The sequence below is a fragment of the Cryptomeria japonica genome, chromosome 10, assembly GCF_030272615.1.
Source record: "Cryptomeria japonica chromosome 10, Sugi_1.0, whole genome shotgun sequence".
NCBI classification, from domain to species: Eukaryota; Viridiplantae; Streptophyta; class Pinopsida; order Cupressales; family Cupressaceae; genus Cryptomeria; species Cryptomeria japonica.
Window position 1 is genome coordinate 699,123,757 of NC_081414.1, and position 144,179 is coordinate 699,267,935.

General features: G+C 37.2%; 1 protein-coding gene across 3 annotated transcripts; it reads right to left on the reverse strand.

Moving 5' to 3' along the window:
- Window positions 1-20,103: 20,103 nt before the first annotated feature.
- Window positions 20,104-103,443, reverse strand: LOC131040482 (probable protein S-acyltransferase 7). 3 transcript variants are annotated; one of them, XM_057973421.2, is made up of 6 exons: window positions 102,914-103,443; window positions 95,513-96,443; window positions 89,746-89,922; window positions 59,661-59,963; window positions 21,197-21,430; window positions 20,104-21,054 (listed from the first exon to the last, which is right to left on the reverse strand). In XM_057973421.2, the coding sequence occupies exons 3-6, from the start codon at window positions 89,773-89,775 to the stop codon at window positions 20,371-20,373; spliced, it is 1,251 nt and encodes a 416-aa protein (XP_057829404.2). In that variant the 5' UTR covers window positions 89,776-89,922; window positions 95,513-96,443; window positions 102,914-103,443; the 3' UTR covers window positions 20,104-20,370. The 3 variants fall into 3 exon arrangements, with proteins under 3 accessions (XP_057829404.2, XP_057829403.2, XP_057829405.2); XM_057973420.2 differs by lacking the exon at window positions 95,513-96,443; XM_057973422.2 differs by lacking the exons at window positions 89,746-89,922; window positions 95,513-96,443 and having other exon boundaries at window positions 102,914-103,442.
- Between the last annotated feature and the right edge of the window lie 40,736 nt (window positions 103,444-144,179).

Genomic DNA, 144,179 nt, shown 5'->3' on the forward strand with positions numbered 1-144,179 from the left:
TGAATGCTTAGATAGGTAAAAGTAAATGAGGTGAACATGACCCCATTATAACGAACTTCTAGAAATGACACCTAGGACCTAAGTAATCATAACATGTGAATAAGTTCCCACTATTGACACTAACACTAGAGAAAGCTGTGGAGAATCTTGTTATCAAGTAAAATCACTAGTTAACAAGTTTCTTACATAAGGTGGGTAATTACAAAACACCTAAATATTTCCAAATATTTTGATGTCTTAATTGAATTTCATGTGTGTGAAGGTGGATGAGGACGAAATATGTAATTCATGGATCATCACATAATGTCCATTAGGAGTAGTTTCATTACATTAAATATTGAGACCTTGATTTATGAATAAATGAGGAGGGTTTCCCATAATGCCAAATAGGCCTTGGATTTTGTTGGTAGATTGAAATAAAGAGGTAAGCATAACAAGAAATAGCAAAAAAGGTCAACGTCCAAGTGTAAAGATCAAAGTCTCTTTGAAAATCCAAAGTGATATGCTAGAATTATGACAATCCTAGTCATCTCTATAAAGAATGTAAAAAGAAGAAGAAGAAATAGAAATACAAAGTTAACTCTTATTATAAATCCAAAAAAGGAGGATGGTGATCCTTTCATTGCATCTTTAGAAATGTGTATAAACGACAACACATGGTTAATTGAATTAGATGCATCATTTCATATAACCTCTTTAAATAGAGATTAATTTTATTAGTATAAAATTTTTGGAGGTACGATGTACTTGGGTAAAGATTCTCATTTAAAAAAAAAAAATTATGACAAAAGTAAAACTAAATTTTATGATGGTAGAGTTCAAGGAATTAGTAGTGTTTTGTATAGTCTTTGATAGAACGTAATTTGCTATGTATGAGAAAATTAATAGATATGTACATGTAGTTTGTCTTTACTAATTTAGGATGTGAGATGGTTAGAGGTGTTATGGTAATCGATAGAGGTCTCATATTAAGAACTTTGTTTTATCTTGACGTATGAATAATTCAATAAAAATTACTTGTATTAAGGCCAAGTTTTCATCTATTTCATTGGAAAAAAGAATTGTATCTTCAATGGATGGTCATTCTTTTTAGGTACCAAACGGTTCTCTTTCTATAAAGTTAAAGTTGCCAATTGAAAAGACAATTATATGGAACCAAATATTAGATCATATTAGAGAGAAGTGCCTACAAAACTTGAAAAATGAAAACCTTGTTGGTAATTCAATTAATTATAATTTTGAGTATGATTTTTGTCAACATTCCTATATGGTAAAACAATTGCATTTGATTTAATTGGAGTTCTTATAAGTCTATTAAGATTTTTAATCTGTGTTTGGTCCAACTGATGTTCCTTCAACTATAAAATCCATTTTCTATATTTAGTTTTTAATGATTGCAGTTGAAGGACATAGATTTTTTTTAATAGAAGTTTTAAATCATTTTAAAGAGTGAAAGGCTATTGTATAAACTTGGACTAGAAATAAAATTAAATGTTGTAGGACTAATAGTGGCAATGAGTATTTTTCTACTAATTTTGATAAATTATTGAGGGATTGTGACATTATAAGGAAAAAGATAACTAGGTGAGACCATACCAAGTTGAGAGTTTCAAAGTCATGAAGGTGCATATAAATTTCATGGGTCTAGAAAGGACCTTAGGATACATGTTAGAGATCATGAGAAGTCCAAAGTCCCAAGAATTGAATGGGTGAAAATCCATGGGGTTAGGAAGTTGTAGGGAGGAAGGATATTGGAACTAAGTTCAAGGGTAAGAGGTTACTCTAGAAGTCTAAACTTTGAGAGAGGATTATATGGTGAGGGGTCAAATCTCAAGGACCAGAAAATTGGGATTTTAGGATAGAATTATTAAGATTTGATACTAAGGTATTAGAAGGAACTGACACCTTTGCACCAAGTACAAAGGTGCAAGGTACCACCAAAACTCCAAAGTCCAAGGAAAGGAGTTTATGGGTTCAAAATTAGGAAGCACAACACACTTGGGAACATGAAGGGGTTGAGGATCAAGCCACAAGGGTATTTGAGTCTTTATTTGGGTGGACCCATAATACTGGGTTACACTTTTTGGCCAAACTTGACACTAAAATCAGCATTTTGCATCAAACCTTTAATTTCTAAAACCTATAGTAGCTAAACCATTAGGAATTTGAAGATGAAGTAAACTACTAATTTGTGAGATTTTTCATATGGATTCTAAATATAATTTTTTTTAAATAATTAGAAATTAATTGTCCATATTGCTATGTAACTTTTAATAACTCGATATTTATAGTAATCAATATTTTTCAAAAGTGACAATTATTTGGTAACGCATAACATGTTTTATAGCAAGAAGGAAATTCTAATTTTTGAAATATAGGATTGTCACGCCAATATCTAGTGAATGGATTTTTTTTCACAATTTTTTGTTACATATATATTTTTTAGTTAATTTTTTAAGACAAAGTAATTGTAATTTGGATAGAGTTGTATTCTATAATACATAACATTTTTTGTATGCATTTTAATTAACTTCTTTTTATGTTGAAATGAGGATATTAATTCCTAGGGGAACATTTTTTACAAAAAAAATCTCAATTTTTCAAATTTTCCACATGTGTGAAACACAATCCTTAATGTTTGATGATAAACCTACATTCATAAGAAATAAAATATAAATATATTAATGAAATTAAATATATTAAAAATTATATTGTTTGGAAAGCTTATAATAAGGCCTAAATAATTATAAATAAATAAAACTTCTAAATGAATTCATTTAAACCCCTAAAAGCTGATGCAAAAGTGGTTTTTTCATTATAATAGGTGCGAAGGAGACTCCATTGCAAGTATGATTTAGAAGTAGAGAAGTTCTATCCAAGAAATTTTGATCTAAGAGCCTTTGATCTAACTATCCTCAATTAATTACTTCAAATGGGACCTCTTAAATATTAAATCATTATATTTTCTAAAAATAGTATGATTTCAACAAAAATTAGGATATACCAAAAAGTGTAACCCAATATTGTGGGATTACCCATTTACAAAGGAATCCAAGAGTGAGTCTAACATGAAAAAACTCTTGTATCTTGGTCACGTGATTAGCTCAAAATTGGTTAGTGTTGATAAAAAAAGATTAATGCTATCATAAATTGGCCTCCACCAAAAAATCTCAACCAATTGAAGGGTTTCTTTGGGATTTCTGGCTCTATCAAAGATTTATTAAGTGTTTCTCACAATTGGATACCCAACTTATTGATCTCAATAAAAAGGGAGCATTTGTATGGTCTATTGTAACAAGACAATATTTTGATCAGTTCAAGAAAATCATGAGCATATGTCCTATTTTGTTCATACTCAATTTCTCCAAGCCCTTTGATCTTGAATATGATCATGTCTTTAGAGAAGGAATATGTGTTCTCCAAATGCATGATAAGAATCTCATTGCATTTGAAAGCAAAAAGTTGAGAGGAGAGGAGAGTTATTCCATCTATGATAAAATTATCCTTGTTATAATGCACACCTTGGCCAAGTTCAAACAATATTTGGTTGGTGGTAAGTTTATTTTTAAAACTAACCATAATAATCTCAAACGTTTCCTCAATCAAAAAGATCTCAATGATAGATAGCGGAAATGGGTGAGTAAGATACAAGCTTACGATTTTGACATTGAATATGTTAAAGGAATGAACAATGTTGTGGTCGATGCATTGTCCAGAAGGCCACATTTGAGTTCCATGATGGAGATAATTGTTGATTGGAAGGAGAAAATTCTTGTGGGGCATGCAAAAAAATATTTGTTTTCACTAATATCTTGGAGAGGACATTGCAAGATGAAAAGTACAAAATGATGAATGCAATGATCCTCTACAAAGAAAGAATCCTTCTATTTCTTGAATCGAGGCAAACTCATAAACAAATACACTTAAGACATCATAACACATTTAACACCAGATTTAATGTGGAAACCCAAATAGGGAAAAACCATCGTGGGATTTCAGACCCACTAAGAAATATACCCTTCTAGAGTATTCTCGATTAAAAGCCAATCCTGTTACAGATTACATAACACATTGCTAGATGTGACCTGGTTAAGGGATTTCCCACGGACTTGCTAGAGTCTTGCACTTTGTTAGAAGTGACCTTGTCAAAGGATTTCAAACACTCATTCAGAATGTTACCTTGCTAGAGGATTTACAAATAAGACTGTTAGGTCCACTTGGTTAAGAGATTTCCTATCACTTACAAAATAAATAACAGTATAAAATATATCTGCAACTTTACATCTGAAATGCTAAAGCAGATTCTTTGTGCTCAAAATAATCTTGTCTTAAGACTTATCTTGCTCCTTGCTAGGCTTCTCAATATGTTCTTCAATCAGATATTCAATCTTCTGTGCTTGGTGATCACTGATGTAGTATCACTGTTCTTCTATTTGCCCGCATACATTGTTCATCAGCAATTTCTTATTTATGAACAATTCCTAATCGCTTAATCTCCTTTATCACATTTCCCATTATCAATCATAGCCATTAGATCTTCAAACGTGACTAGGTTCATTGTATTCTTTGATCTGAAATGTTTTATCTTGCCTTGGAACTTGTGCAAGGTTATGACCGCTCAATCTACGATGTAGATCTATCTCTTGTATTTTCGTTGTCGTAGATCTTCAACAAACTTCTTGCATGACATACCAATCATCTATATATCTCCAGCTCACTGGCATCTTTCATTTAATAATGTTTTTATCCATCCAATGCATTATGTTATTACTCAGTTGTTACTCGGTAAATACTGAACCTTTACTCGGTAGATATTTTGCCTTCTTTAACCGATAGCGATAACTTTAGGGTTTACCAACTAGCATCTTGCTCAGTTAACATAGAACAGTATCAATCTTTAACTAATTCTATAGTTTGAAATCTTTTCTCCTTCTTGTTCAGTCTTTGAATACTAATATATAGGATATCAAAACAATCAAAACAACAAGATATCATCACTATCTAACTCGGTAATAGTTTCCCATTGAATAACTTAATACTCCCCTTCATTTTCATTCCTTTTGTGTCACGTACTGACATCTTTATACTTATCAAAACATACTTATTAAGATATGGCAACATCATACTGAATCGGAAAATCAATTTCTTGACATCAATGACAAAATAATATTATTAAGATAATAATCATCCTTTATCAATTATCTCATCAATCTCCAACAACCTTCTCAATATCCTCATACCAACAAACTTACTAGAATGCCGACACTCTCTCTTTGTGAAATGCTAATAATCTCCCCCTTTGGCATTGATGGCAAAACCAACTTGATTTGATTTTAATAGATTTAGATTCGGATTGTTGTTAATCTTCTTCTGAAATCTCCCCCAGTCATTTGTCTTCTCCTATCTATCTTTACTAATTAGTCTTCTCCCCCTTTGACAACAATGCCAAAAAGAAAAACTAATTCATGATTCCTTCTACTGTGAAGTAATTTTCATGCAGTGAAAACATATACGAATGTATTATCACATTTTCGGTCAGAGCAGCTTGTCTTTGATCACAAGTTCCTGCACAACTTTAGGCAACCTCCTAAAGTGTGTAAAGCAACATCAACTCATAAATAGTTGTCATGTAGAGTCATAGAATTGATGCTTTCACCGAATTCTGTCAGTGAGTACTAGATAGGGGTAGGACCCCTAACTTACTTCTGAGATACTCAAAAGTGTCCCTTGGCAGTGGCTTTGTGAAGATGTCTGCTATTTGTTCCTTTGAACTAATATATTCTAGCACAAATTTTTTCTCTTGAACTTCTTCTCTGAGATAATGATACTTTATAGAGATATGCTTTGTCTTAGAATGCATTACCAGATTCTTTGAAATGTTAATGGCACTAGTATTATCACAGAATATAGTTACTGGCTCAGTAACTTTCTCATTCATACCTTGCAATAGTTGCTTGATCCATGCTATATTGGTACAATTCAATGTTGCAGCAACATATTCAGCTTTAGCTGTTGATTGCAAAATGTATCCTTGTTTCATGCTAAGCCAACTTGCTAGTCTATTTCCCAAAAAGAAAGCTCCACCTCTTGTGCTTTTCCTATCATCAATGTTTCCTGCCCAATCAGCATCAGTATAGACTTTTAAGTCAAAAACATTCCCTTGATATACTAAGCCATAATTTTCAGTACCTCTCAAGTATCTGAAAATCCTCTTGATTGTTGTCATATGGATTTCTTTGGGATCTACAGAAAATCTTGCAACTATACCTACTGCATGTGCTATATCTGGCCTACTGTGAACCACATATTGCAACTTTCCAATCATAGATCGGTAAAGTGTCTCATCAATAGATGTTGATTCATCATTCTTTGATAGTTTACAATTGGTAGTCATAGGAGTATTTACAAGTTTAGGATCCTCCATTCCAAATTTCTTCAAGATTTCCTTTATATATTTGGATTGAGTAATGAAAATCTCATTTTTCATTTGCAGTATCTGTAGACCTATAAAATACTTTATTTCACCGATTAAGGACATCTCAAATTCTTTGCACATTTCATTTCCAAAGTTCTTGCATAAAGAATCATTTCCACAAAAAAAATATCATCAACAAATATGGCTGAAAGCAATATTCCATTATCCTCATCATTCTTCATATACATGTTGTTGTTTTCACTAGTCCTTATAAAACCAAACTTGATTAAGTACGAGTGTAGTCTTTCATACCATGCTCTAGGTGCTTGCTTTAAACCATATAATGCTTTGTTTAGCTTACATACCTGATCTTTATTCTTGTCTTCAATAAATTCTTCAGGTTGTTCAATATAAACTTCTTCTTCTAGTATACCATTCAAAAATGCAAATTTAACATCCATTTGATATACCTTGAAATTTTTGTAGGCAGCATATGTCAACAATGTTCTCACTCCTTCAAGTCTTGCTATAGGTGCAAAAGTCTCACCATAATCTATTCCTTCTTCTTGAGCATAACCTTTACAAACTAGTCTTGCTTTATTCCGAATGATCTCTCCTTTTTCATTTAGCTTGTTTCTGAAAATCCACTTTGTACCGATTACATTTTTCTCTTTTGGTCTTGGGACCAGTGTCCATGTTTCATTCTTCTTGATTTGTTTAATCTCTTCTGTCATAGCATTTATCCAATCTTCATTACTAAATGCCTCTTTTACTATCCTCAGTTCAAATTCAGATATCAAACATGTGTTTTGTCTCAGTTCGTTCCTTGTCATTACTGGATCATCCTTATCTCCTATAATTTGACTTGATGCATGATTTCTTCTAACATACTTAGCTAATATAGGCTTGGTAGGCTCTGTTTGATCTTCTTCATCACTCGGTAACTGAGTATTTTCTTCATTTTCTTCATCAACTTTCTCGGTAGGACTTCTCGGTTGAACATATACAAACTCTTCATAATCTTCTGGTTCTTTGGAATTTCCTTCATCATTTCTTTCTACAAATTCATCAATTTTCACATTTGCACTTTCCACTATTTTGTTAGATGATTTGATCAGACATTTAAATGCTTTACTTCTAAAAGAATAGCCAAGAAATGTTCCTTCCTCGCTTTTCTGATCAAACTTTCCATTTCTGTCATTTTTGTGAACATAACATGTACTTCCAAATATTTTAAAATAACTTACATTAGGTTTCTTGTCATACCAAATTTCATACAGTGTCTTCAAAGTTCCTTTCTTCAGTTGTACTCGGTTCAGAGTGTAAACTGCAGTGCTGATTGCTTCTCTCCAAAATGTTTGTGGTACCCTCTTTTCTATCATCAGGATTCTGGCACAATCTACAATTGATCTGTTTCTTCTTTCAACTATCCCATTTTGCTGAGGTGTTCTCGATGCAGACACTTGTCTCTTTATACCATAATCATTGCAAAATAGGTTAAATTCATCAGAAATGAATTCTCCTCCTCTATCTGATCTTAGACATTTCAACTGTCTTCCTGTTTCTTTTTCAACTCTAGCCTTATACCATTTGAATATTTGAAAGGCTTCTGATTTTTCTTTTAAAAACATAACAGACATCATCCTTGAGTAATCATCCACAAATAATATGAAGTATTTATCTCCATAATAACTTTGAACTTTCATAGGACCACAAAGATCTATGTGCACAAGATCTAAAATTCCTTGAGTAGTGTAGGACTTACTTGTAAAGCTTGACTTTGTCATCTTACCCATCTGGCATCCTCAACATATTGCATCTATAGGTTTTTCTAAGCTCGGAAGACCTCTTAGTCAGTGCTTCTTACTTATTTTGATCAGGTTATCAAAATTTACATGACAAAACCTTTTATGCCATAACCAGGTATCTTCTATTTTAGCATACAGACAATTGTTCCGAGTTGAGTCGAGATGAAATGTATTACCTTTTATTTGTGTCCTGGTAGCAGCCAGCTTTCCATGTTTGTCATGAACTTTTACACTTCCTTTCTGAAATTGTATTCGGTATCCTGTATTGTTTAGTTGTGCTACACTCAACAAATTGTATTTCAAACCTTCAACCCAGTATACATCATCACATTTAGCATTGTCAAGAAGTTTTATGGAACCTTTACCTTTCACCGGACATGGTGCATCATTACCAAATCTTACATAGCCTCCATCATAATCTTCTAGTTTAACACACTTGTGTTTATCACCTATCATGTGATGTGAGCATCCACTATCTATGATCCAAGAATCATTTTTATTTATGTGAGATATTAAGGCTTTTTCCTCATACCTTTCTTCATCTGATCCAACTTTGATAGCCACATAAACAACTTCCTTTGTCTCAGTCCCATCAGATTTGTCATCATTGGATTCCTCATCAGCTACTAGGCATGCCTTTCTATCTCTCCTTCTGAAGTCTCGATGACCTCTGTATTGATTGTCTTTCTGTCTGTCATCTCGGTATTCTCTCTTTTCACTAGATTCTTTGTCAGGATAGTTAGAAGCCATGTGTCCTATTCTATCATAGTTAAAAAAATTTAAAGGTAACTTTCCTTTGTACTTACCTTTGCCTCTTGGTAACCTTCTGGCTAATAGTGCTTCAAACTCTTCTTGCTTTCTAATTTCCTCATATAGTTTGTGTACCTCTTCCATGTTTTTGCAAAACCTCTCACTTGCTCCACTGTGATTTCCTTCAGTATACTTATACATTCTATCATTGTAATCATCAAATTCACCAAGATGAAAAGAACTGCATGCAAATTCAACTTTATTTACTGAAGACCCACTGTTATCAAAATTACTTAACTCAAATGCATGTAGCTTACTGATAGTAGCATCCAAGGATACTGGCATGTTTGGTACAAACCTTAATTCATTGATTGCAGAAACTCGAATGGCATAAGCAAGTAGAAGTGTTCTAAGCAACTTACTTGTTACATCCTTTTCTTCAATAGTTCCTCCTGCTCCTTTGATTTGATTGATAGTTTCCTTTAACCTTGTACTATATTGGGTTATGTTCTCTCCTTCATTCATTCTCATGGATTCAAGTTGACCTCTTAGACTATCTACTTTTGCTCTTTGGACATGTTCATCACCACCATACACAGATATAAGCTTGTTCCACATCGCTTTGGCATCATTGCAGCCTTCTAGATCATTAAACTCTGAGTCGGTTAATGTTGATGTTATTTCAATCATTGCTTGAATATGTTCTTGCTTTTCCTTTATCTCTTCCATTGTCATCGAGTAGGTGCTAGGTGCAATGTAATCATTTTCCAGATAATATGTTGCATATTCTCCAATTCCTGATAAGTGAAGCTTCATCCTTTTCTGCCATGTGGAGAAACTTGACTTGTTCAGCTTTGGTGCATCCCTTTTATACATCTTCGAATCTTGCCTCAAGTACCTTTAAACCCTTTTTTTTCGGAGTCCAAAGCTCTGATACCAATTGTTAATAAGATGAGAGGGGGGGGGTGAATCATAAAAACTCACTATGAAATATATCTATTAGATTCAACCTCGGTAGCCATTATCCGATATGCAACTATGACTGTAAATCATTCAAACTCATAAACAGATACACTTAAGACATCATAACACATTTAACACCAGATTTAACATGGAAACCCAAATAGGGAAAAACCACTATGGGATTTCGGACCCACTAAGAAATATACCCTTCTAGAGTATGCTCGGTTAAAAGCCAATCCTGTTACAGATTACATAACACATTGCTAGATGTGACCCGATTAAGGGATTTCCCTCAGACTTGCTAGAGTCTTGCACTTTGTTAGAAGTGACCTTGTCAAAGGATTTCAAACACTCATTCATAATGTTACCTTGCTAGAGGATTTACAAATAAGACTATTAGGTCCACTCGATTAAGAGATTTCCTGTCACTTACAAAATAAATAACAGTATAAAATATATCTACAACTTTACATCTGAAATGCTAAAGCAGATTCTATGTGCTCAAAATAATCTTGTCTTAAGATTTATCTTGCTCCTTGTTGGGCTTCTCAATCTGTTCTTCAATCAGATATTCAATCTTTTGTGCTCGGTGATCACTGTTGTAGTATCACTGTTCTTCTATTTGCCCGCATACATTGTTCATCAGCAATTTCTTTTTATGAACAATTCCTAACCGCATAATCTCCTTGATCACATTTCCCATGATCAATCATAGCCATCAGATCTTGAAACGTGACTAGGTTCATTGTATTCTTCGATCTGAAACATTTTATCTCACCTTGGAACTTGTATTCCTTCCTTGGAACTTGTGCAAGGTTATGACCGCTCAATCTGCGTTGTAGATCTATCTCTTATATTTTCATTGTCATAGATCTTCAACAAACTTCTTGCATGACATACCAATCATCTATACATCTCTAGCTCATCCACATCTTTCATTTAATAATGTTTTTATCCATCTAATGCATTCTGTTATTACTCAGTTGTTACTCGGTAAATATTGAACCTTTACTCGGTAGATATTTTGCCTTCTTTAACTGATAGCGATAACGTTAGGGTTTACCGACTAGCATCTTGCTCGGTTAACATAGAACAGTATCAATCTTTAACTAATTCTATAGCTTGAAATCTTTTCTCCTTCTTGTTCAGTCTTTGAATACTCATATATAGGATATCAAAACAATCAAAACAACAAGATCTCATCACTGTCTAACTCGGTAATAGTTGCCCATTGAATAACTTAATACTCTCCTTCATTTTCATTCTTTCTGTGTCACTTACCAACATCTTTATACTTATCAAAACATACTTATTAAGATATGGCAACATCATAAAGAATTGGAAAATCAATGTCTTGACATCAATGACAAAATAATATTATTAAGATAGTAATCATCCTTTATCAGTTATCTCATCAATCTCCAACAACCTTCTCAATATCCTCATACCAACAAACTTACTGGAATGCCAACACTCTATCTTTGTGAAATGCTAACAAATGGACTTCACCATTAGATCATCGAAAGTGCAAGGGAAGGATTGTATTTATGTTATCATTGACTAATTGACCAAATTTTTACACTTTTCTATTTCTACATGTTTTAGAGTACCTTGAGCGACTGATTTATTCTTCAGAGTAGTGTTCAAATTGCTTGGCATGTCAAAGAACATTGTTAATGATAGGGACAACAAGTTATTTAAGTCTAATTTGGCAAGAATTTTGTAGATTAAGTGGTAAAAAACTCACTCCTAGCACTAGTTATCACCCACAAACTAATGGGAAAATAGAGATCGTAAACAAGTGGGTGGAAGGTTGTCTAAGAAGCTATGTTTCAAGGCAACAAATTGCTTGGGTAAGATGGCTTCATTTGGGTGAGTATTGTTATAACTCTATTTATAACATGTCAATGAAGATGTCTCCACTTACAACACTTTATGAATATGAAGCTCCTAACTTCACTGACCTCTTGTTTGGTGATAATAGAGTTCCCCAAGCTAAGGATTTGTTGCACCAAAATCAAGATACCATGAAATCTTTGAAAGACAACTTTTAGCTCACACAAAATTGGTAAAACTTGTATATAAATAAGCATCATATAGAGCACACATTTGAGTTTGGAGATATGGTGTATCTAAGGTTACAACCTTACAAGTATTCTACTCTCAAGAAGAGTGGATCCAAAAACTCAAGCCATGATTTTATGGTCCATTCAAGATCTCCAAGAGGATTGGAGAAGTGGCCAATGATTTAGAGTTACCAGAAACTAGCAAGGTTCATAATATCTTCCATGCATCACACTTCAAGAAGGCACTTGAACACAATGTGGTTGCCTCTTCATAGTTACCCCCTTTGGATGAATGATGGAAACTCATCTTGGTTCCTGAAGTAGTGATTGATTTCAAGAAGCACGCTTTGAGAAAGAGGAGCATCAAAGAATATTTAACTAAGTGGAAGAATCTTTTGGTGGAGGATCCTACTTGGGAGAGTGAGCAAATTTTGAAACATCTAACCTTGTAATTGCTTGGGGACAAGTAATTATAGAGAGGGGGGACTGTAATGTCCTCATCTCGAGCATGATCCAATTGTAGATAATTAGTCTATTTTCTAAGTTTTCTCGTAGGCCAATTAGTAAGGAAGAATTGCAAAGTTTTTAGAGAGTGCACAATTTTACTTATAGAAATGTTCATGGTAGTGAGTTCATATGGTTGTAATTAGTTGTTTGATGCTTTCAAAGTTATTTTTTAGCCTTTTGGAAGCTCTCTAGACTTCTTGGAAGAGTTGGGCTATTTTTAGAAAGCCACACAGATGGTTCAATTCAACATCCTAAGACTTCAAGATCACATTGATAGAATCAAAATTGTATATTTGTGTTATTTTGATAATTTCCACAACTCAAATAAATTATTGAATTAATTAAATAATTATTGTTAAATTGTTTAATGTTGAAAATGTTAAAAGGAAAACCTAGTTAATAATTTATTAAAAATGTGTTATAAGTTGTGCATCAATTTGAATGCAGGGGATTGGGGGTCTTTTTGGACATTGAATAATTATTTATTTTTGTAAGAAGTTTTGTGGAAGAAAAAAGACATTATTTTTTATTATTGTTATTTTTCCTCCAAAAAAGTTCTAAAAGGAGATTGAGAGCTCGTTCAATAGATTAACTATGAAATTGTATTTGCTTTTATATATGAAAAGAAGTTTTGTTCTCAAAAAGATTTGAAGATAAAACCCTTTGAAAATGTTAATTTTAAGGAACAAATACGCCTAATTGATTAGAGTGATTTCATCCAAGAATCACCAGTGAATTGCAAAGTAAAGTTCCAATATATTGATTGGAAGTATGTTTTTTTTTTTTATATTTTGAGTTAATAATTTGGGTTGCTAATATTGATGTGTCATTTTTTGAAAAGATATTGTTGATAGCTATTCCATTCCAAAATACGTGAAGCACCTCCTAGCTGGTCATGCATCCCTATCTAGGCCGTAAGATTTTGATGGGGCATAAAAAAAGGTTAAGTCTTATTTGTTTCTTACTATTGCTATTGATAGAATCTTATATGCTAATAGTCCAGCTTAAAGAAATTTGAAGGTCATATTGTATCTGGATGGTCCATACAAACCAAGGAGAGGCATAGGAAGCGTTGCCCAAAGTGCTTAGCATGTGGAGCTCATTTCAATTTGAATAGATGCACCTAAAGTTTGCATTTAAATACCAAGCATCATTCAAGTTAACTTTTAAGGTTTATGGTGGACTAGTAGTTGTGTTTTGTATTTGTACTTGTACTTGTTCATCAACAACATAAAGTATTATTTTTAGACTTGTAGATGAATTTTTCTTATCATTTCAATATATTGCTTTTGGCAATGTTTTGGGGTGTGTTAAGGATTTTTTATGTGTTCTTTTAGTAGCATACAATTTAGTGTGTTGGTTTATTTCCTTTCAACATATTTTGAGTTTATTAATAACGGTATAGATTTATATTAACAATTTATCAGTAAGAAATAAAGAACATCAAACCTTCATCAACATCTATTGTCATTTATTTGAGGTATATTTCTTGTTGAGTACTTGATTACATTGGTTTTCCATGATGACTTAACTTATTATAGAATGTTGCAACAATTACATGAGTGGTATTGCATTTGATATATCATTGTTAAAGCACTAGATGGTAGTACCATCAATGGGCTTGACCATTGTTCTTTTATGTAGATACTCACCCCATTGAACAAGTGGAAGAATTGTTTGTTTTCCACTAAATAAGCAGAAGAGTTGTTTGTTTCCTACTAAATAAGTAGAAGTTTTGCATTCACTAACCATTAAATTAGTGGAAGAGTTGTTTGCTCATTATATCATATATTCCATTAAATAAGCATTGAAGTGTTTTCTCTTTTCAAGAATGAGATTGGTCGGCTTGTCGCCTAGTGCATTTTCTTTTCGATTGTTGCAATCTAAATAGTTGTGTACCTCTCACCATATGTTTTCACATTGCCTATATCAAAAACCAAGTGATCAAAAAGTGACTTGGACATTGCTTTGTATCTCATTTTTAGTTGAATTTTTTCCAAAATATAAAATTAGGGGTGTATATTACACATACTTAAGGCATCACATGTAGGAGTGTCCAATTAGTTCTCATTATTGTCCCACATTTTTTTAGCTTAAGCATCTAAACACCAAAACCATAAGGATTTATTTAACGAGTCTTAGTCTAGGCGTTGGACTACACTTGGATACCAAGTCTAATATTTACACGAAGAGACATTCTCCAATAATATCACACTACATCATGTTATGATAATATAAATTTATGATTTTTTATTTTTTTTAATTATGAGATTAAAAAATAATTTACAATCAACATATGAAAATATTAATATAAATATTTAACAATAAACATGATATTAATGATATCGATCAATAATAAGAGATGCAATGTGTCAAGTTCCTACCAATAGTGTGGTTTATTAAGAGTAGAAAGTAAAAATGGAGGAAGAAGAAATATGGAGATATAGAGAATAGAGAGGCAAATAGATATAGATATAGAGGTCTAGGAAGGGAGAGCAAGAGGGAGAGAAAGGGAAGACATGTTTAAAGATAGAGGGGAGAGAGGAAGATAGAGGGAGATAGGTAAATAGAGAGGAAGAGATAGAGAGACATGAAGAAAGAGGGAAAGGGGGAGAGATAAAGAGATATAGATGGTGAGATAGAGTAAGAGCATAAATATACAATAAAGAGCATAAATATACAATAAGATATGTAGAGAGGGATAGAGAAATAGGAGAGAGAGAGAGAGAGAGAGAGAGAGAGAGAGAGAGAGAGAGAGAGAGAGAGAGAGAGAGATTCTTTTTGTTATTGTTACTATCCTCTCACTAAATATAGCATACTACATTTGTTGTACTTTGTGGGAAATTTTCATATGGTAATTATTAATTGTTAGTTGTTATTTGCAAATAAATTTATTTGTTAATTATGACAAGCTTTAAATAATTGCCTTGGCAAGCAAGTATTAACTTAATCATTTGCAATAATAAATAACACTCATTCTCCTCTAAAGGGCAATGAAATGATAATCAAACATCTAAGGCTATTTCATAGAATGTATAATAATAAATATAACTTAATTATATTTATTTAAATAATAAATATAAATAAATAATAAACATATAAATATATTTAATATTTTAATTAATAGTATATGTAAATATTATATATAATAATAATAAATATAAATTCTATATATGAAAAATAAATAAAAATAAATCATTTGAACTATTAATTAAAAATAAATTAATTCAATCTAAGTTTGTATAGCTTTAAAAGGTGTTGCCTAATAATATTTAGTAATTAAAAAACAAAATCCAAGACCATAAATATGAACTAATTCAAATTCAAAATTCAATATATTTGAATAAAAATATTAATTAGTTAAAATTTAAAATTCAATATAATTTTTTTTTTTATCTTAGTAGCGATTAGTTTTTTATTTAATAAATTGAGATTTATTATGACCCAAACCAGTTGGGATGCATCTATTCTCGCTCCAAAACGGCAGTGCGGATTGACTTTACACCGTCGATTTTGCAATAAACGACTGCGATTGACTAACCTATCGCTAACATGCTATACGAAAAGTCTGTTTTGGGAATAGCTTCAGCCAACCAATTGAAGCTACAACCAGAACACCACCTCCCTACAAAAACAAGAGGTTCATATCCATCAACAAGTATATACCTCAACATTACTCTCTGATTTGCCCTAATCCTGTGAGCGTGTATATTAAATATACATCCATCCTTGGCTCTGTTGATTTTCTTCCTCGTCGCCACTTTCCATCCTTCCTCCTGACACTCTTCGTGCATGGCCTCTAGTCAAACACCCTCTAATGACCTCACACCAAAGTCTCCTTCCTCCTGAGACTCCCCGTGCATGGCCTCTAGTCAAACACCCTCTAATGACCTCCCACCAAACTCCATACACTGAGAGGAATCCTACTCTCCCTCAGCTGATCTGATTCCCTCTCCTATACTCTACGGACCACCCTATTTTGTTTCTAATGCCCCCACAATTGGTAAATCAACACTGCTACTATCATTGTTTCTTGGCAAGCACTCTCCTACAGCTGGGTCCAGCAATGACTTCACCCCCATTTGAACCTCTACCTTCTCTTTTCTCTCTACATTCAAAGCATCCACTTCCTCCTCCACAAGTAATGGTTGGGGGAAACCTCTTTCCACCATGTTGCTTGTTTAGGTTGTTTCCGCCTGGCACACACAACCGCCACATGCCTTTGTCTGAAAACAACTTCTGCATTTAAAGGGAATCCCTTCAAAGTCAATCGGTTGCATCCAACATCCATTTGCTAATTTCAGAACCACTTCCTCTGGCGGGGGTTTCTTCATATACATCTCAACTAGGATATGAGCATAGGTTGTATGAGTAAAATCAAATGTTCCCTAAAAATTTTCCAAGAATATCGCCAATTGGTTTGAAGCAAGGAAAAAACCAAAATTGTAACGGCAGACTAGGGATTCTTATCCAAAGTGGAAACGTATCAAAAGACTGTGATAGGATTAAAGGCAGGATACCATGGCTTCAGCAATAACATATACCTATCCTCCCAGCTCCACTGAAAAGCACACAAGACCCTCTTGTCTTGTTCAGTGTCAAAAACTACCACAAAAAAACCTTGAACCCCTGGAAAAATTTGCACATCCCCTTCCAAAATCTGGCTCCATACCTCTGAAATCCAATCATGCAATGCACCAAGGCTTGGCCAGAAGCCCTTGAATCTTCCAATCAAGCCTAAATTCGTGAAATGTTTTTCCTTCTCTCTCATTTCTCTTTCCATCTCTTCACTAAGGTAAACAGTTGGTGTGTCAACTAGCGGCTCCACCCATCGTAAACTCCTATCCTCATCCCTGTCCTCACTATCACCATTATTATAGGAGTCGAGCCTTTCACCATTACAACCCATTCCTCCCACACGGGATACAACCTTGTTGCTAGGATGAGGACAGGCTAAATGTCTCCTATGAACACCACCCAAATGCTTCATACACAAATTCTCTCCATGCCTTCTCCGTCCCTCAACTATCCAAGAGAGAATACACTCATCGAGCTCAAAACTGACAAATCTCATCACATGTTGATCTGTATTGAAGAGGAAGTTCAAAGATCCCTTCCTCTTAACCTTTTCGTCGTAGCCTGAGAGAGAGGGATGTACTCCACCCCCACCTTGCACTACACCCCTAAGACTTTTGCCACTAACCACATAAGCATAGCTATAATTACCGACGCCACAAGAATGTTGACCTTAAAAACCTTTACCTCCATTTCGCAGTGGGTGGAGGCCATCAGAGCAAGCCCTCGAAGTTTTTAAAACCATAATAGAAGGGCACGGGAGAGACAACATCGCTCAAGATTCCCAATCAAAATTACATATAGAATTCAATATACTGATTTTATGTATATTGATAAATTTAAATTCAAAACTCAACATAAAACATGAATTTACTGATTATATATACACCAAACTATTATAAAGAATGAAAAAATACAAAGAAATTCATTAATATTTTCTAAACAATTAAAACTCATTATTTTAATATTCTTTTGAAAAAATTGGAGGTGGCCTAATGGCAGCAGCATTAGATCTTTTTTCCCTAAAGTTCTCTATAAGTAGTTAGTGCCTAATGTGTCCCTCTCTCACAGTCTTAACACTCTTTGGAAGTGTAACTGAAACCGTGCTCATTGGAACAAACTAAGTCTTCAAATTTGGAAAACCAAAGGTGATGCTCAATCACAACTCACTACTTGGAAACTCCTTCATGGGAAACTTCCAGTGGGATCTCGTCTTAAATTCCTCTTTCCGCTCCCATGTTGCCCCTTTTGTGGTAAAGAAGAATCACTTAAGCATTTTTTTTGGCTTTGTTCTCATGTGAGGGTGATATGGAACTCCCTTAAGATCAGCATACCTGCTCTCTTCCATTTCAATTGGTCATGGAAAGTTGCTCTTCTTGGATCCGCTCAAGCCCACAAGATGATTTCCAACTCATGCAAGCTTATCATCATTAAAAATATTTGGATGTTTCGTTGTCAGGCTGCTTTGTCTCGCTCTTTTCTCCCATTGGAAATTGAAATTTTCACTATATGTTCCAATCTGCAACCTCTGTTGACTTGGCTAGTATCTTATTTTCATGATGTTGCAACTCATCTGCAAGCCAAAAATCTCCAGGCCTAGCTACATGAGAGAGTGACAACAACTTTGAAGCATTTCATAGCAGGTTCTTCTCATTTTGTTTCTTCAGCAAGTGACGAAAAGACACAACAAGATGGGCTTCTCAATTGACTGGCACATATTCTCTTTCCATAGGAGATTTGGTTGTGTTGTCATTCTTTTGTCATACTTTTACATGTTGCTGCCCTCTTTTCTGCTCCAATCAACTCCAGAAGTTGTTTCTCTACAGCAAGGATAAAGTTGTCTCTTAGGCTGCATTCTTAGACCATGTGATCAGCATGGGTTATGTATTGTGGTTGATATTGCAGTGTTGCTCCATGTCTTCTGCATCTGTCATCGTTCACTATAGTTTTTCCAGCATTGCCTTTGTCTAATTTTGCTGCTACTTCAATGCTGGTGATGCAAATTCTCTGTTATTTGCTATCTTCAAGTCAGCTGAGTTGAATTTTGTAATCTGCTAGTCATGGGTTATGTATTGTGGTTGATATTGCAGTGTTGCTCCATGTCTTCTGCATCTGTCATCTTTCACTGTAGTTTTTCCAGCACTGCCTTTCTCTGATTTTGCTGCTACTTCAATGCTGGTGATGCAATTTCTCTGTTATTTGTTGTCTTCAAGTCAGCTGAGTTGAATTTTGTAATCTGCTACTCTATAATTTTTTTAGTTGCTTATTCCAATAAAAAAAATATATTCTTTTGAAAAAATCGATTTTCTTGATTAAAATTGGAAAATATTCAATTCAACCAGTTGAGCCAACTTTTTAAGGGAAGAAAGCATAAAATGATTTTGCAATCTTTAAAAAAGATTCGAAGTTGAAAATCTATTATTATTAATTAGCAAAGAAAATTAAATTTTCTACCCACTATTTTCAATATGAACCAGTAGAAATAAAGAAAAATAATATTTTTATAGATATGTAAAATATAAAATAAACTACATGAATGCAATTGCCTTGACACGAACTAATAATAATAAAATAGCTCTCAAATAAAACATAAAACAAAGAAATCAATATAAATAAAATAAAATAAATACTAAACAATTGTAAAATAAAATTAAATAAATAAATAAAATAATTCCAGATTGATACCTGTGGACGTTTTCTAAATAGATGTGTGAAAATGCCAGACCTAATTGTTTTACATTGCAACTTCTTATTTGATTGGACATTCATTATTGATCAAATGTTAAATAAAATAATCCAACTTAAGCATTCTTTTTAATATCGTATTCCGGGGCAATGAGGTCTTTGTATGAGGTGGAAGACTCTACTTTTCAGTTCAACTCCAGAAATTATGGCATGATCTCTTTGGAAAGAAATATGGTCCTTTGGGTTTCATGTCAGCATACACTGCCTTCATACAGCCTATTCACAGTACTATCCAAGCCATCCTGATCTTGACTCTCACTCGATATGATACACAAAACAAAACAACCACCATGCACTTTTGAGGTGACCAGTTATGTAAAATCGAATTTTAAAATACATTTTCGTTTCATCTCAGCATATGATGCTTACAATGCAAGAAGTTGAATCATATAATGACCCTCTCCAACAGCCATTAATCAAGAATGAATAAGCGGGATTCTAAAGGTGTATGGTAAATCTGCATTGAAAATATATTATATTGTTGGAAACAATCGTGGCTAAAAAGCAGGGTTCAAGCACCTAGACTAATGCCAAATTTCAGTCATTGGTTTTCTGGAGTGCTACCTTTACTATCAGCTCGACTTCTTTCTGCTACATTATGCACAGAATGGGTGTCACCGTTTTCAGTATTGTTATCTCCTCGTGAATCCTCTGATGGTTCAGTGCAAATGGCTGGCAAATTAGAGACAGTATCTATTTCTAAATTAATGCCTCCTTCACTTCTGTTCGGACTCACAATAGTTCCGCAACCTTTGGAATCAGGAACACCATAATCTGCAGAGTCGCTTTGCACCTTTTCATGAAAATCATTCTCTGGAGAAGGAAATTTTGCCGAATTGATTTGCCTCAAGCTAGCTAAGAATTTGTTGCCAAAAACATGAGCAAGGGTATTTCCATAATCATCATTGCTCCCCAAACCAAGGCTCTCGGCATTGCTATTATGTCCTTGAAGATCCTCTGATGCTTCAGTGCCAACAGCTGGCGATGTATTCATACCACCTCTTTCTAAATCAATGCCTCTGCCTGTGTTTGGAGTCATAATATTGCTGTAAACATTGGAATCAGAAATACCTTGCCTCGGAGAATCAGGTTGCACCTTTTCACGAAAATTGTTTCTTGAAGGAGGGATATTTGTGAAGAAAACTTCTTTGATGTTAGATAAAACTCCTCGATTGTAGGGATTCACTTTACTTTCATACCTAGAACGGAAGTTCTCGTATGTGGTCTGCAATCCCAGCATATCAAATCCCAATGTCAGTTGTACAGCATCGAAACAAATTGAATATTGAGAATAAAACAGGCATTCTATTAGTCAATGTAAACCTCAATATTTGAAACTTTTAAGACTGCACCGGCATAAGAATCACCTGGTTTGTACAAATCAGGTAAACGTGAAATGCAGCAAGCCCACCAACAAACCAAAATGCAACAAATGTATAAACCACGAGCACAAGTGATGCAATTCTTCCTCCCTTAGTAAGAAGATTGTTAATCTTCTGGTTTCGCTTGAATTCAATAATGTCAGCCAAGCAGAAGACAAAGACATAAATACACAGCAGTGTGGACGAGAGAACAAACATAAAGAAGAACCGGTAGTTGCGCTGCATGAAAACCAAAAGCAAATATGTCAGCATTCTTGAAATTGAGGAAATGTAAATATTGCAGTATCACTTATCATCACGCAAATCCAAATTGCATATTAAAGGGCCTTGTGTAATAACTTATTCCATGTCACAGAGCTTCATTATATATTAAAATATTATGGTTGGGAAGGGACACTTTTTTGAAAAAATGTCATAAGGGAAAAGGAGTTAACGAATCATTAAAAAGATAATTCCAGATGATACCATGTTGTATATTGAAAGTACAAAGCATGTATAATATCATCAAGGTGTGCCCATATGAAGCATCGAGTTCTGTTGGGATCCCCTGGACCTATATAAGCAGCCGTCTAGAAGCAACATTGAAAATAGTATGAAGAAAGCAGATTAATTAGTACTCTGTGTTTAATAGGCAACCAATAAGAGAAGCATCTCTGTTGTCTGAGCGGCAGTTGGGTTTTATTTGTCTTTGTACGTATTGAATACTGAGTGAATCAAAATTATTAAATAGCTACTGGTGGATGATGAACTTGACAGTTGCCATGTGGTATTGACTATTCACAATAATGCATTCTTCCACTCATCATTTTGTAGCCAAATTATTGCCAATTTTAAATAACCTTATCGTAATTTTGTATTTTTTTAAAAACTAACAATGGCATTCAAAAAGCAATGCAAAAAAAGATTCTTGCAGCAAAATAATATATCAAGAGAAAGTCTAAAAATCAGTATTCATAGCCAGCACAAAGATGGTGATGAAATATTAATGCCGTTCTGATTTACAATATTCAAGATGAACAATTTTCTGTTTATTTATTATTGGCATCATAAGGCAAGATGAATGACAACAATAATTCTTTCATATTTTAAATAATTAGATCTTCCTTATCTTAAATGAGCAGTGCAGAACTAATAAAATAAAATCCATACTATGATAAGAAAATACTCTTCTTCATGCAGCACACAAATATGATACTGTCCCTTTTATTGAAAAGAAATAGATTATATTTTTGTAGCTCAGTGTTCTCTTAACAAGAGTTGTGAGGAATACTCTGAAATACTCTTCCAAGTGCCACCCATGCGGTGTCCTATGCGATTACAATTTCCTGTGATGCATTGTAAGTCCCAAAGGTCTACCTCTCTCTCAAAGAGACTACATCCTTTGGGATGCAGCCTGTGAGATGCTACTGCCTGAAAATATCAATCAAAGTACCTGGTAGGTTCGCATATCACAAATTGACATGCCAAATGATCAATGCCAAAAGATATCAAATAAAAAGATGCTCTGTGAGAGCATGGACAGCCCAGGAAAACAAATTATAAGCCAAATATGAGCATGAACAACCCACAAAAATAAATTATTACCTAAATATGAGCACGAACAGCCCAAAAAAAGATTTTAAGATAAATAGGATATTACAAGAAAATCGACATCCATTTCCACACCAATTGGAGTGTATGTGTCAGTGTCATTCTATTTGCTTAGTTTGCTATTTTCTTGGTAGTAGGAGATGAGCAGATGTCAAGAGGCCTGAAACTAAGTCTGTATTATATTATTCTGGAGAGAAATCTTAATAAACATTTTGATCCATGGAGAGAGCACGTCTTAGTATTTCAAATGTATCCATTTCTCCAGTCCTGTAACATTTTTAAATAATGCTATAATTGTAGCATTTGAGGAGTTTCGAATGCAGTGCATCCTAAGAGAATATACTCTTGAATATGTTGTAATTTGTTAGGAAATAGTCTGAGGTGATGCAGGAGCCTCATTGGCAACAGTGGCAATCTTCAGGGCAATGTAGTAAATCTTTCTTGTTAGGTTTGTCAATTCAAAAGGTCTTTGGTTTGTCGGAAAACACTTGGGAATTGCTGGCCTAAGAGGATTAATACATGGTTAAATCAAGCTAAATCATCTCTAGTGAAACAATTACTCAACAACAATAACCAAGCTAACCGCCTTGTACATTTTTCTAACAAGGAAACATTATGAAAAAATTATTATAGTTTCAACATAAAGTAAAAGCATATTCTTTGTGGGTTTTATGTTTGATCAATGAAGCCACCATCAAATTTCAAACAGCTATCCATTTCAGACAAGTGGAAGACATTTCAATCTTGAAAGACATGTTATTACTTATTCTGCCTTGTTGGGGATAGATAGTTAGAGACAAACGTGACAGATAAAGTGGGAAGGTTGCTGAGATTTATTGCGAGTCCATAGACACAAAAAAGACAATATAATGAACAAATTTGGGGCTGCACATCATAAAATATATTTTCATGTCTTTGTGAACCTTCTTGTATGCCTTTGGAACTGTTTTAGAAAGATGTCATGGAGAAAATAAAGGAAAAATCATAACCATCAAAAGAGGGCATTAAAAGTGTTCTGGGGACATTCAAAAAGGAAAACCAAATGCCAAAACCTCAGCTGATAACCAAAAAGAAACATTTTTAGAGAAAATGGCATGAAAGCTAGGACAGTGGGGAGCATTCTGGAGCAAACAGAGGATGTGGTCAGGTCTGTGACACCAAGGTAAAAGTGTAGAAACTCAGAGAAGCAAAAGATCAGATCCTCTTATTTTCATACAGACCATAAGAATCAAAACAGAGTAAATTTGGCACTGTGAACATTATGAAGTTTGGCAAAGATTCAAGAGAAGCAGAGACCATTTTTTATCTAAGTTTTCTCCTGAGGGAGAACCAATCAAATCCAAGATGAAACTTTTAAGCAAAGAGATTTAATGTGAGATTTCATCTAAGTGTTCAATGAAATAACTGAACTAAAAATCTCACTTCTTTGCTTGTTTGATGATTGAGTTGAGCTGTTTGCAATGTACTTTTTGTTGTGACCTTTTCACACATCACCCCATTGCAAATGGGGACCCCCCTCTTTTGCTTTCTAGTCGCGTTGGTTTCATACGGTTAAGATGGCTAGCAATCAATTTTAAGCTCCAATTATGAAGTTTGACCTTAGGAGGTGATCAGGTCACCTGAATCTCAATTGCAAGCATGAATAGGTCCTAGGGTTTTAGGATAGCATAGCTCAGGATTGAGTCATGGTTGTCAAGAATCACAATAATGAAATACATCCAAATAATGAAGAAAGGAGGCGATGAACTCATGAAAGCATGAAAAGGAAATTTTTGACTAAGTCAAGCTTTTGCCTAGGTTGTGGTCTTGATGATGGCTTGCTCAACATGAGCAATTTGTGGGAATGTACCCTAGAAATGTGCCCATGCTAGAGAAGCAAGAATTCCAAGACACCTTAAGACAACACTAGTAAGAGGTCAAGAATGAAGAATGAGGGTGCAAAAGAAAAAATTGACTTAGTCGTGGTCCTGACCCTTAGCAACAAACTTGTGCAAACAACCATAAAGAATGCGTCCTCGGGTTTTTGTGCAATTGGATGTGAAAATTCCGCCCTAGCAACAAGGTTGTGCAAAGGCATGGTGAAAATGCCCCCCCGCCCCTTTTGAAGAAGTTGTGCAAACAAACATATAAAACGCGCTCAAGAGACTAGGATGTGCAAATGCATGGGCAAAACTTGCCCAAGGTTGTGCAAATGAGGGTAAGAATTGCGCCCTTGCTCGTGCAAACGGGTATCAAGAATGCGCCTTAGCAAGGATTATACAAACAAACACCAATTTAGCGCCTTCCTTTGTGCAAATGAATGCAAGAAATGCACCCAAGCAAAGGTGTTCAGATGTGAAGCAATTTGTTTAATTTGCTAAGTTGGCCATATTGAGAAAAAACGCCTAATAAGTTACCAAGTCAGCTGGGATATGAAGGTGAAATGATTTGCTTCTCTAAATCAAGTCAGTTGTGTAGAGAAGATGAAAGGGTGCGATCCTTGCAGAGAAGCATATATAACAATAGCAAGGAGCATCATTTCAAACACAAATTCAAATCAAATTGATCTGCTCTTCCAAACTCGCACAGAAGATAGCATCAAAGGGAGATTATTCCAGGTTCACCTAAGCAAGGAGGATGATTTAATCAAGCATTTGAGGGCAGCATTGAAGCAAATTCTAACTAACACCAGACCTGTAGCAGTCCTAAAGACAAGCCTGATTAAAATCGGACCATATACAATTGTCAAAATTTCATTTGCAGATCTGATTTTAAGGCAAGTTTATCATTTACTACGAATCTCAAGAAACCCTAGGGTTGAAATTTTGCTATAAGATCAAAGGTCTGAGTTATTTTTATCATCTTTAGGTCTAATTCAGTAGTCTAAGCACTGCAATCTCTTCGTATCAGACTGATTTCCAGTTTGCAATCTGATTTTCAAAGCAAATTTTAGTTTTTTATCTTGATCAAGGTATGTTATGTAGAAAGTTGAAAATGCTGTCATGATCTAGGATCAAGCTAGGGTTTCCTTGTGGCAATTTTCAGATTTCGTATCATAAAGGTTATTAGGGCTTGTTCTGTTCATATTCCTTGCATCAATCTCATTGTAATTCAACTAAAACTTAAGGCATAGGTGGTTTGCAAGATGACTTGTCTCGTCATCTAACCATCAAAAAACCTAAGCAATATCAATTTTGTAATACAAAGTAACTTGTCTTGCAGATAGATGTCAGGAGCAAGGACTGGTGGTAACCAAAGGCAGTGCAAATGAAGGATGAATTTAGAGTGCTCTTTGAATCCAAGATTTCCTCCAAATGGCGAAAAGTTGGTGACACCAACCTGGGTCATATCGACATCAATGACTTTCGAGACCGGGTGTTTGGGAAGGGAAAGTACAATACTTCCAAGATGGCAAGAAAGTTGACAAGGAACGGTATCTCTCATATTGCTGGCTTTCCCCCTGCAGTTCAATGTAGCGAGTGGATTGTAGAATGTGCCAAGCATTACAACTCAGAAAAAAGGCAAATTGTGGCACCCGATGGTAAAGTGTTGGTTTACTTCCCAAAGGGAGCATTGGCAGAAGTATTTGATCTTCCTATATATGATTCCATGGTTTACAAGAGGAAGAAGGATCCCTTAGCATTATATGAAAGCAAGCCTGAAAAATGTGCTATGATTATCAACAATGAGTGGATCAAAGAGTCTAGACATCATCATAAGAGGTTACCAAAGAAGCTTCTCAAATCTGACTTAAGAGGAAGGATTTGGAGAGTTAGTCATGATGCTGAACCGAGTCATGGGATCACCCCAAGCTTCTTTGTATGAACATTGGATGTGGTACTACATTGAAGAGGTTGCAAAGGGAGCCAAGATCATCAATTGGGCTAAGTTATTGAGTAACAACTTGAATGAACAGTTGAGTGATATAGAGCATACAAAGACTTTTTATATGAGCTAATATGTGGTCTATATCCTAGCTAGATATTGCAAATACAAAGGGCTAACTTGTAGGGCACCAGTTGGACCTGCTGAAGGGCAAATGTTAGCATCTGAAGCCTATCCTCAACTACACTTGCATAACATTGCTCACTACATGAGAGTGAATGATGCCTTCATGATGCACATCGTGAGAATGTTGCTAGGAGGTATTCACATGAGGTTGTCTAAGGGGGCTATGAATTTGATCAAAAAGTATGGTTCGTAACTTCGTGGTACATTCAATTCCCTAAATTCACTTAGTAAGGATACAAGGATTCTCATCATTTGTATACGGTCTTCCAAGGTATCCTACAAATAGGATGGTGCTACTAGAGTTATCAAGGCAATTGCTGTAGTATGGTAAGATTCAGAAGAAAAAGAAGGCAAGAATGACTTTTCCCATCATGATAGGGAAGTCCATTGAGACATGCTCTACCTTGCAAGCAACACAAGGATCTGAAGAGAAGTTGCAATATTATAATCTCAATACACACACTGCCAGAAGCAACTTCAATCCTTACCACAACATCAATACAGTAGAAGGAAAGAAATTCCATCATCTCATGCGCATTGAAGATCATTGGACCAATGCAAAGGATGACTATGAGATAAGAAAGAGAATGCATTCAAGGCTGTCACTTGAATTGATCAGACTTATGAGAGTATTGTGTGTGCCTGATCAGCTTGAAGAGGATGATAGGGTTATAATATAGCATTTTGACAAGGAGAAAGGTAGACCTATTCCTTCATTAGATTGGTCCATTTCTGAGATTACTCAATCTGAGATAATTGATTAGCCAATGACAGAAAATACTAAGAGATGGATACTTCAGCAAGTTGACAAATTAAGAGAGAAACACATCTCTTTAACCTATGAATTGATGGACAAAAGAGAATCATCATCTTCAAAATATGAATATTCCGAGGAATCGGAAGATGAAATCACAAAAATGAAGTAAATACACAAGAAGAGAGTCATGGCAGACATAGAGATGTTCTCGAGAGTTCACAATCTCAAGGAAAGAAAAAGAAAGGAGTATGTGAGGAACCAGTGCAGAAAAAGAGACATAAGTCAACAACTACTCAGTCCACTACTAGCACCTCTTCCATGAGAGAAGTAGATCTCTTTGTGGATATGAATAAAGCTTCAAAGGCAAGGTATGAATCCCAGGAAGGAGATGGAATTACTCCAAATTCGCAAGATAGGAGTGTAAATGAATCAAATGAAACTATTCAGCAAAATGATGTGGAAGTCAAATCACCTCCTCAAAATGAAGATCCTCCACACAATCAGCAAGCAAATACTGTTGGAGAGATGCTAGGGATGAACACAGATGCTCATGAGGAAGAGTTCCATGAAGATACAACCTTAGCCCCAAGAGGAAATCAACAGCAAGCTGAGTTGGAAGAAGATGATGAGCAGTTAAGTCAAGTACCTGAATGGCTAAGGGAGAGAATGAAGAGGAAGCCTATAACGGTGATTGATGAGGTGAAGGATTTGGATTCTTTACTAGCTCGGGTGAACCAAACTAAAGAAAAGAGGAAACCTAAGAAATATTCTGAAATTGTAAATGAAGCTTCCTATGTCCGAGCAATGCAAGTGGCAACTCCAAAAGTTGATAAACCAAGAGAGAAGATCACAACTGAAGATTTCTATATAAGAGAGATCTAGGTCCTATAACTAAGAGTCAAGTAGTTGATGATCTACGAGCTTCAGTCTTTAACATGGAAGAGAAATTGAGGATGGATGCTGAAAAGAAAAGACAATTGAAGAAAGAAAACAAACAGTTAGTGGATTCTATACAATGCTTGGCAAAGCCACTCCGACAAGAAGGTGAGACATTTGTCCCTCCTAAAGTACTTTCAAAGGACGTAGTTGAAGGCACTGAGGAGACAAGGGTGATAGTTCAAACAACCAAAGGGTGGATTGAAGGTAAATTTGATCAAGCAAATGTGTTTACTAGAGAGTTTGTGCAAACATATGATATAGTCACATCATTCTTGTGTCAGATTCATAACACAATAGAATTGTGGGAAGACTTCCAAGCTATTCAAGATAAGACTATCCCACGTTTGCAAGCATTGAAAGAGATTCCTAGGCAAACTTTGGTAGATAGAGGGGAAATGGAGGCAGAGGCAGTTTATGACTTTGGTTGATGGTATTGTGCCTTGGTAGCTAAGAAGGAGAATCTTGAAAGAGTGAAAGAGGATTGTATCATAATGGAAGAGATGCTTAAGGGGATTTACGATCAGCTCCTTGTGTCAATCAAAGAAGTGTATGGGCAAGAGACAATTGATGAGAATGGTTTGAGTGTTGATGATTTGAAAAGTAAAGTGAAATGCAATTTCTTTCCAGCTACAAGCTTTTCGGCAACTCTTTTGAGCAGTGTTTCTTCATTCATGGAAAATTTTAGAAAACAAGAATTGGAATGGCAAATAACTTTTGCTACTTGTGCTGCAACGTTGGATGCTAATGACTTCAAGCTTGACATCATATTGCAACTCTGTAAGGGTTGATTGGAATGCCAAATTTTCCGAAGAATGTGTGTTTCATTCCGTTCCATGAGTCAATGGAGCCTGTGGACAAGTGGATGAACTAATAATGTGCTTCTTCTCCTAAAGAATAAGGGAAAAGCTTGCAAGCTACGTCTCCATATTCAATTGGCCTATTTCGTAAGAGGTCTTCAAACATCTTGATATCTCAAAAGGCAAATTCAGCCCAAATGATGAATTAAAGTTAAGTATTTTCAATCTATACCACATTGTGGTATGTGGAATTTGATACTACTACAACAAGAAGGCGTTCCTTCATTGGAAAGCCCTCACCTCAGCGGAATCAATTGATAGAGTTGGTTTGAATCCAGTTGAAAAGTGTGGCCATTGCCTGGGTAGGTTTGCAACCAAGGAAATTGCAGTAGTAGATTCTAGTTGTCCAAGAGATTTAAGCTGCCTCCCAGAAGAATGGCAGGCAGATATGGAGCACTAGCTGCCAACATGGTAAGAGGGCTTATGAGGTTGTAATTTTGCTAAGAAATAAGAAAACCAGGTTGGATTTTGTTGAAAAAGACAAACAGAGAGGTTTTATAACAACAGAAGATGTGAAAGATGCTGAAGAAGAGCCAAGAGAAAAGGAAGAAGAACAAGAGAAAGCCAATGAGCAATAGTTCAAGGAAGGTGAAGATAGGCTCATTAGAGATATCTCAAGAACTCAAAGAGGAATGAAGATGAAAATTCCAGGCTTTTCAGAATCCCCAAATCCTAAGAAATAAGAAGACTTACAAAAATAGAGTATTTTGAATTTGATGATATCAATGATCCCAAGAGGTTAAAGATGGCTCAGACCAAGACAAAAGAAACCCTATGCTGGAAGTAAGTCCAAACTGAGAGAAATAGAAAAGGAAAAAAAAATCATAAGTGGAATAGAATGGTTGTTAAGTTGAAGGGAAAATTCCTACCAACTGATTGCCAACTGGTTTGCAAAAGAAATTGAAGAATTTAGGACAAAGAGAGCTCAATGTCAAGGATTACACTGATGAGTTCAATAAAATAACCATTGGATTTGGTCATAATAAAGTAGACCAAGCAAAGGTGGCCAAGTACATCAATGGTCTGAGGATGAACATTGAGGATGAATCGAGCATGGTAAGATTGTCTTCTATAGAGGAAGGTTATCAATTTGCACTGAAATCTTGGGGTAAGTTGTCCCAAAGACAACAAGGTACAGCAAGAGATCTGCTAAACACTAGAAGAGAACAAAAGTGCCACGAGGAAGAAGCTAGCATATTTCAAATGTCATAGTCAGTAATCAAGAAGAAAATTTTATCCTATGAGAGTAAGAGAACAGCATGGTAGAGGAAGGGGAATATTCTATCTAGTGCAGGTTCCAAATGTGGTCCAGTTCTTCATATAGAGTCTATAAGTATCCAAAAGCATAGAATGATGGTAAGTGGAAGAATGAGGCCAGCACTCATGTTGTACAAGTTGACAAAGAATCAGTTGCATACCCAGACACACTAAAAAATGGAGTAGAGAGAGGGTCTCATATGAAGAGAATACTATTGAGACTTGCTAGGAGCAAATAAGGACAATGAGCCATTGCAAAGGGAAAGATTCTCAGGACTATCTGAAAATCAGGATAAGTGCTGCAAAGTTTTCATTGATAGCTGTAGTCAAACCTAATTTCAATGAGATTGTCGAATTGGATTTGAAAATGGTAGCACAATGATAAAGTCATCATGTGTTGGTAACTAAACAATGTTTAGTTAGTTTTCAAATTGCTTCATTTAAGGATGAACTTTGCCCAGAGGTTATCCCAATCAATGTGTGCCAGGTTTTGTTGGTTAGACCTTGGCAATTTTAGAAAAGGGCTTTGTGGTGATGGAAGAGCAAACACATACACAATTGAGAGGAGTGTAAATAAGTATACCTTGAGTCTATTCAAGGAGAATGGTGATGAAGTGTAAAGTAATAGAAAGGTTTTTCTGATTGCTAGCAAGCAATTGTTTGCCCTCTCGGGTGAATAACTTAAAACATAAAGCATGTAATGCAGAATAATAACGCCATAGATATCAGACAAGTATAAGAGATGTTATTCCATTCATAGTTGTGTGTTACAAGTTACATTCCGAAATATATAAAGATACCGAGGGGGTGCAAGCGCCAACCGTCGCACCGCAACGACCACCCCTCGGTTGCCAACTAACCAAAACAATTACACATAATTAACTAGTCTTATTTTCGTGTACAATAATGCCGCCAACATCATCCCCCCCAAAAGAAAAGTCGTCTCTAGGCGACTAACAACAAAAACGGAGACAATGCAACCTATACAAAATATACATTAGAAAAAACTAAGGAGGGGGTTGGGGAAGCGTCCTTGAAGTAGAAGGTTGAGATGTCGATGTCTGGGTTGCTAGGCGAGCGCGGAGCTCATAAACCTGCTAAGTATGTGTCGTCACATCCCACTCTGCCACCAAGACTTTCTCCAAAGTCGTCTTCACCATATGCACGGCTTCCAGCAGCTCCTTCTCTTTGGTATCCGTTGTCGCTGTCATACCAACCAACCGAGTCTGCAACAGGCTCCTCTCGGTAGTGACTGCCTCTAACTCCTGCTGCACGAGGCTCCTCGCACTCTGCTCTGCTGACAGGCGAGTCTCTACCTCCGCCTTCTCTGCGCGGGTCATCTCTAGCTGAGCCAACAACTGGGCTCTCTCCGCTGCCTAGGAGGCCTGCTAAGTGGCCATATCCCTCTCCAATGCGACTCTAGCATCTTCGCAGACCACAAACTCATGCTGGGTACGCCGTAGTGCATAGTAGGCATCCCGGTAAACCTGCTCAATCTCTCGGACAATTGTTGTCACCTGACTCTCCACAACGGGCTGACGCACCATCCAAGCCTGGAGCATCTCCTCCGTCTCAATAGTTGGCCATCCCTGAGACTCAAAGCATAGTAAAGGCTGCGGGGCAACCCACTTGCATAAACCGTAGGGCCCTCTCCAACTCCACCACAACTTGCCGCAACGCTCGCATCTTGGCAGTGGCCACCACCTGCCTACCCCTTGTCACCATGTCAGCTAGATAAGCCTCAATGTCCTCCCCCTCCTGCTCCGAAGGCTGTGAAGTCTCTGGCGGAACTGACACAACCACATCCTGCTGTGAAGCTACTTCCTCCGCCACCAAAGGTGTACCATCCCCTGGCGCCTGGATGGTAGAGACGACCTCTCCTGCCGCATGCCCAACTACTGGCACATGTGTCTCGCCAGAGGAATCGTCCAAGTCGACTACCTCTGCTCTAGTCTCCCGACAAGATGAGAATACAACAGCTCCCTCCGGTTGTGCCAATGTCATCTGAAATCGCTATGTGAGCCAGCTCTCCATAGCCACGACCGACGGGTCGGCACGCATCTCTACGATTGGGGGATGGGTCGTTGTCATCGGCTCCTCCAACAAAGACGCAGAAACAGTCACCACTACCTCAGTCCCCACAACGTCCAACTGCACCTGAGGCTCCGTATCCACCACCTCCCTCAGGCCTTGCGCCTCATCCACCACTACCCAGTGCAGTGACTCCTCCGTCCCTGACTCTGCCATGTCCTCGGTAAGTGCCACCGTGGTTAGGCCCGGTCCCGGTGATGCTACCTGTTGCTAGATGGGGCCAAGTGTAATTGGCGTGCGGCTCTGCCCAAAGGCCGGAATAGAGGTGCCGCCTACTCCAGATGATATCCTAGGCATGCCCATCAGTAGCAGGGGTGGGGCAAAAAGGACCCGCTCCTCCGTCGCCCTGCTGCTATCATCCTCCTCATCTTCCGCTTCTAAATCCTCTGTACTACTGGAATCCCTCCCGCTGTCAACTCCCCTGAGGCCGTATCTACCGCCTGTTTTCGCTTCGCGGAAGAGTGCCCAATGTCCAAGTGTCTCCAATACATGATAGGAGGCTCACCCGCTGCCAACGGTTCCTACGGCTGTACCTCCAATTCTGCCTCCGGCACTGCTTCCCACGTGGCCCCTAGGAACAACCCTATAGCATAGTGGGGCATATAGAATGTGCGATGTTGCATCGCCTAGAACTCATATATGCGCTCTGCTAGTAACGCGGCCCAATCATACACAATGCCATTCATCAACCCGTTCATGAGCATAATCTGAGGGAGGGCAATGTCTGATGCCCTATATGATCCTGTCAATCTGCTCTTGATGACATCCATAATGCACCGCCAGTGGCCCTCTGCAACAAAGGTCTTACGGATTCCTTGACCCTTTGTGGCATTAGCCACGCTGTCCAACTCTGCTGTCGTCAAGTTCCTGGAGATTAATTTAATCCACCGCTCCTTCTCTTCCCGCTTCATCTTTTTAGCCTTCAACTCTATTTTCTTGCCCTACCTGTCTGGTATGTCGAATACTCTTGTGAAGTCCACCGCTTTGAAGGATATGGTAACATCCCTCCCGAGGTATTCAAAAGTACTGGTGCGTGTGTGTCTGTCGAAGGTGTCTACCATGAACCGTAGGGCACCCTCATACTCGCAGATGGGAAACACGAGCATCCGAATAGCCCACTCCACTTCTACCTTTCGGAGGTTTTGCTTCACCAAATCATTGTCGGGAGTGTCCTACCACCATTTCCGACATTTCGACCCATTCAGGCCTTCAAAGGTGATATTCTGGGGTGTTAATGTATTTTTCCCACTTACGGCAGCTTGTGGTGCTTTCTGTTTTTGCTTTTGTCGGGCGCTGGCATCCATGGTGCTGCCTGCAACTCGTACACCTGAGGATGAAACCCTGGTATTGCTATCTATCTGGCTGCTACTGGAGGAAGCCTACAGCTGTTTTTTCCAACTTCGTTTCCCTGCTGAATCCTTTAATCTCTGGTATAACTGATTTCTAGTTAAAAATCGTACGGTCATTGGACACCTTCGTAATGACCTTCTCCTTCTTTTTCCCTTGCATTCCTTCTCCTTTTTTTTTGCTTCCGTGGGCTGCACGATCTACTTGTGTGCGTTTTGCGTTTGTGTTTGCGGGGGTTTGTTTAAGTGCGGGTGCCACCGCACGGCGGTGGTTACCACCGTACGGTGGTCCCACCATCGGTGTTACCACTGCACGGTGGTAACACCGGTCATCGTCGGTGTTACCATCGCCTGTGGTCACCGCCGGTGGTCCCATCGTACAGTGTTACATCGTGCCCCCCCCCTTTTTGATCGTACGGCCGCCTGTCGTACTGTTGTGACCATTTCACACATCGCCCCATTAAAATGGGGACCCCCTCTTTTTTTGCTCTTGTTTTACCTGTTCTTCTCTCTGCTTTAGGGTTTTGAATTAAATGAGTGAGTCGTCTGGATTAGGGTTAAGCCTTAGGGTTTCCGTTGATATTTTCAAGCCTAAGTCCAATCCGATTTTGGCAGATTATTAAGCATCCTCGCATTGATTACAATTTTGAAATATGATGAGCCTGCCAAGAAGTCAAGTTTGTCTCAGGATGGGTCCAGTTAAGATTTTGAAGGCAAATTCAAGTTAGGTCTAAAGTGTTAGCATTTCAATGATTAAATTATGCCATTTTGTTCGGGTGAATTTTGACCAAATTTTGGAAAGTTTACTAACTTGCCCCTGGCCTTGGAGATGGCCTAATTTTGCCTTGTCAAGTGATTGAAGACCAAAAATGTGGATATTTTGGCCTGCAGAGGTGAAATCGCTCCTGTCCCTCACCCAGGGACCAGGGCGAAATTGGTATTTTATGCATCTTGGTTATTGACTTGTTTCATTTGTCTTGTGCAGGGTCGCCAGGAGATACAATCGAGCATGAATTAAAGATTTGGAAGATTTTTTTGAGACTCAAAATGGCAAATTTTTAAGGTTTAAGGCCAAAATCGCTCCTGTCCCTCTCCCAGGGACCAGGGCGAAATGGTTTACTTAGGGCATTTTTGGCCTTAGTTGATCAAACTGGAGCATCAAGAACGCAATAAGGGATGAAATCAACATAATGGAGCACCCAGACTTAGTCGTTTGCAATGAAAAGTTGAACATTTGACCTTAAGGACAAAAATCGCTCCTGTCCCTCACTGAAGGACCGGAGCTTGTTTCTCAAAATTGCACTGTCCTTGCAGGGCCAAGACAATTTTTGGATGGGAAGAGATCAAGGAGGGCATGTTTTGTCCATTGAATATAATTTGAAGTAATTTGCAAACAAGGAAATATGCTAAGATGACAAAATCGCTCCTGTCCCTCACTGAAGGACCGGAGCTTGAACTCCAAGTTTGCCTTATTCTTGCAAGATTAAATGATTTTGCGATTTGGAAGAGATCAAGTAGAGTACGTTTTGCCCATTGAATATAACTTGAATGGACCACGAAGGAGAAAATCAACCCAAGGTACAAGTTCGCTCCTGTCCCTCTCCCAGGGACCAGGGCGATTTTCAAATGAAGCTCTTGTCCCTCTCCAAGGGACCAGAGCGATTTTCTCAAAGGACAAGTTTTGGACCAAGGAAAGGCGAATTTCAAGCTTGAGATGAAGGAAAGGAAACCCAACCAATCTGTTGAAGATAATCTTGAAAGTTGGCGAAACACAAATAAGCTTATAAATGCAAGTTCGCTCCTGTCCCTCTCCAGGGGACCAGGGCGAAATCTTGGTTATCTAGCATTCCCTTCCGAATTTGGTTGAGTCCAAGCCAAGGCACATGATGGTAAAGATGTTTGGAATGCCTCAAAGAAGAACGAAGTTGTAAATAACCCGAGAACTTGATGGAATTGCCCAAGGCGCTCCTGTCCCTCTCCCAGGGACCAGAGCGAAATCCTCAAATTTGCCTTATTGCCTAGTATTTTGGAGTACTACTATCGTTTGCAAGACTCAAGAAGGAATAAGAAACAACGTTTTTCGCTTTGAAGGCAACTGGAAGTTGATATGATCAAGGGTTCGCACAAAGAACAAAATGGCGCTCCTGTCCTTCAGTCAAGGACCAAAGCGATTTCAATAAAGTCAACCGTTCCCTTCAAAAACTACGTCAAGGCAAGGTCATGCAAGATCCCAAATGTCTTTAGGAAGATGATAAACAAGGAATTGACCCCAAGACTCGACAAATTTTGGCTAAAATGTAAAGTTCGCTCCTGTCCCTCAGTCAAGGACCAGGGCAAAAATCTCCAGAATATCAAGTTTGCTTTGCAAAGGACAAGATTGGCATGCGTAGAACAAACAAGGATGATCATTGCCTACCTCGCAAGTTGATTTGACGATTTAAAAAACAAGGACCAAGGAGTCAAAGCAAAAATCGCTCCTGTCCCTCACCAAGGGACCAGGGTGAAAATGGTTTAAAAGGCATTCATTCAAAAAATTGAATAGATCAAACTCCAAGCTACGAATGAAGACCCCATTTTGGACGTAAAGGAAGTGACTTTGAACGTGAAAATCAATCCAAAATGCATGAGCGCTCCTGTCCCTCTCCCAGGGACCAGAGCGATATTGATTAATGTTCCAAATTCCTCCCATGTTTAGGCGCCAATAATTTTTGAATTACATTAAGTGCTAATTTCGATAAACTTTGAAATATTTAATTAAATTGGCATTTAAAAATAGCGCATAAGGCATTTAATAATTAATTTAGCCTTTTAAAAAATCGAAATTATTAATTACTAAGGCATTTAAATTAATTAATTATTAAATTAAATAAAAAGGGAGAGCGCTTGGGGTTATATTTTTATATTTTTACAAAAGTCGGCCTCCTTTTTATTTAAATTTTGTTTATTATTTGCCTTATTTCCAAAAGTCGGCCTATGTGAGAATAAGGAGATGAGCGCCTATATAAGAAGGGTACTTTGAAGCATTTTAAAACATCATTCAATCATTGTTACATGCGATTTTGGAGAAGAAATAAAGGGAGCGAATTTTGATCCAAGGAGAGGAGCGAAATTTCCATCCAACGAGGAGTGCGAACTTTGTTTGTGGTTAGAGGTGGAGCGGATTTTCCTTTAAGGCGTTGAAGACCCCAAGGGTGGTGGAGTTAATAAAGGAGGCACATTTGCTAGGAGAAGCTCACGTTGAAGACTCCAATCTTCATTTTGCCTAGGCGAATTTCCTAGTTTTGCATCTTTTTTAGAGTTAGTTCTCAAGAAAGGTATGGCAAGATCTCCCTTGTCCCAATTTTGAATTTTGAATCGTCCTAGCCCCAATTTTGAATTTTGAATTTTGAATCTTGAATTCCAAAATTGCATCGTTATATTTAGGAAATGATAATTCAAGGATTTATCATGAAGTTTCCTAAATTTAAATTTTAATCTATATTTCTATATTGCAAAATCTGTTACTCATTATGAAATGTTGTGTAGGTGTCACGATGGCGACCCCAAAGGCAGGAGCATCTACCAGTCGTCTAGCCCTCATGAAGGAAGATCAAAAGAATGAAGAAATGGAGACCAAGATCGTGTCGAAGTGGAGCAACATTGGAGATACCAACCTGGGAAACTTCAGTGTGAAGAAGTTTCGAGAGGTCCCTTACATTGGCAAGCCATCACCTGCCGCAAGGAGAATAATTGAAAGTGGCATTATCAAGGCAGCCGGCTTCCCTCCAGCAATCTAGTGCCATGAGTTGATGATCGAGTGTGCTCGCCATTATGATCCACAGTCCAGATCGATCGTGTCCAAGGAAGGAAACACTTTGGCTTATCTTTCAGAGGAGGCTATCAGTGAAGCTCTTCACCTGCCAGAACATAAAGATATGATTTATAAAAGCTTAGAAGGAGCCAGGTCCATGTACGAAGATGATCCAGACACTTGCTTGAGCATCATCAACAAGAATTGGTTACTCAAGAGTCGTCCTCGCCTGAGCAAGATTCCGAACACACCACATAGGATCGACTTCCAGGAGGAGTACAGAGATTTGATAACATTACTCAACCGAGCTATAGGGGCTCCTCAAGCCTTCTATTTTGAGAAGTGGATGTTCTACTTCATCCAAGTGATAGTTCAAGGAAAAGGAACAATTCATTGGGCTAGAATGATTAGCCATTGCTTGGACGTGCAGTTAAGAAGACTGAAGGCTACCAAGTCCTTCCACATGAGTTCATACATCATATATGCCTTGATAAGGAGTTTTGAATATGCAGGACTACCTCACAGAAGAGTGATCGGAAGAGGGCCCGGGGAAGTCAGAGTTTGTGATTCCTATGTTCATTTGCATCATCCTCCAGGAAGTGACTACAAGTTAGTCAATGATACCTTCACGATGAACATCACCAGGAAATTGCAAGGCGGGATTCACAATCGGCTATCTCAAGATGCACGAGAGCTTGTAAAGAGGTACGGTGCTTGGTTCATCCAATTTTAGAAGTTTACATATATTAGAGTTCATGGATGTCCTTCACCTCCCTACATGTTGCCGAGATATCCGACAGACAGAATAGTGTTACTTGAGGTAACTAGAAAGTTGGCAGCTTATGCGAAGGCATTCAGACACAGGCATGGAAATGGAGTTCCTGTTCCTATCATACTAGGAAATTCAGTTGAGGTATGTCCTAATGTTCCAGCTTTAGATGATGCGGAAAGAGAGTTGGCCTTATATTCTTTTTCATTCTTTTCATTGAGGGAGAATTTCGATCCTTATGGGTATATAGAGGAGACAATTGGTAGGAAGTACAAGCATGAATATCAGGTAGAAGATTTTTGGATGAATCTCTCAGATGATTTAGAAGTGAGAAGAAAGATGCATTCCAGATTGCCTTTGGATTTCATCAGGAAATGCAAAGTTTACAGAGTGGCCGATCAAGCTCAGGACAGTGGCAGGCACCTCCAGTCATCTTATGATAGAGAGGACAAGGCAGTGAGGATAGATTGGAATGAACCTGAGATTGTAGACTTAAAAGCTTTGATGGCTCCAGTCTTGTCCTATACTCGCAGATGGGTTGATGTGCAACATCAAAAGTTGAGAGAGCAGGGCATATCTATGACTTTTACTTTGGAGGAAAGGCCAGGAGAAGGAGGAGCAAGTGTAAGTGAAGGTAATCTTCATCCCAGAGGCACGAGCGAAGGCAATCTTCGAAGCACCAGTGAAGGCAATCCCCATCCTAGAGGCTCAAAGAGAAAAGAGAGACCTGAGAAAAGGGAATCCTCCAAGAAGAAGCCAGAGGCCAACCGAGATCGTTCATCCGGCACATCTTCTCGACAAGAGTCTAGGACACTTGAAATGGAGGAATCTATGGAATCAATACAGAACGATAAACAGGAAGAAGGACACGTACCTCAACGTTCATCAAGCCGATCTCTCCAAGTCAATGAGCTACATGAAGACAAGAACGATGACAAAGTGACATCTCCTCTCAGAGAAGAAGAAACATTGCCTAAGGAGATACAGGTTAGAGAAACAAGATTTGCCATTCCGGATTGGTTAAAGGAGAGACTGACAAGGGTGATTGTGATCGAGGACGAAGATAATGTGATTGATTTAGAAAGCCTTGTTGGAAATTCTCAGGAAGTGATAGAAAAGAGGAAAGCCACTAAGATGTCCAAGATGATCAGAGATGAGACAGGATCCAGGAAATTGCAGATAGCTACACGAGCAGTGGACAAGTATGAAGGTGAAATCCTTGCAGAGGAGTATGATGTAGAGACATTTGAGCTTGGTCCACTCACAGCCGAGCAGACATTGGATGAGGCCACTGATTCATTTGAGGCACTTAAGGACAAGCTTAGAGAAGAAATGGAAAAGAATAGAAAGCTTGAGCGAGAGGTCGGTGCTTGGAGAGGCTACTTTAGCCATCTCAATCAGCCTTTGAGGCGTCAGGATCCAGCGGTATCTCCTATGCAGGCACTTCCCTTTGAATCAGTTGGTGAGGCAGAGAGAGTCAGGAGTTTGGTTCAGCTTATGAGCTCTTGGATTGACAAATCCCATACAGTTGCTATTGAATTTGCAACAAGAATGATGCAGACCATTCATCGGGCTATTCAGGTTCTTGAGATCATCCACAACCTAATGATAACGGTAGCCGCCTTTGCTCATACTAAAGATGTTATCATTCCTGTCCTGCAAGTAATCAGACAAACATCAAGGAAGGTCCTAGCACAAGAAAAGATAATGGATGGGGGACCTCATAGTTTACTCCAATGGTCAACTTTACTCCAGATGAAGGAAGTTCTTTTTGAGGACATCAGTAACAAATGCAATCAAGTTGAAGAGATTATCCATCCGATCCACGACAAAGTGTTTGAGGTATTATGTACTATTCTTGGCAGGACGATTGCAGTTGAGACAGATGTGGATTTGCAAGAATTAGAAGAAAGAGTCAAGGTCATCTTTTGCAAAGATGAGAATGTTATTACAGATGAGCAACGGGATCAGATGTTTGCTACCATGCTCTTGATTGAGAAAATCAAAGAACTTGAACCTGGATGGGACACTGCTCTTCTCAAGGCTTTCGATCAGGTCATCCACTTGGAGGAATGAATGAGGAATCTTCCCGAGATTCCAATTGCTGAGATCGAAGGAATCGTGTCTAGATTCATTGCATATGCTAAGAAAGAGCATTGGAAAGGGAATAAGATTCTAGAAGAAAGGTTGTTATAGATGATGTGGCACCTTAATTATCATTGGTCTATGTCTCCTAGGTTTTTGTGCCAAATTTAATATTTGGCTATGCATTTAATATTGTTCAATAAAAAGGGGGCTATTTGTAATAAACCCTAATTAGGGTTTAGGTGTCATAATCTTGGCCATTGATCTTCTTTTGATCTGGACCGTTCATTGTAATTGAGGATGCTATTTATACCCTCATTCATTTTCATTTTGATATAGATATAGAATTAAGAGAGAGCAATAAGAAATAGTTAGAGTTTAGAGTTTTTTTAGAGAAGCAAGTTATTTTGTAGCAAGATTGAGCTTTGAAGAAGGAATTTCAAACAATTGTTGTTTATGATGGCTTTGAGATCAATAAAATATTGAAGTTATGGTGTTTTATTGCAATTCTTGTGGTTATCTTCATGGTTGTTTACTTTCTTGAATCATTCTCAGTCAAAGTAGTATTTAAGTTTGAAGGACTAAGTGTTGGGCTTGATCTTTGCTGAGATTCACATTCCAAACCACTAGCTTCTTACTGATTGTAGGAACGCCTTGTGTGGTCAACTGGAGAGACTTGAATTATTTAAACCTTCAATCGTCATTGAGCTTTGGATATGTGCCTTCGTGGTAATGTCCATGATCCTTGAGGAATTGAAAGATCATTTGTTACCTTAGAAGATCGCATCAATTTCAGTTGAGTTGTTATTTCATGGCAATATTGAAGTTGGTAGAATCTTACCAACTCCTGCCCGCATTGAGTCATTCTTAGGATTAGATTAGAGTTTATCTCTTGCAAACCCCACCCTTTTGATCTTTTTTGGAATTCATTAGTATTAGGAAATCTTGTTCCTGCAATTCAGATACGTAAGTCCCCTTGATGAAACAGCAATCACAACGACCACTGGTGCTTATCCACACGTAGAGACCCTACATAAAAGAACATTGGAGTCACCCTGATTGATCCTTTTTTGCGACATCTTCAACAATCAGAGACTTTATTCAAGAGAGGATAAGGTACCCTTGGGTATTTTATTCTATGTATGATTGTGTACAAAATACACGTCAACACGTACGACCATATAGAATTTAATTTTTTTCTTTTGACTGTACGGTCACCTGTCGTACGACTATACGGATTATTATTATTATTATTATTATTTTTTTTTTTTAATTATTTCTTCTAGAGGGTCTGGGATTGGTCGCCCGTTCATGGTACTGTTTTAATTTCGATCCATTGACGGCGTCTGGCGCCTCCTTCCCGTCCAGCATCCACAACTTAATCGCCCCGTTGGTTTGACCTCGCGTACCTTGAAGGGCCCTACCCATCACACTTTAAATTTTCCTGGTTTGATTTCATTCTTCCCATTGAATTTCAACACTAATTGCCCCAGAGTGAAATTCATTCGTCGAAGATGCTTGTCGTGCCAGACCTTCCGTCTTTGCTGGGCCGCCTCTGTGGCCCATTGTGCCAGCATTCTTTTTTCGTCCAACTTACGTAGGGCATACAGTCTCTCCCTCAGGCTCTCCATATCCCCGAGTCTGTTCTGTATTGCAATGCGAAGGCTTGGCACCATGAATTCCACTGGCACCACCGCTTCCTGCTCGTACATGAGCTGGAACGGAGTCTGACCCGTGGTCACCTTGTTAGTCATTCTGTAGGCCCATAGTACAGAGGGTAACTTCCCCTCCCAATCTTCCTTTTCTACCCCGCAGGACTTGTAAATTACCGATACCAATATTTTGTTTGTGGCCTCCGCCTGGCCATTGGCACGTGGGTAGTACGGGCTCGATAATGAGTGAAAAATCTTAAGCTCTGAGGTCAACAGCCGTATGACATGGTTCGCGAAGTGGCCCCCCCGGTCACTGGTCAACTGAATAGGTATACCATATCGCGTAATGATTTGTTCGTAAATAAATTTTGCCGTGCTTACTGCCGAGTTATCCGGGAGAGCCCTCGCCTCCACCCACTTAGTCAAGTATTCTGTCGCAACCACAATGTACCGGCACCGTCGTGTGCGGCTGGCCTTAAGAGGACCTACAAAGTCGAGTCCCCATCGTTCAAAGAGTTCCTGTGCGTGCGAGGGGTTGCGGGGCATGAAGTCCCGCTTCAGAGGTTTGCCCGCCCGTTGGCAAGTGTCGCACCCCACGACCCACTCCCTGGCGTCGTGATGTACGGTTGGCCACCATAGTCTTGCCAGAAGCACCTTGCGGGCTGTAGTGTCTGGGCCCATATGTCCACCTGCGGGTCCTTCGTGTGCCTCCCTTAATACACTCGGAACTTCTTCTTCCATGACACAACACCTTAATACTTGGTCTGGCCCCATTTTGTAGAGTAAATCGTTGGAGCGAGAAAGTCCTACTCCTTAATACGAGCTTTCTCCGTTCCCCTAGGGCCATACCCTCCGGAAATCGGGATGTCGATAGGTATTCTCCAATCTTCTTGTACCACGAAGGAAGTACGGCTATTTGGAACAAGTGCGCATCCAGAAAATCATCATTTACTCCCTCTGGAGGTTCCTTCGACTTAATCCAAGACAGTTGATCGGCTATGACATGACTTCGCCCTGGTCTTACCACAATTGAAAATGTGAACTCCTGTAGCAGCAATAGCCAACGGCTTATCCTCCCCTGGATAATAGGCTTGTTTACCAAGTACATGAGTGCCTGATGGTCTATGTAAAATGTGAATGGTGTAGCCGGTAGGTAATGACGGAATTTCTATATGGCATAGACCATGTCGAGGGCTTCGTGTTCTATGGTACTATAGTTCTTTTCAGCCTTCGAGAGCAACCTGCTGGCAAAATAAACTAGGTGGTCCAACCCGTGTCCTCCTACCTGGGCTAGTGTAGCCCTGATGGCATAGTTTGAAGCATCCACGTGCACGTGGAATTCCTTATCCCAATTTGAGTATGCCAGTATGGGTCCTCCCATCAACCTTGTCTTCAGCTCTTCAAAGGCCTTGCTCTGTGGCTTTGTCCAGATGTATGGTTCCCCTTTCTGTGTCAACCTATCCAACGGGTGGGACACCTGAGCGAAGTTCTTGATGAACCTCCTGTAGTACCCCACATGACCAAGGAAGGATTTTATCCCCGTGACGTCCGTAGGAGGTTCCATTTCTACTATTACCCGAATCTTGTCCGGGTCCGTTTTCAATCCTTCTTTACACACAATGTGTCCCAACAATCTTCCCTGTGGTACCATGAATCTACATTTCTTCGAATTGAGGGCCAACCGTGCCCTCTGACATCTCTCTAGGCACTCCCGAGGGTTTTTAGGTGGATGTCCTATCCGTTGTAAATAGACCAATCGTCCAGGAAGGCTTTGAAGTTCCCCACCGACATCTTGTCAAAGATGTGCAAGATGATGCGCTGGAAGGTGGTCGGTGCATTGCATAGACCGAAGGGCATTCGATTGTATGCATACACACTGTCCTCCACCACGAAGGTTGTTTTCAACTTATCTTCCTCCACGATGGATATCTGGTTGTACCCAGAGAACCCATCCATGAAGGAATAGATTTCATGTCCAGCTACTTCCTCCAAGATGCTGTCGGTGAATGGTATGGGAAACAGGTCTTTAATAGTGAGAGCGTTCAGACACCGGAAGTCTACACAGATCCGGATCTGATTGGCCTCTTTCTTGAGGGAAATCACAATGGGAGACACCCATTCGCTTGTCTGCACTTTGAAGATTATGCCCGCTTCCAACATCCGCTCAATTTCGTCGTTCACCCATGCAGCATAATTTTTGTTCATTCGTAAGGCCGCTTCCTCACCGGTTGGGCTCCCGGTACCAATGTTATTCGGTGTACACATAACTCAGGGGGCACACGCTTCAGGTCCTTGTACGTCCATGCAAAGACATCCTTGTATTCAAGGAAAATTTTGAAGGCTGATGCAAAGACATCCTTGTATTCAAGGAAAATTTTGAAGGCTACAGCCTTCAGCACTGGATTCCAGTCATCTCCGACAAGGATGATCTTGGGGTCACTCATCCCCCTGAGGTTTGTCTCCTTTAAAGTGGCTTCCTGGTATTTAATGGGCTCCCCCTTCGAGAATTGGTGTGTCGGTGTCTCGTTCACCGAGGCCCTCCCTTCCTTGTACTCGCCATATTCTGGGGAAATACATCTGGTTCTTCCTCAATGCTCAATACATTGCACGAGGGTGTAAATATTTCATAGTCTCCCATTTGCCAATGGAAGAGACCATTCAAGGAGTCCTCGTTGTCCCCTGAACATGCCTCCAGTTCTAACACCCCTTCGTCACTAGGCTCCATGTGGCGTCCGTCTCCGCCCTCCCCCAACTGGTCTCCCTCCCATTCCGAGTCGGAGGAGGATGCTAACTCCTCACTCACCATCTGTGTACGGAGATCGATCACGTACTTCCTCCCTACGTTTTCCAAGGACATAGTATTACGCTTCCAATTTTTGGTTCGCTTTTGCTGCGATGAGCCACCCACACCCGAGGATGGCGTCATACCCTTTTTGCTTCAGGGGAATTACTACAAAATCCAGCACGAATGGCTGCGTGCCAATCATCACTTGCTGGCCCATGAGGGTACCAAGGGGTTTAATCCCATGCTGATCTGCCCCTAGTAGGTTGAACGTGAGGGGCCACAACGTAGGCTTTCCCAGTTTTTTCCATGTCACTTCTGGGAGCACATTTACTCCCGACCCTCTGTCCACAATAGTGTCTGTCAAGGTAGTCCCCAGTATGCCCATTTCTACTACCGCCGGTTGGCGTCCGCTGTTGACTACCACAACATGGGGTCGACCGAGGGGCTTAGGACCTCCCTTAACACAAAGTTGGCTGTGGGGCTCACGACCTCCCTCATTTTCACCTGTGAAGGTACAAAGTTTAAGATAGTCGTTTCTAGCTATGGCATGGTCTCTAGGAGGTCTTGAATTCTCACGGGTACCTCTATCTGCAATATTTGTCATAAGATTTCCTCTTCTCCCCTCGTCCGTAACGGACTTGCAGTCTGGTGGCTGTTCTGCCTTTGTGCGGCCATTTCCTTTGTGATCTCATCTCTTGCTTCCCGCACTCTCTCGGTCTCTGTGCGGGGATTTGGGTATGCACTCTTTTTGGCCTGCACCCTGGTGATTGCCAATACTTCCGCCTTCGTGGGTTCTATGTTTAGAAGGTTTACACCAGGCTTCGGGCAATTTGCGTCCTCATGGTCACCTGGCCCGCACCATCGGCAGAGGTGCTGAGGAGTGGCTTCCTTTGTGCAATCGCGGGCAAAGTGTCCCCACTGATTGCAGGCCCTACACTGCATCATTGGCCGGCCCTTGGCATCATACTAGATCCGGTTTCTGTTATTGTTATTATTGTTATTTCTTCCACCGCGTCTGTTATCTCGGTATCCTCCAGATGACGCCATTGTGTTATTTTGCTAGCCTGTACCCGCTAGTGCGGATGTTGTAGCCTGCTCCGTGAATAGCACCTGATTCATTTTGCGTACTTCGGGTTTTCATGTTGTATGGGCACTCCTTGGTGGAGTGTCCCATCACTTGGCAAATCTCGCAGAATGCCTTCTTCTGGCAAGTACCCTTTGTGTGCCCTTCCTCTTTGCACTCGGTGCACCATATGTCTCCTTTGTTCTAACCAATGCTTCTCATTATTTTGAATTCCTTTCTCATTCGCTCCATGTCTTTCTGGAGCGCTTGCACCCGTTTGCCAGCCTCGTTGTCGCTGCTGCTTTCCTGAGAAGAGTCATCCTCCTCGGACGAGCTATCCTTCTTCATTTTCTTCGATGTCTTGGTCTCGCTCTCGAGATCCATCGCTCTATTATATGCGTCTTCGTATGATGTAGGTGGAACGATTTTCATCTTCTTTCAAAGGGAGTGTTTCAGTCCCTCCACGAACCATCGCTTCTTCAACCCATCTGTTGGTTGACTCTCCATTTTTCCCAATAGTTCCTTCAGCCGCCGACTATAGGCTCGGACAGTCTCGTTCTTGTTCTGCTTCGTTCCATAGATCTCAGCGACTATTTCGTTGTCATCTCTCAGGAGGCGGAACTCTATCCCAAACTCCTTCAGGTCGGCCCATGTGCCGACTTTGGCCTTATCCATATCTGAGTACCAGTCTATGGCCACTCCCCTCAAGGTTGCTGGGAATTGTGTTACCCATTCATCTTGATCGGTAACACCATTTGCTGACCATATGGTTTCGCACGTTCGACAATGGTGGACAGGATCTTCCTTCCCGTCGCCATTGAACTTTGGTAGTTTCTGTTTGCTCGCCATTGGTGGGGGTCGTCTCCCCTAAGGTGGTTGTTGCTGTGTCTGAGCCCCTGCGCCGCTCCCTCCAGCGCCCGTGGTGTGTCCTGCGTGGGTGACTGGGGGTACGGTGTCCTGCTTGTCCTGCGTCGCACCTACAGCCATACAGTTGTCCTCCCCTTCGTTCTCACCCGCGCCCACTCCTATCTCCCTTTGGTGATCCTCACTTCGTGGTGTAAGAGATAAGTTCCTAAACTGGTCCCGTGTCTCCTCAACTAGATTTCGTCGTAACCTTGTTTCCTCCAGAAACTCTTCGTGGCTCCGCACCCTACGGTGTTCTAGCAACGCGTAGAAATTTCCCTCGGCTTCTACACCCTCTATGACACCTCCTTGGTTCCCTTCGGGCCACCCTTCGGCAGGTCGTCCTTCGGCAATATGCCTCAGCCTCCATCTACGTTCTACTTGCTGCTCCAGAATCAAGGCCCTCTGTGCGGCCTCCCACTCGTCCGTTTCTGCTTTTTTATTTCTATCTTTATTCAATAGGTTAGGCATTAATTGCCACACATTTCCATAACTCACAATATATAAATCAAAACACGTCTTTATTAATTCATTTCGTTAGATACAACTCGTGTCAATGACACTTTTATTTGCATATAGAAAGTTCAAGTTTCAATTCCCTCCTGGCCTGGCGCCATCTCGTTCCGCTTCCCATCGGCTGCTGTCTTCGTACTGTTGAAGGATTTGTTGGCGTCGCTCTTCCTGGGCAATCTCCTCCAGGCGAGCTTCTTGTGCCAGCGATGCCTATGCAAGTAACCGAGGAAGATGGTTCATCAACCGATTTACTGCCGGGCTCACCTCCAACGCTGTCCACACGGCACTTGGTGGGATTTCCGCCTCCGTCGCCTCTCGTCGGACTTAGGTCTGGATGGCTACCTGGAGCAGAATTGAAAATTCTCTCGTTGCGGTGTCTTCTCCTGTGTAAAGTTTTGTTCGCGCGTCGTCGGCCTCTGGGTTTACCTCACCAACGGGTAGGCCCATCGTGTCCGTGCGCCATCCGCATCTTCCATTCCCGAGTACGTCTAGGCAACGGCGCCAAATGTTTGCCCTCTGGAGTGAATAACTTAAAACATAAAGCACGTAATGCAAAATAATAACGCCATAGATATCAAACAAGTATAAGAGATGTTATTCCATTCATAGTTGTGTGTTACAAGTTACATTCCGAAATATATAAAGATACTGAGGGGGTGCGAGCGCCAACCGTCGCACCGCAACGACCACCCCTCGGTTGTGTTGTGACGTTTTCACACATCGCCCCATTGCAAATGGGGACCCTTGCTTTTTTGCTTTTTAGGGTTTGTTTTTGGGTCTTTTAGGGTTTTGTTAGTTAGCCTTTGCATTTTGAGTGCTGTCGGGGAGATCAATAGGATAGCAAGTCCGGCTTGAGTGATGTCCTGATCTTGAAATTTGGCTAAGTCTGAAAGTCCTAATCCTGAAATTTGGCTAAGTCTGGAATGTCCTGATCCTGAATTTGACTAAGTCTGGAAACTGAAAAACCTCAAAAAACTAGATTTTGCAATATAACTCCTGGAGGTCTGAAACCACTCTCAAACATCCTGAAAGTATATATGGAATATAACTTAAAGTATACACTTATACTTAAATGTTATATTCCATTAAAATTGTCCTGATAGAGAGTTCGAAAAGTCAAATTTCGCTCCTGACCTTCACTGAGGATCCAGAGCGAAAAACGCTCCTGTCCCTCTCCAAGGGTCCAAGGCGAATCGCTCATGTCCCTCACCAAGGGTCCAGAGCGAAAAAGCTTAGTGGAGTCATTCCTGACCTTGTTTGGACAAATTGAGACATCAAAGGCATGATGGAGGACAAAATGAACGTGATAGAGCATCCAGACTTGATTAAGGACGATGAAATGATGGAGTATTTGTCTAGAAAGGTAAATTCGCTCCTGTCCCTCACCAAGGGACCAGGGCGAAAATCACTCAAATATCAAATTTGCTTTGCAAGGGACAAGTTAAGTATGCGTAGAATGAATGGATGAAGTTATTTTTTGCCTTGTGACGTAAGTTGGCAATTAGAATGATCAAGGATCAAGGAGAAAAGCAAAGTTCGCTCCTGTCCCTCACCAAGGGACCAGGGCGAAAATGGTCTAAGAGACATTCATTCGAAAGATTGAATAAGATCAAGCTCAAGGTTCCCAATTGAAATGCCAATTTGGACGTAAGGGAAGTGACTTTGAACGTAAAAGGCGAGAAATTCAAGAACAAAATGCTAAAGCGCTCCTGTCCCTCTGCCAAGGACCAGAGCGATGAGGTTAATATTCATTATTCTTCCCATGTCTAGGCGCCAACATCATTTTCAAATTGCATTAAATGCTAAATTTCGATGAACCTTGATATTTTTAATTAAAATTGGCATTTAATGGGTGCGCACAAGGCATTTAATTGATTAATTTAGCCTTTTAAAAATCATTAATTACGAAGTCATTTAATTAATTAATTATTAATTTAATTAAATAAGAGGGAGAGCGCTTGGGTTTTATTTTTATATTTATACAAGAGTCGGCCTCCTTTTATTTTAAATTTTTGTTATTATTTGCCTTATTTTCAAGTCGGCCTAGAGGTAATTAAAATGGTGAGCGCTCTATATATTTGAGGCATGTTTTTCATTATTCAAATCATTCACTCATCATTTCAAGTGCGATTTGGAAGAGCAATTTGAGGAGCGAATTTCTACCAGGAGTGGAGACTAAGAAGGGCGAAATTCATCTTGAAGGCTATTGGAGAGGCGTATTTCTTGCTAGATTGGAGGATAAATTCCAGATGTTTTGAAGGTATTTGAAGGCGAATTTCCAGATCTTGAAGAAGCTAGTGGAAGATGGAGTTCTTTTCCAAGCTAAAGGGGGCGCATTTTGCTAAAGGGAGTCTTGATCTACATTTTGCCTAGCGAATTCTCCTATTTTTGCATCATTTTTTAGAATTAATTCCCAAGTGGAGGTATGGCGTAATCACCTTGGCACCATTTTTGAAGATTTAAATTTTGCTTTGAAAATCCTAAATTAGGAAATGATAACTCAAGATTTATCATGAAGTTTCCTAATTAAAATCTTGAATCTTCCTTTTAAAGTTTAATTTTTGCAAATCATGTTACTAATTTTGAAATGTTGTGTAGGTATCAAGATGGCGACTCCCGAGCTCGAAGGATCTACAAGTCGGAAGACTCTCCTCAAGGAAAATCAAGCCAGATCAAGGACGATCAAGCAAGGACAAGGACGACCTTCTTCGATCCAGTCTAGCATCGACAAGGACGGCCTTCTTTGGACTAACGTCATCAAGGGCGACTTCTCCAATCCAGTATTCCGAGGCAAGGTACATCAATCGTCCTGCACATCAAGGACACAGGAAGTCAAAGCAAAGGGTTCGTTGAAGAAGCAGATAGTACCAGATGAATTAATTAAAGTTAGCTTCTCAACAACATCAAGTTGAATATCTACCAAGTTACAAGTGTCAGACGAGGTGGCATCCTAGTCATCACTTCTCCAATCAGTGTGGTCCACCTCAGCATTTCCAGATTCAATATACCTAACTCATGGAAGGTGGCACAAACTCCGATGTACCTACCCTAGCTATCCATTGGTGGAATTTTCTAGAGAGGACATGTGTCCAAGCAATACAATTTTATCATTGGTCAAGCATTAAATGTTATGTAATGGTTGTAACAAACCCTAATTAGGGTTTTTATTATTGAATCCTGGCCATTGATCTCAAATTGATCTTAGCCATCGAATTGTATTGTGGGCACTATATAAGCCCTGGCATTTCATTTTGTAAAGGGAATTAGCAATAGTTAGAGAGAGTTGAAAATAGTTAGGATAGTTAGAGAATAGTTGGAAGCAATTAGAGTAGAGTAGAGAGAGAAGGCAAAGATTGTTGCCAAGAGGTTGTTGTAAAAGACTTGTAACTTCATAGAAGAAATGGTGAAATTTATGGGTCAATTCGACAATTTGCATGGTCTTTATACTTCTCATATTTGATTTCATGTTATTAGATGAGTGGAAGAAATATGCTTGATTGATGGTGAAATTCGCATATCCATACTACTAGCAGTTTGTTGATTGCAGACTTGCCTTGTGTAGTCAACTGGAATCGTTCAGCTTAAGCTTAACTTCAATTGTCGCTTCTTCATTGATATGCATCAACCTGATGGTGTCTATGCCTGCAATGATGATTTGAACATCATAAAGCTTCCCTTCGAAGATCGCACTAGCCTTGTGGAGATGGTCCTGCGATGTCAAAACAAGACCTAGTTAGAGTTTCATCAAAGATCAATCATTGCTCCTACATTCTTAGTATTAGGATTAGATCCTCTCTTCGCCCTCATCGTTTTTCCTTTTTTCGAGTCAAAGCTAGTAAGATCCTGCGTTCCAGCAATATTCAAAGCAAATCAGATGTTCAATCATCGAATGTAAGTCCCCTTGTGATTCCAGCAAATCACATCATACCACAGAGAGCTTATCCACACGTAGAGACCCTACATACAAGAACCTTGGAGTCATCCTGATTGATCCTTTTTCGCGATATCTTCAGCAATCAGAGGCTTTATTCAAGAGAGGATAAGGTACCCTTAGGTATTTTATTCTGTGTTTGATTGTGTACAAAATACACGTCAACAAGTTGCCAACTAACCAAAACAATTACACATAATTCACTAGTCTTATTTTTGTGTACAATAATGCCGCCAACAGCAATTTTTTAATGCAATTGAGAAGGAGAAAAATTGCTCTGTTCTTATTGAAACAGAAATTGTGAATCAAAATCTTGAAAACTTGCCAGAATGCCTTGTGGGAAAAAAACCAGGCCAATGAAAATTGGTCTTACCACAAGCTGAACTTGCATATAACCATAGTTTTAAAACTCATGGACTCGCCACGGACTTGCGAGTCCATGGGAGCCACGAGTCGACTCGCCAAGGACTCGCGAGGCAAGTCCTGGCGAGTCCATCTAAAAGACTCGCGAGTCTTTTGCATGGACTCGCGAGTCTTTCAGATAGACTCGCGCGACCCAGAAAAAATGTCATGCAAGCTTTAAAATTGAGTTTAACATGTGAAAAAATTTGGTCTCTTCGTCAGGATTCATATATGGAATATAACATTTAAGTATAAGTGACATTACTTTAAGTTATATTCCATATATACTATCAGGATGTTTGAGAGTGGTTTCGGACCTCCAGGAGTTATAATGCAAAATCTAGTTTTTGGAGGATTCTTCAATTTTCCAAACTTAGTTAGATTTCAGGATCAGGAAGACATTCCAGACTTAGCCAAATTTCAAGGCATTTGAAGATCAGGATCATAGTTGAAAAACTCGGACTCGCCACGGACTCAGCAAACCAAAAATTTGGACTCGTGAAAGACTCGGCAAGGACTCGGCAAAAAAAAAAACCGTAGTTTTACAAAAAAACATAAAGAAATTAATGCATTTAGAGAACATAAGAGCCATGATTGAAACATTACACATGTCACATACTCATAGTTTCAAACTTTCAACTCTAAAATGTATAATACCAAGATTTCTTCAATGCTAATTATGCTTTTATATGGAGCCTAATCAGACTCGGAGGTTAAATTTTCCCTACTTCCATCGGCGCAATTTCCCCTTATATTTTTCGACGGGGGTTTGGGGGCAACGCCCCCAAGTTGGGGTCAAGGGGCATCGCCGAAGGATCCTGAAATTTGACTAAGTTTGGAAAATTGAAGAATCCTCCAAAAACTAGATTTTGCATTATAACTCCTGGAGGTCCGAAACCAATCTCAAACATCCTGACAGTATATATGGAATATAACTTAAAGTCTGGAATGTCATCCTAATCTTCAAATGCCCTGAAATTTGGCTAAGTCTGGAATGTCTTCCTGATCCTGAAATCTGACTAAGTCTGGAAAATTGAAGAATCCTCCAAAAACTAGATTTTGCATTATAACTCCTGGAGGTCCGAAACCACTCTCAAACATCCTGACAGTATATATGGAATATAACTTATAAGTGACATTTCCTTTTATCTTTCTTCTTTCTTATACTTAAATGTTATATTCCATATATGAATCCTGACAGAGAGACCAAATTTTTTCACATGTTAAACTCAATTTCAAAGCTTGCATGACATTTTTTCTGGGTCGCGCGAGTCTATCTGAAAGACTCGCGAGTCCATGCAAAAGACTCGGGACTCACCAGGACTCGCCTCGCGAGTCCTTGGCGAGTCGACTCGTGGCTCCCATGGACTCGCGAGTCCGTGGTGAGTCCGTGGCGAGTCCACGAGTTTTAAAACTATGATCAGGATGACATTCCAGACTTTAAGTTATATTCCATATATACTGTCAGGATGTTTGAGACTGGTTTCGGACCTCCAGGAGTTATAATGCAAAATCTAGTTTTTGGAGGATTCTTCAATTTTCCAAACTTAGTCAAATTTCAGGATCCTTCAACGATGCCCCTTGACCCCAACTTGGGGGCGTTGCCCCCAAACCCCCGTCGAAAAATATAAGGGGAAATTGCGCCGATGGAAGTAGGGAAAATTTAACCTCCGAGTCTGATTAGGCTCCATATAAAAGCATAATTAGCATTGAAGAAATCTTGGTATTATACATTTTAGAGTTGAAAGTTTGAAACTATGAGTATGTGACATGTGTAATATTTCAATTATGGCTCTTATGTTCTCTAAATGCATTAATTTCTTTATGTTTTTTTGTAAAACTACGGTTTTTTTTTTTTGCCGAGTCCTTGCCAAGTCTTTCACGAGTCTTTCACGAGTCCGAGTCCGAGTCCAAATTTTTGGTTTGCCGAGTCTGTGGCGAGTCCGAGTTTTTCAACTATGCATATAACAATTAGTGAACATGAGTACAGGAAAAATACCTTTCCAAACTGTTTATGGACAGAGTCTTGGAGGTTTCGTGGAGTTGAGAAACATGGAAGCTTTGAGAGAGTGCAGAAGTGGAAGATTTTTCAAAATACATTACAGAAGTACATAATTGGATAATGAACAGTTGAAGTAGAGTAAAGCCAAATGCAAAGAACATGTGGTTCAAAAGAGATAGGAAAGGGAACTGCAAGTAGAAGACATGGTATTATCTCATTTAAGGAAAGGTTTCTGAAAGGAAACTATAACAATTCCAAATAAAAGAACATTTGACCTTGCAAGATTTGAAATGATCTTCAAAAAACGCTTGCAAGTAAAATCATCAAATGGAATTTACATCTCACGCACTTCAATGTAGGAAACTTGTATATTTACCATGAAGAACAACTAGTTGATGATGATGTTGGTTCAGAGTTGCCAAATGTAGGTCGAAGGCAAAAAACATTGAAGAAGGAAAGAGAAGAGATTAAAGTGGTTCTTGATTCCAAAGTTATGAAAAGATTGGAGGTAAGAAATACAAAGAATATTTAGTCAAGTGAAAGGACAGGAATGCTGAAGATTCAATTTGGACAAATGTAATGAACCCTTTTGGGATATACCTGATTTTTGCCTTAAACTAACAATTCCAATAATATGGTTTAATTACAAGAGTATTCTTCCGCTAAGTTCCATAATAGCAATTGAACATTAGAAATTAACATCAAACAAATGATCATAAAGATTCCTATGCATTTGGATTCTTATTATAGCCAACCATATTAGGAGTTTGATGGGAAAGCACAATAGGGCGCCGGGAGAATGTTCTCCACAACTAAGCCCAAGGGCACGGAATATCCAACCAAGAAAATTCAACCCCTTGGTCCACAAGCAAACCAACTCAATGGGTGGTCTACTGAGTGAACCTGTACTCCTGCATCTCCATGTTATGTTTCCTTACTAATCCCATACATTATTGCTTGTAGTTAAAATCAAATGAGTAATTAATATTGTATTCAAAAATTCATACCATGCTTCCACATATAGATCCACTTATCTTAGGCTGACAATAATAATTTCATATTTCTGCTCTTAACTTAGATTAGATTACTTATTTACTGTTTTTTCTCCCAAATAGCACTGCTGCTAATATTAATGCAGTTCTGATTTCAATTCTCTTTGTACTTATTTTCCTTTTATCATTCCATTTTGATCCCTTTCTGGATTTCTCATTCATTTAATGTTTCAGATTTCTTATTCTTCATTTTCCTTTTTCCATTTCTTTTTGATTCGTACCAAACACAACTTACGAATACAAGGTTGATAACCACCAACTCAGATTTCTGCTTTGATTTTCTATTTTATCTGATTTCCAATTAAATGTTCATATCATTCCATTGATTCTTCCTGCCCCCTCTCCTAATGAATTGTCCTCCTATTTATATATTCATGTGGAGAGTGGGGGGGCGGTCACACCTCTTCACCAATCTCTTTGCAAATAGGCACACTCCTTCATAATGGAGTGCTGCTATTTACTTAAGTTTTCATGCTCTAAATATTAGTTGGCCTCCTTATTTAATTTCATGCACCTTGGTTGGCCTTTAATTAAAGGTTATAACTGGGATCTTAGTCGACCACTAATGAAATATTATTGTAATTTATTTTATTGAGTTGGACTCCCTGGGTAAGTTCACTGATCCAAAATCACTTCTCTAAGTCGGCCTCCCCAGGTAAGTTCGCTGATCTGAAATCACTTCTCATTTATTATGTTTTTTCTAGTCGGTCCCTTGATGTCTTTTATTTGATTGCCTGGGCTTTATTATAAAGTGAGGCTATGATTTGCATTTTTTTCATGGAAGGGGCATGACAATAAACCCATCCATGATTGGTCATTATGGACAATCATTGAAGGAACTATATCACTCACACTTTATGAGCAGGAGCTTATGTTTTCTCATCTAACCAGGGTATCTGATGCAAGAGCATACTTGGTAACATTGACAATACTGCATCACCAAAAACAACAGTAGCAAATATTTCCAGTTAGGCTCTTCATGTTAGGTTTGACAATTCAAAGTCTCTCTTCGGTTTGTCAGGAAAATGAACAGGCATTGCTGGCCTATGAAGACTTAAACATGGTTCGAACAAACCAGGATATCTCTAGTGAAACTATTACTCTATTTGCTGTGGGGTTTTCACGTATTTATTATTATATAGAAGACCAATCTTAAAAATTGCAACAACAATAACAAAACTACTTGTTTCATGCATTTTTTCAACATGGAGTCCTTAGAGGAACCAAATAACTCAAGCTTCATAAGTGGTAGCTCGTGTTTTCTTATCTACCCAAGTTATCTGATGCAAGAGCATCCTTGGAAACATTGACAATCTTGCATCCCTAGAAACAGTGGTGGTAGATCTTTCTAATTAGGTTCTTCTTGATAGGTTTGACAACTCAAAGTCTCTTTGCTTTCTTGGGAAAATGCTTGGGCATTGCTGTGAAGGCTAAATCATGGTTGGAACAAATCAAGACATCTCTAGTGAAACCATTACTCTATTTACTTTGGGGTTTTCATGTATTTATCATTAAATAGAAGATCAATCTTAAAAATTGCAACACCAATAATGAAACTACCTGTTTTCATTAAAACAACATTATGAATAAAATGATGGTCTGAGAGGCCTAGGGAGTTTCAAGTAAAACTAAAAACATATTATTTGCGGTCTTTTATGTGATTAAAACAATTCATTTTGGAAGAGTGAAAGGCATTTTAGTGCTGAACGACATGTTTTTCCATCTTGTTGAGCACAGATTGGAGACATGTGGCCTAGAAGTGAGAAGGTTGCTGAGATTTATTGGTACTCCATATAGACAATAAAATAGAATAATGAACAAAATTGAGTCCGCACATCATAAAACCTGTTCTTTGTCTTTGTCAAATGTTTTTATGCATTTGTAACTGTTTTAGCATGTTATCATGGAGAAAACTAAATAAAACTAAAAGGAATAACCATCAAAGGGGAGCATTGAAAGTTCTGGAGGCATCCAAGAAGTTACACCAAAAGCCAAATCCCTGGCTGATACCAAAAAAAGAACCATTGTAGAAGATAGTGGTGTGCAAGTTAGCAGGACGGGGAGAATTCTGGAGCAAACAGAGGATATAGTTAGGTTTGAGGGATCAAAGTGGATGTTTTGAAACTTGGCAAATTGAAGATCAGATGCCCTTTGTTGTCTACAGATCATAAGAATCAAAACAAAGTAAGTTTGGCAGGGATTTAGGAGAACTGGAAACCAGTTTTGATCTAGTTTTTTTCGTCCTGATGGAGAATCCATCAAATCCCAAATGTAAATCTCAGCCAGTGATGAGATTGAATGCTTAAAGATAAGGCTAAGTGATCGACAAAATCTTTGACCAAAAATTTGAATTTCACTTCTTTTATTGCTTGATGATTGAGTTAGGTTGTTTCTGAGGTGTTTCAACACCTTCATAACTGGAGGACCACTGGAGACTTGTTTCAGAACCTGTTCAATAGATTTTATGAAATTTTAAGCTCTTTCAAATGTTACAAAAAACATATTCACCCTGAATGGTGAATGAAAGTCAAATATCGTCAAATCTGTACTACATTGTAGTTTGTGGAATTTTAGTCTTGCTGCAAGGAGAAAGCATTCCTTTATCGGAAAACCCCTACATTTGTTGACATTATTATTTGTCATTGATGTCAATAGATTCAGTAATATAGTTCTTGAAGATATATTTGTCTTGAAAATTCAATAATGTTATGCATTTCCACATTTTGAACTCTACATTAATAAAATGAATGTACAGATTGCAGTATTGTTATCACAGTAGTATATACAACTAACTGTAATCTGCAAACATATGAGATCTTACCAGACTTTTGTGATACAGTTTGAATTGCATTCAGTATGCAAATGTTTTCAGAAAACGTCTAAGAATGATCTTCAGTCAGTCTGCACTGCATACAGCATGAAAGTGTTTTCAGAAAAACGTCTAAAGATGAACTTCGACCTGTGTTATCAGGTCATACGCACTATTTTGAATAATGCACAAAGCATCAACAAAGGCTGTTTGATGGTTTGTTTGTTCTAGAAATATTTCATCGGGTCTGCACAAAGTTATGCTGTGATTTTATTTAAACTTTCTTAAAGACTTTGAAAGCTCAACGGGTGTTTGGACTTTATCAATAACATATCGTGTAAAGTATTTATTCACACCATATTGGGTGGTTGGAATATTTGCCTTGGTGGCAAAAGCTACGGTATTATGACAAGCCACGTTACAAGTGGTTAAGACAGCAGTTAGAAGAACTACAAACCGATAATAAGAGGTTAAGACAGCGGTTGGAAGAACTGCAACCTCCTAACCAATAATAAGAAGCCATAAATGTTATCATCATTCATTCAATGTTTTTTTGTGTGTGAGAATGTTCAATGATGAGTGAGTTTTTGAAGATAGAAACCTGAAGTATATTTGTAATCAGATTGCAACGATCTTGGAGAATGTAAAAAACCTTTGTAATGTTTGAGAAATGAATATGTCAAATAGTGACTTGAAACAAATGCCGAGTATTGGAGGTTTTCTTAAGTTCTGAAGGAAAAGAGAGTTATGTGAATAGGATTATTTGGAGATTGAAGACAGTAAACAAAGTTCTATTTGCAGATCTTTATTTGTTTTCAGATATACAGAAACACACTAATTATCGGTATTGGTTTCAGTGCATTATCTTGCAGTTATACAGAGACTATTGACATTAAGACTTGTTATATTTAGTACCTTTTTCTGTCTTACTGTTTCAGATTGTTGGGGTTGATTTGTATAATTGATCTGAAAATAAACATACCTTGAAACTGAGTTATTTCTGGAGTTGGTGCTTAAGTCATTGTATTGTGTACTTGGAGGGTTGGTGCTCTCATAAGAACTTTGATTGAGTTGGTGCCCTTATAGATAGGGGTTTGGTGACTCCTTAGGGCTGGTGCCCTTAAACATTGTAATTGAAGTTTTGATTGTGAGGCTGGATTAGGACAGTAGATCCTAGCAGCGTTCTCACCATGGTTTCCCCATCCTGGGTTTCCACGTAAATCTTGTGCATCATCTTTATTGTGCATCTCTTTTCATTCCTTTCAGTTTTCAGATTGAAGCTTATTAAAAGTTTAAGTTGTTTAAGAATTGATTTGATAAGGATTGAAGTTTTATTTACTATTGATTCAACCAACCCCCCAACCCCCCTCTCTCAATAGTAAACTTGTGTTCTACAACCTTGACTGAACCCTGAGGGATTTCTATCTTAAAATAAAAATATCAAAACTAAATAAGGCCAGCTATTTATCTTCTTGGTATTAATTACAAAATGAAAATCCTTGAAGACTACCTAGATATTTAAGAAAGTAATAGTATTGAATGTGGATCTTGTAATAGAGGATTTTCAATATAAGGTTTATCTCTATTTGAATGCAATAGATGTCAATCACAAAAATATAATTGTTACACATTACAAAATCTCCAGTAAGACAACATGTAAGAAAAATCCTCTAGGCTCTATAGTGAACTACAAAAAATATTCACATTCAAACCACATGAACAAGTAGCAAATGGAGATGAAAATTGTGCTACAACTAAATTATAGCTCCATTATTTGAACAATTTGTTTCTTGAAAACAAGAAAGTAATATAAAATTACTATCAATCCAGATACATCTCAGTGATCTAAAATAAATCATAACATACTTGTCCGATGCACTGACCAACCCATGGGCAGTGGTGATCAAATCGTTCGACACAGTTGTCGCAGATAGAACAATGGGAACAACGTGGAGATCGATACACCATACATGTGTAACAAAACTTGACCCTAACTGCAACTCCGTTTATAACCACATCCTTATTACGAGGTATTTGCAATCGTGGTGTCTGCTCACTAAAGCTTTCTGCAGGCGGAGTCCCATTATATTCTTCTGGTTCAGGTGGGTGTTTATTCCGAGGAACTATCCCAGGATCTCTTCCAGATGTGAGAAAAAGAAGAATCAAATCCTGTTAATATGATTTTACAACACAAAAACATTTAATAAGCATTATTAAAATAAGTTTGATCTATCATACATAGATGTTTTCAGTCAAATAATTTTCAATATTTACTAATAGCCCCAGTACATCCTTTCATGGGAAAAAGAACCTTGTGAATTCAAGCAAAGAGAACTTTGAAGAACACGGGCATTCTTATGTTAATAGAAGCCCAACATTGATACACAAGAAATTCTAGGCGAGCAAAAAGTATCAAAAGGGAGTCATTTGTAGCCATTTCAAGTTACATCTACCATTATAGAACATCAAGAGGAGATACATCACCATATGCATAGAATACCCTTTTGGTTAAAGCATACCTCTTGTATGAAAAAGAAAGGATACAAGAATTACATGAAAATTTATAAAACAGATTAACTACCGAATAACATTCATAACAGATATAATCTAGAGATCAGGATTCACACTTAACATGGCATTTTAAAAGAGACTTTGGATCAATCATCACCCTGAAAAAAATTTCAGCAATATTGTCAATTTACCTTTCTTCAACTTTGTGATCTTCTATTGAACATATGTCAAAGAAGGATCAAGTTTTGTTTCAACTGATCTTCCCCCTCTACTATTCCAACCACATAATACATTTATATCAAAGTTTTAAAACTCGGACTCGCCACGGGCTCGGACTCGTGAAAGACTCGCGAAAGACACGGCAAAAAAATAAAAAACTGTAGTTTTACAAAAAAACATAAAGAAGTTAATGCATTTAGAGAACATAAGAGTCATAAATGAAACATTACACATGTCATATGATCTCCAAACACTCAATATTTGAAATTTCATCATTCATACTCATAGTTTCAAACTTAAAAATGTATAATAGCAGCATAAGTTTATAAATGTTTACAAAATTACATATAATGATAGTTCTAGATCTTGGGGAAGAGAGGAGAGACTGAGATAGAGAGTGGTAGAGAGAGGGGATAGATGAAGAGTGAGGGAGATAGATAGGTCTAAAATTCAGGGCAGATAAAGTGAGTGAGATAGAGAGGGCGAGAGAATGCTAATAGGAGCCTACTGATTACTGAAATTTGACTGTCTGAAAATTTAAAAGATCTTCTAAAACCTAGAATTTGCATTATAATTCCTAGAGATCTGAAACCACTCTCAAACATCCTACCAATATATACATGAAATATAACTTAAAGTATAAGTGGTAATGGTTATATTTTATGTATATATTCTAATGAAGAAAATTAGATTGACTTGAATAAAAAAGATTTAAATAATTTTTTGACTTGTTTTCTGGGTTGCACGAGTCTAGTCAAAAGACTCGCGAGTCCAAGCGAAAGACTCGCGTGAGTCAATTAGAAAAACTTGCGAGTCTTTTTGAAAAAAGACTCAAAAAGACTCGCCAGGACTCGCCTCGTGAGTCCATGGCGAGTCGACTCGTGGCGCCACTAGACTCACAAGTCCGTGGCGAGTCCACGAGTTTTTAAACTATGATTTATATTATTAACTATGGGGTTTATCATCCAAGTTTAGTACTACTATAGCATAATCATCGCTGATTTCCAAACCCTTCAAAGGCCATTCAAAAAACATCTTTAGTTTCAATTCTTTCTTATTCTACGAAATATGAGTAAACATTATTATCCCTGTACACTTGAATACAATCTCATAGGCATTCCAGTCACTATTTTTCCCAATCTTGAGTTTGACTATCAATCTATATTCTTTAGAAATAATGGCAAGCAATATTTTTTGTACATCTTCTAATTGTCTATTTTCCTTGGGGAATAAGTGAACAATCTATAATGTTTTATTTGAAGTTCTTTGGACATTTTTTTGTGGCTTGGTTTATAAAATGTGTTCATTGATCACTCATGATATTCACAGAACATCCATATCTAGTTATTATGATCTCATATATTATGTTTCGCATACCAATTGCTAACTTATCTTGAAAATCCACGCCTTTAACCCATTTAGTTGATTACTCTTTGGCAACTAGGGTATAGAAACACCTTCTATTCTTAATTACGTGGTTACACATTCTCATAAAGTCCTAACCCCATTCTTAAACTAAATCTTGTGCCCATAATCAAATAGAGGTACGAAAGTTTGCTCACTTAGTCAAACAAATTGTTGGCATGTATCAGATAGTTTGATCAACGGTATGAAAACTCCAGGAGTGCTTGCCTGATTTGTGAGTACTCACAAGTAATTCTAATAAGCGAGCAACCTTCCCATGAGTCAATGATGCAAATTTCAGGCACGTCGTTAGCAAATATGTTTTTGGCACTTGCTTATTGCTAAAAATTGTGTCTATAGCCCTTTTAAGTCCCTCCCAGTCTAGAATTCCCCTAACTTTTCAAATAACAAACATACTTAGACCATTCAGACTCTACTTTAAGCTACCTGTTGTGACCTTTTCACACATCGCACCATTGCAAATAAGGACCCCCTCTTTCCTGCTTTCTGTGTTGGTTAGTTTAGGGTTTTGGCAACATAGTGGGCAATTTTGAGTTCCCGTGCCCGAGTCTTGGAATTTTGATCATGCCTAATTGTTGTTTAGGGTTTTGAGGTTATAAGATCAAGTGTGTTAAAGTTAAGAGTTTAAATGATCCCGATTTTGTCCAAGTGTGGACCTTTTGAGCATTAACATGTTTTTGAATGACCTCGTCGGTGATATCTAAGTGCCTAGGTGCTTTAGGACCTTTAGGAGTTTATTTCTTGCTCCTAGGAAATTTTATAAGTTGATTTTGCACTTTATCCCGATAGATTTCCTTTTGTTTCACTCAAATTTTGGTGAATTTGTCTAAGTTCAGGTTCATTTTATTGAAAATTCTTAGTATCCAGATGGTTTTGAGTGGTTAAATTGTTAAATTCCTGATGAAAATCCATGTTCTAAGGGTCAAAATGTCAAAATTTCTAATGGGAGGTGCGTTTCCCCCACATTTCCGATGACCCATGATTTTTCCCTACTCAAAAGCTTGATGGGAGAAGAATTTCCACTGGATTCCTGATGGACCTCTTTTTTCCCCCACTCAGATTCTTATGCATGGCGATGTTCCACCAGGGGGGTAAAATTTGACTAAGTGTTAGGAAATCCTCCTGATGACCCACAAATTTCCCCTAGGTGTGTGGATGACTTTGGTGATGACTAAATTCATGTTCTCGATGCCAGTCGATTTTCCACCAGATCTTTTCATGACGAGATTTTAAGGATTTTAATCCGGATAATGATTCCCAACATGAGGCGAATTTCCACCAGTGGCTGTTTTGACGAATTTTGATTTGGAAAGTTATCCAGACAAGGGTCGATTTTCTCCCAAAAGTGTTTATTGAGCTAAATGACGAAGTATAAGTTGGAATTTTCATTCCAGACATAGGACGATTATCCCCTAGAGACTTTTTGTGCAAATGTGATGAAATTTTTGTTGGGATTTTTATCCCAATAGGGGTCGATTTTCCCCCAAATGGCATTTTAATGACTTTAATGAATTTTTCATTGGGATTTTTATTCCAATATGGGGCGATTTTCTCCTAGAGGTCAATTTTGATCCAAATTTTAAATTTTTTTGAATAAATTAACCCAAATTTAATTGTTTTTACAAGTGTTAACGATTATTTAAAAATAAAAACAATTATTTAATGATCTGCAATAAGCATTAAATGATTTTTACCTTCTAGAAGCAAATCGATTTTCCCTAGGCAAGTATAAGTGCAAATGTTTTATCCCACATTGCTTGTGTGGTGAAAACTCAAGGCAAAAACATGTTTAAAAAGGGAAGGTTGTTGGTGTTGGAAATAAGCCACACCCGGACCAACGATGGACTAGTCCAAGAGGGGCCAGTAGCTCAGTGGTAGAGCACTCCAGCAGCGTATGGAAGGTCCTAGGTTCGAGTCCTAGCTAGTCCATGTCTCAACATGGTATCAGAGCCAGGTCCAGGCTAGGAGCCCCAAGCACACAAGAGGTGTGGCTTAAGGGGGGGTGTTGGTGTTGGAAATAAGCCACACCCGGACCGACGATGGACTGGTCCAAGAGGGGCCAGTAGCTTAGTGGTAGATCACTCCAGCAACGTATGGAAGGTCCTAGGTTCGAGTCCTAGTTGGTCCATGTCTCAACAAAGGCCAGCAATATAATAATATTATATCTGCCCAATGTAAGTGCTAAGTTGCTTATTTGAGCGAATTTCTCCAACTGGGCGATTTTGGTGAAGTGTCAACTTGACACATTTGGAGCTGGAAATTGATTCTATTGATCATCTCCTGCCTATTCAGACTTAGGCGATTTTATTTGATAGCCATTGGAGTGTGCTTGGAGAACATTTTTCAGATTTTGATGATTTTCTAGAGGTGGCGCCATTTGTGGAGGAGGGTGATTTTGTTAGGGGGGTTTGTTCCTTCATTTTTGGTGTATTTCCTCTATCTTGGGTGGCCCATGGCTTGGAGTTAGCTGTGATTGTCTTCAGACCTGCATATTCACCATTGGTGGAAATTATTTAACCTCCATTGTTGGCTAGAAGTTCGATTTTTCGGACTCATATTTATTTTCTCAGCTCATTTCTACCTTAGGCGATTTTGTCTGAGGGCTGCTTGGAGGACATTTCAGTGCATTTTCAAAGCTTTTTATCGATGTTGTAGGTCTGAGACACCATTGTTGCGGGTTGTCAGATTTTTTTTCCATTTCCAACCCTCTCCCAACTTTAGCGATTTTGCTTGAAGGGCATTTATATGTCATTTTGTGATTATTTCCAGGGTTTCTTGTCACTTTTCAGGGTGTTGATAAGTCTGAAACACACATTTTCAGACTTGTCTTCAGAAAACTTTCTTTTACCAGCCATACATAAATACCCGGAATTGATTGTTTTCACCATGGAAAGATTATTTTCATCAAATTTGTGCATCCTAGGTGGCTGCAACATGTTTTAAGTGACTAATTTGTAGATTTGCAAGTTGTCTTCAGACTTACTAGCAGCCATTGTCTTGGAAAGAAGTCTTCAAACAATTTTTGAGTGAAGATTCTACTTTTCACACCTTTCCTAAGTCATTTCCCAATCCAGTATACTCCTTTGCACTCTAATTTTGATGAAATTTCTAAGAATAAGGAGGTGTCTTCAAACTTTGTTAAGTCTGAAAATTGATGATTTTAATGAATTTCATGAGGGTTTCATATCCTAATCTTGTCAGATTTTTGTTCTATTTTTTAGAATTCATTTAAAATATGGATAAAATTCTTGATTTCCATCTCTAAAATTGTCTAAATCATTAGAAATCAGAACTTTTCAATTCTGAAAATAGTTATCGGGAAGATTTTTCGAGGTTGCTAACTTCCAACTTTGTACAAGTGCAATGTCGAAATCCGGAATTAGAATTCGAAAGGAACAACAAAAGTTAGTTGAGAGTGGATTCTATCCAAAATCCAAGGTGTCATCTAGATGGAAGGAGATTACAGACACGAACATGCATTTTCTGAACTGGACCAAATGCAACAGCGGATGTTTAGAATTGGAAACCAGATTCCTTCTCCTACTTATGCAAACATCATGAAGAGTGGTATCTACCAGGCCATTGGATTTCCGCAGTCCATACAGTGCAACGAGCTAATCCTGGAATGTGCAAGATGTTATGATCCTTGCTCCTGAATGATCAAAACTCCTAAGGGTGTCACCATTGCTTTCCTTGCTGAGGCGTTCGGAATTCCATGTGGTGCAGGTATGAAAGATAGAACAAAGGATGAATATGAAGAAAAATACAAGAAGCAGGTGGATGCGTGCAAAACTATAGTGAATAAGGAATGGATGATCGAACCTAGGGCTCATCATTCCAAGGCTCCCAAGACACTCATGTGCACAAATTTGAAAGAGGAATATAGCAACTTGGTATTCCTACTGGACCGAGTGATGGGAATGTCACAAGGTGCATTATATCATGGATGGATGTTCTATTTTATCCAAGATTGTCTAAAGGGAACATTGATCAATTGGTCAAAAATCATAAGTGATAATCTAGATTTTCAGCTGAGGAATGTGGAGAGATCTAAATCATTCGCCATGACTTCCAACCTCGTGTATATACTTGCACGATTTGTCACTTATAAAGGGTTGATATGCAAGGGTGAAGTCGGGAATGGACAAGGGCAATACATGAGTTATGAAAGCTATCCACAGCTGAACATGTATCAAATTGAAGATTATAAGAGAGTGAATGATGCATTCACCAAGTAGATCACACGGATATTGCAAGGCAGAATTCACAAGAGGTTGTCCAAGGAGGCAACAGAGTTGATTGAGTAGTATGGATCATGGTACATACAGTTCCCCACTTTCACATACCTAAGGATTCATAGATTTCAATCCGAACCTTACAAGCTTCCTAGGTATCCTCCATATAGAATGATATTACTTGAGATGGTGAGACAACTTTTGGAGTTTGATTCTATCCAGAAGGACAAACATAGAACGGGGATGATATTTCCTGTTTCGGTAGGGAAGACATTGGAGGTTTGCCATTCTGCCACTGCAACTAACACGGTGATTGAGGAACTTGCATTTTATCGCCTTGGAAATACAAGAGAAGAGAAAGATTTGATCCGCATAAGAAAGTTGGAAGGATCAGGGGAGATAAGTTCATACACAAGGTGGACGTAGAATATTATTGGGCCAACCTATGGACGAGCAAGCAATGAAAAGAAGAATGTGGTCCAGAATGTCTGTGGATTTCATGAGGAAGTGTGAACTTTTCCTCATTTTTGATCAAATATTAGATGACAACGATCATACGCATCCACAATATGAGAACGAAATGAAAAAGGCGATTCTATTGCCTAATTGGTCAGAACAAGAAGTGACAGATTTGAGTGTATTGATGAGAGAGGTCTTGAGTTTCTCCCAAGGATGGGTGGACAATCAGATGAACAAGTTAGTTGACATGGGTGTTATCTTCACATATGAAAAGATGAAACAAGAGGAATCATCTTCTGAAGATGATCAAAGAAATATCAACGACATAAGGATTTATGCAAATGAGGAAAGTCAAGCTCCCAAGCGAACGAAGAACACACCAGGAGAATTCAAGGCTAGAGGGAAGAAGATTGAGGAGGTTAAAAAGAAGAAGCAAAAGTTTATCATCCCTTCACCTATCATTCCTTCACCTCCCCTCAGTGTCTCATCAATCAAGGAGATTGAAGTGCCGGAACAGAACAAGGAGATTGAACAATGTTCCAACACGGTGATATTACCAGAGAGTGTTCAGGACTTATATACCACAGCTACATCTGCTCCACCTAATGAAGATGATGATCAACCAGGATCTTCTACTGTCCTTTTGGAGGTTAGTTTGGGGAAGAACGTATATGATTTGAATAAGGATAATCTTGATGATGATGAAGTTATCTCGGCATTGAGAGAACTTGATCGAGAGATGTGTCTCAATGATGGTATGGCGATGGCCGCTATTCCTGATTGGCTGATAAGGAGTATGGAAAAAAGTAAGAAGATGGTAGAGGCGCAACCAATTGACGACATTGATGACTACTTAGCCAGGAGCAACAAGGAAAAAGAGCCAAAGAAGGCCAAGATTGCGTAGGTGGTTGTTCCTATTGGAGATGTGATGAAAGATGTTGCTACTCCCATGGATTTCCAGATTACTTAAGTTGCACTTGGTTGTACTACAAAAAAGCGGGAATTCCAGGAGGTTGTTGATACTCTCAAGGCAATCAATGCAAGGTTGGACAAGGAGATAGAAAAGAAAGAGAAATATAAGGAAAAAAATATCAGACTTAGAGAGTACATCGCAGGGATAAGGCGTGAAAATCCCACCCTTATTTCCCCTATTGCAGTTGATCGTGGACTACATACAGATTATGAGGCAACGAAAGGTACACTCTCAAAATTGGAGAAATGGATTGATTATACGAAAAAGCAAGCGGATGATTTCCTTACTTTGTCCAAGCTTTTGACAGGACAACAATGCTCATTCAGAATACAGTATCTAGAGGGAGTTTGGGAGGAATTTCGACCTACAGGAGAGGACTATTCCACGCCTCAGAGCCTTAAAGAGAATTCCTATTTCCATATTGATCAGGGAGAATATTGTGCATGATGGAGAGAGATACGATTTCTATGGTTGGTATTGTTCATTGGCCATGAAGAAATCTACTTATGAGAACATGCAAAAGAATTGTGCAGAGATGGAAGGATCAATTCATGAGATTCAGTCGAAGATCCTTGCCTCAATTGATGAATTATTGGGGGTGGATGTCAACGAGGCCAATGGTTTACACTTAGCAGAATTGAAAGACAAGATGAAGTTCATGTACTTCAATCAGTTGGACTCTTTGAAGAAGAGTCAGATGGATGACTTAATTTCTTTATTGATTCAAGTTCACAATTCGCAGAAACTCATACCAGATTGGGAGAACACCTTGGATGCTTGCTCGGATGCGTTGGACGTGATTGATTTGCAACAGGATACCTTACCCAACATTTCCATGGAGGAATTAGATTTTGTATTAGCTAGATTCTTGGATTATGCTGTGAGAGAAAGAGATGTGGGACGGAATCTTCTATTTGATGACTAGGTGTCTTTCTATTGGGCCATATGTCGATGGCTCCATTTTTATGTAAACCCTAATTAGGGCAACTCTAGGGTTTTGTTGGCATGATCTTGGCCCTTGATTTTGATTTAATCTTGACCATCCATTTTGTTCGAGACTCTATATAAGCCCCATTGCCTCTCATTTGTAAGAGAGAGAAGTTTGAGAATTGTTGGTAGATGCTATAGATTTGAATATAAATCATTGTTCGAATTGATGGTGATTTTTGTTTAAAGTGTTGCCTTGCATTCAAGGTTCTCAATTCCTCCAAGTTAGATTAGAATTTTCTTTCAAGTGTTGTTAGATTGAATGAAAGAATTTGTTGAATGTATTTGTGTGGAATCCATTTATCCATACCACTAACCTCTTGTTGATTGTAAGTGTGTCGTGCGTGGTCAACTGGAAGTTTATGCAAGCTTAACTTCAATTATTATGCGTCCATTGTTACGCATTAACTTGAATGGTATCAATGTTTGATGGTAGTAATTTGAAAATCTATGAAATACACCTTAGATGATTGCACTAAGCTTGTGTCAAGCTACTCGACTTGATGGTGAGACCTTGCCTAGTTTGATTCCACTGAGTTAGTTCATCACTTCTTGCATTCTAGATCCTAGGTGAAGCACAAGTCACATCTGCGTTAGAGGTTAGGGTATTGAAGGATCACATACCAACATGCTGACACAAAGAACTCTTAAACTCTAATGAGGTAGCTTATTGACCGAACCCAAACATTGAGGATTAGGGCTTCAAAGGATTCTTTACAATCAGACTAAGACCATTATATCTTGAATTATATCTTTTACAGTCTACTATACTGAAATATCTAGATTAATTTTTCAAATACATTATATGACTTAATAAACAAAGTTTGAGCACAAAGACTTCATTAGTTCATACAAAACTTATTCTGGTGTGCTCCAAAGCAATGCTATGCCACCTATGCTGCTAGGATCCTTCCTCATGCTTATGTTGCATTTCTCTGAGGAGCCACAAACAGTTTTTCCTTGCTGGTGTGCATCCATTGTGAGCCTGGGCTGCTTTCTTCATGTTGTGATGCCATGTTTCGGATCTTTTGCTGTAGCTTTGATAATAAAACACTCTCATTCTCTTTGTTTCATTTTATTTTAGTTTTAGAACAAATACAACAACAGAAAAAATTTCACTTCATTGTTTTCTCTTTTCTAGGTTTGAATCATGGTGTTCCATTCTAGGGTTTTTGCGGTGAGTTTTTTTGGCGGGATTTCGTGCAGCAATTAATCGCGATTTTTTGGCGATTTAAAATGGAAAAAATCGTTGAAAATTGGAATTCCGATTTTTTGGGGGAATTGATCGGGAACAGTCCCGATTGCTGATTAATCGGGAGTAATCGGGTTTTTTTCCTGACTATTGCTTCTATGGTTTAAACCACTCATACACATAGCTTGTACTTGAGGAAAAGGAGGGAATGAACTTAAAGATAGGGGCTGCTTCCTTAAAAATAGGATGGGAAATGAACTATAGATATTAGAAACTATATAAATATATCTCTATTTGATCAATAAGAAATATATATATACATTGCTTTCATTGCAAATCAATAGAGAAGATGAGATTGGGAGAGCCAATGAAAGCTAAAGCTGAGAACTTGTGATGGACAAATGAAATGTTTGCAAAGGAGAAACTCTACCAGTTTTTGCTAGCCCTGATTAATGAAAGTTCTCTATGTGAATTTGTATAGAGTGAACAATTAGAGTGCATAATAGTTTTTGAATGTCTTTTGTTGTGTGTCTAGAATTTAGATTTTATCTATATGATAGAATGTGAGAGAAGATAAGAAGTATTTCAGTTCCAAGAAGAGTAATATACTATTAACTCTATAGGAGGTGTTTGAAACAGGAGCATATCAATAAAACATAGTAATTAAAAAGTACAGAAGTACACAGCCTGAGCAAAACCATGATTCAAACCTAGAAAAGAGAAAACAATGAAGTGAAATTTTTTCTGTTGTTGTATTTGTTCTAAAATTAAAATAAAATGAAACAAAGAGAATGAGAGTGTTTTATTATCAAAGCTACAGCAAAAGATCCGAAACATGGCATCACAACATGAAGAAAGCAGCCCAGGCTCACAATGGATGCACACCAGCAAGGAAAAACTGTTTGTGGCTCCTCAGAGAAATGCAACATAAGCATGAGGAAGGATCCTAGCAGCATAGCTGGCATAGCACTGCTTTGGAGCACACCAGAATAAGTTTTGTATGAACTAATGAAGTCTTCGTGCTCAAACTTTGTTTATTAAGTCATATAATGTATTTGAAAAATTAATCTAGATATTTCAGTATAGTAGACTTTAAAAGATATAATTCAATAAAAGAATAACCTAAATATTTCAGTATAATGAGCTGTAATATAATTTATTCAATAACTATTGACCCAGGTCGTACCTTTTGATGAACATTGGCCAACATAAGCAAAATCTTATTGTCGAATATCCCCCAAAAGCATTTTGGTCCAGCTCATATAGATATTGAGATTTAATTGTTTTAGTGTTCTCATATAGTAGTTTTAGGCTTCAAACCTTGCCTAGAGGTTTGTATGAAATTCATAACTTTTGTCCATGGGATGGATTCTAACAAAAAATTGCTAGACTAAGTAGAGTTGTAGTATAAACCTAGCGGCAAAAGGATTTTGGTTAAGTCTTTGTATTTTGTAAGATGTAATTATTTTTCAACATAAATTGCAGCAAAAGTCATCTCTATGTCAAGATCCTTCGTCTGAAACTATTTCTAGATGGATGTGTTTTTGGTAGATCCTGACATCCTTCTGAATCATTACATTTTGGGAGGAATTCTATTCCTATGAAAATGACAAGTATCTGGAAAAACATTGCCAAAACCATTAAAGCACTTCATGCAACAATTTGTGGTTCATAGAACCATAAGGATCTAGCTGCTTGAATGAAGCGAAAATCCGCAAGAGGTTGGAACACCATAGGAGGATGGAGGACAATTTCCAATCTTAAGCTGGATTTTAGCTTGGAAATTAGACTAATGGTTTGGTAACAAATTTGGTTCAAAAGAAGATTGTTAGTAAAGCCCAAACCAACAAAAGACCAATTTTGCTACCAATTGAATACAATCTCACTTGAAGAAGTAATGAGGCTTAGTCCAACTACCATATTTTTGTGAATAGTTGTGTGTGTCCCTATTCGCATATGGAGAATTGTCATGAACAACAAAATATGTTCTTGTTCATGTGTCCAATGAGGCCATTCTCACTAAGCATGGAAAGCATTGTGAGGAAATATAGTATGTTCCTATTCACACCTGAAGTGTTCTTCAATAAACAATTAAGTTTGTGTATCCTAATTCGTACATTATGGATGTTTCTCAATACATTGTGAATGTGTCTAAATTCATTGATTGGATGTAAGAATCTGGAACTCTGTGTAAGTCCCAATCCACATTTGAACACTCCTCTCCAAGTCTCACAACTATGATGTAATAAGGAGGTAATGTTAGGAAGTATATTACACAACTTGTATATGTTTAATATGTTTGGTTAGGAGGTATTAATTATCATATATGTTTTAATAATTATTTAAGCCTATGATTAAATTGTTGATATATTGAGTAGGTTGTTTAAACTTATACCACTCACATGCATAGCTTGTAGTTGAGAAGAAGGAAAGATTTGAGCGTAAAGGAGAGTACATCCTAGAAAATAGGATGGGAAACAAACTATAGCACTTGTATAAATAGCTCACTATTGATCAGTAAGAATTATACATAAATATGGCCTTCATTGCAATACTCTATTACCAGCCAGACATGTTGTCCTATTATAGATAAATAGAATTTTGCATTTGTTATGGCTACCGCTTTTTCCTTCTAATTTTAGTGCATTTAGCAACCTCAAAGCTTCTACAATAATTTGGAAAAGGAAAGGAGAAACTGGATTTCTCTGCCTCAAATCTCAGTAGACATTGAAGAAACCAGTTGATCCATATTGACAAAAACCAATAATTTGAGGGAACCTATTTTCTCCACTCTTGAAAGAAACCAAATCTCTGCATTATTGCATCCAAAAAAATCCTAGCTGATTCTGTCATATGCCTTGTTGATATAATTCTTGATCAGCATGCTTCATTCCTTCATTTGACTGAATTAATTAGTTCATAAGCAATTATAATTCTATATAGAAGTTCTTTGTAATTAAAAAAGCTCCTCACTCTTTAGAAATGTATCTTTGGCGAAGTCCCCTACGGCCTATCAGCTATTACTTTAGCGATAATCTTGTAGATCATTTTACAGAAATAAATGGACAGATAGATTCTATTAATCGGCATTTTCCTTTGCGGGATTAAAGCTATAAAGGTACTGTTTATTTCTTTCAAGAAAATTTTAGTTGTCCCACATTCCTGGACTGTTTCTATTTACATCTTCAACCACAATATTTTTAAATTCTTCGAAAAATCCATACGAAAATTGTTTAATCCTGAGGATTTATCTTTCTACAAGTGGAAAATTTTACAGACTTCATCTCCTGGGATCTGAGAAGTAAATGACTTGTTATCTTTTTCTGAGATTATATAAGGGATGTGTTTAAAAATATTTCCTCTTACCCAATCAACCCTGCCTTTAGTGAGAAGAATTTTGAAGTAATCTATTGCATCTTGCCTTTCACTTCTGACCTGCTTATTTCCTCACTTGTTGAAGTTTTTATCCCAGTGATTTTCTTGTTCCTCTTTATTGCCGCAGAACAATGGACAAAATATGTATTCCTATGCCCTTCTTTCAGCCATCAAATCTTTTCTGTTTCCAATGAAATTCTTCTAAGATCAGTTTTCTAATTGTTTCTTCATTCAATTTCTTCAATCCTATTTCAGCCCTTGATTTTGGAACAGTTTCTGCACCTCTTCAATCCTGATTTGAACTTCTCTCTCTTATTATTAGTATTTCAGAACCTCTATTTACTACATCCCTTGAGTTTGGCTTTTGCCAATCTTAGTGTTTGGGCAATTACAAACATCTTTGATCTTGATGATTTTGTACTTCACAAGTCCTTCATCTTTTCTCTCAATGAGTCATCTTCAGCCAAATAAGTTCAAATTTAAAGGGCCATTTCTTAGGTCTCTCTTCATCCAGAACAGATAAAATGATTTTGTAGTGAACTGATCCAGTCTTTATTCAGAGCATTAATCTCAATTAGAGATCATTATATATTGAATCACTAGTAATTAACAATCTATCAAGGTGTTCAACTAAAAAATCGGTGCCCAACCTCATATTTGTCTAAGCATATACCTCTGCCTTAGGTTTAATTTTCACTAAATCCCAACAATTAATGAACTAGGTGAAGTCCAGGGCAGATAGGAAACACAGAAGAGACCCCTTTAATCCTTTTTTGGAAAACAGATAGAGCTAAGATATCTTCCGAATATCCATCTCTCTGTTGGATATAAATTTCTAATGGCCCCAGAAAAGAGCACTTCCTTGCTAGGAAAGTGGCTCATATGCATTTTTGGGGATAAAACTCTTCACTCTAAATTATATCAAATCTAGGTTGCCGGTTCGGGTTCGGGCACTGGTTTAGGTTCGAAGAACCGGTACGCCGGTACGGCAAAATTTTGAAAAGGGGTTTGGGTTCGTTTGAGTTCGTTAGTACAAAAACATGTAAATTATATATATATATGCAGCCTATAAGCATGAATTAAGATTAGCGTGTCACATAGCATCATATAAACAACAAAACCAACATAAACTTGTAATCATAGCATCATGATCATACCATAACAGCATCATATACATCGAGTTTAATATCAAAATGATAAAATATTCAAGTATCATTGTTTCAACTTTCAACAATTTAAAGTTTGATCATCAAATGGATTCTCTAATTCGTCATCCTCATTCTCCTCCTCCTCATCATTGACATTGACATTAGATGAATCAATGCCAATGCCAATGACACTTGCACTTGCGCTTTAAGTTTGCTCGCTATCTGAGTCATCAAATGCAACAAGCTGAGAAGTGAATTTATCCAAATCAGTATGTTTTGGCTCCATATCCCACATCTTCGTTTCCCCTTGCTTGTAGTCATGTTGCTTGTGTGAAATGAGCCAAGTTAATGTTTTAAAACTCACTTTTAGGGTCATTTTAATTTTTTATGTGGTGGAATTCAAAAAAAAAAAAATTGCAAAAAAAAAGATCCATTTTTGAGCTGTCAGACCCCTGGGTTCGACTTGGGTCCTCTTGGGTTCGACCCTGGGTCCTCTTGGGTTTGCCCTGGTTCGAACTAGGCCTGTGAACCACGAACCCTATCCGAACCACAGGCGAACCGGACCCGAACCCCGAACCCAGACCGTACCGGACCAATACCAGGGGTCTAGGGGGCCGAACCCGGTAACTCAGTATCAAATCTAATTGACTGCCCGATTTGGGCAAGCATCTAAGTAGAAGCTTGAAGAGGAATGGTTGTTCCATGGAACTACTGATCCACCTCAACAATATTTGAACCTACAGCTACAAAATTGCTATTTCTCCAAACTGATCTCATCACATTGTTAAAAGAGGAACTCTGAATTACTCAATTTTGTTTCCTGTAATAATATAACAGTTAGGATTCTTTCTTCAATTAGATGTTTCAACAGCCTATGTTTGTGAGTGAATTCAATCCCCTTGTATTCCATGAGAAATTATGAGGATATTTGCCCACAGCTTCAGGTGAAAGGTATCTGAAGGGCTTATCTAAGAAAGGAGCAGTCATAAGTTTTTTACTTCCTTTTATTAATTGTTTCATTTTACTCCTTTTCCTGTCTTTATCTGAATTTCCTCTAAATATTTTCTTAAATCCATTTGCTGCCTTCTTTTTGGATATTCTTTTCTCCACCCATCTAGACCAACATTTCAGGAATCTGTTTTTTATTAACACAAACAATGTTTATCTAAGCTTCTGTAATCCTTGAGTTTGGCAGAGGAGATTTGCTTAGGTTTTTTCCCCAAAGAAGGTAGTCTCAGAAGGCAATTATCATAGTGATAATTTCTCTAATCCAGACTGAATCAAGAGCTCTTTCAGTTGTGAGTGTAAAAGATTATCTAAAGTCCAGACTTAATAGATCTTTGTTTTCTTCACATAAATGCTCTTCCCAATTTTGATCTTCACTATCTTACTCCACTGATGTGATCAAAACCTTGATTTGAACACCAAAGCGATTTGTAGATTCAATCTCTTGACTTCTTTTTTTCTTCTAATTCAAGCCATACAGCATTGGATCTGTCTCAAGGACCTTCGTTTCCTTTCAGACAAAAAATTATTGTACTCTTCTCCAAGAGATACAAACTCGTGATCTTGCCTCCATATGGCTTGTTCTTCTTGTTATCAGTTCAATTGGAAGCTCTTAAATCTTCGCCAATCTATGCAGACTAGTAGGCTTACTCATTTTTGGGTAGGATCGCCCAAAATGACAATGCAAAATGACATAATATATCTAAAAGAGATATTTTCATTGTCAACTTTATGATGCCTCTACCGAGTTCCAAAATTGAGTAGCAAGGACTGGATGAGGGATTTTGCAAGATCGCTCCTTCTATAGATTCTTGCACTAACTAATTAAACCTTTCTATGTGGATCTTTCTTGACATATGTAATCCTCAAGCTATCCCAGATTTGCTTAAAATTTTGATCCTTCAAATTTTATAGAAAAGCCCTACAATTTAATTCAAACCAATACTTTGGATAAAAAATTTACGGATAAAAACCTTTAGTCCATAGGACCTTCACAGAAAGTTTCATTGTTTTCCTCCATTGAGTTAAACAATACCTTAAAAAATGGCCTACATTAGAGATAGAAGTGAAACCACCATGATGGGCCAGCCATTTTTCCAGATATGCTACATTTGGTCAATACCCTTTGAAATTACAAATTAGACTTACCTCCCTCCTTTTTAGTATCAGTAGTTCCATTTAATTCTATGTTAAGAAAATTAGTGGAGGCTGAAATGACAGTTAGAGAAAGATCAAACTGGTTTCAACCCTTTCGAGCTTGAATCATTTGCTACATTGTGCATCCATTCTTACCTTAAACTACCACCTTTGTCTGGCCTTCTACTCCTAAAGTTCATTCTCTCCCTAGTTGAAGTCAAATATTAAGATCTTTGGTCCAACTTTTTGAGAGAGATATATACATTTGTTCATATTGCTTTCTATGACAGATCACAAAATTATATAAAGGCCTGGATGGTTAAGAAACCGAATAGCCAAAAAGTACCTAAACCATCAAAGAAAACTAATCGACAAAACAAAAGAGTAAGAAGAACCGGTAGAAGACAGACACTGTAATATGCAATTATGCCAACATTCCCCCCTATTACATTGTCCCTGTAAAAAAACTAACAAAACCTCTAAAAGCAAGACCATGCCAAGGGACCCTCCTAAAGGCTTATTTGCTCATTACATAAAATAATACACATTTTTTAGAACTTTGTTTGAAGAAACAAATCTTGAATCAAGTGGAACTCCATCAAGCTGCCTCATGACCCAAAAGGTCGACCCTCATAAAAGTGCAGCTCCGAGCTGAATTCTCAAGTTCTCAATACCGAACTATTGAATCACAAAAACCGAATTATTCAACGACAAACCATATTGAGCTTTGCACAGATAGGGCTCCACCATGTTGTCTTTGACCCTTGTAACGGCTATAATTCTCAATCACAGTCTCATGAACTCTCTGGGCAACCATTGATATTGAGTTTAACACCAAACCCCTTACCTGTCTCCAAAAATCAAACTCCAGAATACATGTGTTCTTCAAATCTGTCAACACGAACAAAGAAAACTAAAAGGAAAGCAAGAAAGTAAAGCCAAAAATGCTTCCCATGCAAAACACCATCTCAAAGTGAGAAACTTAATTGAGATGATGGAAATGCCCCATCCTTTGATGCCACCAGCTTCCAAAATAACCCTTTTACAATTTATCCTTTTAATCTTTGGAGGCCTCATCCATAAAATGAGAATTGTAAAAAGGATGTTCCAAATCCAACAGACCACGACATTCCAAATTCTGCCTCATTTTGGACATGATAACATGCAACATCAAGCTCATTGTTTTTATCAAAAGAAATATTCGAACTCCAAAGATCTCCATGAAGCAAACGAGGTTGTATCTCTATCCCCTTATGTATCTCAATCCCCTTATGCAAGATCAAGCTCATTGTTTTATCAAAAGAAATATTTGAACTCCAAATGATCTCCTTGAAGCAAACAAGGTTGTATGCTAGCTTTCTGCATCATAGAAAGCTTCCTTATTAACTTTGCCTCAACACTCCTGGATGATCTAAGGTCACATATGGCCCAACCAGATACAACATGTTTCTTGTTTCTTTGTTCACACCATCAAAGATATGCCTCAACCATAGAAGTTGCAAAAACACTCTTGTCTTGTCACATGAAAAAGGAACTCCTTCATAAGCCTAGTGAAAAAAAGTTCTACTTAATAACAAATCTCGCACAAAAAACAATGGAATGAACTCTTTATTAGTTCCACTTATTTTACCCATATGAAGTTTTGCAATCATGTGTGCGAACTCAAGGGGAGTGTGCAACAGAAAATGTGTAATGGCAATTTTGTGGGAAGCATTTCCACAGAAAATACATAAGAATGAAAGACAAATTTTATGATAAAATGAAAAGGTGTTGAAGCTTGTGTTAGAGACGAACAAGAATAATTAGAAACTATGGTGACATTTAGAAGGGCTGAATAAATATTTCTAGATTTATTTCACATGCTTTTACCTCTCTTGCAACTTGCGATACACCTAAAGAGGTAATTACAAACATAGATATGATTTGTAGAAAGGTGATGGGATGTGCATGAAAAGTGTCTTATAAGAGACTTAACACTTGTACCATACCAAAACCTGTAATGTAGGGAGCTAGGATTCAATCAATATTGCAATCACATGTTTTTATGTAAATAATTTACAAACCCTTATTATAAGAAGATGGTTTAAATCATAAATAGTCAACCATCAAGGTATAAACCACCTTGTTAATACCAATTTCGGTACCTCTAAAAAACTTTCCTTTCAATTATGTTTATACCAATAAACATAACCTCTTCTTAGCATCAAGTTCCTAAAGCTCAACTAGGAATTAAGTGATCAAAATCTCTACTAGGCATCAAGACGAGAAAATTCCACCTAGTGTCTGTTGTGTTGTAAACATACACACCCCATAATGGGGACCCCTCTTTTTTTAGCTTGTTAACTTAGTTTTGCTTAGCTTGGCAGTAGAATTTGTCTCCTCGCTTAGGAAGGTGGCAATGTCTTGTCAATATGGAGGAAAACAATGATCAATCTATGAAGTGTGAAGTTCGTCCTTGGAAAAGGGGTATGTTCAAGTTGGGAATAGGTAAGTCAAGTCAAGAGTTCCAAGTCCAAGATGAGGAATGAATAATCAGAATCCTTAAGGAAACAAGGAAAATTCAAGATTTGAGATAGGAATGTGCAATTGATTCAAGGAAAAAAAAGGAATCCAGAATTTTAGCAAGGAATGAAGGAAAATCTCAAAGTTTTAGATGAAAATCATGGAAAGTTCCAAAAATAAAATAAGGATTTTATCCTTGGAATGACAAAGGAATGAGAAAATTATCCCAGGAGTGAAAATGAAATTAGGAAATTATCCAAGGAATGAAAGTTTGAAGAAGGGATTTTCCAAAATTCAACAAAGGAATAAGGGTTCATTTTCTATGGAATTTGATGGGGAAATCCATCTCCAAGGTGTCTTATGGTAAATCGATGTTCGATGTTATATTAAACAATAGAGGCGAAAGCTCTATATAAAGAATTTACAAGAGACGATGTTTCTAAAAGAAACAATTGTTAACTAAATGCACATGACTAACTAAGACAACTAGATGACCATTAGAAACATTACATTATATTAATAAGGTGGATTTCCAACAGGAAATCCACGTCCAAGGCAAAATCCTTCCCAAGAATCCATGAGCATATGAAAATCCAGCCAAGGATTGTCAAGGAATGAAAGAAAATTCACATTACAAAACATGGAGTTGAAAGAATTATCAAGGAAAAATGATAAGTGTGGAATAGATGAGGGAAAATTCAAGAATCTAAAAGTCAAGGGGAAAAAAAATCCACTTTAATGAAAAATCCTTGACCTCCTCTCAAATCCGCTTGGAAAAAATGAAAAAAAATCCATGAAGAAGTCTCAAATCTGCAAGGATAAAATCCACATCCATGATGAATCCTTGACCATCTCTCAAATTCACTTGGAATTTCCTTCCAAATCCATGGACAAACAAAATCCACAAAATTGGAAAATCCATGACGACAAAAAAATCATGACCAAGCCAGGTTCACAAGCAAAAAGTCCACATTCAAGTTGAAATTTCACTCCAAAATCCATGAATTAAGTAAGGTCGGCTTGGAAAATCCATGCTTAAGTGAAATCCCCCCCAAGGTAGAAGTGTTGTTTGTGACAAAACATGTTAAGTGCAATGAAATACAATGAAAGATGGTTTGAAGGCTGACTCAACATAGAGGGAAAACAATGAAAAATCAAAGAGTAAGGTCGACTTGGAATATAGAAGTGGAATTAATTTGCAATTTAAAAATAATAATGTAAATGCAACACCTAGCCGACACCCCATTTGCCAAAGAATAGCAATTGCTACATTAAATGCATATAAGAGCAAGATCAAGACAATTCTTTTCACATCAATCCAAAGTAGGACGAGGAATAAATACAAGTGAATTGCAGTAGATAAGGAACGATTTCCAGTAGAAATGTGTGAATTCGATACAAAGGAAATCAAGATTTCAAAGCCAAGTGGTGAAGAAAAAAGAGAGAGGTGCTTGATTTTTTGAAGAACCAAGATACCAAGGAGGTGAATTTCATAGCAGAGCAGTTTGATAGCAGAGATAGCTGCAATTTTGAACAAGAAAATCAGGTTACAGCAGAAGAAGTTGACATTGAGAGCCAAGAGGGAAGCAATTTGTGAAAGGAACCCAAGTTTTTTATATTCAGATCTGAGTGTTTTCCTTCATCATTTCGAGTGTTTTCCAGATTTGTAGCCTCATTTCCAGAGAATTTCCAAGTACTCCAGATTGTCAAGGGTAAAATCAGACTTTAGTGAAGTTCATTTTTCTAGAAAAATGTATGCAAGAGCGAAGAACAAGGGTTTGTGAGTCCTTTTGTGAAGTAATTTTGATGATATTTTTTGAATCCAAATAATTTTATCCCATTAGGATACAATTTGTTTCACAATTTTTGCCATGAAAATTTTAAGTTCTAGAATCAAATTAGGAATGCAAGTTTTGAATTATCATTTTCTTATCATAAAATTCTTGTATTTCACTTAAGAGATTCCAAAATCCGGTTGATAGAATTGTTTATCCATGACTTTAATTCAAGGAATTCTCTTTCTTTTTTAGGATTGATGCAAGGAAGTGGATGGAATAGGATGAAAAGACAAGGAAGATAAAGAAGGACATTACATCATGGAGAATGCAATTACAACAAGGCAATCAAGGTCAAGGATATCCAAGGAAGAAGATGGTTAAAGATGAAGATGGAAATGGGCAATGAAACCTAAGGAAAGCATTTTGAAGTTTCGGGAGTTAATCAAAGTTAGAGAGGCAGAGACTTCTTTATGATGATATATGTAATGTCCCCTTTTGGGATTTCCCTAAATCTTGCCTTAGATTACTATTCTCAATTGATAAGGGAGGGTTAGAGAGAGGGTTCCTTTATCTTCTTAAAGGGAAAACAGTTTGCCGGTCCCTTTATTGTTTTCTGTTCTGCTAAAATATTCTCCCTTTTGATTCTTTTTTCATTTAGATCAGAGTGTAGATCGGACTTCTGTATATATCTGCATATTAATCTATTTGTATGTGTTTTCTATCTGCATAAGGAATTCACTGGTAATCATACCCAGATGCTGTTATAAGCAATCAGTCAATTTCGGTGTGGCTTTCTGAAGGTATCTTTAAGTTTGATCCACTGTGATGATGTAATTCTGAGTGCAGTCTATTTCTTTCCAGCTGATTCATGTATTATGGATTAAGTATGACTGTCATACATATTGCAGTCTATATTAATATTACTACTGAATTCTGCATAAGAACATTATCAGGCTTCATATATTAAGCATACATATTAAGCACATCCCCAACCAAGAACAACGATGTTACTGCCCGTAACTTAATAACAGTTCTGATTTGATCTGATCGATGGTGATCTCCTTGGATGTTTGGATTCATTTCTTTTATATCTCTCATTGTGAGGGGGGGGTCACACCTCTTCACCATTTATGCCCTTTGGCAAGAGGCACACCCTTTCACCATCAGCACCCTTTGAAAGAGTGCAACTCTTAATTATTTCTGCCTTTTTGAAAGGGACACAACCTTTCACAATCAGATCTGCACTTTTATTTAAATTAGATCTGCACCTCTGATTCCCAAATTATCCCCCTCAAATAAGGTTCTCTTCTCCCTTTTATATCTCATGTTTGAGGGAGTCACAAATTTTCATTTCATGTCTTTGACCATTCATTAACTTAATTAAAATTTAATTATATACTTTTATATTTTTATTTTTATTTTACTATTATCATTTACCATTAAATTGTATTTCAAAGTGGGGACATTACAATATAGAAGTGGAGTGAAACAAACAAAGTTTACAAGATGTGTAAGAGCTGAGGTGGCACTTACTCACCTTCACTAATCAAATAATCCAAAGTCAACATGTCCATATTCATTGAACCTAACTCCTACAAAGAAGGAAATTGGCATGTGGAATTAGATTTAATTTGATGTTACAACTCATTTCTCATTGATCCTTTCCCTAAAAGGACGTGTATTTGAAAGTTGTGTAATTTTCTCATTGGTCAAAATATTGTAAGTGGTGTTAGTTATAACTAACCCTACCTTAGGGTTTTATTGTTTAATCTTGGCCATTGATTTAGAATCAATTTGGGCCCTTGATTTGTAATTGGAATTCTATATAAGGCTTGGCCTTTTCATCTATAAGCGGTTAATACGGGTATTATTAGTAGCAGTGGTAGTAGGAGGAGGAGATTAGAAATTGTTGCCAAGACTATGTTAGAATAAATATATAATTTTCATTGAAAATATGGTGGATCTTTGTATGAAGTTTCAGCATTTTCATGGTTTCTACTTCTCAAGTTTTAGTTGAATTTCCTTGATTTTAATGGAGAAATGTGAAGATATTTGATGAATTTCTTGGTTCATACCATTTGTAGTTTGTTGATTGTAAATTGAAATGTATGGTTAGTCTGAACCTCATTTTGGCAGTAGTTTGATTGTGGATGTTCATTTGGATTGTGCCAGCATTGGGTATTTGGATGGATGTTTACAATATGAAAATCTTTCACTACCTTTGGAGATCGTATCAATTTTGTGTAGTTGTCATTATCATGGCGAAGCAAGGCTTGATATAAGGGATCCATTTATCAATAGCACTATCCATTATCATCATTGTCCTTAGGTTCTTGGCTTAGTTTCTTTAACCCCTATCCTTCTGATCTTTGTTTGGTTGAAGTTTAAGTTAGTTTAGGAAGAAAGAATCACTTAAATTGCTATATTGGAGGTTCAAGTTCCAGCTGCTTTGTAGAAGTGTAAAGCATAAGTCCCTTTGTGTAAACAGAAAATCACATCATTCCACTATGTCTATCCATTGCAACATCAAGACCTGACATTACAAACTTTGGGTTACCTTTATTGATCACATTGTTTAGCATTTGAGGTTTCCTTATTCAACACATAAACAATGTCAACATTAAGAAATTTCCACTTTCTAGCACCAAGGGAGAAAAGCTAAACTAGGGATCACATTAGAATGTTTTAATTGATGATCAAAGAATGGAATGCAAGCAAATTGAGTGCCCAAATAAGTCTAGGCGTCTAAGGATAGGAAGAAAGCAACTAAAGCATTGGCATTTTCCTACTTAAGCATAAAACATGTGAACCATAGGGATGCATCCCCCCAAATCCCCATGTTTTTGGGACATGGGAGCTTGGAGGGGGCATCCACCCACCACCAAACCACCTATTTCATCATCTCAAGGACATTTTCACAATGTCTCCCTCTCAAAGGACATTTCCAAGACATCCCTTTTTGGGGGGGTTTCCAAGGGATGCCCAAGTGTCTTTCATTGCAAGCAATGAAAAAAGTTCATTTTAGAAAAAAAAAAGGTTTTGAAACCCATGCCTAGGCCCAAACCCTAATAGCCTATGGGCCCCACCCAAGCCCCCCAACACTATATAAATTTACTTTCTAACCTAATTTCAAATCACTCCTAAGATTTAGAACAGCAAGGACTTGGTGTTGTAAAAAATAAATGATAGAACTGTAAAAACAATATTCAACGTAAAGGTTTGTATGGTTTTAAAGGCCTTAATGTGCCTAGTCGTGGGGGCTTTGACCCCCATGAGGGACACCACTCTTTGACCCTATTGGGGGATTTTGTTGTTTGACTAATCACCAAAATCCCCTTTGAATTCGAGACATGGAATAACCACCTCCTATGGATTTGTTTATCTCTAGCGTTTGTATCGAGCGTTAACAAGTCAATCTTTTGGCGTAACAGCAAACGGGTTCCAACAAATGGTATCAGAGCCAAGTCGCGAGTTCGAATCCCCTTAGGTGATGCTAAGGGGGGGATTGTTGGACTAATTGCTAGCATCCCCCTTCGGATTCAAGACATGGACTAACCGCCTCCCGTGGATCTATTTATCTCTAGCAATTGTATTGAGTGTTAACAAGTCAATCTTTTGGCATAATGGCAAACACATTCCAACATTTTCTCCCAAACCTCCACCCCACCATTGTTAATGTTCAATGTAACGATTGTCATCTATAATTCTTATACTTATTCCTTGCACATCTTTTTCTAACTAATTTTTAAGTACTATATGTATTTGCACCACCGGCCCACCACCCTGCCACCCCGCCACCCTCGCACCATCATCACCCCATCATCCCCAAACTTGGGCCCTTGGTCCCCCCACCCACAAAACATATTCCCCCATTCCCCTGTCCCTCCATCAAGAAACTTCATGGAACTATGCATAAAACTTGACCTCAAATTAAAACCTCTTCCTAGTCATATCTCATCAGTCTACAGCACTTTGCCATCACTTTCTAAGCATATATTTGACTGTTGACAGATAAACCAGTAGTATTTGGTACCATTCAATCAAGCAAATAGGCACGGCAAGGTCTTAAACTGATTCTTCAACAATTTTTTTACAATTTACAGTGCTGTTCTTTCAATTCCTAGGAATAAAATTGTGATTAATTGCAGGTTTTAATACAATTCTTGGTACTATTCAATTAAGTGAAAGGGTTTGCAACAATAACTAAACTCAATTCCTCATCAATTTTCTCAGTGAAACAACACAGCAGGATTTTGGAGTTAATTACACATCATCGTTTACAGTTTCCAGCAATTTCCTTCATTTTTAAGTGTTTTTTGTTTGTAACAGTGGCATTACAGTTGCCAAATCATATTTTTCTCACTGCTACAAAAACTATAAATTCAAATTATTCTTACCAAACCGTTGCAGTGACATACACATACCAAATCATTACTTTTCAGACTGCTACGGTGATTGTTGCAAATTATCATATTTTCACACTGTGCTGAGCTATAACATTGAAGAAGACAATTTGACATCATAAAGGACTTTATTTTTTAAGTCTAATTGGACACAGAAAAAGAAACAAGCATCTCCTACTTACCAAATATTTTAGGAATCAGATGAATAAAAAAATGACAAATTTAGTCATTTGTTATTTTGAGCTCAAGTTGAGGAGCTAATTGTTTTAAGCTTCAAATATGTTACTCTTATTTTAGAAGATAGGGATAAGGTTTTCTTTAAAGCAGAATTAAATAGTATTATTTTATTCTTTTAACCAACCTTGTGAAGGCTTATAAGTAAGTGCTAAGAGTGCATTGTGTTCATTGTTTAGACTTAGATTCATGATGTTGAAATAATAGCTAGTTCGGATCAAATATAAGTATTACTTGTATTGGGCAGGACCCAAACGCATTATGTAACTTGTAACCATTAAGGATGTTGATATGTGTATGTAACTAGCAAATATGAAAATTGGGCGTGACCCATAATGTAACTTGTGGGTTACTAATTGGCCTATCGGCCTTAGTCACATTAAATGTGCAAAATTAAATATAACTTGTAATTTGGTCTGGCCCTATAATGGGCGATGTAACTTGTGGATAGGGCTAACCCTATATTAAACATTGTAACTTGTAAATGCAATGGGGATGACCCTATATTGGGCGCCAAGTTTAGGTTATCATTATTAATTGATTATCCTTGTGAGCCAACCTAGGATGAATTAGGTGGCTAAGATCACATATATATACAAGGTTCAATCATTCATCATTACACACAATGGAAGACATCGAATTACATCCTTGATCAGCAGCGAAATTATCCAGTCAGCAAATATAACTACAAGGACAGCAAATTGCATCATAAAGTTCAGCGAGCATATCCCTATGGCAGCGAATTCATCTCCAAGAACAGCGAACTAATTCTGGAGCAGCGATTATCATTCATGGTCAGCGAATTGACTCCTTGATCAGCAATGGTCCTATGATCAGCAGCAGCAAATCATCTTCAGTCAAGTATATTGCAGATAAGTTCATCATACTGCTGTGTATATGCTGATGTTCATATTGCTTCAAGTGTTGAAGTAAACTTGTAAAGTCACATATTGATTATTGCATAATATAAACTGAGATTAATTGTTGCGTTTTTCACCTCCAAGAGGGAGGTCTTTGCCAGGGTACTCTTGTGTTCTGTGTGTTCATTGTGTTATTTCTGATTATTGCTATCAATCTGATCTAAAATTAACACATGAGAGATCAATATGATTTTAGCAGAGGAGTTACAAAGTTAGAGAGTTGTACACCCAAGAGGAGAAGAAAGATTATGTGACAAAGAAGTGTTATGTTAACTTTGCATAGCATTTAATTTCAATCTCATGAAGCAACTTTGTATGTTTCATTGTGTTTTCTTATCCTTCATTATGTTATATATGAACCAATCAAATTGTGGATGTGATGTTAATGATCTCTTATTTAATCATTAGATAACATTACTGTTAAATCATGTTGTAGCTTAGTATTGCAAAACCAAGAAAACCTTGCAAAGTCCTTATTGACAAGGAAAAAACATCCTATAGTAAAATATGGCACCCATCCAAATTGCATGGGCTACAAGGAGTTTTAACTTTATGATGGAAGTTTTGAATAGTGCTTGAAAAATGAAAAAACCAGCTCATAAACATGTGATCTATTTCTATACAAGATAAAAACTAAGATACCGATTCTTGGGGAAAAAGGCTGGGTCCAGGTCCTGGTCCGAGCCTGGTTCTCCTTGGGTTCCACTCGGGTCCTGCCTAGGTGGTCAGGTTCTCTGTGGGTCCTGCGTGGAGGACCCACAGAGAACCCAGCCACCTGGGCAAGACCTGGGTGGAACCCAGGGAGAACCCAGGCCTGTGGGTTCCCAAAAACGGGGCCCATGGGTCATAAAAGTCAAAAAAACAATTAGAAAACAACTATGTATCATTTATCTGTTATTATTTATGTATCATTGTATGGGAACGTTACATTGTATGTTTCATATTTGTATGTTTGAACATATATAATTTTGATGTTTGAACATATATATAATATATGACATATGTATATATATAATTAAAATATATATATATATTTACGGACGTACCAATACCCGTACCCAAGAAAGAAAAAAATTTGCTGAATCCATACCCGAATCAGTAACTTAGGATAAAAACTAAAACTTTCTTATAGACACTATGAAGACATTGAGGTGGGGTAGTCACACAATGTCTAAGATATTACAAACATTGCATCAATTCGTATAGCAACTGGCATAATGGTGGAAATAAATAGAATCATATTCTTTTGACACCCTGTTTTGTGCATGCATTCAATAATCCACACAAAGATATTAGAAAAATGATTAGAATTTAAAGATGATAAAAGACAGAACAAAATTTAGATGTTAAAATGCAATCGTCACCAATCACAAGACATTTACTGAAGACATGTATAATTCCACAAATTTGTTGATACAGTTTACCTCTTATTCCATACTTCTTACGCATTTGTATGCAGTAGATGGGGCATTGTTTCTTATAGTGGTAAGTGATGGATGAGTAACTTAGAAGCAACACCAGAGGTTGCAGAGTAGAGACAGATGATCCTTGGTGATCATTTTTCTCTAATGTTTAGTTCTTTGTTGGCTTCATTAAGCCTATTTTTGAGATGATCTAGTTTCCTTGTTCAACTAGACAGGTTTAAGGAAAATTTATGAAATCTTGACTGTCTTAAGAAATGAAAAGAATCACAGGCATTAAGAAATTGAATATATGTCCATTTATAAGCCCAACCAAATAATAGATACAACAAACTAAATACAACTCTACATATAGCTTTCTATGTTTGAATCAGAAGTGATCCAAGTTCCAACATTAAAGTTAGCAAGAAAAGTTCCCATCTTGTAAGTAGATGGGTCGAATTTATGCTATAGTGAAGAAGCTTTATGGCTAAGGAGAGGATGCGATTGTTATCAAGTCTCAGTGAAAAAAAACTGATATCGCCTTGTATTATGGACATTCTTAGAGAGATCACATACTTGAAGTACAAACATCACCACAGTTAATCTAAATTGCCAACATATGCTATATAGATGCTGCCACTAGTAGCCAACTTTTCAGCCTATGCAAGGAATTGAACTCCTTATAGCTTCATTTGCAGAACCAATTTGGATCAAAGAAGGCAGAGAACATGGTTTACCTCTATACCACACTTTGGCTTTTGTCTTGTATAGACCAGGGTACATTGAAGGTCCTTCAGCAAAATGAGTTCAACTTCCATCCAATGAAGAAGCATTGGACTTGGAGGGTAAGGTGGTTGGACAAAAGAATCTCGATATTTTTCACCCCCAACTCAATTGCATACAAAGGAGCCAAAGCTTCAGAATGACAAGCACACAGAGAATAACTCAGAAGAGGACTTACAGACAGACTAGATTTATGACACAAGATTCAATTCTATGGATGACTGAATCTTACTATTACTTTATATATTTATAAACTATCACTTTTTATTGCAATGTTCCATGAGGACATATCCCCCCAGTCCCTCATACCCATCCATGCTATTTTCCTGTTAAATGTCATTCCTGGAATTTTAGGGGCACTTTTCTAGACATCCCTTTGGTGCAATACCAAATTTCTCCATCACCCAAAAAGCGTACTCAGTGGAGAATAGTTATTCTTTTCATGCCAATTTTTCCATACATCAGTATGTACTGACACTACTGTTTCTGACTTTTTCAGTTTTATTTTCAGTTAGAGAAAATTTTTAAATTTAAAATATTAAATATAATTTATTGATTTCTATTATTGATATTAGTTTCTTCAGCACTTCCAATAATGTGTTTCAGATTTTTAAAGTTTTACAAATTCTACATTTATTGTAAATGTATTGTTGAATTTTAACTCTCTCTCTCTCTCTCTCTCTCTCTCTCTCTCTCTCTCTATATATATATATTGAAATGTGTATGAGTTTAATTTTTTTGCATTTTATCGTCTCCTAGTCCCCTTGCACCTTAACTCTAATCTCAAGGTGGCAATTATGGGGAGTCGGAGACCCCTTGCCAATAGTCATAATTCTAACAAACAACCCTTAATAAAAATTTCAAGATACTATTTATAATAAGGTAGGTTTACTACATAAGACATTGGCACTCATTTCAAATTAAATATCTCAAATTTAAAATTCTAATAATTGGTCTTCTAAATTCACAAATTTAAAATTCTAATAATTGGTCTTCTAAATTCACAAATTTGAAATTTTTGAAAAACGTAAACCAAGTTCAAATTAGACTATGTTGTGTGAAGCTAGTAGGAGCTCATGAGCATAAAATACTAGCTGATGGTGCCCAGGTTTACAACCCTTCCACAAATTTCAATAAAGTGTAATGACTCAAAAGAAACCCTCTTGAAACTATATCTCTAAGTATTAACATATTAGCCCAAATGAAAAAAGATTGTACCAATATGATAAATATGTATGCCAAGATAAAGAAAGGGTACTAACATAAACTGTGAAGCCAATGGCAACAGACATGATGATTAATCTATGGTGAGGTGACCTGTCACGAGGATATTCAACACACAAACAAAAAATTATCACTGGAGCTACGATGAGGGAAAGAGTCAATGCCACCGATCTCACATCTGGACCAAATATAAACCTCCCTCCAAGAAAAAACTTCTGCATGCAACAACAACAAAAGCAATAAAAATAGGTGGGTATTATTATCCGTAAACACTTTATCCCAAAAATACAGGTACAAGTACAAAGTCTATAACAATCATAGGTACTTGATCCTGCAAAAGTATCTGATTGGAAACCATTATATACTTAGCATATATGCACAATTTTATTGTTCTACAAAAGACAACTATTAAATTAATACAGAAACGGATGTACAACAATTTCAGAGAGATAGTGTCATGTCCCCTCCTAGATCGTTATATATATACGGGGAGAAAGAGAGAGACCCTAAATGAAGAAATTATTATTATTAATTAATATAATAATTACCAATGAATGATTATTTAAAATTCATTATTAAATATTATTTATGAACATGATTTGAATATTATATATTATCAACATAATTTATATATTCAATAATAAATAATAATACAATTAAGATACAAAAGAAAAAAAAAATAATAATAAAAAGCAGCACCTACATTCTACAAGACAAGCAATTTACAAGAAAACGATCATTAATGAACAACGATTACTAAGTTCAATAATTAAGAGCAGCCATAGACAATGTTCGTTTATTTATTAGCATGATAAAGAGCAGCGATTCTGTAAGTGGAGTGATTAGTAAATCAAGCAAACAGCAGCGACTTCATTAAAAAGTTAAAGAAGTTAATGAAGATATTAATGAAGGTGTTAACAAGAGCAGCAAGTTTAGTGGTTAAAAGGCACATAATTTCTGTTTTGAAAGAGCGATTTTATCATAAGTTAAAAGATGAAGAATGGTGAGTTTATTCCTACATAGACTTTATTGAAACGCATTTTATATGCAGCGATCAAGTTTAATAACGAGCAGTTTAAATCGGGTTGTGTATCTGGCAGTGAATATGATCGAGTGTGTTCTTTGATTATTAAATCGTATAACAAATACAATAAAATCATATAACAAATCGTATAATGATTGGTAAAAAAAAACAATTGACTTGTCAAAAGGTATGTTTAGTAAAACAAATAAATTAAGGAGATATGATTTGTTAATGATAAAAGCCATGACTCATGAAGACACGTCTCTTGGAAAGAGACACATTCCTTTAAATGAGAAGATATAAAGGAGTTCAATATGATAGGAAACGGAAAGGGGAGGAGAGTAAGGAACGAGGGCTGAGATTATAATTCAGAAAGTAAAGGGTTCTCAGGAGTATGTGGTGTGCATAAATCAGAGCAGATATATCAGTCACAAGGAGTTTGTTTTAGAGGATCAAAGTGCAGATTTAAGAGAAGATAGTGGGGGGGAATATAGGAAAAAGGATTGGTTACTGCTGCGGAGAGAGAGGACGGTAAAGGAAAAGAAGGGAGGTACTGCTGCACGCTACAGGTATGTATTTGTGTGTGGAAGTGTGTACCACACACACACAAATAGATGTAATAGTATTTATTTGGTAAATCTGTTTCCAATATCATTTTGCAGAATTATAATTATGATGTTGTATATTATAAAGTATAAATGATTATAATGTTGTATGTATGCAGTAAATTCATATGTATGTAGGATTAATAATGAGAATGAAGAAAAATATAATTGTAGGTTTAACTTATGAATTTAAAGAGTGATAATGAATTAAAGAATACTTCTGAATATAGGTTAATTTACGAATATATATATCACTGAATGTTTACTTATATAGGTATCCATGCATAATATTTATGCATATCTAGGATCAATAAAGAGTATTAAAAAGTATGTAAATGTAGACGTAAATTATGAAATGGAAAATGATAATGAATTATACAATGTAATATGAATAATGTGACCTTATGATGGAGGCTATAGGGAGGAAACTCCCTTAGCCTAATGGAGGGATTATGATAATCCCTGGTAGGCAGTATATACTGAATATCTATATGCATATATATGGCTTGGTTGACTAAGTTCATCCAAGAAGAGACGGATCTGGCCGGTCCTCTCTGGTAGACTTGGATGATGAGATGCATCATCCAAGGCAAGGAATGGATCATATAGGATGGTCTTCCTTGGTATGGCTTGGGTGTAAGAAATTATGTCCAAGACAGGAATCGAATTGACCTTCGATTTCTTAGATAGCTTGGGTGTAAGAAATTACATCCAAGACAGGAATCGAATTAACCTTCAATTTCCTGGATGGCTTGGAACCAAGATGGGTTTCAAGAAGGCGAGTTTCACAGCCGCCTAAGGACATGTCCCAGTACTGCACTTGTATCCTTTTTATTAAATAAGAATTGAGATTAACATTAATTAAGTAATTTAAGTTTAATTGCAAATTAGATTAGCTATATATGGATATTTGTTGTATTTCTAACAATTTGTTTTGCAGGACAGTGGTCTCTAACTAGTAGGGACATTACAGATAGATAGGAAGGGCTTCATTAATAATCAGAATAATGTGAATGATCTCCAACATGTCCATGTCGTGCCATAAAGAAACATCTACATATTGAAACTTGGAAAAAACAGAAGGTACTGACCCATTAACTACATAAAGGAAAGGATCAAATATATAACCAAACCCAACCACAAAATATATAACAGGTCGAATATACAACATTCATTGTGCAATCATTCCTTTTATTGAACATATGTTTTACTTGTGATTAAATTCATGTAATTGCAAACTGCTTTTGATTAGTTACCTAACAAGTTTGTGAAATATTTAGAAATATTTCAAAATGATTTTATAAGTAGACTAAGGGATAGATATTTGCTATATTGCTTCCATCTCCAAAGCATACCTGGATATATTAAATTGAAAAGGATTTAAGGAAAATACTCATCACTGATTTGCTGTTCAACAATGAAACATGAAGCCCCCCTGATATGGTGCATGTTACTAATTCCCTAAAAAGGAAGCAAGATAAACCTACCTCTTTCCCTCTGAAGAAAATATGTGTCAGGTTAGACTTCAATAGTACATCAAAAAAGAATTTTGGTTCTTTTAGTGCTGATTACCTCCTCAAGGAGTAATCAGGATACTTGCCTTTGAATTGGACATCCCTAAGTCAGGAATGATGAGGCAGACACCATAGCATTAGTCAACAGAATTAAGTAGGCACTCTGTAATCGTTAGAAATATGTATTACAGCATAATCTAGTGGTGTGGTAAATAAAATTGATTAACTATTTGAATAGTTAATAGGTTTAAATAAATATTATTCGTTAATGTGTAATGTCCCACTTTAGGACTATTAAGTTTTAACCCTTATGAGACAATTACCTTAACTTAGGCTTCTTACTAATCAATCTATGACAATGAGATCGATTCATGGATGTTTTGTTTATTCAATCCACTGTGATTTCTGATATAATATATAAATGTATAAAAAATTAAAAGCAATATCTGATTATGCAATTATGGAATATGCTTTGAATATAATTACTTAACCCTTAGGATGATGCTATTATACCTTATGCAATTATGGAATATGCTTTGAATATAATTACTTAACCCTTAGGATGATGCTATTATACCGGTGTGCCTGATATAAATATCAATATATTCATGCACAAAATAAAATATCCTTGAGCAAGATGTTGCTTTCTCTGGTCTGCAATTTATAATAAAGTTGCTGTCTCTGAATGATCTGTCAATACATGCAATTACTGGTTTTCTTGCATTGGCTGCTATGTCTGATTTGCGGATGATATATGCAGATAATAAATTTGATGTCACTGGAGGGTGGCAGGGTTATAAATCAAGATATAAACTTCTATGTGTTGAGACATGGACCAGCTAGGACTCGAACCTAGGACCTTCCATACACTGCTGGAGTGCTCTACCACTGAGCTACTGGCCCCTCTTGGACCAGTCCATCGTTGGTCCGGGTGTGGCTTATTTCCAACACCAACACTATGATGCTCCCTTCTGAAATGGAATTGAGTATCCTTTAAACAATGTGCTTAGGATGAGAAATTACATTACCAAGGGTCATGCCCTATGACCTTTCATTATCAATGCCTTCCTTTGTTAGCATCATTGACTTAATCACATCTTCTTATTATGCTTAATAGCACCATTCCTTAATGATTTCCAACTGCTGCATATAGACTCGATCTGAATTGACAATTAGTCTTCTATAATTGCTACACCGAGACATCGTACTCTTTATCATGAGAATCTTCATAATAGTAATCACTAATAGTGTTGAGATGATTCATGTCTTCTCAAATCTAATCTTTATTCTTATTTATATAATCGATGATACACAACTATTATTGATAACAACCTCCTCCAATATTGATGTTGTTCATCAAAGGAGACCCTTAGAAGACAAGGTTGAAGTGGAGTGTATGGTGCAAGAAGACAAGGAGGAGACCTCAAGGTCTCAATATTTTATTTCTAACCTTTCATTGGACTATGCATGTGCAAGTTTGTTAGACAAGGAGATTCAACTCATTGAGAAGAAGGCTCTTGAAAGAGATCAGATTCAAAGAAGGATGCCAAAGAAAGACTACCTTACAAGGATGAAGGAAGAAGTGGAGGAGTTGAGAAGACAACCTAGAGCCAACAAGTTGCAGACACAAAGGCAAAGCCAAGAAGACATCAAGGCAATGGTACAAAAGAATTGGAAGACTGGGAAGAGAAAGAAGACCTGCACTCAAGTAGACTTGAGTTCATTTTTTGTGCGGGAGTATGGTGCAAGAGCACCTAGTTGGGTTCATGCCTCCATGAGGCAATTTTGTCAATTTTGCTTTAATATTGTGGAATGATCATGTAATAAGGTCTTTTAGACCATTTTGAACTTTTTTGTATCGAGTTTGAGTCTTAGGAGGTCATTTTTAGGCCACATGGCAAATATTGTAAAAGTTGTCATGTTTGTCAAAATATTGTCATACAACTTTGCATTTTTGGTTTGTATGGGAAGATGAACAGTCATAACTTGAAAAGCTGGTTGTAACCATTGGAAATACCTTTAAAAAGGCTTGGTAAGGTCGAACACAAAGAGAGAGGTGGTTGGAGATGGTGACTATTGAAAATCTTGAAGTTGGAATAATAAAAATATCTCTGTTTTCTGCAAACCTGAACATTTCCTTGCTGTTTCTTTGCATTGTATGTGTTTGTATGAATTGATATTGATCTAGAAACGATTGGGGATGAAATACCATCAAATCTACTTTCTTTTCCTTTTTGATTCACTTAATTTCATTCAGTTTTGAGGAAGTTATGAACGTTTTAGTGGCTGCAATTTCCAGATTTCCCCCGTAACAGCCCTATTGCAGCGTAGCGTATTGTACGTCCTTGTACGGACCAGTATTGGCTTGCGACCGATTGGAGGTGAAAGAGGAGTGAATCTATGAAAGATACCAAGTAGGACTTGATTGAGATTGCTGAGTTTGGTTTGAGTAATTGTCTTTGACCAGCGAAAGGATTGGTTTATGTTTTGTTTCTACGCTCTGATTTTTGTATTCTTTTTAAATAATATTGCAATACTGAAAAGAAATGATGAACCCAAACAACACAACAAACTCCTAAGGATGAAATAACACATATTGCTATTAAAAAAATCAGATTTCTTATTATTATTTCAAAGTCAAATCAAATGCAGAAGTTCATACCAGGATAAAACCTTGCAAATATTAGAAAGGCAGAATTAACAGAAGGCTGAATATTTCCAAATGTGTCGCACAAGGGCTGTCTATGGCTGATGTAGGCTTCAGGTGGGTGCTGTACAGCAAACTCAAACTAGATGAAAGTCTGAAAACATTCTAATTCAGCTCGATTTGCACCTCCGTCCTTTAATTATTCTGTAAACACTTGAATTCCCTGGATTCCACTTCTGAAACTATACAATTTTTCCCTTTCTGGGTGACGTCAGCTTTCTAATTGATGAAGTACAGCCAGTCTAATGATTGATGGACAATCTATAACCTCCCCAAGAGGCCCGATCTAGAAGTTCTCAGAAATTTGCACAATTTCATCCACTCAAACCCTAGCGCCCAGGCTGATGGAGACGTGGGACTCTTTGCTGAAGCTGTACGGCTGATGGGGGCAACCTGTAGATGTGTGAAACAACTGCCACAAGGTTCAATCTGCTAACTGTACCCTGGGATCTGTAAATTACAATGACTGTATTCTGGTTTTTGCACTGAGGATCACTGTAACAGGCTGATAAGTGTCTATGATCTGCCCTTGAGCTAAGTAATACACCCTTGAGAGGTGATGTAAGCTCCTTCTCGTGGGTGTACGGCTGGCAAGAAATCTTCTAGGCAAGCACATGTCCCCTCAATGCTCCAGATCTACTCTCTATAATGACAATAATAAATTAATAATAATACTGGCCTGTATTGATGCAATTTGTGATTGGTTCTTCTCAATTTGATGGCAAACTTGCTGCTGATTAGCTGATGATATCAAGTGACTTCTAATTCTCCAGCCAACTGGGGTATCGTCCAGCCTGGAAAGCTCAAGAGGCTACATTCTTGGGCTTGGTTTGTAGAAAAACTCTGATAATCAGAATTCCCTCCTCAATTTCTTAAAATTCTCAACCTGGATGCCCAAAATGAATGCCAAATTCACTTTTTATTTTCAACCCTAACCCTAATTTCGAATTAGGGTTTCATTTGCCCTTTTATTAATAAAATAACTTTATTTTATTTATGCCTCCTTATGAAAATCGAACCACAAGGGACCTCCATCATTATTTTAATTTGGCCCTATGTTACCCCGAGTTTCTGGGACAGGGACGGTGGGACGCATTTCCAGGACAGCAAATTTTTTTGCTAAATTTGGGGACGGTGGGGGACGGCAAAGGGGACGGTTATATAAAATAAAGGGAAAATTTAAAATATATGGGAAAATTCTAAATGTTCATATGAAACATGTATAAAGCATGCATATATACATTATATTCATATGAAAACATGGATATAGGATGTGTATGATACTATGAAAACATTTTAGAATGTAAATTCTGAACATACAACATTGTCAATACTCGATATGCAATTATGCATTCATAATTCAGAATTTCAATTCATTCACATTGTCAATATGCATATCATAATAAATATTAAAGAAATAACATACAAAATGTGAAAATGCCCAAAGGCTACACTGCTGCCATATAGTTTCATTGTCAATTACGATATGAAAATCAAAATAGTACTAATGAATTAATATTTTATTATTTTGATTTCCTATTTATAATTTATTATTTATATCTTGGCATCCCATTTTCTGTTCTACCAAATCTGAAGGAGATGTGGGATTGGGAAAGAAACAAAATTGATAAGAAGCTCTCCAAATGGAACAGAAATTTTCTTTCCCTTGCTGGAAGATTCCAGGTGTGTCAAAAAATCCTTGCATCCTACAATATATACTTCTCCTCTGCTTGGCTTTTTAGCAACTATCAATTCAACCATATCCAAAAGCAGATCAAAGATTTCCTATGGTCTGATGGTAAGGGAACTAAGAAACAGCATGCAGTCAAATGGGAGTGGTGTACTATGCACAAGTTATTTGGTGGTATGGGGCTGAAAGATTTGAAGTTGCAGAAAATAGCTCTCGCTTCTAAATGGATACTTAGGGCCATGGAGGTTAATGAACCCTGGAAAGTTCTTATAAGGCACAATATTCAGAGCTTTGTTCCTAAGAAGGCAAAGAAATGGAAAGATCTTCCCATATTAGACCTTCTTATTGGAAACTTTGATGTGGCTCCTGCAGGGTCTGATATCTTTAAATCATTATGGAAGGCTTGGGGCTATGTGAAACGTTTGGTTAAGATCAGTATAAATGGCAGTACACAGGGACCTCTTGCTGCTAACAGATCAATATGGTGGAATGTCTCTCATAATGAGAAGCCCTTGGCCATTCTTCAAGGATGCTCTGTCATGAAGTGGCACAATTTGGGCATCAGATGTTTTGAGCAGATTTTTGATAATGGTCATCTGATTTCTTGGGAGGATCTATCTCTTAGGTTTGGTATTCCCCTCTCCCATGGCAGATCTTATAACATTCTAAGGCAGCTCTCTCCCCTGTTCTCTCCCTTCCTTTTGCCCCCCTTTTGCACTCCCCCACCTCTGCCTTATGGTGGACTGATGATACCCCTCTCCCTTCCCTTAAAGATAAAAGCATTTACTCCTCCCTCACCGAGTCTGACTCTATATTCTTGCACTTAAACAAATATTGGGTCCTAAACTGGGAACCTAAGGCTTGGAAGGACATCCTCAATAGATTCTGGATGGGACCTAATGAACCTAAAAAGAAGTTCTTTGGTTGGCATCTGTTACTGAATAAGCTTCCTCAAGGATAATGATGGTCTTTTTTTCTGCTGTAACATCTGTAGAGTTCTTGAAACTGTGAAGCATGCTTTTTTTAATGCCATTTTGCGAAAGAGATATGGAGATTATTTGGTTTCAATTTGGAATCTGCTTCATTTGCTTTCATTGATGTTGTTCTAGGCTATATCAAGGGCTGTAGGAAATTAGCAAACATCTTTTGGTCTTGTTTTTCCTTGGAAATTCTTTGGCTTGTATCGAAGTTTTGTAATGATGACATTTTTAAGGGCAATTCCAGGCACCTCATTGAGTCTCTTAGGAGACTCATTTTTCACTCTATATATGTGCAGGTTACAGTTGTTCTAAAGCTTGATGCGAGCAAATTTGACAAATGGATTGAGGATGGATCTACTACTGTCTTTATCCATGAGCTCTCACATGGATTTACCTGGGAGAGAGATGACCCTGGCAAGGCTACCTTTGAGCAAGCTTTGATGTCCTTTATGCGACATCTGGAGCACAGGCAGATCCGGTTGGATGTTATTCAGGAGGAAGATGAGCTGATCTGAGACCACACTACACATTTAGATGGACGAGTGGAGGTGTGGATGGAAGGGGAGTTGGGTTGGGTTGCATGCATCCCCCCATTGGGAGACAGCACCTCACCAGATACTAACCTGTTGTTCCTATAGCTTCTGTTTCATGTGTTTTTTGCCTATTGTCCCAGGATGTAGCTCTTTTTTGCATATATATTTGTAAATCTAATGTAACTGTTTGGCTCTGTTGTGACTTTGCACCTTGGAGGTGCCCTTAAACTATTATTTTTTTGTATATGCACCTTTTGGTGCCTCTGTTGTTGCTAGGCACAGTCTGATCTGATACTCTGTATTGGTGTTCTATGATATTTAATCCAAAAAAATTATTATTTATTAATTTTTAATTTTTAAATGTTTACCAATTAATTTAACAATTTAATATTTTCTATTTATAATATGAATTAATTTTAAACGTTTGATATGAATTAAATTTTAATAAATTTAAAATTTAATTAATGTTGCCTTTTAATTTTTTTAATAACAGTTTGAATTAATAGGGTCCCGTATTAGAAAATTTAAAAAAAAATTGAAAATACAACATTTTTTTTTTTTTAATATTTTTAATAGTCTTAGATGTGGGTCCCCGAGACGGATTGGGGACGTCCCAGCTGTCCCCAGCCGTCCCTGGGACATACGGACGTCCCCCCAGCTAGGGCAAACGTCCCCTCTAAATTCTTGGAAATTTGGGGATGGGGGGAAACGTCCCCTGGCCGTCCCCAAGTCCCCGAAACGTCCCCTGGCCGTCCCCAAGTCTCCAAAACGTCCCCGAGACTGGTACTAGGGTTTTCAGGCCAAGGATGCATCCCCGAGTTAAATAGATTTGGCCCCTTCATTATTATAATAATATTTACTAAAATGCCTAGGTAAGAGGGCCAATGAATTATTATAACTTATTTCCCCATAAAGTGATTATAATGTCACTTTATTAAAAATATTTCCTTATTTATTAATAAAATGAGATCTGGAGCTCAGATTGGGATAAAGCCCAAATGGGTGTCTGAAACCATGGTTACATTCTTGATATCATGTCTGCACTGAAAATTATGGCCATAAAACCCAATTTGCTGTCCTAATTAGCCCTAGTTGCAGAAATAGCAGTCAATTTTTGAGGGTTTTGTTCCAAAACAACCCCACCTACAAATTGTGAAGAAAACCACTTTATTTGAGGTATGAAGATTTTCGCAAAATGTTTTTTGAGTTGGTTTTGAATACAACCACCCTGCTCTGCATCAAATATGTAAGTCGATATAATTTTGTACGTTGGACATATTGCTCCTAATCTTCATAGTGTCATTCCTTGCCAGGATGTCAGATTAGCGTCACATGCTCGATTGGTCTGTAAATCTTCTAATCTATATGATTGCTATTGTGAATCGATGACCATCTATCACTAATGAATTTCTTTATTACTCTGCACTTACCACCCAGTAAGTCTTCTATGCCAAGACAATACTTGCCAAGTGCACTACATAAGGCAAAAACAATTTTATGCTCTAAACAAGTTTATGGTCAAAACTGAGTGATGCTTACGGAATTTATATTGCCAATCCTCAATTTGCAGTAGAAAACAGACTTGACAATACAAGAAATTTGCAAGAAAAGTGAAAAAATAGAAGAACAGTTTTGGATGGAAAAGTATTCTTTAGAGTCTTAGACTATAATTTTAAATTTTGTGGGATTTGATCCATGTGTTTTTAGTCATCATAAGATGACCTCCATAACTAGTAATTTACTCTGATAACATATTCCCTCGTGAACTTTGGTAACAATTACAAGGCAAGGGGACTCATTTCACACAAAAGAACCTCTGGCTTCTTCCTTTTTGAACATCTAATATCTTAAAAAATTACCATTGTCTCACAATTATATCTAATGTGGGATTTACCCAAATACAACCCAGTCATATATCTTGTATTTAAAGCCTTTTACGAGCATTTTTAACTAGATTTTTGTTCTTGTGGGAATTGACCTATGTACTTTAAAGCCATCACCAAGATAACCTATATTTATTGGCAATATATAGGAAAAAAAACATCTTTAGAGGAAATAACTACTAAAAATGGGTCATCTTCATTTGGCAAAGGTTTGTGACATTCTCAAGTCAACTAACCTAGGGTTCTTGTGTGCTATGTCGATCCCCTTGCTTTGTAATCATGAACAAAATATAAGGGAAAATGTCATTAGGCTAAATTGACAATAGTGGAGAATACATTTCATGTGACAAGTTGCTGTGTCATGTTATTTAAAGACATTCCATGTTCACTTAATTTCATAAGGCAGAATAATAAGCCAAGCATATGTAATTAAAATTAGTGCACACTTCAAATAATAAAGGCAATAAATGGATTGAATATCCTTCATCTTCATATATGCCATATGCATGTATTCAAATGTTATCTTAAATCTTTTCCATTTCCAACAATTTAGTCCACCAAGGGGTTTGACCTAGGAGAACCTGTTCGCCTATTGAGTAAGGAGACTCCTCAAAGGTGTCTTTGAACAAAACCTTGACAAATTCAAATACCAAGAAGGCAAAGGCAAGTTGCTTTTCAGGTACACATTCTATCAAATCATTCCCACATCTCTCAGATCAAACCTAAACAGCAGATCAGATTTGCAGCAGTAGGGGTCTCTCTTGAGGGGCTCAAAATCGATCCATAGGGTTTTCTATGACAGTTCAGACTCTGAGACATTCATCATACCAAGGCAGATAAATTTCTGACAGCGGCAAATTGATTCACAATGACATCAGCAACAACTAAGCATCATTCATCCTAATGTTAAAAACACCTAATCCATGTATTTGATTATTGCATTTATTCCATTTCAATTATTAAGTCCCAACTCTATTATATAGGTTAATTTGCGTGCTTATTGATTGCATTTATTTAATTAGGCTACATAGTTTGGGAAAAGTATTTATTTTCCTTACAATAGCATATGCAAACAATCAAACAAACAAGGAGTCAGAACAAAAAAGGAAAAACATAGTTTAAATGCAAGGGCAATAAATCTAAAACCACTACTTAATTAGGCTAAATCTCCATTCCTTGCATTTATTCTGAGCTTAAAACAGACGAAATATTGTCATTCTGTGATAAGGCGAAACCCACTAAAGATTATCATTCTCAACTACAGCAATTATATATATGATATTTGAACTGTTGGCCATTCAGAGCATCCCTTTGGCTCTACATAATGAAGGGGGCGTTTCTCAGACCGACAAAAAAGGTACACATGGTTAACAACAATCCTGGAATAAGATTTGCCATAAAGAAACAAAACCAAGGAAGCAAGCAGAGAAAATGATAAAACATGAACGCTTTTCAGCTTTCCAATGGTAGACATTATTCGGTTTTTATAATCTACATACAGTGTGTCGACCCACATTTAGGCTCTCATCCTTTCTTATCGCTTCTGAAATGCCTACCATGATTAGGTAAGCAGGAATTTAATTTTGATTTGTTCTCTAGTGCCTGCTTCTTCTAACCAATCTTTCTTATTTTAACAACAGCTTTTATTTTGAGTTCTTCAAGAAATTCTTCCGTGTCAAAAGTTGTTGTTCATGTGGTGGCTTTGCCACACCACCTTCTTGGTTTGACTTTTAATCGAAGCTCTCTCAAGGATTACAATTCCCTTACCCTTTTCTTCACCACAACTATCTTTTTCTGCTTGTGTAACTCTGATTTTTTTGAGATAAGCTCTAATTTTATCCAATTTCTTGGATGTTTTTTTTATAAGAGTTTTGTTATTACCCATATCTTTTTGAATTCTTTCGACATTGTTCTACTACTCGTCTTTCATATGATCTGCTGTGGCTTCTACCCTAGTCTGAACAGTACGAACCTGATTTATCCTTGTATCTGTAGTTCTGTAGTGGTGAGCTAAGTTTGTAAACGCTGTATATGATCTATGGCTTATACTTTCCGCATAATACACTTTTTTTGGATTTATTGGGCAGTAGAGAAAGTATTAAAGCCATCGATCCACAGTTAGGCTCTCATCCTTTCTTATCACTTCTAGAATGCCTACCATGATTGCATAAACAGGAGTTTAATTTTATCTAATAAACATACATTCATTCCACTTCACAAGCAAAATAAAACATTGATTTAAAAAAAAGATGGTTAGGATTTCAAATTACAATGAGATCTTGAACCGTTCCCTAGAAATAACCATGTTCTCGCTAGTCTCGTCAAAAAACTCTTCAACCTGTTGGATTACTTCTTTCCGTCTCCCCCTACTATGTCTGGATATAGCAAAAATGGCTATGCATTTGGTAAATTCGATTCGCGGTTCTTCGCTATCCAAATCGAGCAAACAACCGTTGTAGCCAATGCCAGCGAGGCAGCAAAATGTACATTGAGGGCTTGGAGGATAAACAGTGTTCGAAAATTCTCGTCTCTGCCTGTGTGATATCATCTTTTGTTATGGAAGAAATATTTTTCATGTATGATTTCATTCATTTCAAGCATCCTTTTGATATTGATTTCTGCTTTTCGTTACAACTCGGAGTTTGCGTTCACCAGGAAATTATACGATTGGAATGCAACAAAGGGAGCTACCAGATCTGTAGGCTTTCACAGAGGCGATAAGCTAAACCCTAGATTTGCATTAGTTTATGCTGAGATATCCGAGGGATGTAACGGATAGCGTTCCTTGCAGTCATTTAATTAGATTTGTTGTTTAAATTTGGGAAACAAGTGGTCTGGTGTAAATTTTAAATTAATTAAAATGGACAACTTTAGACTTTTTTCAATTGTATTGAATACCCGACTGTATATATTCCCTCCCTCCCTTTTCTAACTAATTTCAAATGTTTACCTTATAAATTTTTTATTTTCCAAAATTATCAAATGAAAAATATAATTCAAAATAAGTATGAAATTATTTATTTTATGATATTTTAAAAAAACTAAATAAAGCATTACTAAATAAGATTAGAGGTCATATGGAATCATTAATTTAATAATATATTTAAATTAGATGATTTTTAAAATTAATTTAACATTAAAAAATAATAATTTTTCAAAATTACTTAAATTATTTCTACGATGACAAACTCCTCATTCTAAATCTTACCAAAAATCTAATTATTTTTTTTTCAAATTAATTTAGGATAATTGAATTAATAAAATAATATAAATAAAATAAAATAAATTATATTAAATTAATAAATAATTTAATAAAATATAAATTATATTAAATTAATAAGTAAAAATTATAGCTAAAATAGTTTATTTTGATTCTAATTTTAAAAAGTTGTTATTTAGTCAATGAAATGTAAAAGACACTTTTTAATAGAAATGTAAAGGATTATTTTATTTTATTAATTAAATATAAATAATAAAATATTTAATAATAATTAATCTATATTTAAATAATAATTAATTGATTTGATTTTTTGTATAAATAGAGCATTAATTAATATAATTTAATATTTAGTATTTTTTAATTCATGATCTTTTTTTTGGAGTAAGTAATTTTTAGAGATACAATGTAGTATAAATTATAATAATTATCATATATGATTTTCAAAAGAAATATTTACAATAATGAAAAAATTACATATATTTGTTATAATTGTTCAAAGGATCAATTGATAGGATCCATTAATTTTCATGAGGGAGATTCAATTCTCTCTAAAAACATATTAGCAACAATAATAAAACAAGAGTGGTATTCACTCCAATTTTAATTTAGATATTAGACCTGTAGGTGATGGAGGAAAGCAAGGGGTCCAATAGATGTATTGCAGAAGAGGAGAAGAATCCAAGCTATAGAAACAAAGGATGGAGAAGATAAAACTAAATTCCCTACAAAAGAAGAGAGGAGGCAAGAAGAAGATAACTTGCATTCAAGTCATAAGAGAACGTTGCAAGATTAGTAGAAGCTTGAATTAATTACAACAGTATCCTTTGTTGGTAGAATATTAGTTAAGCACAAATAAATTGTATAAGATGTAATCAATATAGAAAATTAAAGAACTTAATTAATAAATAAAGAGATAAGCTATAAATTTCTAACATCATAATTTCTAAAAATGCAAAATCAAAGTCAATAATTTTCTCTCAATAATAATAATCTAAGGGAAGAAAGATAAGATCTGGAAAAGCATTCAATTTTAGAAAAAAGAATCAAGTCATATCTATCATATAAGTTAATTGTGTAAAAGTAACATATAACATTGATAATTGTCTAGAATAACTTTTCTCCTTGAATTTTAATCTACATCTAATATTGCATCCTATTAATATTAAATCATGAAATGTGATCCATAACATCAATACAAAAAATTATATTCCATTATTTAAAAGGAAAATAATTTACAATGCCTATTAGAAAAATATTATACATTTTAACCATTCTTTATCAAACTAGTTTCAACGTCACAAATGTGTTGTGTTTTGTCTTTCTTACGAGGCGGTCCAACTGTGAAATTTTCTCTATTTTGACTTTCTTATCGGGTGACAAATTTTGTAGGTAATATCAAAGTGTTGAGGCTACTCACAATGGAAATGAGGACAAATATTTAATGGATTGAATTTATATTTGAGGATTGAAATTTCATGGCCGCATCGACTGTGTAATTAATCTGATTATTTACAGTTGTTTGTTTGTGGCATACGTCATCTTTCGAATGCAGATTCACACCTGGTCGATTGTTTATGATGCCTTCCAATTACCAAGCACCCAAACGATTTTCTGGCTAAAATCAGGATATCAAGAGAACTACTCTGTCAAAAATAAAACTGAGGATAAAATTAAGAAAGTTTGTTTCAGAAAAACGGATACCAGATTTAAGTAACGTCAAAACCATCCTATTCAACAAGAAGATTTGATTAAATATGGGTCCTGGTTAAGTAACTTCAAAAATTTGAAGGTACAAAAATCACCAAAAGTTGATCAGTTTTATACGTATGGTTAAACTAGTTTCCTGTAGTTTCAGGGTTGAATCTCTATCCTTTTTGTCAACATTTCAGTAGTTTACAGTCAAATATATTGACAGATTAATATTTGTTACGGATTGTTTTTAAATTTTAATCGTATCAGATTTATTTAGTATCAACATTTCAGATCATATTCTTTAATCCATCATTAATATTTACTTGTCAATAGACTATAAACGAGTTTAATGCTGATTATTTGCATTGAGAATTAGATCCCAAATGAATAATCAGACTGATAACCACAACATATCCATTATTTTTAAGCTTTTCCTATTTCAGACCTCACATTAATTATTATTGACCAAAACTTGAAACATCAATAGATCACACTCAAAGTTCTGCAAACATCATCGCTGGAATTTGTATGATGTAATTGATAGGAAATATCAAATGTATTGTTCTGGAATGGCAATTGGTCATTTATTGTATTTTATCTGATTATTTCAAGGAAATTTATTCTTTAGGTAAGGCTGGAGGTTTTCTTCACCTGATTCTTTCCCACAAATACCACACTAAATCTAATTGTTAACTTTATGTAATTTCATTCAATTAATAAAATTATTCGACCAAGAGCCCATTATCTATAAAAAAAAGAAAAGAATGAAAGAACATAAAACTGCAAAACCATTAAAAACAGAGTTGAGATTGCACATTACATTTCTGCCTTTCCAAATTCGATAGAGTCGCTTAGGACTCTCCATACTTTGATTCTGCATGGGACCAACAAAATCTGCACAATTCCTTCCAACCTGGTAGATTATTCCAATCTCTAAGCCATTCTGTGAAGAAGGATCAATGCTAACTTGATATCAGAGAAAGTATGGAACCTCGGAGACATGGGATCACCGAATTTTTGAACTGTACGATAGCAATTGAAATTGAACTTCGATCCAAATCCAAATCCAACGCTGATGGAAACATGGATGGTGAGGATTAAAAACAGGCTTGCATAGGGATTAGCGGTGAAGACGAAGAAAGGGAGAGGATCGTCTGTGAACAAACCAACGAAGGTTGTGCCAGCGTTACTTTCCATAAATCATGATCAGATTACACAGAATTGCTGGTTGGTTTTCTACCACAGTTGAAACAAGAAATTTGTCTCTAATACTGGAATGGTACACCCTGGCTATTATCTATATATGGCTCTCTTGTGATTGTCATTGTCTCGAGTTGGTTGTGGGAGCCACCAGAGATTTGATGCAGTTTTGTCTTAATGGGGCTTATTAATCTTACTACTCTCCCAAATTTGAGTGGATTAACAGGGATTAATTTGAGTCATAATTCACATTATCCGTGCTGTAAATGTAAACGGTGAAAATTATACACACGTCCTCATTTCTAACGTTTTGACCCATTTCAATTAGATTGTTTTTATGTAATAGTAGGTTTGTACGTGTGTTTTTTTATTATAATAAATTGGTGTTTGATATTAATATTTTAATTTTAATTTCATCAATCATTGATTCTAAGGAATAAGTTGTAAATTCCTGTTTTTGTCATAATGATTTAGATCTATAGGTGCAGATTTGATTCAAGTAATTTTCATAGTTTTAGATCTTAATTCTAAACTTTAAGTTTAAATCTTATTGACTACTTCCTATTAACTTCTATGACACGACCTAGAATACGTTTGAATGAATTTGTGTGTGTTGGCATTATGTGAACCGGTATGAGGACATAATGACATTGTATGTTGTCATTGATGTCAATATGCTGAAGAGGAGAGAACAGGTATATGTAAGAGTCGGTATAACACTGTGAACCGGCATTTGTGCCAAAGTGAAACAATGTGTTTGCTTAAGGTGAACCGGCATGTAGTTATGGGAACCGGCACATGGAAGCTTTGTATGACTACTGGTTGGTAGTCACAACTTCAGGGTTTTCGGTTGAAGTGTCTCAAGCCTGTGTGACTCAATCGATAACTTTGTGTGATGAGTTAGCATTGTAACGAAGAATAGATCATGTTGCCGCGTCAGCCTTGTGCGCATGAAGGATCTGGCATGAAGGAGATTGTTCCCATCTACCTCGAGAATGTGCGAAGCCTGTAAACGGTGATAACACGTGATGGGTTATCAACCGCCATGAAATCGGTGGAAAACGAATGATGGAGAATGTCTTGAGATTGGATCAAGACTGTTGCATTTAATGCAGTGTGCTCAACGGTCAGGATTGAACCGTTTGAATTCCTTAACCTAACAGGTTCAGGGTTTAGGGTTTATGCTACCGACCTATCTGTTTTCCTATAAGGTCGATGTTGTGTTTCTTTCTGAGGTTGTTGGCAAAAGTTGTATGTGTGTATCCAAATGAAGAGATACGTGATTCTTGCCAGACCATAAGAGAGAAGTGATACCTACAGAGTGTAAGTGCAGGAGGTGAAGAGGAGCTAAAGCGGATCTGCATTGGCATTGAGTGTTGTTACCAGATCATTGTAATACCTGTTGATCTCTAACTACTTCAACAGTTAGGAAATCCCTTAACAGGGTAGCTTTAACCGGCTTGCTGTAAATCCTTTAACAGGGTGACTCAAAACCATTGAGTTCTTGAAATCCTCTAATAAGGTAACTTTTAACAGGGTTTAACCCTTAACCGGGTATTCTAGTCATCCCTTAACCGGGTGATCCCTAACAGGATCGGTTCCTAACAGAACTTGTTGTATCAGTCTTTAACCGGACAAGGCTCCTAACAGAGCGGACTTCTAAAGAGTTCAAAAACATCTTGTGGGTATTCATCCCCACCGTGGTTTTTCCCAATTGGGTTTCCACGTGAAAAATATGTGTGTCATATGTGATGTCCTTTTCATGTGATGATATGTTGTTTTTTGTCAAGCAGTGAATCATGTTGATCTAGTTGTTTATATATATATCTTTGATGATAGTTTACATGTTCATGCACTAGGGTGAAATGGAGATGAAGTATTAGAATGTATGAAAAGATAAGTGTCAACCAGTTTATGCTTGTCTCAGTTATTCTGGGTTCTGCCAGTTGTACTCTGTTTACGACCGGTATTACTGTTTGTCTGTCAAAGCACAGTGTCTATTGACAAATCAGTTTAGGATTGTGTTTTTGTCTGTACTGATTTACCCCCCCCCTCTCAGTACCAGTTTGGTACTATCCGTTCATCATTGAGTTATCAATTGGTATCAGAGCGTCCTCCAGGTCTTCTGTGTTATAAGCTTAATCGTTTGAGGTAAAGATCCCAGTCTAATTATGAAGAGGGAAGGTCCAAAGTTCAACAGAGAAAATTTTAGTATATGGAAAGACAGAAAGAAGATATACATCAGAAGCATGGGTGCTCAACACTGGAGCTATGTTGAGAATGCTTATGTTGCTCCTACTGTACTCTCACCGATGATCAAAAGAGAGAGATGCAGGAGAATGGGCAAGTCATGGAAGCCCTAATTAGTAGTTTTTCTGACATTGAGTTCATTGATGTCCAAGATAAGGTAAATCCCAAAGAGGTATGGGATACTCTTGAAAATATCTATGACAGTGATGAGCATGTAAAACAAGCTAAGGAAGAAAGCCTTAGAGGGAAGTTTGAAGACATGCAGATGGTTGAAGGTGAGACCATTCAACAGTATGGAATCAGAATCAAAACTGTTGTTGGAGATATCAAGAGTGCAGGTGGTAAAATGGAAGATTCCACTGTGGTAAGCAAAGTCCTGAGATCCTTATTACCAGTCTATGCAATAAGGGTTGCTGCTATTCAGGAGTTGAGATCAATAGACAAGACTAAGGTGTCCCTAGACTCCATCATTGCAAAGTTGCCAACGTTCAAAAGACTGAATCAACTTTTAAAGCTTTTGTTGTACCATCCAGAAAAGGAAAAGAAGCTAGCACAAGTGGTGAACCAAGACAGAGCAGAGAAATGGATGATGAGGAGATTCTGATGGTATTTGAAGCTCTTCTTGCCAGGAAACTTCCTAAAGGAAACGGCAAATACAAAGGTAAGCTCCCTTTGAAATGCTTTTCTTGTAACCGGATAGGACATATTGTTGTAAACTATCCTAATGGCGACAACAAGGACAAACCAGAAAGGTTCAAGAAATTCAAAGGAGGAAATCGGAGAAACTATTTTGTGGCAGTTGATGAAGGTGTCACAGATGAGGAATCAGAAGATGAAGAAAATGAAGATATTGTGTTTGTTGCTGTCAAGGAAGATGTGTCAGACAAGAAGACTCTTGTCTCCCAGTTTGATAATTCCAATGAGTGGATCATTGATAGTGGTTGTTCTCACCATATGACTAGTGACCGGAGCAAGTTTCTATCCTTGGAAAAGTATGATGGTGGTGTGGTTCGCTTTGGTAATGGAAAGAGTAGTGCTGACAATGTGTATTGGGTTGATGGTCTCAGACACAACCTTCTAAGTGTTGTCCAGTTGAATGACAGTGGTCTCACTCTGGAATTCAAGAATGGAGTGTGCAGAATCAAAGGAAAGAATGGTGAATTGGTGGCCACCGGTATGCAGACCAAAGGTAATCTATTTTAGCTTAATGCAAATATAAGTACATGTCTTATGGCTAAATTTGATGATAGCTAGATATGGCATAGGAGACTCTGCCATGTAAACTTTGATAACATTGTGAAGGCTAGTAAGATCAAGGCAGTTAGAGGGTTGTCGGTGCTAAGCAAACCGGATAATACCTTGTGCAGAGAGTGTCAATTGAGGAAAATGTCTTCCTCAACCTTTAAAGGTAAATCTTTCACTGCTGACAATTTGCTTGATCTTATGCATACTGATTTGTGTGGTCCTATGAAAACTAGGAGTGTGCAGGGTGGTAGGTACTTCATGATTCTCACTGATGACTGCTCAAGAATGATGTGGGTCACATTCTTGAAAGATAAGTCTAAAGATTTTTGTAAAGTTCAAAGCTTTCAGAGCATTAGTGGAGAAGGAAAGAGGCAAAAGGATCAAGTGCTTGAGAACTAATCAAGGAGGGGAATTCACTTTCGGTGAATTCAACAAGTACTGTGAAGAACATGGCATCAAGAGGCAACTATCTGCCCCCCGGACTCCATAGCAGAATGGCCTAGCAGAGAGGAATAATCAGATTGCGGTTGAAGCAGCTAGAACCATGTTGATTCAAGGAAAGGTAGCTCACACCTTTTGGAGAGAAGTGGTGAGCACTACAGTCTACACAATGAACCGGGTACCCATCAAGAAAGGTAAGGATAAAACTCCTTATGAGTATTGGACCGGTAAGACACCTGTGGTTAGCTACTTTAGAGTGTTTGGTAGCAAATGTTATATCAAGAGGAGCAAACACCGGAGCAAATTTGATGCGAAATGTGATGAGGGAATATTCCTAGGGTATTCCACCAAGAGCAAAGCTCTCAAGTGTTTCAATTATAGGACTCAGAGAATTATGGAAAGCATCAATGTAAGAGTTGATGAAACCTCTGAGAAAACTGAGGAAACCGGCAGTGAGCAAGTGGTAAATGAACCGGTTGTAACCTTATGGGAACCGATTGTCAGTCAACCAAGTAGTAGTAACAGTGTTCCTACACCGGTAGTTGTAGATGTTGATACTAATGGAGATGAGGATGAAGAAGAAAAGCAAGAGGAATCTATCAAGACCATTCCTCGGTATGTCAAGCTGAATCATGATCCTAAGCAGATCATAGGAGATAAGGATGCTGGAATTCTTACAAGAAGAAAGGTCAGAGAAAACTCATGTATGATCTCTGAATTTGAGCCTAAATCATTCAAAGAGGCACATAAAGATGAAGACTGGATCAAGGCAATGGAAGAGGAACTTGACCAGATAGAGAAAAATGGTACATGGTCTTTGGTACCCAGACCGGAGCATAAAAATGTCATTGGTACCAAATGGGTTTTCAGAAATAAGCTGAATGAGGATGGCACAGTGATTAGAAACCAAGCCAGACTGGTGTGCAAAGGATATGCCCAAGAAGAAGGAGAAGACTATGGAGAAACCTTTTCTCTTGTAGCTAGATTGGAAGGAGTTCGTATGCTTCTAGCATATGCAGCTTTTAAAGGATTCAAAGTATATCAAATGGATGTAAAATCTGCATTCCTAAATGGTGTACTTGAAGAGGAAGTGTATATAGAGCAACCAGATGGGTTTGCCCTATTTGAAGATAGTGACATGGTGTGTAGGCTACGTAAAGCCTTATATGGTCTAAAGAAGGCACCTAGAGCATGGTATGAACGTTTGCATTCCCATCTTTTGAAGATTGGATTTGAGAGAACAAGTGAAGATAACAATATCTACTTGAAGTCTGAAGGAGATCAGATCCTGATCTATGAGGTATTTGTTGATGACATTTTCTTTGGTGGAGATGACAAGATGAGTCATGAGTTTGCAGATGAGATGAAGAAAGAGTTTGAGATGTCACTCATAGGGGAGATTAAGTTCTTCATTGGACTATAGATCCAGCAGATGAAAGATGGAATCTTCATCACTCAGTCCAAGTATGTCAAAGAGGTGTTGAAGACCTTTGACATGGAAGATAGCAAACCGGTTGGTACACCAATGGTGACCGGTTGTAAACTGTCCAAAGAGGATGACTCGGCATTGGTTGACGAGAAGGAATATCGATCAATGATTGGTAAGTTGCATTATGTAGTGCATAGCAGACTGGATATTGCACATGCAGTTGACATTACTGCAAGGTTCAAGAAAAGTCTAAGAGAATCCCACTTGGTTGCAGTCAAGCGGATTCTTAGGTATCTGAAAGGAACTATTGACTATGGGTTATGGTATCCATACAATAATGATTTTAACCTGAAAGTGTTCACAGATGCTGATTGGGCTGGTAATGTAGATGACCAGAAGAGCACAAACGGTGGTGCATTCTTTCTCGGTGGTAGACTGGTCTCATGGATGAGTAAAAAGCAGAGTATGTTGCAGCTTTCATGAACTGCACTCAGACAATTTGGATGAAGCATATATTAAATGGCTTCAAAGTTCTTGTATATGAACCAGTAAGTATATTTTGTGACAATACTAGTGCAATTAACATCTCCAAGAATCCGGTTTTGCATTCTAGAACCAAGCACTTTGAGCTTAAGTATCATTTCTTGAGGGAAAAAGTTTAGAACAAAGAGATTGCACTGGAACATGTTTCCAGTAAGGAGCAGTTAACAGATATATTCACCAAGCCTCTCCCAAAGGCTACATTTATGTACTTAAGAGGTGAATTAGGGTGTTGCCCCTTCAGGAGGTGAACTAAAGGTATATGCTCCACATCAGTCAAGCATTGCATAGTCAATTTTTTCTTCAAGATTGATGTGTTGAAGGATGCTACTCCTCAGGGGGAGTAGCATAATGGAATAGGGAAGTTTGTGCCTCCACTTTGGCATTGTTGTCAAAGGGGGAGAAGAAGAGAAGCGGAGAAGATATCTGCAGAAATTGGGGGAGAAGATGTGAAGCGGAGAGATATCTTTGTATATTGCCATCAATGCCAAAGGGGGAGATTGTTGGCATTATGTGAACCGGTATGAGGACATAATGACATTGTATTTTGTCATTGATGTCAATATGTTGAAGAGGAGAGAACCGGTATATGTAAGAACCAGTATAACACTATGAGAACCGGTATAACACTGTGAACCGACATTTGTGCAAAAGTGAAGCGGTGTGTTTGCTTAAGGTGAACCGACATGTGGTTATGGGAACTGGCACATGGAAGCTTTGTATGAATACCGATTGGTAGTCACAACTTCAGGGTTTCCGGTTGAAGTGTCTCAAGCCTGTGTGACTCAATTGGTGACTTTGTGTGATGCATTAGCATTGTAACAAAGAACAAATCATGTTGCCATGTCAGCCTTGTGCGCATGAAGGATCTGGCATGAAGGAGATTGTTCCCATCTACCTCGGGATTGTGCGAAGCCTATAAATGGTGATAACGCGTGATGAGTTATTAGCCGCCATGAAATCGGTGGAAAATGAACGATGGAGAATGTCTTGAGATTAGATCAAGACTGTTGCATTTAATGCAATGTGCTCAACGGTCAGGATTGAACCATTTGAATTCCTTAACCTAACAAGTTTAGGGTTTAGGGTTTAGGGTACTGACGTATCTGTTTTCCTATAAGGTCGATGTTGTGTTTCTTTTTGAGGTTGTTGGCAAAAGTTGTATGTGTGTATCTAAGTGAAGAGATACGTGATTCTTGCCAGACCAGAAGAGAGAAGTGATACTTGCAGAGTGTAAGTGCAGAAGGTGAAGAGGAGCTAAAGTGGATCTGCATTGGCATTGAGTGTTGTTACCAAATCATTGTAATACCTATTGATCTCTAACCACTTCAACAGTTAGGAAATCCCTTAACAGGGTAGCTTTAACCGACTTGTTGTAAATCCTTTAACAGGGTGACTCAAAACCATTGAGTTCTTGAAATCCTCTAACAAGATAACCTTTAATAGGGTTTAACCCTTAACCAGGTATTATAGCCATCCCTTAACCGAGTGATCCCTAACAGGATCGGTTCCTAACATAACCTGTTGTATCAGTCTTTAACCAGGCAAGGCTCCTAACAGAGCGGACTTCTAAAGAGTTCAAAAACATCTTGTGGGTATTCATCCCCACCGTGATTTTTCCCAATTAGGTTTCCACATGAAAAATATGTGTGTCATATGTGATGTCCTTTTCATGTGATGATATGTTGTTTTCTGTCAAGCAGTGAATCATGTTGATCTAGCTATTTACATATATGTTTTTGATGATAGTTTACATGTTTGTGCACTAGGGTGAAATGGAGATGAAGTATTAGAATGTATGAAAAGATAAGTGTCAATCGGTTTATGCTTGTCTCAGTTATTCTGGGTTCTGCTGGTTGTACTCTGTTTAAGACCAGTGTTACTGTTTGTCTGTCAAAGCACAATGTCTGCTAACAAACCGGTTTAGGATTGTGTTTTTGTCTGTACTGATTCACCCCCCCCCCCTCTTAGTATCGGTTTGGTACTATCCGTTCATCATTGAGTTATGAGTGTGTTATAGTGTTGTATTTAAGAAAGTTCATTGTTCACTTTGATATCATGTTTGAATATGTGAGAATCGCCTCAATGACAACCATTAAAGAAGTATCAATTTAGTATCATGTGTTAGTGTCATTATTTTAAGCATATTGCATGGTTGATTGATCTAAAATTTAAACTTTGACATTCTCGCTATTTTCTATTAGTTGTTGATTCACTTTGTACAAGTTTGTTTGACATGGTACATTAGGTCTTGGTATTTGAATAAATTCAATGCTAATTATTTTGTACATATCTATGAGGAGCAAACACTCTAGGAACATTTTAACTTGGAGCTTCAAAAGAACCCGTCATATTAAAATTTGCATACAAGTCACCTACATGTTTCAAGTGATTTTGCCTTCAAATATTTGCCTATGTTCATAAACTTGGACCAATAAGTAGGTTGATCAAAGGGAACTTACCTCTTACAATTTGGTAGCTTCCCCTAAGGTATTTCTAAATATTAAATGTCCTTGTGAAAATTCATATAGTTGAGATTAAGACGAATATAGTTTTACAAGTCCATGTAATCTACTAATTCAAATATACTTGACATGGATCAAATACATGTGGAATCAAATTAGTGGCACTTGGGATTGATCCACCAAATTATGAAGGCAATCCAATTTATATTTTATCATTCTTCAAGTCAATTGTGGTCATAATTTATGATTCAAAAGTTGTGACTAAAACAAGGAATAACTATCTACTAGCTCCTAGAATCAAGTGCATGTTTGTATTTCTATTTATTTCCAAAATTCAATTTTCCTTACAGGATAATGTATGAGCTCATAGTGAAATCCAATAGCCCAACATCACCTACAACACAAAAATAACCTTCCACGAGATAATAGAGCATGAGGATGAATTGCTTGATTATGGATGCAAATTGTACAATGATCAAATAATGAATCAATCATCTATATCTATGTAAAATGTACATGAGGCATTGCTTATATAGATAAAGTGAGAGATAGAATTAGACAAGATTGTGACAAGTTTCTTAATCGTATTACATGATTAAAAATAAATAAATGAGATTAAATAAGATAAGATAAGGTCACATGACACCTAAGACTTCTAGAAAGATTCTTAGACCATTAAGTAAACTTAACATGTCAACATGTGTGAATAGGGTCTACTAGGTGAGCTAGTTAAGTAAAACACCCCATTCACACAAAAAGATCACTCATAGCTCTAAATTAAGATACTTGATCACCATGCTCATAAAATTCATATTTATTGAAGGAATATTTTTTTTAGATTTTGGTGAACATGTTTGTTCTTACACAACCTAGTTTTCTCCTAGTGTTTTGGGTGAGTGCAAAATCATGGGGGATCCAAAAAGTGGTGATAGGGGAAAAAGTATTAAGCCTAAAATTGAAGATCGACATAGTGTCATCTATCTATAATCTATTCAAATATACATATTTATCTAATAAACATAAACAAGACCTAATATATTAGGGAGTCATCTTCACCTAGTTGCACACCTCCTCTACCACTTTAGCCTTCACTAGACAATCAGGGCCACAGTCACCATGTGTGGCCAAATCAACCTCTCTCGATAAGTCCATCCCTGACATAAGTACTTTGTCCTTTTCTTTTGACCTAAGCAGTTCATCATCTTCTATATAGCTAACTAACCCTTTGTCACCAGATATTTTTGTAGCCACCATGCACCACCCTTCTTTGACAAGCCTAACAACTTCTTGAGGAATAGTGCATTTCTTTCCACCACCTCTTGCCTCTGCGGGTTTGTTGAGGCTTCCTCCAAAAAGAGAAGGGGAAACTTTCACTTTGCCACTTATTTACCTCATTGACAGACAACATAGAAATCCATTGGTAGGGGCATCATATTCTTATCATTCACATTCTCCATTATTTTATCTAGTTCACCCAAATAACATTTATTCACCAATTTTTTGTTAATGGCGCTCACTAGATCTCCTTCGACTCCTTGAAATATAGAAGCATTAGGACAAACATAGCAAAAATATATGTGGTCACCCTATATCTATGTTCTACCTTCAAGAACTCATCCCTAATAACCCATTGCATTACATGTATCACCATTATATGGTCTAATTTGAAGAGTTGCTTCAATATTTTCTCACAGATGTCGCCAAGGAAAGACATTTATCTTTTATGACTGAGCAACCTCACAGGTGTATTCAACCTGTGTTACCTTATTTCTTGAGATGTTGGTGAAAAAATGGATAAGTTCATTGACCCATTACCTAAATAACCACTTCAGTTTGTCACATGCTAATGCACTTCATTTTCCAATAGACTTAATCTCATTATCACACATTGTACCATCCATTCCATCAATCACTTGGAATCACTAGAGAATTGCTTCCTAAAACACCTAAAATGCCTTTTCACACAAGAGTTCCCCAATATTTTTGATATATTATGTGTGTTGGCTAATTCAACAACCAACATTTTATCGTCCTCCACACCTCTACATAGCTCACTTAATCTCCACTAGATTCTTCCACTTGCCAAATTAAATGTTGCTTGTATTTCACATCATCTGAAATTGCTCTTCTAGTACTTGCTCTCTTTATTTTCTGCAGGGCAATATGAAATAATGATTACTACCTTGTCTCATCATTGTCACCTCAACCAACAACATTGATCACCATTGCACTGCCCAAGGCTCTACTGGCCTCCACTCCCTCTCCAGCTACCCACTTTGCTAGCTCATTAGTCACCTGATTGTCCTCACAATAAATGTGACCGATTTTGAATTCATCAATTTTTTTACTAACTCTTGTATTGGCCTTTAACCATTTCCCTAATCTCAAATTAGGAATTTATTTTTGTCTAATTGCATTGATAGTTATTAGGGAGACCCCTTCCAGGTGGATTCAGGTCGCTTTGACTTCTTCCCCACATTTTAGACCTAGAAGTGTCACTTGAAATTTTGTTATATTGTTTTATAGTCTACCCTAGGAATTCAACCCTCTCACAAAGAATATTGTTCAAGTGACCTGTTACCACACAACCTACCCCACAAGACCCAGGGTTTTGTCTTGATGGCACATCAAAACTAACCTTTACTGACCCTTCCTCAAACTCCTTCCATATCACATTCTCCATAGGGTTGAGGGGAAGATCAACCTTCCTAAGCCCATTAATGAGTCCATATAATAATATATAATTATATAATTTATATTATATTATATGATAGATTTTATAATTCTATCACATTATATTTTTAAAATAACTTTATAAAATGGATATTTGTTCCAAATAGATATCTACTTTTTAGAGTAAAATATATTAAAAAATATTTTTTATTTATATAATATATAATAATTAATTATATATTATAAAGATATATAATAAACACATATATTATATATTTGGGTAAAAGCACAAAGTTGTGCCACACTTTATAAAGGAAATGGCCAATGTTGATTCAACTTTTTAGATTGAATCAATAGAAAGTGAAATATATGTTTTGAATTTTTAAATGATGTAAACTAATAAAATGTATATTTTTTTGTGTATTTTATGTTTGTAAATTTTTTTTAAATTAAAAAAATTATTTGAATATAATTTGTTATAAAGTATACACTATAATTTAGTTGTTGATAAAATGTTGAAATTGAAGTTACATGAGGCATCACACTTTATATAGTAAATTTTACCTTTTTTCTTCAATTTTTTTATGTACATTGATAACTTGAAACATTAGTGTAAAATATATTTTTAACTATTTTTTATTTATATACATTTTTCAATAAATTTGAAAAGTTGCATTTACTGAAATATAACTCTTTCCATTTGGCATCACCTTTTTTCTTAATTATTTATCCAAATTAGAAAAAGAATTATATCATCTTGACATAGACTCTTTTTTCTAATGCTTTTTATCCAAAAAAAAAAAAAAAAATGTATTTTTCCTCTACAAGATAATCAATCTTATATTTTAGTGTTGACTTACTTTCAATAAAAATAAAATATAAAAAATAATTAAAATTTTAATTTAGATATATATTTTTGGAAAGTTCCCTTTTAGATCTATAAAGGTGTAAAGCGGAAAATCGCGATCGAACCCTAGTTGTTCTCCCCTCTTCCAACTCCGAGGAGAGAGAAGGGAGGTTTGCTAGGATTCGATGGTTTTCACTTAGGGGAGAGACTTTACATTCAAAAGAGGGGTTGAAATTCATAAGATCCAATCCCACACAATGTAAGATTGGATGCTAAATGAATTTCAAGGGTTAGGAAAGCAAGGCTACCCTCTTTTGTAAAGAATGTTGTTAAGGAAATTAAGCTAAGAGTACATAGAAAGTCATAAAGATTCGCTTATAAACTGAGTTCGGGTTATAGGATGAAGCTGCGGACCTGGAATTAGCAGTAGAATGTCGATACGGCGCTGTCCTGCAAATTTGAGCAAAAGTTGTCGAGACGATGGCACCCGGCACCACGGTCCTCCGAAAAATCCGCGAAACGAAGGGGGATCTGTTCGTCTCTGCACAAGGATTTCAGATCTTCAATTTCAGCCGCGTACCTGCAACCTACACACAGAAAAGCGAAGACGATTGGGGGGTTAGGGATTAGGGGTTTGCCTTTAGGTCAAACCCCGGTTTTGGAATTAACCAAGAAATGAGCAAGAGCTGTAAATGTAAATGACTGTAAAACAAGTACTAATACCTTGTTCTAAGGATGTTTGTATCCTTATGTGCGAAGGTATAGATGTTGTATGTTGTATGTTGTAGCATGTAGTATGTGATCTCCTCTTCAATGGTTGAATCCTTGACTTGAATGCAACACTTAGCCTTGAATGGAGACTTGAAATGATCAATTGCTTGAAGGAATGCTTGAATACTTGAATGTTTGAGTATAGTTTCCACGCCTTTTTCCCTCATGTATCTCTTCTCCACAAATGAGAGAGAAAAATGTAGTTTATATACTTGTCATTTAGGGCTGATAGACTGATTTTCCCGACCTTAGGCCGACCAGGAAATGTAATTTCCAAATTGCAAACAAAAAGACCCGAGCCCCTTAGGAGACCGGGCCCAAAATAGGACCCAGGGACCAGGGCGCTGGGCGCTCTGGTCCCACCTCCCGGGACAACAGGGTGCAAGGAGGTTCAGGCCAGGGTGCTTGAAAAATGCAGTTTTCAGTGTCGCGAGCAAGTTTTGGGGTCTCCATTCAGGTTGCGTGTTGCGTCGCCATCGTGAAGACCGAAATGCAGTCGAAATTGCAAGTGTCGCAATTTTAGGACGCTACAAAAGGATATTTTTACATTTCAAAAAAAAAAAAATTTATAAGAGTAGGAGTTGTTGAAACATTGAGTTTTTCAAAAAAAAAAATGGTAATTAGACCCAAGGTGGTATAAAATATACTTTAGTAGACAATTCCAATTGGAAAAGTTGTGGCCCATATATAGGATAGCTATAATGAATCTTTGTAGACCATATGTTTGACTTAAAATAATTTTTAGTTAGAATTACTTAAATTTACGTGTGTTGATAAGTTGGCCTGAAATGTGACACAGTTTTGTGCTTCTACCCATTTGTTTCCTTGACTAAATATGAAAAAAAAAATTCAAATTTAACATATCATAATCACAACCACAGATAGAGGAAGACTCAGGGTGGGGCAAATGGATATTCGATTAAGACTAACATTTGTTTGATTTTTTTTTCACATTTTTCTTCAAATGTTTTTGGTTTTTAGCATTTTTTTTCGATGGTCGGGCCAAGATGCTAAACAATTTAGTGGGAAATCATGAAAAAAATGCCTAAAATGAACAAAACATGAATGTGGCTTTTGAAAATTCAAAAACCACATACATGCTAAGGCTTGGAAAATCCGAGCCTAAACATGATTGAGTTACTTTATGTATGTGTACATACATACATACATACAAACATGCATACATACATACATGCACACATGCATGTATGTATGTATGTATGTGTTGGCATTTGGCATAACTAGTGCAGATCAGGTAATGCAGTTGAAGTTGGATGACTGCACTGGTAAAGGATAGAAGTCTATTTGTGATGAAGAGATTGAGATTCTATGAATAGATGACATGATCAGTTTTTTTTGTTGTCATTGCTGACAACTGATGTTTTGTTTTGTCATCTAAGTGATTTGGTTTACTAGAAGATAGGTTTTACCGACAGAGAGCTAAAGTCTGTGAAATAGGACTTTAACTAGGAAAAGCAGAGTTATTTTGATTGGATTGATTGATCAACGATGATTGGTGATTTGTGGTTTGGATGGTGAACTTGAATCGTGGAAAGGTGTATATGACCGAAACCGGAACTTGTGATGATTACCGGAAGGCATGTTTTAAATTTCTAATGGAGTTGTGCTAAGGATTTAGTAGGGTTTAAGGACCGGTGAAGAAATCATCAAACCGGTAATGATTTTTGTTATGACGGTGATCAACAGTGAGTCTACATGAAGTTGGTAACACGACACAACCTGCATGAAAGATTTAATTGTTGTTTTAGCACAATTCAAGGAAGATTTGCTTGGGAATTAGCGAAATGCTTAGTAGAGTGTTTTGAGGATATAGATCAAATTTCCGTGATGGGTTATGATCAACCAACGGTTGATATTGCATTGTAATTTGTTGTAATGATTTGTATAGTGATCTATGATGATCTCTTGTGTTCTAATTGTAAATTCATCATGTAATTAGGTTTTGTGGCTGACCTAGTTGAGATGGCTATATAGGGCAACACAATTGATATTTATTATGTCGGTGGCATTAGGAGAATGAGTTAAGCCCTCCCAGAGAAGATAGAGATTTGCCTGAGTGTTGCAGACTGTGAAGCATAATTGGATCTGATTTAGCAAGCTAAAAGTGCAAAGTAACAGATCAATTTTTCACTATTGTTCCCTAACAGTTACAAAAGCTTAAATCCCTTAACCGGGTAGGTCCTAATAGGCCTTTGCTATCTAAGTCCCCTAATAGGGAAACACACAAAAGAGTGTTTAAATCTGCTAACTAGGTTGATCCTAATAGATTATTAAGCTCCTAGAGGGAGTGATAGGCAAATCCCTTAACCAAGTGACTCCTAACAAGGTTTACTCTTAACTGGGTGTATTGTAAGCTCCTAATCGAGCTAAGCTCCTAACAGGGCATACTTTGAAAGAGTACAAATTATTGTGGGTACCAATACCCACTGTGGTTTTTCCCATTTGGGTTTCCAAGTCAAAAATCTTGGTGTTCATGTTTGGAATATCTTTTCATAGCGTTTATGTTTTCATGCATTATTTCTGATTACTGGTTATGGTAAGTTTATTGCTATTTATCAAAAAATTGTAAGTGGTTACCGGTAATGTTAATGAATTGATAGATGAAGTATTCTAATCTGATAATAAGTCAGTTTGAGTATGTGTTAATCAGATATCTTGGTGGTGAATATTCTGATTAATAAGATTGTATAAGTGGATAACAAGTGTATGAGATCTACTAAAGGGATAGATTTGTGTATTAAATGATTTCATATCTGTTGTAAATGGTATTTTGGATTTGAAGTTATAGATTGTGCTAATACTAATTCACCCTCCCCCTCTTAGTATTAACCGAATCCTCATAGGATTAACAATTGGTATGAGAGCATTGGTCCTTTGTTTGCAGAAAAGCTTAACTGCTTGAGGAAAAGATTACGAGGAAGATAAGATGATAAAGAAAGAGGGTTCGAACTTCAACAAGGATAACTATAAGATCTAGAAAGACAAAATGTTTAGATATATCTCAAAGGTCTTGGTACTCAATATTGGAAACATGTTGAAACAACATATGTGGCTCCTACTTCTACTCCCTTGACACGGGATGAACTTAAAGATTAGCAGGAGAACATGCAAGCCCGTGAAGCTATTGTAAGTACTTTATTTGATTCTGAATATATTGATGTTCAAGGATTGGAAACTGCACATGAGGTTTGGGAAAAAATAGAAACAATTCATGGAGGAGATGATCATTTACAAAGAGCAAAAGAGGAAAGCTTGAGAGGAAAATTTGATGATATGAAAATGCAAGAAGGAGAAAACATTGCACAGTATGGTCAGAGAATTAAAGAAGTTGTTGGCGATATAAAAGGTGTTGGTGGTAAAATTGACAATGATGTGGTGGTAAGTAAAATGCTCAGAACTCTTCAACCTCAGTATGCTATTAGAGTATCGACAATCCAAGAACTAAGATCCATTTCAAAGGATAAGGTCGTTGACATATTGCATGAAGATTGCATTAGTGAAGTTTTTGTATTGTCATTGATGTCAATTGTAACCGGTAATGGAGTTGTTATGCAGCCAGTAGTTGTGCAAGTGAAGGAATCGATATTACTATTGTAGTAGTGAGATCAACCAATAACCCTACATGTTGATGTTCCAAACCCTAACCGATGGAGATTGGTGAATTGGTTGTGTTGATTTGTGTTGGTCTATGATCAAAAGGTGATCGGAGATGATTATGCCATGTATGCATGATTGCATGTGATAAGTTTCAAAGTGTTTTTGGCGCTTAGAGATAACTGTTTTTCTTGGGAATCAACAAGTGCATTGCATGAAGTGGAAACCGTGTGATGAGTTATAGGTTTCGATGAGCGGTGATCAAGGAGCGGTCGAGGTTGTCTAGGACAATGTACAATGATTGCTATGTAATCCAATGGTCATGTTTGAATCAATTTTTGTTTGTAATCTCTATGAGATCTTAGGTTTGTGATGTGTTACCGACCTATTTTTTTGCCTATAAGGTCGATGAGTTGTTTTGTTGTAGTGTTGACAATTTTGGTTAAGTATCGGTGTGATTGATTGTCAAACCAGAAGGAGTATTTGCAGAATGTTTTGAAGGCGGATAGGAGAATGAAAAGGATCTGATCAAGAAGATAGTGTTATTTACCAGATCAACACAAACCTTGTTGTTCTCTAACAATTGCAATAGTTAAATCCCTTAACTAGGTAAGCTTTCACAGGCTTGGTGTTTTCTAAATCCTCTAACCAGGTGATCCATTAGCTTGGATTTTCAAATCCTCTATCGAGGTTACTCCTAACAGGGCATTGCTTCTAACAGTGCATTACAGTCAATCCCTTGACATGGTGGTCTTTAACAGGATCTGTTCCTAACAAGACATTTTGTAAAGCTTTAACAGGCTTGGCTCCTAACAGGGTGAACTTCAGAAGAGTTCAGAATACTTGTGGGTATTCATCCCCACCGTGGTTTTTCTCATTTGGGTTTCCACATCAAAAAATCATTGTGTCAAGTGGTGAATGGTTTTTGTGGTTATGTTTTGATATAGTTAATGTGCTTAACTGATAAAGTCACTTAGATATGTTAAGATGATTAGAAGTAGTATGAAATGTGCTATTACATATGTCAGTAAAGTGCTTTCATGTTTGGGTAAAATAGTTTGATGTTTCAGATCTGTTATACTGCTATTTTGGTATATCAATCAACCAGTAAACTAGTCAGTGCAGTTACAGTTTATTGTTCAATATTTGAACCTGTTAGTTCAGGAATTATTTTATGAGTTGGTTTTTGAGTTTTGTGAAAGATTAATCTATTTTATATCTACTGATTCACCCCCCTCTCAGCAGTTGTTTGTATCCTTATTGATTCATCATATCATCAATTGGTATCAGAGCATTTCAAGTCCTCTTGTGTCTAATCCTAACAACTTGAGGTAAAGATCTAGGAGAACATGATGAAGAAAGAAGGTCCAAAGTTTAATAGGGAAAACTACAGAATCTGGAGTGATAGGATGAAAATATATATCTGTAAAGCGGAAAAAAATCAAACCCTAGTTGTCCTCCCCTCCCCAACTCCGAGGAGAGAGAAGGGAGAGTCACTAGGGTTGATGGTTTTCACTTAGGAGGGACTTTACATTCAAAAGAGGGGTTGAAACCCACAAGATCCAATCCCACGCAATGCAAGATTGGATTCTAAATGAGTTTGAAGGGTTGTGATAGCAAGGCTACCCTCTTTTGTAAAGAATGTAGATAGAATGATTAAGCTAGGAATACATAGAAAGTGAGAAAGATTCGCTTATAAACTGAGATAGGGATATAGGATGAAGCTGCGGACCTGGAATTAGCAGTAAAATGTCGAGACGGAGCTGTCCTGCAAATTTGAGCAAAAGTTGACGGGACGATGGCACCCGACGTGCACACGGTCCTCCGAAAAATCCGCGAAACGAAGGGGGATCTGTTCGTCTCTGCACAAGGATTCCAGATCTTCAATTTCAGCCGCGTACCTGCAACCTACACACAGAAAAGCGAAGATGATTGGGGGGTTAGGGATTAGGGGTTTGCCCTTAGGTCAAACCCCGGTTTTGGAATTAACCAAGAAATGAGAAATGCTGTAAATGTAAATGACTGTAATGTAAAACAAGTACTAGTACCTTGTTGTAAGGATGTTTGTATCCTTATATGCGAAGGTATAGATGTTGTTGTTTGTTGTATGTTGTATGTTGTATGTTGTATGTGATATGTGATCTCCTCTTCAATGGTTGAATCCTTGTCTTGAATGCAACACTTAGCCTTGAATGGAGACTTATAATGATCAATTGCTTGAAGGAATGTTTGAATGCTTGAATGCTTGAATGCTTGAATGTTTGAGTATCGTTTCCATGCCTTTTTCCCTCATACCAAAATGAGAGAGGAAAAGTAGTCTATATACTTGTCAATTAGGGTTGATAGACTGATTTTCCCGACCTTAGGCCGACCAGGAAATGTTATTTTCCAATTTGCAAACAAAAAGACCCGAAGTCCCATAGGAGACCGGGCCCAAAATAGGGCCAGGGACCAGGGCGCTGGGCGCCATGGTCCTGGGGGACCAGGGCGCTGGGCGCCCTGGTCCTGAAGGACCAAGGCGCTGGGCGCCATGGTCCCACCTCCAGGGACAACAGGGTGCAAGGAGGATCAGGCCAGGGTGCTGAAAAATGCAGTTTTTGATGTCATGAACAAGTTTCGGGGTCTCCATTCAGGTTCAGTGTTGCGTCGCCATCGTGAAGATCCAAAATGCGGTTGAAATTGCAAGTGTCACAATTTTAGGATGCTACATTTAGCCCCCACTTTAGCGGGAGTATAAGCATACGCTCATACTTCCGGTAAAGTACAACATTGAAAAACTTTCACCACGTCAAGGAGGCAAGATACACCAAGCCCCCAGTGGACTAAGGATCTTACGACTTCGATTGACAAAGTAAAAGGGAAGATCATGAGGGAGAACCATGATTGTCAGTAGTAAGGTTCCCTCACTATGAGTCATGCAAGAAAGATATCAAAAATTTTCAAGGAAAAGCTAAATTTGTCAAGAAATTTTCAAGTATCTTGAAAAGATATGAACGGGATGTATGCCCCCCTACGTTAAAGCGATCACACACGCCTCACCGGGGGTGATTGCTTTAAGGTAGTGATACATATAAGAAATGAGAAAGGAGCACGTTATCGCAAGGATTTAGCCCCCAAGTGTGAGATAAGCCCAAGGATAATAGACACAAAACACAAAGCACAAGGTGACTTCGCTTTCCTCAGGGTCAGTATGTTGTATGATAATTCATGTATATCATATGTATGTATGCATAATTGTTCTTCATTCCCCAATCAAGGAAGGTCACCTAGAAGAAGGGAACACATGTGTCTTTTGAGTCAACATGAGAGAGATCGAGAGATCTCAATGTTTTGCATCGTCCTCAAGTAGACAACACTAAGGACAACAAATAGAAGAATGAGAGTAACATATAGAAGAAGTAACAAAAGAAGTAGAGGAGGAGAGAATCTGCTATGCTAATGAAACTAGTCTAGCACGTCATCTACCCCCCGATCTTGCTGATCAATGTTTCGGGAAGGTAGGGAACACACTAGAGGAGGAACATCCAACACAGCAGATGGAGCTATCACAAGATCCAAACAAGGGCTATGTTCATGTTCCGAGCCACGTTGTTCTTGTCAAGGAGCTAGGATAAGTGTTTTAGAAAATTCATTAGATAGATAATTATCAACATCAACATGTTCATATTCACTATCAGAATGTAAAGAAGTAACATTTTCATCATGAATAACATTTTCATCTATATCATCATCAAGATTTATAAAAATAGGATCTTTAACTCGCACAGGATCAAGACCATCATGCATCTTATGTTTAGGAGATTTTGGCTCAATTTCCGGCTGAGGAGAAAATGGAATAATACTAGTTGAAGGTGTTTTTGGGGATTGCAAAGTTTGAGCTCTAAGACGATGCTTTCGCCGGCGTTCACGTGCAGAACGATTTCGTCTAGTCTTAGTAGGAAGTTGCGAAGATTGAGGAGGAGGAATGTTCTCATCCTTATCACTTGGGTGTTTAGGTTGTGGTCTCTTAGGTTGAACAATAGGAGAAGAGGAAGGTCTCTTCTCTCCATAAGAGGAAGGAGGAGGAACTGCTCCATATAAGGGAGGAATATTTGGTTTTGGAAGGAGACCAAGTCCATCATGACGAGGAGGGATAGGTCTACTTTTGGGAAGTTTATTAGATATAGGCATAGTCACATCCATAGGAATGGGTGAGGAATCTTCTTGAGGAAAGACATTAGTTTTATCTTTCAAAGGAAGAACTTCCTTCTCAAGAATGATAGGAATATCAAGTTTGGGTGTTCTAGGTTCACTGAGAGAAAGGATCATATCTTTTTTCCACTTTTGATAAGATTTGAAAATATGATCACTTCGCGGAGGAAGAGATTGGAATTGTTTAGACCAAAAGTAATCAATAGGAACGCTAGAAGTTCTTTCAGCTGGTTTAAAGAGACTATGATTGACAGTAACAACTTCACCATTATGGGGAAATTTCAAACACTTGTGAATAGGAGAAGCAATAGCTTTCATGGAAGATAGCCAAGGATAGCCAAGCTTCACACGAAATTGTTCGGAAGATGGAATAATAGCAAAGTTCACATCAAGGGATTTGTTATGAACTTTAATAGGTAATGTAATAGAACCAAATGCAGGAGAAGAAAATGCATCAAATAATTTCACAACCACATCTGTTTCATCATAGATTACTTGATTCAATTGCAAAGTAAAAAGAAATTCTTCAGTAATGATATTAACCATACAAGAAGGATCAATAAGCACTCCACGGCAAGGTGTATTTTTGACTTTTGCAACTATATATAAAGGACCATCAGGTGCCCTGATAGTTTCACTAGAATCAAAGGTGATGGAAAGTTCTTTAGGGATTTTCTGTTGCTCTACAAAGTTAATCACATTCGGAGTCATAGACACAAGATCATCAGGTGAGACAGAGGAATCAGTAGTATCAATCGCATTAGAGGTATGAGAAGGCAATGGATCAGTAAAAATCTAAAGATTTTGGTTAGGAGGAGCTACAAATGTATTGCCTTTATCATTCACTCCAGAAACAGAGATAGTATTATTATCAATCAAATCTTGAATTTTACCCTTTAAAGCAAAACATTTTTCAGTATCATGCCCAGGTTGACGATGAAATTGAAAAAAAGATTTCTTATCAAAATAAGGTGAAGTAATCTTTGCAGGATCAATTTTCCTTATAGGAGGAAGAGTAAGCACATTTTGTTCCAATAACTTATTCATAATACTATGCAATGATTCATTCAAAGGAGTAAACTTTCTTTCTTTCTTGAAAAACTTAGAAATAGGAGACACACCTAATGCTGCATTCACATTGTTGTTGATGATGTTTTCATTGAATTTAATGGACTCTCTGTTCGGTTTAAACTTCCCAAATGGTTGCTGACTACTATCACCCTTATCACACGGAGCCATAGGATGTGATTGTTCCATTTGACTCACAGTCAGTTGATAATTGTGAAGAGTTGCGCACAACTGTTGGAAAGAAGTAAACTCAGAAAATAGGAGTTTTTCTCTAATGTCTTTTTGTAAATTAGAAATAAAAATTCTTTGAATATCATTGTCAGGCACTGGAAAGGAAATTTGAGCATACAAATGCTTATATCTACCAATGAAATCAGTCACTTTTTCTTTAACACCTTGTTTACAATGCATTAAATCAATCAAAGTAACTTTAGGACTTATATTGTTTTGAAATTGTTGAATGAAAGCATTTGCAAGTTGTTCGAAAGAAGTAATAGAATAGGAAGGCAACGAGCAATACCATTGTAGGGCTTTGTCTCTTAATGTTCTAGTAAACAGTTTTGCAAGCAACCTTTGGTCATAAGCAAAATCAGTACATATTGTTTGAAAGGTCTTAACATGTGTTAGAGGATCACCCTTACGATTATAAAGTTCCAAGTGCGGAATTTCAACATGTTTAGGGGGGATAGCTTGAACAATGTCAAGAGAAAGTGGGCTCGCAACATCAAATGTGGGCACACTAAACTTAGATTGGTTCATAGAGGCAATTTGTTGCTGTAAAGAAGAGACAGTTTGTGCAAGATTGTTAATGGTCGCTTCAGTCGAAGAATTCATATTAGATGTGTTAGATTGTGATGGAGGTGTTATGTTATTCAAAGAAGGTAGAGAGTAAGGTGGTGGGACACTATGATAGTTAGTCATAGGAGATGATTGGACAGGAGGAACACTACAAGGAGGAATGGAAAACGAATTGCCCCCTTGCGTCATGTTCATTTGTGGAGATGTAAGAGGAACACTCATTGAAGGAATGAATGAAGAAGTTGGATTGAATGAAGGAAGAGGGTTAATTGAAGAAGAAGGATTTCCCCCATGATTAGTGATCATAGGAGGAATGTCTTGTATTGAAGTAGTCATTATGTTTGATGTAAAAGTAGGTATACTAGCAATAGGAGTCGTCAAAGGAATAGAATGATTAACTTGAATAGGAGGTTGTGTATAACCTAAGGTTTCGGCACAACTCTTCATAGGCATCACATTTGAATCGACAATGTGTGCAATACCACGCAAAATATCAATTCCATTCTTATCACTTTGAAGCATACGTTTTAGACCCTCAATTAAAGGAAGAGCTTGACTATCAGGGTATTCTTGAGACATCCATTGTCGAAAATCGTCAAATTGGTTATCCAATTTTGAAAGTTGTTCTACGGAAACCTCATGGAGAGCTTCTTCATCATTAAGAGGATTAGAGGAATTACCCATGTCCTCGTTAAAAAGGCCATTCAAATTAGGTTCCATTTCCTCAGTAATTAAACCTTGGAAGGACTTAATTCTAAGGCTTCGTCTAACGGGAATAGTGTAAGTAGGACTTATTGTTGTAAAACTCATGCACTAAAGAAAGAGAGAAGATTTTGAATTTTAGAGGTAGCAAATTTCAGTAAAACCAGCCAATCTTCTAGATTTAAGCTGTTAAATACAATCAGGACAATCTCCCGAAATTTCGGAAAAAATGTCCGGGACCGTGGCGGTCGGGGTGCACACGGTCCTCGCAACTTTTTTCGAAATTTGCAGGGATGAAAGTTATGATGATTTTACAGCTAACCTGAAAAAATTGAGTGATTTTACGATCTGTAGATAGGCCAAATTAAAGTTGCAATCTCAAAATTGAACCCTACCAAGATTGTCGAAAAATGCAAAATTTGAATTTTGAAAAAGAGAGGGAAACTGAAATTTTGAATTTTATGATTTTAGAGGGAATACCAAAAGCAATGCAAGTTTTGAAATTTGAAAATTGACTCAATTTCACGCAAAATTCAATTTTGAAAGCGGAAATCCAAGTTGTTGTAATTAAGCACTTAATTTCAAAAGTCACAAATTGCAAAAATTTGAATAAATCACTGAAATTTCAAATGAATGATAACACACTTTTTAGATTTAGGACTGTAAGAAACACAATTTTGACACAAATTTCAATTTCAACAATTTTTGAATGATTAGAAGCCTCAATCCAAGCAATCGCTAGACCAACTTTGATTGTAATTTTGAAAGTGTTAAAATTGATAAAATCAGCCAAAATTCTGGATTTTAGCAGAAAAATACAGTAAGATCTAGCTCCCGAAATTTCAGAAAAAATGTCGGGGATGATGGCGCTCAGGGTGCACACAGTCCTCGCAACTTTTTTCCAAATTTTCAGGGATGAAAGATATTGTGATTTTATTGCGGAATCCAAAGTTACAGCCAATTTGGAGGTGTATTGATTAGTGAAATTGTCGGACAAAGGTTGAATCAAGAGGGTTTCAAAAATTAGGGTTTTGACACTTAACCACTTAATTTTCAAAATTAAAGTACAAATATGAATTGATAATTTGCAATAGAAGGGTAGATCTGAAACAAGCATTAACAATTAAACATTTCACAAGTTTAATTACTTAAAAAGAAAATTTTAGGGTTTTTATGCAATCAACCTCTAAAATATGCAAAAGATCAAACATGGAAATATAATCAAGGAATCCAATTTTCAGATCTAACTATGAATAATCAGAAAGGATGTTCACGTCGGGTTCACCAAAATGTAAAGCGGAAAAAAATCGAACCCTAGTTGTCCTCCCCTCCCCAACTCCGAGGAGAGAGAAGGGAGAGTCACTAGGGTTGATGGTTTTCACTTAGGAGGGACTTTACATTTGTGTAGGGGAAAAAAGCGAGACTAGGTTAATCATGCCCTAATCCTACCTTTTGACACACATTACGGAATACGAAAGAGCCTAGAGATATCGCACAATTGGCTACTTCTTTTGGTGAAAGAGAGAGACACGGGATATCTATTAGGATTTCTATTCCCTTGTTGAAATTGTAAGATCAAGTAATGCAAGTTCAAACCCTAATCTCAAAATGCAAGTATGAACTAATAACAAGATTGCAGAATTGAGATTAAACAATGAACAGCTGTAAGCGTAAGGATAAAATAAGAATGCAGATATGTACCCGGAGTCGAAATCGGACTGAAAATGTTCGGGACGGGGGCGCGGGCGCCACTGTCCTGAAAATTGCACCGGAAACCACTGTTCTGCACCCTGAAACACTGTCGGAAAGTCGTCGGAAAGCTGTCTGTCCGGAGGACCAGGGCGCCCAGCACCTCTGTCCCAGGGACCAGGGCGCCCAGCGCCCCTGTCCTGGTCTTCTGAGCTGCAATTTCACACAGGGTTCTGCCTCAGCCTTCTCTCTCTGGATCTGTGTCCCGCGGCGTCGTCCGAATCCCGAAACCTGCAATAATTTCTGAAAAGGGGGAGGGGCGGCTATATAGGGTTTTGCCTTAGTTAAACCCCTGCTTCGATGATTTCCACCTCCACGAATAACCAAGTTGTTTTGTAAAATGTATTGTGTGTGTAGACCTAGTGTGTGTGCAAGGTCCAAAATGCAAGAAAGCAAACTAGAGCAACCTAGAAAGTAAACCCTAATTGCTTGTAAATGATAATGTAAATGCTCTAAATCAAGATACAAAGTTATCTAAAGCATGAATAAAGGATATATTGAAGCTTATGCAAAGACATGAAAACAACATGAAATCATACCCAACCCTCAAGGGAGGAGTACAAGCCAATCTTCAGTCGGTAATCTCCTATTGTTCTTCAATGTCTTCCAAGCCCTAAATAGATGAATGAAATTGATAAATGCTTGATAGAAGGATGTTGAATGTTGTTGAAGTCTTCAAAGATCTGCTCTTTCGCTGCATAGAAGGTCCTTGAAAGCCAAAAATCGGATCCCTTCAAATGAGAAAAGAGAGCTCTTATGTATGAAACCCTAGGTCGTAAATTCGTATTTTGGCCGACCTAGAGATTGAATATCCCGCCAATTTCTTGGGGTTAAGCTTTATTTTATGATTGGATCGTGCTCCCAAAATTTCGGGAAAAATGTCCGGGACCATGTTGCACGGGCGCCATGGTCCCGACAACTTTTCACCAAATTTTCAGGGTCGTCAGATATGATGATTTTAGAGAGAATCCCGAAGTTATAGGTGATTTCGAGATGTTTTGACCCCCGAAATCAAGCCCCCAAGTTCAAAATAGGACCTAATTAGGGTTTTTGATTAAATGATGTATTGGAAGAATAAAATGAAAGGGGCACACTTTAATGAAAGGGCCCAACTTTATGATATGGGAGATGATAAAATAGGACCTTAGACCTAATTAATTTAATTAATTAAGTGCTAAAGGGGAAATGCAATGCAAAATGCAAAATGCGCCAAGGCGGGTGCTAAACTAGGTGTGAAATTGTACCACCCTAGCAAGTGCGTACAATTTACGACGCTACATTTAGCCCCCACTTTAGCGGTCATATGAACACTACGTGCATATGCAAGCTAAAGTACAGAAAAGTAAACATTATTTGAAAAAGGATATATCCATAAGTCTATCGAACGAAGCCCCCAGCGGTATCTGCAGTACACAGTTAGGAACCACACCCTACAAAACACACGTTAGATCACAAAATCACCTAATGCTTACTAAGGAAGGTGATGAAAATTCGAGGGTAGCTATATGCCCCCCCCTGTTTCAGCTTGCTAATTTTAGTGAGTTGAAACAGGGTATCATGTTTACCACTTCGAATTGTTAAAGAATATTGATGACAAATGCTCACAAGAAGATTTGATATGAGATCAAAAACTAATGGAGAATCATTTGGTAAGAAAGAGGACTAAATCTCAATTTCAACACAACAAAGAGTGTGAGGATTTGAGAGTTCTCTAACACAAGATGAAGGATGTACATGGAAACAAAATGCAAAGAGAAGAAAAAGAAAGGAAAAAAAGGCATGAATACACACATTGGTGATCCATGAGTTAGATAAATATAACATCTTCTAGAATAAGACAAAGAAGAGAATAAGAATGCAATACTTCCTTCTTTTGCGAGGTGAAAGTGATTCTTAATGAAGGATGACGCTCCTTTTAACGCAATTAGGAGAGTGAATTCATTATAGATGTATTTTACCAAGTGCAAAAGAGGTTGTAGTCAAGGACTTACACCTCTTGTAAGAGAGAATCCTTGAACAAACAACAAATGCCTACAAGGAATAACATCAAGTAATAAAGTTCACACCATCCACAAAATAGGAAAAAGTGGATCCTTAGATAAAAATAAGGAAAGATCATTGCCTCAATGAGAAGGACTTACACAATCTTCTAGGGAGAGATTTGGACATAAGCAAAAGAAGAGATATATGAAATCACTCTTGTCCCCATAGGAACAAGAAAATTAGGCTATTATGTTGCTTCAAAAAAAAATATGATTGCACTTGAAATTGTACCATCATGAATGACAATGAGCCCCCAGTGAATGAGCTACCAATGTCACATAATGATGAGCAACATAATAGCCATTAATGTTATTTAAAGACATGATAGATTGAATGAGGTATTTGAATATAACATGCTAAATGCTCAACTATAAGTGAGATAAAAAACATGTATAAAATGATAAAAATTGAAGAAGAAAAGTCACAAGAAATATTAGAAGAGGGATGAGTGTAATTTATTAGAGCCTTATCCCTGGGGAAAAGGACTTTATGATGAATAGGAGATAAAGATTCATAAGTAGATTTAGAAATTCGAGGGGATTCATAAAGGGATTTGTTCATCGCCAAGATTTCCTTATGAGGGGAATGAGAGTTGATAGAAGTAGAAGATGATTTAGTTGAAGTGAGATCATCATCACTACTAAATATAGCATTCACATTGAGAGATGGTCTTTTAGATGCTTTGGTACGTTTGCAGGGATTATAGCCAAGTCCAAAGGCATAATTGTGAAAATTAGTCTCTAGAGGAACTTTTATCCCTTGTTCATGAGTGCCACAACCATTTCCATGATACCCATGCTTAGCAAAAATGCAAAAACCACGACCATAACGATCAGCCATTTCAGGAAGAGAAGGTGGTTTTTCATAAGACAAAGAATCAAACTCTTCTTAATTAGAGGTGTGAGGAGAAGAAGTTTGAGAAGCGGCCACAAAATTATTGCTCATAGATTCAGGTAAGACTGATTGATCTCTAGTTTCTTCCTTCTTTTTACCTTTAAGATCTCTAGGAGGAACCCTATATTCACCTACAAAGGTGGGATTAAAATCAAGAGATCCCCAATCGTCTTCCGCGAGAACCTTCTCAGGATCAAAAGCCTTTTCATGTGTAGACTCAAGTCCAGAAGGATCTTCTTCAGGAGCTTTAGGCTCATCCAAAGAATTTTGATTATTAGAGGGTGATGATTTATCCATAGGTATCTTGTTCAAAGAGTCATTACTAGAAGAGGAAGGCTTAGAAGAACTCCCTTTGGAAGTAGATGTTTGCAAACAAGCCTGAAGTTTAGTATCACCTATCAAGGTATATGTCTTATTGTTATAAATAAATTTAACTTGTCTATGCAATGTAGAGGGGACAGCTTGCATACTGTGAATCCAGGGTCTCCCTAATAACAAGTTGTATGTTAGATTTCCAGACATAACATGGATAGGAGTAGGCAAAGTAACAGGTCCCACTGTGACGGGTAAGGTGATAATACCTAATGAAGACTTAGCCACATTATCAAAGCCACGAATGGGATGAGAGTCAGGCTCAATAAGGGATGTATCCACATTCATCTTATGCAATAGATTAATGCTACACACATTAAGGCCAGAGCCATTATCTACCAGTGTTCGTCTTATAGCAGTGTCATTTATGATAACCACAATCATCAAGGGATCATATTGTTGTTGAATTTCACTAGTAGGCAACTCATCTTGGGTAAACACAATTTGAGCTTTAGGATTCATCACAGAGTTAACCAAAGACACTATATTACTAGATGTATTAGGTGGAGGAACATTCAAATCTTTCAAGGCATCTTGTAACATTCCATGATGAGCAGAAGAAGTTTGGATCAAATCCCAAAGGGATATCTTAGCAGGGGTAGCTTTAAGTTGTTCTATGAGATCATAGTCCTTACTAAGCATTTGTGAAATACGAGGCGCTTGAGGAAGAATAGGTTGGGAAGGAGGAAGTGAAGTGGGGATAACTGGAGGAGGACTAGGTTGCCTGTTGTTTCTTGTGTTATAGGTATGAGCAACCGCATGATAACTCTCTCTAGTTAGTTGCTTAGCATACTCATAAGGGCTCTTAGAAGAATAACCTCCTTGCACAGTAATAATAGGTTTCTTAGGAGTGCAAAAAGAATCATTAGCATAACCACCTTGAACCACTAAGATAGGCTTATTTAAAGGTTGAGAATTTTGAGAAGGACAAGCACCTTGGACAGTGAAGAGAGGTTTGTTAGGTGTCTCATTCACATGTATCAAATTGATTGAGGATGGTTTAGAGGAATGAACAAAAGTGTTGGAAGAATTATTGATAGTCTTCTCTTGCACTAAAATCTTATCACAAATTAAATCAATTTTAGGAGAGAGACAAGGGGTAAGCATTGATGTTCTAGTAGGAAGAGGAAAGGTCATATCATCCTCTATCATCAAAGGATCTACATGGGGAATAAACTCTCTAGGAGAAGGATCAACACTACTCTCTAAAGTCTCACTTTTGAGAGGGAGATCTTTGAAAGAAATGTTAACCATCTTGCTTTGAACTAGGGTTTCCTTATGAGTAGAACCAAGTTGAGGAGAGGGAGATGCTTTATTTTTAGAGGGAGAATAATTGAGATTCAAGGAAGGGGAGAAACTATCAAGGGAGTTTCCAATCTTGATTTCATCCCCTTTGGCTAGGGGTAGAGAATAATCTATACCTTCTTCTAATGGTTCATCCCAAATAGTGAGGTCATTGAAAGGAATGTTTAAAATATTGTCAATTTCGGGAGAGGAGATAACATTGTTTATTAATTCCTCATCCTTAGGAGGGAAAGCATCAATAGATGTGTTAAACTCATCCTCTTTCCTCAAAATATGTTCAATATGATCTTTAGGGGAGAGAGAGTTAAGGAAATTGCTTATTATTTCATCTTCTTTCTCTAAGGGATGCTTATGGGTAAGACAAACTTTAGGAGAAGGGTAAGCATTTATCATTAATTCATCATCTCTAGTGGGAATTTTGTTGGAAAAGGAAAGGCCATCACTAGGAAATGTAGGGATAATGTCATCTTCTTGCACAAAAGGATCCTCATGAAGGGAGTGTTTTTTAAGAGCCACACAGTCATCAAGGTCATCATCCAATAATGCATGATCATATCTATTAAAAGGTTTATCTTTTGATTCAAAAGGAGATAATTCCTCATAGAGGGGATTATTGAACACAACCATGTTACTAGATTCAGTGGAAGAGTTGATAGGAATGTACCCTTGAGAGGAACCATTTGACTTATCTTTCTCATCCCATCTAAATGGCATAGTAACAAGGTTTATGAGTTTTTGGTAAAATGAAGGTTTGGTATATTTAGGTTTCAAAAATTCATCTAAAGCTTCATCTAACTCATAATCATCACAAATATGATCATCTTGCAAATAAAAATCTAACATTTTGAAATTGCATAAAATTTAAACACACAATGCAAAGAAACACACTTTTTTTCTTTTTCTTTTTAATGAAAATGAAATGAAAACACACTAAATCTAGATCTAGATCTAACAAATGCAATGCAAGAGGAAGCAATGATAGATTCACATCGGGTTCACCAAAATGTGTAGGGGAAAAAAGCGAGACTAGGTTAATCATGCCCTAATCCTACCTTTTGACACAAATTATGGAATACGAAAGAGCCTAGAGATATCGCACAATTGGCTACTTCTTTTGGTGAAAGAGAGAGCCACAGGATATCTATTAGGATTTCTATTCCCTTGTTGAAATTGTAAGATCAAGTAATACAAGTTCAAACCCTAATCTCAAAATGCAAGTATGAACTAATAACAAGATTGCAGAATTGAGATTAAACAATGAACAGCTGTAAGTGTAAGGATAAAATAAGAATGCAGATATGTACCCGGAGTCGAAATTGGACTGAAAATGTTCGGAACGGGGGCGCGGGCGCCACTGTCCTGAAAACTGCACTGGAAACCACTGTTCTGCACTCTGAAACACTGTCGGAAAGTCGTCGGAAAGCTGTCTGTCCAGAGGACCAGGGCGCCCAGCGCCTCTGTCCCAGGGACCAGGGCGCCCAGCGCCCCTGTCCTGGTCTTCTGAGCTGCACATTCACACAGGGTTCTGCCTCAGCCTTCTCTCTCCGGATCTGTGTCCCACGGCGTCGTCCGAATCCCGAAACCTGCAATAATATCTGAAAAGGGGGAGGGGCGGCTATATAGGGTTTTGCCTTAGTCAAACCCCCGCTTCGGTGATTTCCACCTCCACGAATAGCCAAGTTGTTTTGTAAAATGTATTGTGTGTGCAGACCTAGTGTGTGTGCAAGGTCCAAAATGCAAGAAAGCAAACTAGAGCAACCTAGAAAGTAAACCCTAATTGCTTGTAAATGATAATGTAAATGCTCTAAATCAAGATACAAAGTGATCTAAAGCATGAATAAAGGATATATTGAAGCTTATGCAAAGACATGAAAACAACATGAAATCATACCCAACCCTCAAGGGAGGAGTACAAGCCAATCTTCAGTCGGTAATCTCCTATTGTTCTTCAATGTCTTCCAAGCCCTAAATAGATGAATGAAATTGATAAATGCTTGATAGAAGGATGTTGAATGTTGTTGAAGTCTTCAAAGATCTGCTCTTTCGCTGCATAGAAGGTCCTTGAAAGCCAAAAATCGGATCCCTTCAAATGAGAAAAGAGAGCTCTTATGTATGAAACCCTAGGTCGTAAATTCATATTTTGGCCGACCTAGAGATTGAATATCCCGCCAATTTCTTGGGGTTAAGCTTTATTTTATGATTGGATCGTGCTCCCAAAATTTCGGGAAAAATGTCCGGGACCATGTTGCACGGGTGCCATGGTCCCGACAACTTTTCACCAAATTTTTAGGGCCGTCAGATATGATGATTTTAGAGAGAATCCCGAAGTTACAGGTGATTTCGAGATGTTTTGACCCCCGAAATCAAGCCCCCCAGTTCAAAATAGGACCTAATTAGGGTTTTTGATTAAATGATGTATTGGAAGAATAAAATGAAAGGGGCACACTTTAATGAAAGGGCCCAACTTTATGATATGGGAGATGATAAAATAGGACCTTAGACCTAATTAATTTAATTAATTAAGTGCTAAAGGGGAAATGCAATGCAAAATGCAAAATGCGCCAAGGCGGGTGCTAAACTAGGTGTGAAATTGTACCACCCTAGCAAGTGCGTACAATTTATGACGCTACAACATTCAAAAGAGGGGTTGAAACCCACAAGATCTAATCCCACGCAATGCAAGATTGGATTCTAAATGAGTTTCAAGGGTTGTGATAGCAAGGCTACCCTCTTTTGTAAAGAATGTAGATAGAATGATTAAGCTAGGAATACATAGAAAGTGAGAAAGATTCGCTTATAAACTGAGATAGGGATATAGGATGAAGCTGCGGACCTGGAATTAGCAGTAAAATGTCGAGACGGCGCTGTCCTGCAAATTTGAGCAAAAGTTGACAGGACGATGGCGCCCGACGTGCACACGGTCCTCCGAAAAATCCGCGAAACGAAGGGGGATCTGTTCGTCTCTGCACAAGGATTCCAGATCTTCAATTTCAGCCACGTACCTGCAACCTACACACAGAAAAGCGAAGATGATTGGGGGGTTAGGGATTAGGGGTTTGCCCTTAGGTCAAACCCCGGTTTTGGAATTAACCAAGAAATGAGAAATGCTGTAAATGTAAATGACTGTAATGTAAAACAAGTACTAGTACCTTGTTGTAAGGATGTTTGTATCCTTATATGCGAAGGTATAGATGTTGTTGTTTGTTGTATGTTGTATGTTGTATGTTGTATGTTGTATGTTGTATGTTGTATGTTGTATGTGATATGTGATCTCCTCTTCAATGGTTGAATCCTTGTCTTGAATGCAACACTTAGCCTTGAATGGAGACTTAGAATGATCAATTGCTTGAAGGAATGTTTGAATGCTTGAATGCTTGAATGCTTGAATGTTTGAGTATCGTTTCCATGCCTTTTTCCCTCATACCAAAATGAGAGAGGAAAAGTAGTTTATATACTTGTCAATTAGGGTTGATAGACTGATTTTCCCGACCTTAGGCCGACCAGGAAATGTTATTTTCCAATTTGCAAACAAAAAGACCCGAAGTCCCATAGGAGACCGGGCCCAAAATAGGGCCAGGGACCAGGGCGCTGGGCGCCCTAGTACTGAAGGACCAGGGCGTTGGGCGCCATGGTCCCACCTCCAGGGATAGCAGGGTGCAAGGAGGATCAGGCCAGGGTGCTGAAAAATGCAGTTTTTGATGTCATGAACAAGTTTCGGGGTCTCCATTCAGGTTCAGTGTTGCGTCGCCATCGTGAAGACCCAAAATGCGGTCGAAATTGCAAGTGTCGCAATTTTAGGACGCTACAATATCAACAGTCTATGAAGCCAATATTGGGAACATGTGGTTACCAATTATACCTTACCTAGTGGGATTCTCTTTGATGAACAAAAGAAAGAACTACAAGAGGATAATCAAACATTAGAGGCCATTATCAGTTACTTGTCTGATGCAGAGTATGTTGATGTCCATGGTTTGGATACTTCTTATGATGTGTGGAAGAAACTTGAAGAGATCTATAGTGGTGATGAGCATGTGAATATTGCCAAAGAAGAGAGTTTGAGAGGTAAATTTGATGACATGTGGATGGCTGAAGGTGAGAATATTCAACAGTATGGTCAGAGGATCAAGGAGATAGTCAGTGAGATCAAGAGTGTTGGTGGTAAAGTGGAGGATACCATAGTTGTTAGCAAGGTGTTGAGAACCCTTCTACTGGTCTACGCTATCCGAGTTGCAGCCATTCAGGAGCTAAAGTCTATTGATAAAACAAAGATAACTCTTGACTCCATCATTGGAAAACTATCTGCTTTTTAGCTAAATAGTTATGATGGAAGTATTCAAAAATCAAAATATGCATTTAGAGCTTCTATTTCTAACCCACCTGTGAGGAAAAGAAGAGAAGCCAGTCACAGTCATGAGTCTGCAGAGAAGTTGATTATGAAGATAGTTTGGTTGAGCTTGAAGGAGTGTTAGCCAAGTGGTTACCCAAAGGTACTGGTAAGTACATAGGTAAATTACCTTTAAAGTGTTTTGCATGTAATAGGATTGGACACATTGTAGCTAACTATCCAAATGGAGATAATGAGAATAAACGTGAGAAGTACAAGAAGTACAATGACAAAGGCAAAAGAGATTGTCTCATTGCTATTGATGGAGGAATCATAGATGGGGAGTCTGAAGATGATGAAAATGAGGACATTGTCTATATTTCCATTAAAGAGGAAACATATGATCAGAAAGCATTAGTCTCTCACATGGATAGTTTTGATGTTTGGATTATTGATAGTGGTTGTTCACACCACATGACCGGTGACCGGAGTAAATTTATTACTTTGAAGGAATTTAATGGAGGTGTAGTAAGATTTGGAAATGACTCACCCTATATGGTAAAAGGAAAAGGAACCATTTCTCTTAATGGGAAGAGTAGTGCAGATGATGTCTACTAGGTTGAAGGCTTGAACCACAATCTTCTGAGTGTTGCCCAACTCAATGACAGAGGTTATCCACTGGAATTCAAGAATGGAATATACAAAATCTATGGAAGCAAAGGTGAACTAATTGCAACCAGCAAGAAGACAAAAGGTAATCTATTTCACCTAAATCCTAAAGTCAACAACTATTTAATTGCTAAAGTATATGATATTTGGCTTTGGCATAGGATATTTTTTCATGTAAATTTTGATAACATTGTCAAAGTCAGTAAGTCTAAAATGATAAGAGGTTTGCCTCAGTTGGACTTACTAGTGAATGCTCTGTGTAAGGAATGTCAGTTAGGAAAGATGACATCCTCAACTTTTAGAGAAAATTCTTCTCAGTGGAACATTTGCTAGATTTGGTTCATACAGATCTCTGTGGACCAATAAGGACTAGAAGCATTCAAGGTGGTCGGTATTTTATGATCTTCACTGATGTTTGCTCAAGAATAATGTGGGTCACATTCTTGAAGGATAAAACAAAAGCCTTTAGCAAGTTCAAGGCATTCAGGGCTTTAGTTGAAAAGGAAAGTGAAAAGAAGATAAAGTGTCTTAGAACTGATCAAGGTGGTGAATTTACTTCTGAGGAATTCACTAGATACTGTGAAGACAATGGAATTAAGAGGAAAATTTATGCACCGAGGACACCACAACATAGTGGTATTGCAGAGAGGAATAATCAGTCAGTTGTTGAAGCTACTAGAACTATGCTAATAGAAGGTGGCGTTGCTAAGACTTTCTGGAGAGAAGCTATCAACACAACTGTCTACACTATGAACTGAGTATTGGTTAAAAGAGGTAAGGATAGAACTCCTTATGAATACTGGTATGGTAGATCACCTAATGTCAGTTAGTTTAAGGTTTTTAGCAGTAAATGTTTTATCAAGAAAGGTGACTATGTTGGTAGGTTTGATGCTAAGTGTGATGAAGGCATATTTATTGGGTACTCCACCAAGAGGAAAGCCTACAAATGTTACAACAACCGGACACAAAAGATCATTAAAAGTGCTAATATCTGAGTGGATGAGTGTCCTGAAGATTTAGGAGAGACCAGTGAGGAGAAGAAGGAAGATGAACCTTACATTCCTAATCTTGGAGCCAGAACCAGTGAAGCCAGAAGTTGGTGAGATGAATGTTGCAGTACCAATTCAATTGGAATTGGTAGATTCTATAGAAGATGAAGATAGCGAGGAAGAAGAACCTGATGATCTTGATCATGTCATTCTAAGCTATGTAAGACTCAATCATGATCCTAATCAAATTATTGGTGATAAAGATGCTGGAGTGTTAACCAGAAGAAGAATTAGGGAGAATTCTTGTATGATCTCCACTATTGAGCCCAGAACAACAAAGGAAGCTTTTGGAGATGATCATTGGGTCAAAGCTATGGAAGAGGAGATTGACCAAATTGAGAAGAACAAGACATGGATCCTTGTACCCAGACTGGTGAACAAAAATGTAATAGGTACTAAGTGGGTATTCAGGAATAAACTAAATGAAGAGGGAGTAGTAGTAAAAAACAAAGCAAGATTGGTATGAAAAGGTTATGCACAAGAAGAAGGAGAAGACTATGGTGAGACATTTGCACCAGTTGCAAGATTGGAAGGTATTAGGACTCTACTTGCATTTTCAGCATATAAGGGATTCAAAGTATATCAGATGGATGTAAAGTCAACATTTCTAAATGGAATACTAGAAGAGGAAGTCTACATTGAAAAACTAGATGGTTACGCTTTGATTGATTGCAAACGATATGGTGTACAAACTGCACAAGTCATTATATGGTCTAAAACAAGCACCAAGAGCATGGTGTAAAAGACTACATTCACATTTGATGAAGATAGGTTTTCAGAGAACCAGTAAAGACAACAAAATATATCTCAAGACTGAAGGAGATAAGATACTGGTTAGTGAGGTGTTTGTGGATGATATTATTTTTGGAGGCAATGATGACATGAGTGATGACTTTGCAAATGAGATACAGACTGGGCAAAAAATGTTGATGACAGAAAGAGTGCAACCAGAGGTGCATTCTTTCTTGGAGGAAGACTTGTATCTTGGAGAAGTAAGAAGAAAATTTGTACATCACAGTCAACTTGTGAAGTTGAATATGTTGTAGCATATATGAATTATACCCAGGCAGTCTGGATGAAACACATTCTGGAAGGTTTTAAGTTGAAGATTACAGAACCGGTAAGAATTTTCTGTGATAGTATGAGTGCAATAAATATTTCAAAGAACCGGGTGTTACATGCTAGAACCAAGCATATTGAGCTGAATAATCATTTCTTGAGAGAAAACGTGCAAAATAAAGATGTGTTATTGGAGCATGTATCTACTAAGGAACATGTGGTAGATATATTTACTAAACCTCTGCCTAAGGCTGCTTTTGAGTACCTTAGAAGTTAGCTAGGGGTTGTGCCCCAACATGAGCTCAGTTGAACAGATGAGGAAGCCATTAGTCCCTGTACTAATTGAAGAATATTGAAGTAGGATTGGTGTAGAGTGGAGCTACTCCACAGGGAGAGAAACTTGATGTAGAATAGTAAAGTATGACACTGCATATTTACTTTCACTTTGGCATTGTTTCAAAGGGGGAGAAGAACTGTATGATTATGAGGGAGAAGAACTGAGAGAAGAACTGTAGCTAGTTACCAGTTGAAGACATGGAGATTTAGTTGAAGGAGAGTACATGGAAAATGTAAACCAGGATTCCTATACCTCTATATGTGCATTACTCTTAATCATCATAATCAAAGGGTATTGATATTTGTATTGCCATCAATGCCAAAGGGGGAGATTGTTGGCATATTGCATGAAGATTGAATTAATGAAATTTTTGTATTGTCATCGATGTCAATTGTATCTGGTAATGGATGTTTTATGCAACCAGTAGTTGTGCAAGTGAAGGAAACTAGTATTACTATTGTAGCAATGAGATCAACTAGTAGCCCTACCTATTGATGTGCCAAACCCTAACCGGTGGAGCTTGGTGAATCGGTTGTGTTGATTTGTGTTGGGCTATGATCAAAAGGTGATCGAAGATGATTATGC

Coding starts and splice junctions, on each gene's coding strand:
- LOC131040482 (XM_057973420.2), bottom strand. CDS start 89,775: ATGTCTGTTGCCATTGGCTTCACAGTTTAT. Junction 59,964..89,745: donor CCATTGGCTTCACAGTTTAT/GTTAGTACCCTT, acceptor TCATATTAACAG/GATTTGATTCTTCTTTTTCT. Junction 21,431..59,660: donor TTGGTCAGTGCATCGGACAA/GTATGTTATGAT, acceptor GTTTTCATGCAG/CGCAACTACCGGTTCTTCTT.